Raw genomic sequence first — 144,179 nt, 5'->3', positions numbered from 1 at the left:
TGTCAAGTTCAATCTATTCTATCTCATGGGTACCTGATTTGACACCGATCAGCTTGTCAGTGACTCTTGCAAAACATTAACTCTCTCTGCTACTTTGTTATCACCAGCCACAACTGGTGATATCACCAGCCACATAAAATGCAAGGAATGTTCTTCTCTGAGTCAAATGTTGGATTTTAAGGAGAGTCACTTTCTTAAGTGGGGGTCAACTTATTTTTCCATAGCACCAGAAGGTAAAACAAGAAACAATGGGTGGACAGAGAGAAGCGCCTGGAATTAAAGAGAAACTTCCTAACAGTGAGGACCAGAGGTGGAACAGCTTGTCTTCAGGAATCAAGGGTGATCCTTCACTGGAGGTTTTTAAGATTAGACAGTCACTTATCTGAAATAGCATAGGTTCTCCTGTTTTAGCAGAGGTCTGAACTAGAAGACTTCTAAGGTCCCTTCTCCTATTCTATTCCATTCTATTCCATTCCATTCCATTCTATTATGTTCTGTTCTGTTCTGTTCCGTTCCATTCTTTAATTCTATTCCACTCTATTCTATTCTAGTCTTTAATTCTATTGTTCTGTTCTATTCTATCCTCTACATTCTACTCTATTCTATTCTAATTCCATTCTTCTATTCTATTCTATTCATTTCTATTCTGTTCTGTTCTATTCTAGAAGAGAAGAGAAGAGAAGAGGAGAAGAGAAGAGAAGAGAAGAGAAGAGAAGAGAAGAGAAGAGAAGAGAAGAGAAGAGAAGCAACCTAGAACTAGTGATGGGATTCAAATTGTTTGACCACTGGTTCAGTGGGCGTGGCTTGGAGGGCGTGCTTTGCCTAACGCCAGCACGCAGCTTTCCCCCACACCAGCTTAGACCTGCTGCACCAATCAGCTGAGGGGGTACAAAAGAGAAAAGCGCAGGGGTGGGTGGAAGGGCCGATCCTGCACATTTCTCTTCGTTTTTCTCTTAGCTTTTCCTCCTCTCAGCTGATCATCGGCTTTTTTTTTAAACTACTGGTTCAACCAAACCAGTCCGAACCAGTTAACATACCACCACAGCCTAGAACTGAAAAGAAATTTCCTAACAGTGAGAACAATAAACCTCCATGGTGCAATGTGGGCACCCCAGGTCAGGTCCTCTTTTATGATAACACCCAAAAACTTAAAACTGGCCACTTGCTCCACTCGGTCTCCATTAATAAGCAAGGGCTGGATGTCTGATCTGTTCCTTCTATACGTTTTTTCCAACTCTATTCTGTATTCTAAGATGAAGGTATCACAGAGGATTAGATTTTAGATTCTTGAGTCTTATTTCTGTGTGTAGTCTGATTTTAGGAGTGGTTTGAGTCCAATTAAATTATAATATTGTTGGTCAGGGTTTAGTTTAGCACATTGTGTGAACTCCATGCTTATTGTTGGTTAACCGCAGTTTACAGCCTTAAAGACGTGGCTGAGTTGTTTTGTTATTCAACAAAACCTGGCTAAACAAACCATTCAGGATGCATCTAAAATCACAAAAATCTCCTTTTATAAGTGAGACTTTCAAACATGGCTTTTATACGTTGTTTATCATAAAACAAAATTCAGTGTATTTCAAACAGCTTGCAAAGGACAGGGGTGCTTACACTTTGTGTAATGCCTGTGGTTCCTTGGGGGGAAAGTACACAAGGATTAAAATACACCATGGTGGATCAGAAAAGTCAAGATGGCATGCGTAACTCTACAATTGAAGCCCTGTCCATTGTTATCTGTGCTGTATATGCAAATCACTTTTAAAAGTCTATATAGGTCTCCAGTCACAGAGTTACTGGTAACATCTGGATTTTTTGACATCCCACAGTGCTCCATCCAGGGTACTTAGGTGGTCAAGACCAAGAAAGCAAGAAGTACTCAGGATGTGTGTCCAATATCTTTAGTGGCCATCTGGGATAAATACAGAAATGTGGAAAGGATGAGAAATTCCCTAGTCTCATTTAGAGTTTCATTTTTAGTTTTATGTATCCCACCTTTACTATTTTTACAAAAAATAGTAACACACCTTCCTCTTCCTATTTTCCCCACAAGAGGAGGGAGGGAGGGGGAGAAAGAGAGAGAGGCCCAAAATCACCCAGCTGGCTTTCATGGTTAAAGTGGGACTAGAACTCACAGACTCCTGATTTCTAGCCTGGTGCCTCTAGACTAAACTGGCTTTCATTTTTATATGAGAAGAGAAAGGAAAACAAATAGCAAAATTATGAAAAAGATAATTAAGAACTCAGGATTTCTTTCATTTAAAAAAGGGGTTTTTTTTTAAATATAATATGTGGAAATTCATGGAGAAAAACCTATGTGGACCAACGAGCTGATGGCCCAACAAGGAGAATTGTCTGTGATTGCCTGGGTCAGAATGAAAATCTGCTATCAACAGGGATAAAACCTGAAGCAAAAAAAAATGTGCAAGTACACATTCAGTTGAGCCAATTTAATAGGTGTCAATATGCACCCTTACCTGTAGTTCTGTACCCTTTCTGTACTAATCAGCCATCATTATCATTTGTAATGTTCATATGTTTACAACTTGATTAACTTTCAGAAAACTGAATAATGAATAAGTTCAGATTGTGGAATGCAGAAATTTGCAAAGATCTGGTTCTTCCCATGTTTCTGGCACTTCTCTTTTCTTAGAGAGCATTCAGTTGCTTAAACCCATCACAAATCTCAATGACAGACCAGGAAAATATCCCACTTCAATTTTTCAAGATGATTACAGGGAAAGATGATAGATGCTTGCCTTTACATAACTTAATCAACTTCTTCTATTGGGATCCTTTGTTTGAATGTGATGAAATGGTTTCAGAGACCTTCCTGAAGACAGCCCATAAATACACAACTTCTGTTTTGATCCAAGTCCTAGCTCTACAATTCTAGGAAAAACATGCTATTTATCATCAATGACTTACTCAATTGCTTCTTGACCAGTTTTGTCTCTTTTCTCTTATTTTAAAAAGTTTCTGGCATGTTCAGGAGAAGGTCATTTCTACACATTCGCTTCTCTGCAGATCTGCATTGTTTTCCAACAACTCGTGCGTAAAATAATCAGTGGAGCATAATTACAAAATGATTGTGCCCTAAGGAGCCCAGTTCATCTCTGTAGCAAGATGAAGAAGATTACTTAGGGGGTGGGGGGAGAAACAAACTTAGCATCCTTAAAACATCAACACTTTCTCTGTTGTGTTTACCGTTGTTTCAACCATTCAGCTGTGCTTGACTCTTGGCTACTGTATAGGCAAGTATTCTCCATGCAATCTTGTCAAGCACAGGTTCTTTCAGTTGTTGGTTCAGTTCTTTGTATCAGTTTTGAAGTTATCAAAAGCCAACGTGTTCTTTGCTCATCCCTTCTGGTTCCACTAACCATTCCTAGAATCATTGCCTTCTCCAGTGAATTTGTATGCATGACATGGCCGAAGTAAATCAGACGTAGTCTTATTATTTTTGGCTTCTAGTGAAGTATCTGGTTTTACACAATTCAGCACCTCTCTATTGCTTGCTCTGGCTTATTTCTGACCCAAAGCTGTTTCCAAGAGAGCAAACACAAAACAAAGGCAGCAGCACAACCTTTTAATATTTCATCTATGAATTCTGTTTCTTCACAGATAAAAGGCTGCTTCCAACTAATTAGCTCTGCCAAGAAAGAGCCTTGCCAAGTTTTTACAAGGCTGCCAAAAAACAACAGATAAGAAGTAGTTTACAACACAAGAGTCTTCAAATACCAACTGTAATGTCCGTAAGGCTGAGTTTCAAAACGTCTTTGCTTCCTGCAAAGAATGTTTGCTGCACAGCTGCCTTTTATCTTCTTGAAGGAGGGGCCATTACCTTGCAGCCTTACTCCTGAGTCACCCATGCTGTTGTAGCTGCTCTTTCCTGCAAGGAATCCTACGTGCACGTGCACTTGGCACAGGCTCCTCGGGAACCTCTTCATCACTGCTGCCAGCCCCCACAATCTTTGAAGTCCACTCCCTAGTGATCCTGGCCCCTCATCTGAGTCCTCTCTCTCCTCAGCTGTCTGCACCTGCTGCCGGCTAACCACAACAGGTTGTGGAATATGTAATAATTTACATTAGCACCACAGTTCAAAGGCATCCATTCTTCTTCAATCAGCTGTTCTTCACCATTACTGTAAACATATTGTTGGGTTTACAAATAAATAAGTACCACAAAGACATTAGAAGTATAATAACATAACAGCAACTATAGCAGGCAATAATTAGTTTTGTACAATGCTTCTGTGTTCATGTTTCAAATGAATATGAAAGCAGGAGATTTTGCTATTGTTGGCCTAGGAACGGGGGGTGGAAATAACTGCACATAACAGTCTTTGGAGATTCTCAGTCATCCAGGTCATGGTTGTCCCAGAGATGCTTTTTCAAGAGGCAATTGGGCTTTCTTTGTTTTTCCCTTGAGGACATTTTGCTTCTCATTCAAGAAGCTTCTTTGGTTCTTCAGAACTAAAGAAGCTTCTTGGATGAGAAGCAAACATCTTCAAGAAAAAACAAGGAAAGTCCAATTGCCTCTTGAAAAAGCACCTTTGGGACCTGCATATAACCCTTTCAGCTTTTACCTGGATGCATGGAAGCAGAAGCACAATTCAGAAATCCAGGTATATCAAAAAAAACAACCTGAATATTTAGGACTGGCAGCAGTCTGATTAACAGCACTACTGGAACTCAGAATAGTTGAATTTGAGTGGGGGAGGGGATAGGAATTTTTTTAGAATATACCTGGAGCTGTTATTATTCTCCATAGCTTGATTCCCCTGCAAAAGAGACTCTGTAGTCAACCATCCAAATGTTTTCTAGTTCAGGAGAACAGAAAACAATTGTTCCCTTTGATCCAGTCGTTCATTCAACTGGTTATCACAGCTGCAGCAGTTGAGGTCAAGCAGTTCCATCCCATTCTGATATGAAATGAATTGATCCATGATGAAGAGAGTTAGTTGGATATGAACAGGATGAGCCAGGATTAAGAGGTCCTAGAGGAATGTGTGAACATTCTCCCATAGAACCAAGTCTTGGTTATATTATATTATATTGGAGTAATGTCTTAACATTTTCCCATAGGTCCAAGTCTTGGTTATATTATATTACTAGCTCAATACCCATCCTTCACTACGAAACTATGTGTCGGGCTTAGTTTTTTGGGAAGAAAATAAGGGGGAAAATTCTGTCTCTGCCTACCAGCATCCATCAGTATTCATCTGGCTAACATCCTGTCACTGTGTGAGAGAGTTGAGGGTTGTCTGGAAAGTGAAACAGTATTTGCTGCGTGAGCAAGAAGGAGACAGCAAGGAGCCTGGGCGTGGCTTAACTCAACTGTTCTGTACTAAAGCTGCTTGGTGCTATGAAACTAAAACTGAAACTGAAACTCCTCTCCTCTGCTTGTGTTTTGCATTTGGGACAGATGTCTTTTCAGGTGGGGAGGGGGAGTAGAACTCTTTAGCATCAGAGCATGTTAATAATATAGGAAATACTCTAAATGCTCTGATGGTCATTTCAAAAAATCCTTTCTTAGTGAACACCTAGAAGCCAAGAGGAACATCCATGCCAAATTTTAAGTTTGTAGGCTTTATGGTTCTGGAGATTTTGTGATGATGCATGAATAGTATTTTGCTTTTATAGAGAGAAAGAGAGAGATTGGAGTAATGTGTGAACATTCTCCCATAGGACCAAGTCTTACTATAGGTAAAAAAAAGCAAACTTTGTCCTTGTAAAAGTAAAAAAAAAAAGAGAAGGGGCACTTTTTCTCTGATCCAAATGAGCAAATGTCACCGTCCCTCTGGGAAAAATGCAAACTCGGGTTCAAATAGATCAGCTTCTGTGTTTGCCACTAAGGAATCCCATCCCTTTTCTACTGGTAATGACAGTGAGAACAGGGGAAGGCGGGCGGCCCTTTGCTTTAATTTTCAATTGGGCTGCCACTGCGAAGATCCAATTTAAATTGCATTAAGGGTGCAATCCTTTGAAGTCAAAACCAATGATGCAGCATTGTTCACAGGGCTTCCCTGGGTTGGCAGCTCTGCAAAGGAATCAGACCTTTCTCCCTTCCATCTCTTCAAGCAGGGAGAATGCAAAGAGAGAGGACAGGAAAGAATTGTTTCCTTGATGGCAAAGTGTCCCAAATCTTGTTTTAAAAACCCAACGCAACAGGATTTGCCATAACTGCCTTTCCATAACTACACGGCAAAGCAATAAATGAAGATAACCACATATAAAATGACAGATTAAGAGGCAGACTTTAGGGCAATGTAAAATAATTGGAGGGCTTTATCACAGCTTGGGACCACTGCGTTTTAATGGCGGAGGACGATGGTGCGTTCTCACAACAGAGACAGAAAGGTAAATTAATCTTTATGTTTCCTCATCAAGCAGTGTAAACATGACCAAGTTTAATTGCACTGTGATAGATTGCTAACTGCCTGTCCCCAAATGGTGGGCTTGCTTTCAATAGTGGCGAAAATCTGTAGCTCGGGTGGAGGATGAGGGTGGAGGTTTGTCGTCCAAGCTTCTCGGTTGGTTTCCAAACTTTTGGTTACCAGGTAACATCTTCAGGGGAGTTTAGGGGATGTCAGAGTTCTTCTGCTTCATGTAGTCAGTAGGTCTTGTGATGAGTCAGATATGGGTGTGTCAAGTGAGGGTCTTGTAATGGGTCCTGTGAAGGATTAGATGTGAGTCACCGGTGAGTCTTGTGATGAGAAGGTTACATCAGGTGAGGATCATTGGGAGGTGAATTGATGGTTGGGAAAGCTTGCATGGGTTGGTTGACTGCCATGCCCCCATTGGAGTCTGAATCCAAGGAGGAAGATGAACAGCTGACAGAGCAGGAGAGGGTCTCCATTGGCTGTGGAGGAAACTGGGGAAGGACATAGTCAGGCTGGGCAGAGCAGGGGAGTGGTAGAACAAGGGACAGTGGGTTCAGATGAAGATCAAGGCCCAATCCCTTTTCACGAAATTTGAAGGCAAAAATCCAAGAAAAGTCTAGCTGCCTTTTGGGACAGCACCTCCGAGACATTCTTTTGGAGAGTCAGAAATTGTTCGGACCTAGGCTTCACAAAATCACGAAGCAGGCTCCTCAACCTGACAAAACCCCTTTTTATTAAGCTAATGTGAATTTCTCTCATTCACATCCAGCAAAGTCGCAGCAAACAGTCTTTCAAGAGTGATTTACAACCACAGGCCTTTATCATGCTTCGAGAGTTGCCAGGCTGATAGCTTCCAAGTCCAATGCTGTACCAAGAAATACTTGGCAAGGAGTCACAAACAAATCTTTACCCTAATTAAATAAACTAATTGTCTCCTGCAAACACTCCTCTTTATTTCCTATGGGAGGAGCCATTCACTGTCCACCTGTACATTTACTCCCAAGTTGATCCTTGTTCCTTAACTGTTCCCTTCTCCTGACAGCTCTGTGCATGTGCACCTCAGGCACAGGCTCCAGATGTTCTTCTGACCCACTGATCTCCACCTCCGAAGGCAGCTGATACCTATCAGATGGCCCTGGCCCCATCTCTGCCTCTGACACAGAGCCTTCATCAGAGCCTTCCCCAGACTCCAGGACTGGCCCGTGTTCTTCCCCAATCTCCTCACTGTCTGAGTCTGCCGCCAGCTCTGCTGGCCGCTGGTGGGCCACAACAGAAATCAGCACACTCTTGCTGCCTGTTCTTTCAGCCATCCTCTTTCAATCCAAAGAAGAAGAAATGGTTCCCCACATTTTCAGAATTAGAAAAACCTGGTGAAAATATCAGAGGCAGGGGGGTACCATTTAATTATGAGATGACTCAAGGATTATGGTGTGAGGGATTCTATCTTTAACCACACAGGCTCTGTCCGTTTACAGCAAGAGTGTCAAACTCACATCGTCACGGTGGCACCATGTGAAATATGGGACTTTTTCACCCTTCGAGCGTGGGCGTGGTTAACACATGATGCATCCAGCCCGTGGGCTGGGAATTGGACAGCCCTGGTTTACAGCAGTGCTTCTCAACTTTGGCAACTTTAAGATAGGTGAACTTCAACTCCCAGAATTCCCAGCCAGCTTGGGGAAGGCGCCATGATTGAGAAACACTGTTTTTCAGCATCCCTGCTTCATTTCAATAGCTAGTTCTCTTCCTAGCAGGCTGTTTTGAATGAGGAAGCAGAGGCAGACAGGGTGGTTGCCCAGATCTATGTTTGAATAATGATGAATGTACATTATTAGGTTTATTAAGTAAAATGTTCCCTGAAGGATAAGCTTTTGAGATGGTCAAAGTTGTAGCAAACAAGCAATGTGTCAACCCTACAAGGAAAACCGGGCTAAGAAAACAAAGCCTCATCTGTCATGACTTCATAATATAACTATTCGTCTTGTGCAGGGGTGTCAAACTGTTGTGGTTGGCTGGCAGCAGGTGCGGACGGCTGAGGAGAGCGAGGACTCAGATGAGGGGCCAGGACCATTAGGGAGTGGACTGCTGCTTTCAGAGATTGTGGGGGCTGGCAGCAGCGATGAGGAGGTTCCCAAGGAGCCTGTGCCAAGTGCGTGTGCATGCAGGGCTGCTCGTAGGAAAGAGCAGCTGCAGCAACATGGGTGACTCAGGAGTAAGGCTGCCCCTCCTTTCAAGAAGATAAAAGCCAGCTGTGGAGAGAACGTTCTTTGTAGGAAGCAAAAACATTTTGAAACTCAGCCTCGTGGACATTGCAGTATCTTAGTTGGTATTTGAAGACTCTTGTGTTGTGAAATATTTCTCATCTGTGATTCTTGGCAGCCTCGCACAGTTTTGGCAAGGCTCATACTTATCAAAGTTAATTTATTTGCAGCAGCCTTTTAACCAGGGATTCATAAGAATCATTAAAAGGTTTCTGTTCCCTTTGGTTAGTGTTTGTTTTATTAGAAAAGGGTTTGGGTCAGAACACAAACTCACGGGCTTCCGGTTTGAGCTTCTTCGGCGACAGACCGAAACCACGTCTCTGTGTGGTTTCGATCCGTGCTCGCCACTGGAGTGCCCTGAGCCGGCTGGTTTCGGGGCTAAGCCACCTCATGAGATTATATGTGTCTTTAAGGAAGTATGATATTTAATTGAAAAGAAATGTTAAAGATGTTAAGACTTTAATGATTATTAATGATAAAACTGAATTGGAAAGGAATGAGGATTTATAATTACATGTATTTATAATCCTTTTTTTTAAAAAAGAATATAGTATGTATTATAAGAATGTACCAAGCAGAATTCGATTGGAAGTTATGTATTATGTATTATATTGAAGGTCATAACCTTAAGGTATATATTGAAGTTTAAATAAGAGTTGAATGGATATAATTAAAACATATAAAGGTGTCATACTCCAGCTAGTAACTACAGGAGAAAATTTGTGTAATGAGAAAAGATAATATGAAATTGAAATAGAACAGACAAAAGTATAAATATAATGATTTGAACTGAGATGAGATAATCAAAATAAAATTGAGAAAATTAAAAGAAGGGAAAAACTATATAGAAAATGAAGAATAGTATAAGATATGGAATAGAACACAAAAATGAGCATGAAATTGAGTTTTTGTCTGTACAAAGAAGTTCAACCCGGGACCATGCTATTTTCAAAAAAGATGTTTTACTTGTATTTTGTGTGTGAAAACCCAAATAAAACTTTATTAAAAAAAAAAAGAACACAAACTCACGTCATCACAGCAGCGTTACGTGACATAGCAGGACTTTTTTTTCCCCTTCACTAAACCGGGCATCGCTGTGGCCAGAGTGTGACACATGCGGCCCATGGGCTGGGAGTTTGACAGCCCTGCTCTTGGGTCAAGATGTCATGATACACAAGTTCCTTTGACATCATTGTAGCTTGTTACAGATTCCCTCTGTTCTCAGATCTAGGATCTGCTCACCCTACATTTTGAAATGTCACAAACTTAAAATGCTGACGTGCATTCTTGTTTACAGAATTTTTTCCCAAACTATCATGCCTTGCATTTCACCTTACTTACCCCATCTGCCTTCATATTCATAAGGTTATAACCCCACTTGTCAGGCCCAAAGAACTAAGAAAGACACGTGGAGCTACTGCTGAAATGTGCCTTTACTGTTATTCGCCTACAGACAGAATCTTGCCTGACTAAAGCAATTATCTGCCATAACTGTAGATTTGCTTTGTGAATTGCTAGGGAGGGTCCTACTGTGTTCTCTCTTCCTGTCCACCAGACATCCTAAGCTCTGCTGTCTCTTTTCCTTCTGGGAAAAGACCCTGCCTTCTGCAACTCCAGACTACATTCCATCACACCCCATGAGAAGGAGCTTTAATGAACCACAGACTGTATATATATATGCCGGAAAAGGTCATCGGTGCAAACTCAAATAATTTAAGATGCAGCAGAATCACAGAACCAAAGGATTCAGATTTCTTTCCAATAAATTAGGACTTTGTTGGCATCCCAATCACAAGCTTGTATCTTATTCCCCACTAAGCAATCTGCAATTAAAAAGGAATATGTTGAAAACATCCCTAGGCTCAAAGTTTTTCAGACGTTTTTAGAAAAGAGGTATTTTAAATTTAGCTCAGCTTTGTTGGCACCGAGTGAACAGGATATGAAACATTGAGAGGATGCTATGAAATTTAATGGATGAAATATTTCTGGGGCAAACCGATTCCCTAGCTGGCACTTCCCATGTATACTTTTTTGCCTCTTGACTTTAACTTTTTAATTATCTTTAATTCCTTCCAATAGCGTAAAGTTCTATCAGCCAGAGAGGAAATTAGGTAGAGTCCTTAACCATCCTTATGGTGAAGTCAAGAAACATGTTCTTAACATTTCCATACCTGCCATGCTGTCAGATTTTGCATTTGTGCACAGATGACAGCCAGGCACTGATCTCTTTGGCCAGAGGGAGAAACATTGCTTTAATTTATTTTGAAGTCAAGGTGCTTTTTCCAGCTTCTTTGAATAAATTTGCTTTGCCACCAACAGATGCTCAGAGAAAAATATGACTTAGTCGTGCATATACCAAAAACCGTTGGGGGCGGGGGAGGGAAATCCTTCACAAATAAAATAAGGAGTAAGTTAAAGGAGAAGATTTCAAATTGGCTTCCAATTATTACTGTATTTCACCAGCATTTTTTCCCCAGTAGCATTACAATTAATTTATCCTTTGTGGGGAATAATTAATGAATATGTAATGATGCTAAAGAACATGAACCAATGCATTGCTTGAGTGCAATAAAAGGTTATACATAACAGTCAAGCCCAGTGCTAAAATCTGCCTTGCAGTTTATCCAAAGTTTTCATCCTTCATGCAAAATACCCTGTGTGTTTCTACTTGGTTCTATGAAGCTTTGAAATTCCTTTCAAATTCCTCTTATTTATGGTTGGAAGAGCCAAAGAGGTTGGCACTACTTTCAGTCCAGCATATTTCCATTGCTCTGAAATCCCTCCTGAGAGATGTTCTTCATAATGCTGTCTTATCTTGGGATGTGAGAAGGATGGTGAGATAAGAAAGCTACAGAAACTACCAAGGTGACTGAACAACCAAACTACCAAAGTCAGTAGCGAACTTTCACCCTCATAATTTGAATTTGTTCACACAGCTACACACCGCCTCCATAAGTCAAGGATATTCAGATCAGAGTCCAAAAGGTTATCAGAGAAGGAACAAGTCAGAAGCTACATATGCTCAGAATGTTCTTCTGAACTCAAACTCTGCTCACATTAAATGCCAGGAAGCAACACTCTGTTTCTGCACCAGAGGTGGCATTCAGCAGGTTCTGACCAGTTCTGGAGAACTGGTAATGGAAATTTTGAATAGTTTGGAGAACCGGAAAATGCCACCTCTGACTGGTCCTGCCAACACCATCTATTCTCTGCCTCCCGAGTCCCAGCTGATCGGCTGGGTCTTTTTTGTTGCCCTCCACAGGAGAACGGAGCTGGAAAGCAGGTTAGTGGGGTGCGGAGGGAATGGGACTTTGTGGTAACCTTCCCCTGAAGTGAGGAGGGAATGGGGATTTTGCAGTATCTTTCCCCTGTCACACCCACCAAGCCACACCATGCCCACCAAGCCTCACCCACAGAATTGGTAGTAAAAAAAAAAAAATTGAATACCACCACTGTCCTGCACCCATAAATGCTTCCCACTTTCAAGTGGTTCTGGGAACCTCTAGCGAACGGAAGGTGGAGAGATAATGTCCTATACAGAACAGACTCTAGAAAGGCCCCAGTTTTACCTGAGTGTCAAATTGCCATTTATTTTCCCAAGTAAGGTGGATTTGTTCAGCGCCCACCACGGAAGTGATGTGCAATTGGCAAAAGCAAAGCAAACAACTGATGCGTTACTTAAGAGGCCTCCCATCTTACACTGACAGTTGGCGGTAATGGAATTTAATGGTGTGGGGGGTGTGAGTTGAGAGAGAGTGAGAGAGAGAGAGAAGCCTTATAATTTGAGCTGAATGTCATTCAGTTCATTCAAACTGGGAATCAGGGACATTTCTAACAAAGGTTTTCAAACTTCTTTTGAAATCAGGAAGCTGCTTCACACAGATAAGAGGGAAGGTTTAAGGATTGTCTATCGGAAATTTCAAGGTTTTTCCCTTCCTACCCATCCACCCCATCCCACTCCCCCCCCCCATCTGCTTTTTCACATTAGCTGGTAATTATCCAGAAAGGCACATAATAGCCCCGAAATGGCAGAAGCTGACAAAAGGTTTCCCTAAGATATGTAAATTGTCAGTGATAGGCAAGATTCCACAGAATAGCTTTCTACAGCACAATTATTTATGCCAGTTTCATATGCTTTTAGGAAGGGAGGATGGCAAGAGGCTTGGCGGCTGCTTATCGCATGCGCTGCACATTAGCTGTGCAGCCATGCACTAAGAAAATATGGCAGGGCATATATATGTGTGTGTATGTGTGTGTGTGTGTGTGTGTGTGTGTGTGTGTGTGTATGTATGTATGTATGCATGTATGTATGTATGTGTATGTATATACAGTATGTGTGTGTGTGTGTAATATGCATATGTATATATGTACATATATATGTTTGTGTGTATAAACATACAAAAACACATGCACTGACACATACACACATGCGTACATACACACAAACAAATATGCTCATGCACGCACACTTACTTCCACAGTTCAGAGGTTTTTCTCTTTCCTAGCAATTATATGCTTTCAATAAATACAAAGCATACAAGCTGCTGTTTTTAGAAAAGTAATCACCTTAATTATTCTCCTCCTTTTTCTTTTTTCTTCTTTTTCTTCTTCCTTCTTTTTCTTTTTTTCCTTTTTTATCCTTTCCCTCTTTTTCCTCTCCTCCTCCTCCTCCTCCTCCTCCTCCTCCTCCTCCTCCCTCCTCCTCCTCCTCCTCCTCCTCCTCCTCCTCCTCCTCCTCCTCCTCCTTTTTTTTAAAGGACAATAGCAATAACACTTAGGCTTATATACCCCTTCATAGTGCTTTACAGCAATTTCTGAGTGGTTCACAGCATCAACATGTTGCGTTCAACAATCTAGGTCCTCTTTTTACAGACCTCGAAAGGATGGAAAGCTGAGTCAGAATCAACTGAGCCCTTCAGAATCAAACTCAAGGCTGTGGGCAGAGCTTGCCTGTAATACAAGTTTCACCCCATTGGTTGCATTTAACATATGCATTCTCAGAGCTGGATTAGCCCTTGACAGATAATTTTCCTGAAGCTATTTGGAGACTCTCTCTTTTGCACTTGGCTTCTTGTATTCAATTTTTCACCAGCTTGGCCTTCCCATTTTAGAAATTCCTTACAAACATTCAAGATCAGTCACAAATGTAGAGATAGAAACTAATGTGGTGCTTGAAAAGCCAGGTTGCAAGTGCACCATCTCAGACTGATGTTCAGGGATATCAGGTTCCAAAACCAAGAAAGACACACAGAATCACTTCAACGCAGTTATTTGCATCGTTCTTCACCCGTAGACAGAAATCTTGCCAAATTAAAGCAAGCTACTTGCATCGTTAAAAATATACTCTGAGAACCTTTAAGGAGAGGCTATCGGGACCCTCTTTCTCTCAACGAAACCTTCTAAACTTGGCTGTCTCTTGCTCTTCTGGAATGTAACCCCTCCCTCCTGGGAATCCAGACTACATTCCACTACAGGGTTTTCTTATTGCAGTACTAACTTTTGTGCAACCGTTCAGTGGGCTGAATCTCTAGTGATACAGCACCATTTGTTTAACAAGCTATCTTTGGCAAGCTTCACATACTACACTGTATCTGACTTTACAAACTGTAGTGTCTACCCTCATACATTACATTAAGACACAATCAAATAAATCACCATTAAAAGGCTTAGTTTGCAATAGTGTGATTCCAGTCAGTATAAAACAGCTTCCTATATTCAGTAGAATAAAAATTGCTAAATTAGAGAAGCAGCAAACAGAAACTAGGGGCAAAAACCATATCATATATTTATATTTAGATGTCTCACTTACGCACTATTGGATTCCCAAATGATACTTATAGAACATATTCTCAACATAATTTCACTGCTATAGATAATTGGAAGAGCACTTGTTCTTGCAGGAAATCAAAGTCACAAAGTTCAAAGTGATGGAGAAGTAAACTTGAAAAGACTGGAATAAAGATATTCTTGTCAATAAAAGGTACTCCTCAAGTTACAGATACTACTGGACCTAGAATGTTGGTCATAAGTTGTTGTAGTTGTAAGTCAAGTCACCATATGACCAGACTCAATTTTATGATTTTTTTTATGGTGGTTGAGTCGCCATGGTCATTAAGCAATCACATGGTTATTAAGCAAATTGTGCTTGACTGTACACACAGTTATCTAATCTGAATTGATCCATTGCATGTGTCCTATACCTCTATTCCTGCAAGTCTTTGGAGCCAACAAACCTGTTTTTCTTTTTGGGGGGTGGACCAGTGTCTTTAACCTGAGAAAGGAATCTAACTTCTTTTCTAATTTCTCTTTCTCTCTCTCTGACTTCAGATTTAAAAAGAAGAAAATATTTTTAAAAACACAACACTGACAGAACCAATTCTGTTCTTCTCATCTAAACACACCCCATAATAATTCAAATTCAAGCCCAAATCTGATCAGAGTCTAGTAAGAACATTTAACAACCTGTCTCAAAGCAAACCTTGTACCTATGACGTTGCAAAAATTAATTATAAGATATATATTTTTTGTATAAACCACCCTATTAGTGGCACTCTATCATTTTCAGATAAAAGAATATTTGGCTTGGATATATTATTTTTATAGTTACATATCTAGAAGTTGTATTTCATTTTTGGAAGAGAATTATCTATCTTGATTTGTATTTGGTTAGCTGTCTAGATTTTCAGCAATATAAAGCCAGATCTTTAAAAACAAAATAGAATGACTTATTGACTGTGAATGTGAACCCTGAAATTTTATCTATCATACTCAGCATGTTATTTTGATTGATTTGACCAAAAATGTCCAAGCTTTGGGACACCTTTGTACCTGGTTGAAAGAAAGGACATGATGACTGATATCGATGATGGCTTAGAGTGAAAATTTCAAACTGGCAAACTTCCCTGAAAATGATGAAGGCTATATTACATTGAAAATTCAGAAGGAGGTTGATACTATTTCACACCATGTCCCAAAGGTGTTTTTTCAAGAGGCAGCTGGACTTTCTTTGTTTTCCTTGAAGGTGTTTCGCTTCTCGTCCAAGAAGTTTCTTCAGTTCTGACTTCTTAGATGAGAAGCTAAATGTCTTTAAGGAAAATAAAGAAAGTCCAGTTGTCTCTTGAAAAAGCACCTTTTGGACAACAATGACCTGGATGATTGAGAGTATCCATAGATATTTCACAATATGAGATCTTAAACTCTGCCAAACAGTATAGAAAATGTCTCATGAATCATTTCATGTTCTTTTGGGAGTGAGAGACAGAAAGTTGGGGGGTTTTACAGACACACCCACACACACAAAAAAACTTTGTTTCATTTATGTTTTCTGGAATCCACCCCCTTTGGAATTGGTTTCCTGGATTTCTGGAATTTGTACCTTGACATTTACAAGTTCGGTTCTAAATTTCTTTAGCTGCCGAACTGTAAGCGAGACAATATGAAGAATTCTGAGCTTGCTCCAGTTATGGTATAATTTGCAATTAGTAGAGAAAAGGAAATAATATTTAAAAGAAGGGGGATCATTGGCAACAACACTAGGCCAATTCGTAAAATAAAATGGGCACAAACGTCATTTCAAAATTTTCCTCCATGTTTATAGGCAGAGAAACCATCATCATTTTCCCTAAATTTCTCCAGAAGACCATTTTCTGTGATGTTCCCTTGGGAAAGAGGGAATACCCCTTTTTCAGACTGTAAAATGCACCCAGGCTGGGAGGCTGAAGAGTGATGAAAGATATGATTTTTAAAAAAGACAAAATTCTCCAGCAGCAGAAGCGTTGGCCTACGCTACCTTTGATGATCAAGACACTTCAGAAATAGAGTTCAAAGAAACTCTCAAGCACCCGAAGAATAAGGTAGCAAAACAGACATTTCTCTCGCAGGGAAATTTTACATCTGAGACATGGCAGAGTAGACTCTGGCACACTCTTAATTTCAATACCACTTTCTGCCTTCATCTTTGTTCTTCTTCTCTTTTTTTTCCTTCAGTGAAGCTGTTCCCCCGAGGCAATGCTCACTGTCAAAGAGAAAGATGGACTAAACGCAACCACTGTGGACTGATAGACACTCGACGGAATTTTCAGGAGAAAAATATATATATATATAACATTGCCTCTGCTTTAAGCTGTGAGTGCTGCTCTAAACCCATCTTCTCTGTATACCTCTGAAAACTCAAATACCAGATTACACAAAAGTGCAGTCTGTGGAAACAAGTTCCTTGTATTTAGCATCTAATTAGCCTCCGATGTGTTGCTTTCTGCATATAGACAGTCACATCAAAGATAGGTCTGTATCTCTTCCCTTCAGCACAGTCAGGCAAATAGTCAACAAGAAAGAGGAGAGAGAATTTTCAATTACCCAGCCCCATTCAACTTGGAGTAATAATATATCAACTTTCTTTCGCTCTTGAGTTCTTAAGAAATAAAATATCTACAGTTATTTGTCACTGCTGTTGTCAAATCTAGCATCATTTCATCTTAAATGAGTTTGTCTTTACCTAAACACTGATGACGACCAGGTCTAAGCCCCAAAATGAGTGAGATCCAGTAGAAGCCAGTTCTTTATTTGCTTACACCTAATAGGCAGAATTTTGCCAGATTAAATAGAGATCCAATAGAGGCCAGTTCTTCATTTTCTTACACTTAATAGACAGAATCTTGTCAGATTAAATAGAGATCCAATAGAGGCCAGTTCTTAATTGGTTTACACCTAATAGACAAAATCTTGCCAGATTAATTAGAGTTCCGATAGAAGCCAGTTCTTCATTGGCTTACACCTATTTGACAGTATCTTGCCAGATTAAAGTTGTAACTTCCTAACCTAACAGAATCTAGGAGATTCTATGATACTCTGAATCTTTTCCTCTACATTCAATTCAGGACTCCTCAACCTTTTGTTTTCACCCCCTTTTTGAAATGTGCTGTCTCTTTCCTGGGGAGTCACGATACCACTGCCAGCATGCCCCTCCCAATGTTTGCTGGCTCGGGATTTTTGGGAGTCAGAGTCCCCCCATCTTTGAATTGCTAAAGTTGAGAAACCCTAGATTAAGCTACAATCCTGTACAGGTTGTAACTTGTGAGTAAGCTCCACAGAACTGAGCAAGGTTCATCTTGATGTCAAGGTGTGCTACTTTGTATGGAATCAGCACAAGAACCATACGTGAGGTCATTTAATTTTGAATTAAGCTTAGATGAATTAAGCCCCTTATATTAAATGATACCCCCTGTGCTCAGTAAGTTCCCTCATTAAAAAGGACAATTCTGCACTAGCCTTTAGGGAAGGTCATCCAGGTTTTAAGGGAGGGAGGGAGGGAGGAGGAGAGACACTAGAGTCGCAGGGTGTGTAACTTTACTTCAAGGAAAGGTGCAGAGTTGCAAACCTGTAATTAGTTAGTTTACTTTATTGTCATTGCACCTCATACAATGAAATCAAACACCGTCTTCAGTGTACATCATGACCATGAAAATAAACACAAACACACATCCTTCACACTCCACACATTGAACCAAAAAACCCCGACACCGCACCCACAGTGCACTATACAGCAGAATTCAAAAGAGCTACTGCCCTGGGATAGAAGCTGTTTTTCAGCCTATTTGTCCTTGTTTTTAATATTCTGTACCATCTGCCAAATGGCAATAGTTAAAAAAAAGGGTGCCCAGGATGAGATGGATCTTTGAGGATGTTTTGAACTTTCTTAAGGCAGGCTTATTAGAGAGGAAACTGCCAAGTTAGAATAGCATTTCGTTCTAAACATGCATACTTTTATCTACGATACATGTTTTGATGGAGTCACGGGTTTCCTTTTTTACACTTATCCTTCACTTTCAGATACACACACACACACACACACACACACACACACACACACACACACTTCCAGATGCAACCTGCAGAAAATTCAACCTGCCTTTTTCTTCCTTTCCCCATTCTATATCGCTAAAGCTTCTTTCTCACCCTACTGCACCCAGCTCTTTCATTTCCACTAGCAAAAGGCATCTGTGATTTAGCACACTCCTCGGGGCTATGAATCACCAGTCACATGCCTCACTCCTAGTGCTGGAAAAATGCAACACAAGCTGAATTTTTATGTACGAATTTGTTCAGTGATTCTAGGCAGCGCCTGTTTATGAGAAACAGGTTTTATCTCTCCCTCTCTGCTTTCCTCCTCCACCTGTTGATCTTTAAGGTTTTTAATTTATTGCACAGTTACTTTTATAGCGCAGCTGACATGTTTTGTGGGAAGGGAGAGGCGGAACAAGGGAAGGGCTGCTCTGTAAAACTACCATTTTAGATCTGGAAACATCTTCTTTTTTTTTTTTCGTGTTGTTACGACATGTCAGTGACGATGCTTAAGGAGGGAAGCAGCTAGAGATATGGCCATGGATCAATGCAATCAAAACTCAGCTCTTTGCAATTCTGTCCAAGACATGTTTACCTCTCTTGTTGTAATTGGTGGATTAAAAGCTCTGTTTATACCCTATCTAAGGCATCCATAATAAGTGGAGCTGCAGAATTTGCTTCCCCAACAACAGTCCTGGGCTTATAGGAGGAAGCATCCCAAACACCGTCTCATAATAACCACAATGACTGAATTCACCCATCACTTAAAATCTTGGCTTGCTTAACCATGCTTTGTCAGATAAACCATGGGTCCCCAACCCCTGGTCTATGGCCTGGTACTGGTCCACAGCCCATTGGAAACTGGGCGACACAAGTGATGGTTAAGTGCCCTGTCAGAATATTCATGAACTGGCAGAGACATGGGTAGCAAAGTCAGCCAATGGAGCTGAATTGGAAACTGTCTGGGTGTGGCTTAGCTCTGTGCTCAGTTCTGAAATAACAAAACTTATCTATGCTGTTTAAAGTGAAACTGAAAACCTCTCCTCTGAGCTCTGAAGCTGCTGGTTGTGTTTTGCTTGTGTTACGTTGGAAAAATCTACTATTGGTATTGTAAACTTTACTTCAAATTTTATTATGTATATAAAGAAGTTTATGAATCCTGCTCAATCAGTCATCTGTCTATGCTTTCTGGATTTGAATCTCTGCTGCAAAATCTAACCTGTCCAAGCACACAGAACTCCATTTGTGCAAGCAAGGGGCATATACGTGAAACTATCCTCTCTCCCTAGCACCACTCCTCTTGCCACTACTGGTCCACAGAGCTGGAAAAGTTTGGGGATCACTGAGATAAACCATAGTGGCTGGTTCACACATCATGGTAAACCAAAGAGAACCAATCCTGCATTATCCTTCCATGCAATAGTATGTACAAGAATGTTGGAAGTTGTCAACTTTCTTGGTGCATCCCATAAAATGTCAGCATAGGATATGGTGGTAAAATACCCAGACTGCTATTTTAATTTCCCGCAGGGCACTGGCACAACATTCAAACCTTCCAAATATAGTAATAAATTTAGATTTGGGGCAGATGACCAGCAATGTGGAGCAGCCTTGCCTCAATTATTTCTCCTCAATCTTATAGCACAGATATAGCCATATCAATAGCACCTAGACTTATATACTCCTTTACAGTGCTTTACAGCCCTCTCTAAGTGGTTTACAGAGTCGTCCTCTTGCTTCCAACAATTTGGGTCCTCATTTTACCCACCTTGGAAGGATGGAAGGCTGAGTCAGCCTTGACCCTGGTGAGATTTGAACTGCCAAATTGCAGGCAGCCAGCAGTCAGCAGAAGTAGGTTACAATACTGCACTCTAACCACTGCGCCACCATGGATCATATGGGAGAAGTCAAGATATTAACCAAGGAAGACTACTCCTACTTACTTCCTTAGAAAGTTGTCAAACAGAGATCCAACCTAGAATTAAGGACAACTTTCCTGATAGTGAAAACAATCAGTAGAATGGCTTACCTCCCAAAGTTGTTGGTGCTCCATCACTTGAGTTTTTTGAGAAGAGATTGGTCGATCATTTTTCCATAATGGCATAGGGTCTCCTGTTTGAGCAGAGGGCTAGTCTAGAAGACCTCCAAGGTCCCTTCCAACTCTATTATTCTGTTACTGTTACAATCCAGCCTTAATGAAACACAACTCAATCTTGCCACCAAGAATTGTGTGCAGAAATGGGACTCATCAGAGGTGATGTTGCTCCCTTGGTGTGCCCTGATTTCCAGAAATTCTAGGCTCAAAAAATTGGAATGGGAGTGAAGACATTCTCCTAGTATCCCATTGAAGGCTAAAACCAAACCATTTTTTAGAAACCAATCAACTTTGCTTCATTCAGGTACAGAACGTTTGTTTCTAAATTTTGCTCTAAACATTTTCAGACGTGGCTGTTGAGTTTGCCGTTCTTCGCAATAATGCCCTTTTTGTACAAACATCTTGCTATAATCGAATGGCTTATTTTGTATCTTATTTTCATGTACATTTTTATAATTCCGAATGTGCACACTGGGAAAAAGATGAAACTGCAAAATTCAGAAAACTACAACATTTCAAATGGTCACTGCTATTCTATCATGAACAACTCATCATTCACCATTTCAGATTCAGATATAACAATTACTCTCCATCGACAATATTTAGATGATAAATTACCCTCCTCTGTATTAAAAAGCTCATTTTCTTTCTTTGAACATAGAGCTCCTTACTGAATTTCCAAAGAAATAAAACCACCTTCCAATTTGATAAGTTTCATTACCACTCATCTTAAATCGAGAGGGGAGAAAAATATTTTGTTTTTTTGTAAAACGAATGTCTTTCCTTGCTTATAGCCAGAAGATGGTGATTTATAATGAAATGCTATTTTAACAAGCCTGCCCTGTTTTATTTTATTTTATTAATAAGAACAGCTTCCAAAAGGAAAACTAAAAGAGCTCAGACAGGCTTGGTCTGTTAAGAAACTTATACTATAAACAAGTATAATGTAAAAAGCACAAAATGCAATTTAACTCTTAAACTTACTGAATTTCACTGATCAAGGAAGGCTCCTTAAGTATGGTAGGGACAAGAAATCCACAGCCTGCACATTGCACAATTTCTGGTGAATGCACTTATACCTATGATAAAATATTAAAAAGCAAGAGAAGGAAGGAAGGAAGGAAGGAAGGAAGGAAGGAAGGAAGGAAGGAAGGAAGGAAGGAAGGAAGGAAGGAAAAAAACAGCGATATTTTGCAGAATTTGTGAGGAATGCCGTTATAAGTAACATTAGGATAAAATATTGACTACAGCCAGGAGGGTGGGAGAAAGAAGAAAGCACCTATCATAGGGTAGGAATATGAAACTACAGCCAGCATTTTGCACAATTTGTGATGAATGCAATTATAATTAACATTATGATAAAATATTAAGTCAAGATTGCAGCGTGTTGATTGATCCTGATTAGCTATATTATCCTTAATTAGAAATCACACCATCTTTCAGTTGGGGCTGGCATGTTTTGCTTCTGATGTCGCTTACAGCCCTGACAAGGGGAGAAGCGTGAGTCAGCTTTCGTGCCCGGCTTTATTTATGCATTTAATTGAGGCAAGGGATGGCTGTAAATACAGCAGAACAGGACAAAGCAGTAATTACAGCCTAACACTGAGAAATTTGCATGTAGGACCAGCTCAGCCATACAATACGTTAATTCACAAACACAGAAAACAGAGGAATTGGTTACTGTTGGTTGTATATATCTATCTGATGTCTGCTGGAGGTACAGTATGTAGAACATGATAAAAAAAAAACTATTAGCAGAATAAACAGATTTGGAAGGGACCTTGGAGATCTTCTAGTCCAACCCACTGCTGAGGCAGGAAACCCTATACCATTTCAGACAGGTGGCTCTCCATTCTCCTCTTACAAACCTCCAGTGATGGAGCACCCACAACTTCTGGAGGCAAGTTGTTCCACTGGTTAATTGTTCTCACAGTTAGGAAATTTCTCCTTAGTTCTAGGTTGCTTCTCTCCTTGATTAGTTTCCACCCATTGTTTCTTGTCTCTGCCTTCAGTGCTTGTTCTGACCCAAACCCTTTTCCAATAAGACAAACCCAAACCAAAGGGAACAGAAACCTTTTAATGATTCTTACGAATTCCCAGTTAAAAGGCTGCTGCAAACTAATTAACTTTGATAAGCACGAGTTTATCTGTGCGAGGCTGCCAAGAATAACAAATAAGGTTACCTAGAGATATTTTGCAACACAAGTCTTCAAATACCAATTAACATACGGCAACGTCCATGAGGCTCGAGTTTCAAAATGTCTTTGCTTCCTTCAAAGAATGTCCGATTCACAGCTGGCTTTTATCTTCTTGAAGAAGGGGCCATTACCTTGCAGGCTTACTCCCGAGTTGCCCATGCTGCTGTAACTGCTCTCTCCTATGAGCAACCCTACACGCACACGCACTTGGCACGGGCTCCTCAGGAACCTCCTCATCTCTGCTGCCAGCCCCCACAATCTCTGAAGGCAGCAGTCCACTCCCTAATGGTCCTGGCCCCTCATCTGAGTCCTTGCTCTCCTCAGCCGTCTGCACCTGCTGCTGGCTAACCACAACAGTGCTTTGGAGAATAGCTTGGAGAATCCCTCTTCTTTGTGGCAGCCTCTCAAATATTGGAACACTGCTATTGTGTCACCCCTAGTCCTTCTTTTCCTTAAACCAGGCACGCTCAATTCCAGCAACCGTTCTTCTTATGTTTTAGCCTCCAATCCCCTAATCACCTTTGTTGCTCTTCTCTGCAATATATATAATATATTATATAAACAATATATATATATATATATATATATATATATATATATATATATATATATATATATATATATATATATATATATATATATATTATATTATATAAACAATATATATATATATATATATATATATAATTTGTTTTCTTAAGTTTTCAGGGTACTTACATGTATGGTATTCAGCTTTGTTCAGGTATTTTCCCACGTCATTATAGTTGTGCTTTTAAAGTTGTAGCAATGTTTCGGCAGAATCTCATCTGCCCTCATCAGGCTTCTGTATTGTGTTCGTCTGATTTTATTCATAAACATTTTTAAATATAGCATTTTTGTCAGAGTATACCATTTACAAGAAACAAAAACCATAGCTAATATTATAATAGATATTATCCCATTAATTGATAATACTAATAATGTAATAACACATAAATTAACAGCACTAATAATACTGTGATAACTCCCATATAGTAAAAAATATCGCCAAAATCTGAACTCTTTCTAAAGTCTCAACATGTTTTTTACATCGTGGCGACAAAAACTGAATGCAGTATTCCAAGTGTGGCCTTACCAAGGCCTTATAAAGTGGTATTGACACTTCACATGATCACGATTCTATCCCTCTCTTAATGCAGCCTAGGACTGTGTTGGCTTTCTTGGCAGCTGCAGCACACGGCTGGCTCATATTTAAGTGATTGTTCAGTTTCTAGAATTTATCCTTTGGCTAATGCTATTTGAAGGCTGTGATGTCAGGCAAGCAAGCAAGCGACTAGAGCTATTTATGAATAGGTAAAGTAAGCAACTTTATTGTTCTCTACCTAATTTAGAAGAATCTCCCTACTGTTTACTTTTCCCTGGGAATGACCAGTTAAGACTTCATGGATCTTGGAGAAAGTGAAGCTTATGCCTCTCCCAGCTGTGCAAAGACTCTAACCTAGACCTTCATTTGACTCCTCCTTCCAGCCTAGCTGGCAGCATCTCAACAGGGTAGAAGTTATATTAAGCAATATATCTAGAGTTCTAAATTAATATTCCTGAAACACTTTTACTATCTACATTGTTTCTCTTTTCATGAGCCAATCCTTGAGTTACTACTACTTGTTTAGTGATGTTTTGATGGATGACATTGACCAAAGTGATTTTTGACTGGTGCTCACGCTTACGATTATTGTAGCACCCCCCACAGTTGTATAATCAAAATTTGAGCACTTGGCAACTGGCATTATTTATGATTGTAGTATACTGGTGTTATATAATATTTTGTATCTCCTTCAAATCCATGTTTCTGCCAGTTTCCTTTTGTCTTTCATTCCGGCACTACCAAAAAGCAATATACAAGTCTCCATTTCAGGAAACTTCAAATGGGTTTGTTCATTCATAGGCTTGCAAATCTTCAGCGTGGAAAATTGATCAGATTTCCACCTCCTTATTAGTACAGACAGTTTGAATGCATTCTCTTTTTTTCAAATTACATTGATTCAATTAACTGATTCAATTCAAACGGCTGCATTTTCTGAATGGTTCAAATTGGATTCTTGCCTGATTCACACAGCTAAGAAAGCAACGATTTATTGGAAAGCAAACCACTTCTTGCCCTTCCTAAAGAGTTTTTCACCAGCTTAGCATGAGTTACTCTCGTTTCCTCAACAGACGGACCTGTTTCCAATCCAGATCCCCCCATTTTGCATTTTCTAAGATTGCTTCTGGAGTCCATTCATGGTTCAGAGATGATCTTATACATACAAAAAGGAAGTATTTTGTGTGTGCATGTATTAGAATACCTTTGAATCAGAGGTGGTATTCAGCAGGTTCTGACCAGTTCTAGAGAACCAGTAGCAGAAATTTTGAGTGGTTCAGAGAACTGGCCAATACCACCTCTGACTGGCCCCACCAACCCCATCTCTTCTCTGCCTCCCATTGAGTCCCAGCTGATCGGCTGAGTCTTCTTTGGTTGCCCTGCACAGGAGAACAGAACTGGAAAGCAGGTTAGTGGGGTGGGGAGGGAATGGGGATTTTGCAGTAACCTTCCCCCAGGAGTGGAGTGGGAATGGAGATTTTACAGTATCCTTCCCCTGCCATGCCCACCAAGCCATGCCCACAGAACTGGTAGTAAAAAAAATTGAATCCCACGTCTGCTTTGAATCACATATGTATGGTTTTTGTATATATCCCACTCCTATAAATGGGAAAACCATTGAAAAAATTATTCTTCTGCCTTTAGTTATTCTCTTGATTTAATTTTATACACCCCTTAATGATTTTCCAATAATTCCTGGAACATTAATCATCTGTCTTTGTCTTTCATTTCTCTTCTATAAAATGCTTCTTATGCTGAGATAATAGAGGTATTTTCAGGCAAAGTTTGGGTTTATATCTACTCGATATTCTCAATGTGGAACTTCTAATAAAATGGTTTTTAGAATTCACATTGGATTTAACCTTATCCCATGCCATGTTGTGGTCTTCCAACTTTTTTTTGCTTCTCCCCGCCATCCATTCTTTCATCCAAACCAAGCAACAAGCTGCAAAAATGTCATTTCAAATCAGATAAACCCAATCCCCCTTCTTTCCTTTTCATCTTAAAAAACTTTATATTTAACTCGTGATTTCTTTCCCTTGCCATACAACTTTCATTTCTGTTTCTAAAGCAATTATTTAAGCAGGTTTTTTTTAATTAGCATTTCCAAAAAAGAACTTCAAAAGACAGTGAGAGAAATCTTCTGCTATTTCTTCCTCAAGTCTTTCCCCACCTCCCACTTTAATTAGTTTTAAATGACTGAGAAGTGCTTCATGCTCTAAGATCCTGAAACCAACAACCTCAGCTGACACCAACCTTCTCAGAGCCTTGTCTTCTTCAACTCTTTCCTTTGATGTCTTCTGAAGTTTCATGGCATAGTCTAAGACATTAAGGATTACAAAGTGAGTGGTTTTTCTACAGATGAGCATATAGCCTCAGGATTAGCAAAACTGCTAGTTTCATAAATACAAGAAGTGTGATGTGTACTTTAAGAATGCCAGAACCAGGACTATAACTTCCTAGAAAGTATGGAGTAATTCAGTGGTGGGATTCACGAATTTTTTACTATCAGTTGTGTGGACATGGCTTGGTGGGTATGGTGTGGCTTGGTGGGTGTGGCTTGGTGGGCATGACAGGGGGAGGATACTGTAAAATTTCCATCCCCACCCCAATCCAGGGGAAGTATACTGCAAAATTTCCCTTCCCTTCCCTTCCCACCCCACTAACCTGCTTTCCAGCTCCATTCTCCTGTGCAGAGCAACAAAAGAAGACCCAGCCCATCAGCTAGGACTCAGGAGGCAGAGAATAGATGGGTGAGTGGGAGGTGGTATTTGCTGGTTCTCCAAACTACTCAAAATTTCTGCTACCGGTTCTCCAGAACTGCTGAATACCACCTCTGGAGTAATTATACCCAATTCAAGAAGGAAAAAAAGACTAAAATGGATGGAAATGTTTTAGATTCATCGTAACTAGTTGCATAGGATTACAGATCACAAGAAACCATGTTATATGTTTTATTGATCAAACTATGACTGAATGTGTTCACCCATCACAAGCAACCATAAACTATGGTTTCCAAGTAACACTCTCTGGACTCTCACTACAGATCACAGCTTACAAACTATGATAGTAGACTCACCCTAAGGCAAAAGTGGAGCACACTAAGATAGCAGAACACACTAAGATGAAAACAACTCACATCAGAGTTTAGCACAGGGATGTTTTCTAGTAGGGGAAGCCAGGTTTAATTTGTACCTCTTGAGTTCAAATGTCTACATACATTTTTTTCAATTACACTACCAGGAGTGTTTAGTGGGATGTTAGGAATGTTCAGATATGGCTCTAGGAATTCAATCCCAAGGAACAGTTGGGGAAAGAGATAGTAATAACATTTAGAAATCCAAGGCTCTCTTGGAGCATTTCCTTTTCTTGGTAGTCTTTCTGTCTGTTGTGTAAATTTTAGCTTAGGATATCTTCCTCTTCAAGAAAGGAACAAACAGAGATTAATTGAAATCCAGTACCATGGAGAGTTCCATACAGAACAAGGAAGCGGTCTTCCAGCATTAATCTGGAGCAAGTTGAAGGCTATTCTCCAACTTGATGTCTCTTAGCTATGCAACATTACAGTTCCCATCACTTCCAAACCATAAAACCGATGACCAAATAGACTGGGAGGGAGGGAAACTGCAATGCAGTAATTAGAGGGTAGCAGTCAGTTTATAGTCAGGGCGATCTGCCTTATATAACCTGGCAGTGTAAGGTTTTGCTGAACATTATCTGCAGTCCTTAGACTTTTTCGATGGAAGACAACTCAGCCAACTTTAAATTGGAGAAACAGGTTGTCATTGTTGTTTCTCCTAAATCAAGAATGGAGCCTGCTCATCATTATTATTATCATGTAGATAGTTTTCCTAAACTATCTACAGTTTAGGAAATTGGTTTCTGGTTATCTTCATGTATCCAGTGAACTTTCCTATAACTAAGGAAGTTCAGATTCACAATCATGGCAAAAACTGAGTCTAAGAGTGTAGTAACCCTCCTTTCCAAATTGCTGTACTTTAAAAGTCTTTACGTATAACATTTATATCAAACCACGAGGTTCCTATTACTTTCCTTTATAGAATAATTGTACTAATGATGCCACCACCATCTTAACACAATAAATTAAGCTCAAATACATTTTCCAAAGAAATGGTAAAGAAATTCTAAAGGAAAAGAGATAGGAAAACAGAAACCACCACAGCAAGGAAAAATAACTGCCTGGACAGATTTCTATACAATATTTATCATAACACTATGTATGTATTGTATCTTAGCTCCTTGAAAACTTATTCAACTTAAGAGTCAAGATGTTCTAATTCCACTCTTCTATGCAACCAAAATTTCCTTAGTATAGATCATGCAAATTAGCCTCCAAAATTCTCCAGTAAGTTTCTTTTGAACAACTAATTCTCTCTCATATGGATTTTCCATACACTCTGTATCTGTATGTGTAAAGACATGTTTTTGGCATGTATGTTTTAGGGGTAACTGCTAGGAGTAAGGAAAAGCTTCGCAATAATGACAAGTGAGAAAAAGGAGGTGCCATTTTAATGTTTATCTTACCCTTCCAATTTAAAAGAAGCGATAATACCTCTCACAACTTTTGGAAAAGATGATAATCTGAAAACTGTGCCAGTTTTCCACAGTCGTCTTTGCTTTGCAAAAAAATATGATTAAAACCCCGATAAGTAATACAAATACTGAAGCAGAAGATCACCAGTGCTCTCCAGAAGATTTATTTCTATAGCCACTTACCAGGAGAAAGCATTTTAATCAGGTCATATAACAGAAAGAAAAGTGCTCTCTCTCTGTTAAGGGGGAGAACTCCACATGAACTAAAAGCATTGGGGTAAAAAGCTGTAATCAGATGTGAAATGAACTGGCAGTGGAATTAGCATCTAATTGCTGATTTCCCATCTGATCTGCAAACCCATTTAAGTCTGAATGCTTTGATTGTATTTGATTTCATTCCAAAGAAGTCAATAGAATTTCTTGGGGTTAAATTTGCATATGTAACTGGTTTGCCTATGGATGACTATATCATCAATGTTTCTCTCTGTTTCCAACACGTTCTAAGAAGTACTCAATATGTTCAGATGTATTTCCATTGTTTTTAATATCCTATTCATGGGTTTTAGAACATCAATTTTCCATTGTTAATAGGGATTGCTGGAACTTCATGGAGGTGTTCTATTTCCCCTACTATTCTACAGTATTGGCTTGTGAAGACTTGAGTTGTCTAACCCAGAAAAAGTAGTTATTGTAAGGAATGGGAAGATAAAAGCAAAAAACAAAAATTCTATGTTGTTCTGCTCAAATATATTACATTTTATGAATAAATAAGCTAGGGTAAAAATAAAATTAATGATTGGATCAGAATAGGCTGAATGAGTGCATTTATTCAGGATTCCAAAACACCATGGAGGGAAAATCCAGAAGGAGGCTGTGTGAAGCATTGTTTAGAAGAGGCAATGGAAGGCTACATGTATATTAATAAATTCTGTGCACTCTGCTTTAAATATGTGATTTGCAAGACCAGTTAAGCTTCTTCATCATCATTGAGTATTTGAGGTAAATATATTGTCACTTTTCCCCTACCAATTGCCTTCCAGAAGAAAAGTAATATGCTGGTGCAAGAAGAAAGAAAGTGGGGAAATACATTGTTCTCGTCTGAAAGTAAGCATATTTTCATTTGGTGCATGAGTGGGTGGGTGTCTGTGCATGCATGTGTATTATTCTGGCTCTCCTGTCTATGTGTGTTTTTATTGATTTGATTTGGAACATACTTTTTGTATGGAAATCAAGGCAATGTATAGGACACTCTGTCTTCTCTTTTCTTCCCATAACAACAACTCTGCAGAGAATGGGTCAACTCATCATTGGACAACTTGTTGTGAGACAATTCAATGTAGGATAATTCAAGAGAGGCACAAGTAGAATTGTAGCTCACTGAAGCTTCGCGGACTTCTAATTCGAGAAGGTTCAAACCTAAAGCAAGACAAAGCCCACTTAACTCACTTGCCTCTCTCTTGAGTTAGCCTGTGTTGAATTGTCCCATGGCAAGTTGGCCAGGGTGAGACAGCCAGGTTAAGTTGATTGTGTCAATTTGTCCTTGACCCATTCTGGGTTCGGTTGAGCTGTGATGACCCAGAGTGTAACACAAACATAATAAAATCCAAAATGTAAATAAATGTCCTTTAATGCCTTCAACTTGGCTCCACTGTTCAATAATTCTCAGTTGGAGATAAAACGTACTCAAAAATAGTTTTCAAAAGAAAGCAATACAGTCTGAACTCAATGAGCAGATAAAGGTGAAATAAAATCCAAACAAACTACAATGAAGGAATTTCCACAATGGACCAGGATAAGTAATTACCAACTTCAAGGAGATAACAAGGCACAGTCTGTTGGAAGGATGCCAACCAAGATAACTTCAGCCCAGAATAAAACACGCTTTGCTTCTAACAATGCTATGTTTTAACCATCTCTCTTACATACTATTCTCCCCAGCTGCAACCAATGAGGGGGATCATGGACACTTCCTCTCTCATAAGCCAAGTTGTTTCCTTCTCTGTTCCTCCCTGCATGTCCTAGGATGAATATGGGATGGGCCTGGTTCTTCCTCTGACTGCCCAGCCAACCTCTGCCCTTCCCCAGCCTCCTCCACAACCTCCAGAGCCACACCTCCACTCCCTGTTGGCTGTCCCTTCTCTTCCTCAGAGTCCAACTCTAACAAGGGCATGACATGAGCTGAAAAAAGTGACTGACCCCAAAATTACCCACTGAGCTTCTGTGGCTGAAAGTGGCTTAGAATCTGGGTCTCCTCATTTCTAGTCCAACACTTAAGCTACTACATCACACTGTGTATGTATCTGTCGCACTTGGGTCTTGTAAAGATTTCTTGCAGGCAATTGAGTGGATAGCAAATCAAGCAGGAAGGGTTGCCAAAAAAAGTGGAATTATTCATTACTAACTAGAATCAAATGCTAATGGGAGAAAAGTATCCTTGAAGAGAACCTTGACTTCAATTCATTAGAAGGAGATCAAATCAGTTTTAATTATGCAGTTTTGAAAAACTGCACTTATTAGAATCAATTCCAGCCTGACCTCTTCAGCTTTTGATATTCCAGGGATGCCTCCCACTTTGACACAGTTGATTTCAACATGCAGAAAGCAAAGTCCAAACTTGTGATACTCTATCTCACCCCTTTTCAGCTCCCTTTGGGTTCAATCCAGAAATCTAATTCTCCAGCCCCTTTGCTACATATGAAGGCCCAGACCATGACAAAGTGACATCAATTCACCTAGTTGTATGCCAGATTGGAAGCTGAATCAGCAGATGTAATTTGTAGATGTTTCTTCAAGCATTGAGGAAATAGCTATGATAAAGTCGACAAAGTGTAGACCAATAGATATTGACAGCAAATCGAAACATATCAAATGCAGAGGAGACCGAGGACTGAGAAATGGCTGAAGATGAGATGTTGAATATTCTAAACCAGGTCTCTCCAACCTTAGCAACTTTAAGACTTGTGGACTTCAACTCCTAGAATTCCCTAGGTAGCATTCTGGGAATTGAAGTCCACAGATCTTAAAGTACCCAAGGTTGGAGACCTAAACAATTGTCTTTCCCAGTGATAGGAAGGAGATAGAGAGAGAGATGGAGAGAGAGAGATACAAAGAGTGAAACAGAAAGACAGAGAGAACGGCAGGGAGAGACTTGTAGATGGATGGACTGATGGAGATAGATACAGAGAGATGAAGAGATTGATAGATAGATAGATAGATAGATAGATAGATAGATAGATAGATAGATAGATAGATAATAGACAGACAGATAGACAGACAGCAGACAGACAGCAATATATAACTAATATATAACTTCAGACAATCAGAACAATGGAATGTTGTTTACATACTTGTTTTTACACAGTGATTCTTTCAATATAAATCATTCTTACAAAAAAAAAACCGGCAATGAAAATGAAAGCCTGTTTATTTCTTCTCCCCCCTTGTATGTTCTATATCAAAGAGTGGAGTGGAGATAAATTGTGGATTTAGACAAATCCATTGGTACCAACAATACATTGTACGTTTTGCAACTGTTCCAGAGAAAGAGGGAAATTTCATTTTGAACCTTTGTAGGAAGGAACAGATCCATTATCCATTCCAGTTTGTTGAATTCTTGATTTTTTTTAAAAAAAATGTTCTTCACTGTATAGTGAAAAATGTTATATCGCGTCTCAAGCTGCAGAGAAGCTTCTTCCAGTGCTTGTGTTGGGATAAAAAAATACACAAAAGGTGTGATAAAAGATGCTCGGATCACTGTGAAATTCAGCACAAATTATCCCCTTAGGAGGGAATGAGATGTTTCTTAACAGAATTAATTGACCATTTTATTGATTCAGTGAACAGATCTCATACTAAAACTTATGCATCAATTAACACACTGAGGTGAATTTTTTTTTAAATTCAAATTGGATAACATTTTAGCTCATATTATAATTGTACTTCAGTCAACCATCCTCTTAACTGCTGTGAAATTCCTTATTTTCAAAAGCAGGTTTAGATAGGAAATGAGATTATTTTCTGATACAGCATTAAGATACTGAATTTTCTCTGTTTCTAGAGAGGGCAGGTCACTTGACTTTGAACCAGCTATTAAAACACGTGTTTTTTCCTTCAGCCACAAATTATTCTCTTTTTTATGTCAGGTTGCATCACCTCATGGTAAGTTTTTAATCACTTGTAATAACATTGATGTTCGTACTGTAAATTGTTTTATTGTGCGTCACAAATTTTAAGTCACAATAAGTAGCTGCATCTATCCAAACTTAGCTGACCTTGGAAACCAAGCAAATCCAGGTATGGATAAGAAAGCCATAGGCTAAAATAGAAAAAAAATTCAATTCCATGAGCTGGAATTAAAACAGTAAAAATAATTGTGTGTATTTTAAGAACTTTTTATGTGCATTCAAAGCCATTTGAATTTTTGTTTCAAAACTATATTCTGAGAAATGAGACAATTTGTTCCAAACTACCAAAAAAGAATACTCTAAATTGCTTCTGGTCCACCTGATATTTAGACATAAGTCTTGACCATCTTTTAATGTGTATTAAAAATCCATTTTCATGGCAGTTTAATGTGCTCAAAGAGGAGATAAGAAAAGTTTTCAAACCCATCAGTTTTATTTCCCTGTGCTTTCTGCTTCTTTAAGTGATTCTTAGAGTCTCAAAGGAAAAGTTTTTTTCTCCAAGGTATGTACACGCTATCCAACTAAATGCATTCCATAAATGGCATATTGACATGAAATGTATTATATCAAGGAGAAGAAAGTAAAAAAAAATCACTTTCAAATATAACATTCATTTTCATATTCGTAATATCAGAAATTTGGCAGTTTTAAAGATAAGGCTGATGGATTTCATGTAAACTTCTTGTGGAACAACCAAGATGACAGTTGGCAAAATATTTATTTATGTTCAGGTTGCTTGATGGAATCAATGAATTATAAAGTGCTGTAAATCTTATGGGGTTCCTGGAATGTTTTACTCTATGCACCTCTTGAAGTCAGATTGGAAATGTTAAAATCTAATCCAAAGCAAAGAACTTACAAAGTGAAATTATCCTGCAAAAACACAAAAGCTATCAATTTTATCCAACATTCCCCAGCAGGATGCCTTCCAGTGTGTTGAAATAACAATCTTTGGATTTCCAACTGTCATTTTTGTTGGTTAAAAATCTTGAGTTTCATATGAGGGAAGTATGAAATGTAATGTTTATTAGAGCCAAAAGACCCCATTCGGAAAAGTATTGATATAATCATAGAATCATGGGTCTGGAAGCAGTGGTGGGATTCAAAATTTTTTTTACTACTGGCTAACCTGCTTTCCAGCTCCGTTCTCCTGAGTAGGGCAACCAAAGAAGACCCAGCCGATCAGCTGGGACTCAATGGGAAGCGGAGAAGAGATGGTGGCAGGGCCAGTCGGAGGTGGCATTTTCTGGTTCTCCAAATGACTCAAAATTTCCACTACTGGTTCTCCAGAACCAGTCAGAACCTGCTAAATACCACCTCTGACTGGAAGGGTTCTTGGAGGACTTCTAGTTGAACCCCCTGTCCAAGGCAGGCGTCCTTATACTATCCCAGTCAAATGTTTGTTGCATCTATTTTTGAAAATCTCCAGAAATGGAACACCCCACAACTCCAGGAAGCTAGCTATTCCATTGACTAATCATTCTCAATGACAGGAAATTTCTCCTTAGATCTAGGTTGGATCTTCCTCTGATAAGTTTCCACCCATTGCTTCTTGCTACTTCTCTTCAACGGCATTTTACAATGATAATCAACAAGCCAAATATAAACTGTAGTTTAGAATTGTATAACCAGAATTGTAGGCTGTATCTTTCTTACATCATTTTTTGACTCTTTTGGCCTATTTTCTTCCTTAACTCTCCTGTGAGTTGATTGGAATGAGAATGACTGATCCAAAGTTTCAATCTGTCAGATGGTGCTCCATTCAAAATCCAAGAAAGACACTCTCAGACTCCATTGTTATAGAGAAAAGGAACTTTTACTGGGAATCAAGTGGTAGCATCAAAGGAATTCTAGATCTGAGGATTTACACGCAAAAAACACATCACAAAGCGATGACAATGTTCCCACCCACAATAGTTCAAATGCCCCATCCAATCGAGGATATGTATAATGTCGTGTGGGGCATCTTCAGGTGGTGATGCGGACATCTGGCCGTTGACCTTGGCCTGTTTTGATAAAGAGCTACAGTTGCACTGTAAGCAAGCAAGTAGGCATAAACAATAAAGTTTTCCCCAAGTTATACAGTTCATTCTCTCAAACCTCCAGCACATTTCCCATCCTCACAAAGCCCAATTATTTCACCTTCCCCCCATTACTATGGCAGCTGAAAGATGCGAGAGAAAGGAAAGGAGTCTTAAAGGCTGACACAATCCAAGATTACAAAAAAATTGTCTCAGTGAATTTTCGTGATTCAGTGAGACTTAAACCTGATACAATACCTTCACCACTAGACCACACTGCTTTTAACTGAATCTAGAGAGGCTGTTTTCCATGAAGGGTGATATGGTGAGAAGAATATCACTTCAAGTTACAGTGGCAATGAGTGAACCATTGGGATCCCGAGTAGTTAAGGATAGATCATCATGGGAGGGAAAAAATATATTTTTGCGTATAGTAGGATATAAACTGATGTGAGGGCAGCTAATCAGTCAACCAAGAATATCACTGCAGAATGTCACTACCTGAAAACATAATTATAGGTATAAAAAGCTGCATCATAAATCTATGTTTATGGGATTAGAGATAGAACTCATTAGGTATCAATAGAAGAGTAATCCAATGTAATATGAAGCATGCTTGATTTTATTTTTATTGTGGGACTTTATTGCAATATGCCAGCTAAACCTTGTTTTGCTTCACTCAAGCTCCACTCAAGCTTAGGATATCATACTGACAGGTCAGTTTCCAAACCAAAGTCTTATTTTTAATCTTATCTCACCAGACTCAAGGTTGACTCAGCCTTCCATCCTTCCAAGGTTGGTAAAATGAGGACCCAGAGGGTTGGGGGCAAGTGGCTGACTCTGTACCCTGCTTAGAGAGAGCTGTAAAGCACTGTGAAGCGATACATAAGTCTAAATGCAATTGCTATCTGTCTTCCTTCCTCCCTCCCTCTTCCCATCTCTTTTCCTTCCTTTCTTCCTTCCTTCCTTCCTTCTTTCCTTCCTTCCTTCCCTCCTTCCTTCCCTCCTAGTGATTAGAATGTAATATTGCAAGCTGTCCACTGCCAGCAGTTCAAGTGGCTCCAGGTTGACTCAGCCTTCCATCCTTCTGAGGTAGGTAAAATGAGGACCCAAATTGTTGAGGGCAAGAGGCTGACTCTATAAACCACTTAGCGAGGGCTGCAGAGCACTGTGAAGTGAAATATAAGTCTAAGAGCTATTGCTATTATTCTTGCCTTGCAAACAGAACCTCTGTTCACACAAGCAAGAATTCCTTGTTTTTTAACCTTCCTGATGTAACACGATGGGTAAAATATTTAAAAGATATGCTAAAAATATCCTTTTACATTAGAATGGCTTTTAAAAAATCAATTAGCATTTACAAATAGTGCTAATAGCATACATCAGCCCAGCCATATCTGTTTGCACTTAACAAAAAAATAAAAAACAACAACCACAAGATGAGACTTAAAATTGAATACTTATCATTATGCTTGAAAGAAATTTTGAAAGCAAAACCAACTTTTCCCCAATCTGCCATCAGGAACAATTTGTGTCTCTTCAAGTCACTTCACATTCATACATGCTCCGTTTCAATCAGACCAATTATTGTAAGCATCTATTATGCCATTTTTTTTCCCTTCAGCTATTTCATTACTATGAGATCTTGGCTATTCTGAAAGTCAAGAGAACATAAATACTGTTGTGAAGAAGAAGAAGACACAAAGGAGAATTTTTGTAGCTCAGGGTTGAACTGTGGGCTCCTTGGTCCTCTGTTGGGGTCCTTGGTGCTCTCTGAGCTTGGTTGTTTTCTTGCAGATGTTTCATTACCCAACTAGGTGACATCATCAGTGCACTGTATTAAAATGTCTGCAAGAAAGCAACTAAGCTCACAGAGCACCAAGGACCCCTCAAAGGAAGCCATATATAATCTTCTCATGGATATGGATTACTCAGAGACAGGAGAACTGAGACGGTGCCTAGACTGGCATTAGGAACCCAAAGGTGTTTTTTTTTTTCAAGAGGCAACAGCACTTTCTTTTTTTTCTTTGAAGATGTTTCACTTCTCATCCAAGAAGCTTCTTGGATGATGGGGAATGGAATCCAGTCAGAGCTGAAGAAGCTACTTGGATGAAAAGCGAAACGTCTTCAAAGAAAAACCAGAAGGTCCAATTGCCTCTTGAAAAAAAAGCACCGTTGGGAAACCATGACCTGGATGACTGAGAATCTCCATTTACATCATTCGGAACCCATCGATTCTCAACCATCTTTTTTTCATGTCTCATTGCTAATGCAGGTTCATCTACTGTCATCTAAGCAGTAAGAGGAACATGGAAAAGTAGACGGATCACTTTCACATTCTAGAGAGGGATAGCAATTGGGATCACAGGGCAAGGACTCAGAAAATGGGATGGAAGTCTTGGATAGATCTGGAATCTCTCAGGATATATCTAGTAGGTTAGACAAAAGCTATCATACTTTGGCCATGTCATGCAAGCTAACTCACTCAAAAAGTCAATCATGTTAGGAGTGATCAGCAGAAAAAGGGGAAGGGGGCTGTCCTAGTACCCACTGGCTGAACGGAAGACACCAGGATGATCATGGAGGATTTGAAGGAGGCAATGCGAGACAGCAGGGCATGGAGATACTGATCCGTAGAGTGGCTGAAGGTTGGACTGTCAGCTGAATGGCTGATGATGATGATCATAAGATGGTTGTAGCTTGAGGTTGGCAAGATTGATGTCAAGCCAAGCCCAGAGACAACACAGTGAAATCCAGCAGGGTTCAATCCTTTATTTGCTTATACCTAAAGGACAGAAATTTTTTTTGAAGGCAAAGTGATGGAGCACCAATAACCCAAGCTTCCAGTCTCCAGTCAAGAAGTCCAGGAACCCATCAGTTCGATGAGCTTTGATAGTTCCTAGTTGGAAATCCCAAATCCACAGAATAGAATAGAATTAGAATAGAATTAAGATAGGATAGGATAGGATAGGATAGGATAGGATAGGATAGGATAGGATAGGATAGGATAGGATAGGATAGAATAGAATAGAATAGAATAGAATACAGAGGAGAGAATAGAATAGAATAGAATAGAATAGAGTAGAGTAGAGTAGAGTAGAGTAGAGTAGAGTAGAGTAGAATAGAATAGAATAGAATAGAATAGAATAGAATAGAATAGAATAGAATAGAATAGAATAGAATAGAATAGAATAGAATCTGGAAGGGACCTTCTAGTCCAGCCCTCTGTTCAAACTGCGGGTCCTATACCATTCCAGACAAGTGACTGTCCCGTTTCTTCTTAAAATCCTCCAGTGATCGAGTGTCCACAACTTCTGGAGTCAAGCCGTTCCACTGATTAATTGTCCTCACTGTCAGGAAATTTCTTCTTCATTCCAGGTTGCTTCTCTCTTTGTTTAGTTTCCAACCATTATTTCTTCTCCTGCCCTCTGGTGCTTTGGAGAATAATTTGACATAGGAAGCAGCTTAGAAAATTGCTTGCTTACATGGCTCCTCTCAGAAACATAGAGTCATGGAAATTGACCATTTAAAAAAAAGCAAACCCCAATGAAACAAGGTAAATATTAGAATCTCCGTGTGTCTAATCTACTCTTTGCCACTTGGGAGATTCCACAGCACTACTTAATACCCCTGGCACACTATCACTCATTCTAGAAATAAATAAGGAAGAAGACAGTTCTGCTTCCTGGAAAAGATGGTCATTCAGGTGCAACCTCCTTTTCTTTACTCAAGCTCCTTCAGGATGCTGTGTCCAACCAGATAGAAGAGAAGGCCCGAGAGGAGCACTAATGGGATCCCAGCAGTCGCAAACATGAAAGACCAGCCATAATAAATAGTTAGAGGGGTGTCATCTGGGCACCTTTCGCTTCTTTCCAGTAGTATGTATTTACGGAGATCGGCAGCAAATTCTTTCCACACCACAAACATAAAAATGAGCAGGGTAAATAAACATCCTGTTTGACAGAATGAGAAAGAGAGAAAGAAAGAGAAGAAAAATGAGAAGGAAGAAAAATTCTATTTGATAGTGACAGCGTAAATACAAGGGTCCTCAAACTTGGCAACTTGAAGACTTACAGACTTCAATTCCCACAATTAGATGGCTGAGGAATTCCGGGAGTTGAAGTCCACAAGTCTTAAAGTTGCCAAGTTTGGAGACCTCTGGTGTAAAACATCCTAGCAAGAGAAAAATGTTCAATTCCCTGGATGAAAAAAATTGCAGGTAGTCCTCAATTGATGACAGGAGTTGGGAGTGGCAACTCCACTGCATAAAGTGCAAGATTAAGCAGCCACTTAGCTGTGTTGACTTACAATTGTTGTTCTAGCAATCCAATGGTGGGATTCAAATTTTTTTACTACCGGTTCTGTGGGCATGGCTTGGTGGGCATGGCAGGGGAAGGTGGGTGTGGCAGGGGGAGGATTCTGTAAAATCTCCAGTCCCTCCCCACTCCAGGGGAAGGTTACTGCAAAATCCCCATTCCCTCCCCACCCCACTAACCTGCTTTCCAGCTCCGTTTCTCCTGTGCAGGGCAACCAAAGAAGACCCAGCCGATCAGCTGGGACTCGGGAGGCAGAGAATAGATAGGGATGGGGCCAGTCAGAGGTGGGATTGGCCAGTTCTCTGAACTACTCAAAATTTCTGCTACCGGTTCTCCAGAACTGGTCAGAACCTGCTGGACCACCTCTGTAGCAATCCCAGTTGGCCTTGTTAGATGAATCCTATACATTTAAAATGTCCCATGATCAGAGGGTTGCTGTTTGCTTCCCCAATGACTTGACCTGTTGGAAGCCAGTTGTGAAGGTGACAACCATCACATGACCATGGCATACTGTGACAGCCACAATTCCAAATAATGATTCTAAGTCTCTTGCTCAGTGCTACTGAACAAGTGCACCTATAAAGCTTTTGAACTCATTTCAAATCAAGGGTTATTTTTTGACATAACTCTTTCTTTTAGATGGAATCATAGAATCTGAGAAGGAAAAGAAATCACTGAGGCCCAGAATGGTTTCATCTGCTCTGTGCTTTCTTCTCCCAAAATTTTCCTTCACTTCCTGAAATGGATATGGTGTTAATTTCTACATTTAAGTCTCTATTCAACCAAGGAATTCATTGCTGAATATGTGTGTTCTTTGATGCTCTCTGAGCTTGTTTTCTTGCAGACATTTCATTACCAAACTAGGTAACATCATCAGTGCTAGTCACTGCTGAATGTTCTAAGCCATTATCTTTTAGCATAAACTGCCTGAGTGAGTCATTGGTTAAAAGGTAAAATGAAGGAAAGTGTACGCACCCTCTTGAACCTATAGTAGAAGGGTAAATAAATCAAATCAGGATGGCTTATCCACACAACTTTATATTTGCTGCAAAGCTATAGATGCACAAAATGGCCTCTCATTAAGCAAAATTAGAACAAATAAAAAGATTTTTCATGAACTGAGGTAATTGTCAGCTAATCTTCTGCACTTAAAAATAAAAGCTTCCTTCAGAATTTCAGCTGAGTAGAAGAATGATCAAATGAAGAAAATTCCACAGAGATTATAAAATGAGTTTATAAGTATGAGCCGTACAAAATAAATTCTTATTTCTACACCTTTGCTTATCCTCATTTTTTTTTTCATTTGAACCACATCTCTTCTTACTGTTGTGAAGCAATTGGGATCCTTCTAAGAAATGTGCTTACAATATCTTAAATCTTGGTTCTTTTTCATTGCCAAAATCCCCTGATCCCAAAACCTGCATAAAATCCTGTTTTTATGTTTTTTTATATTTCTATCTACATTCAAAGCAAGGGAAGAGTTTAAAAGAAACTCATCTTTATGGTGGCCCCAATCTATGGAACAGCTTGATCCCAAGCTAAGTTTGTGTCCATGTTATCCTAACCTTTTAGAGTCAGGGCAAGACATTACCGTACTCCTCCATCAAAAATTTGAAGAGCAGGAGCTAAGAGTCTGTAACAATTCTTCTCCATGCCAGCTTTTAATTCAGCAAGTTGTCTTGCTTGGTAGAAGCTGCTGATTGTGGATTTAGCCCATGTATTTGCGAGACACCCAGAATCCTATCTACTTTAATAAATAAATAAATACATAATCTGCCACCTAACTTAAATTCACCTAATTCTACGGGTTGGTATTTCAGGGCAGAGTAAGTGAGAACATTTTGAGACTGGAAGAGTTATTTATACAACTAATAAAGATGGGATAAAAATAAACTTATAAAAACAGAAGGCAGATACATTGGGGCAGATATGTAGGGAACCAGGGGAAGGGTGAGATATACCTTCCTTCACCCTCCCTGTTCTTTCAGAGGCACCCACCATAAATTACCCAAATGTTCCCCCAGATTTGACCTGCAGCCTGCCGAGACCCACAGCACGGATTCAACTTTGCTTTGCGACATCAGCCAAACGGATCCAATACTTGTTCCTCCTTCCCCCGCTCCCCTTTCTATCCCTGTTCTGCCTGTGTGTATGAAATGCATGAGGTTCAACTCTATTATTTGTATCTCAGTTGTTGATTCAGTTTAATCGTCTCTTCTGGGGAGAACTGAATGGTGAGAGAATTGAACCATGATATGGAAAGTTTTCTCCTTTCTATTCTCATCACAATTGTCAAGGGGCTAACCAGAAGGCTCTCTAACTTCCCGGGAAGCAGCTCCTTCATTTTGTGTTAAATCACACAACTCAACCCTCCTCGCCTTCCTTCTTTGGGTTCACAGCCTCATGAAACCCCATTGGCTAATTGCAGAGGGAAATGGGTGAACTCTTGGCTTGCTTTAGAACTCATGGAATTTATCTATAATTTGCTAATTATAGGGAAACGAACCTGAGTCTCCTTTCTTCTCACCTCCATGCCTAGCAGAAACTTCAAAACTCCAATAAAAAATAATGAGATGTTGAGATCTTGCTTAGCAAATTTCGAGAGTGCAAAAGCACGTGAAATACGGAGAGTTTACAGCTGTCACAGTATGGAACTTTTAACTTGCACAGAACAGCTTTGAATTAAAATGGGAGGCTGTATTTTTCTGCTGATTCCATTTAAACAACCTCATGGAACTCTATTCATGAGCTGGGAAGAATAATTGAAGACCGAGTTAGTCATTACCATTCAGCCTACTGAGAAGGCTACCTTATCATGAACACAAGCTATTTTCCATTCGGATTGCTAACTGTTGTTCGAGGCATTTTTTTGGAAGGTACAAGAATCCATCACAGATTTCCAGAAAGTCCGTCTTCAATAATTTGCCAATTGAGAGGATGGATTTATAAATCCTGACTTTCATAATGGGTCTTAAATATGGCACAAAAGGAATCCTTGTGTGATGATCTGGGGTGTGGCACAAAGGCAACACAGTCAGATAATCAATAAGAGTCCATTTAATAGCTCCAACTTTGCCCCCCATGTCCTGGTTACCTTCTGGCAGGAGAATAACTCTCCCAGGAACAGCTTTTGACTGCAGAGAATTACGTCCAAAACATGGTCAACAAAAACTGTAACTATAAGTCCAATCAAGGCAAACTGAGGTAATTAGTCTGGCAGGGCAAGAGAAGGAATTCCAGATGTGAAGGCATGTCAATAACTCAACACAGTTGGGAAGACGCCAGGAACATAGATAACCAAAGTCAACACAAGATAAACTCACGTTTGCTCCCAGCAGCCTGCTGTATGCAGCCTGCATTTCTTTTAAATTTTCTTCCCAGCTGTGGCTAATGAAGGGAATCAGGGCCCTTTCCTACCCTGCAAGCCATGCAACCCAAGTTGCTCTCTTCTCCGCTCCTCCGTGAGTGCCCTAGGATGAAGAGGGGGTGGTCCTGGGTCTTCCTCTGAACTTCCTCTCCCTTGTTGTACCTCCCCCCTGTTGTACCTCTCAGGGGTATTCAGCAGGTTCTGACCAGTTCTGGAGAACAAGTAGTGGAAATTTTGTGTAGTTCAGAGAACCAGCAAATACCACCTCTGACTGGCCCCACCAACCCCATCTCTTCTCTGCTTCCTGAGTCCCAGTTGATTGGCTGGGTCTTCTTTGGTTGTCCTGCACAGGAGAACGGAGCTGGAAAGCAGGTTAGTGGGGTAGGGAGGGAATGGGGATTTTACAGTAACCTTCTGTGATGACCCGAAGTGTAACACAGATGTAACAAAATCCAAAATGTAAATAAATGTCCTTTAATGCCTTCAACTTGGCCCCACTATTCAATAATTCTCAGTTGGAGATAAAACATACTCAAAAATAGTCTTCAAAAGAAAGCAATACAGTCAGAACTTAATGAGCAGATAGAGGTGAAATAAAAAGACAAATAAACTACAATGACAAAATTTCCACAACGGACCAGGATAAGTAATTACCAACTTCAAGGAAATAACAAGGCACAGTCTGTTGGAAGGATGCCAACCAAGATAACTTCAGCCCAAAATAAAACACGCTTTGCTTCTGGCAACGCTGTGTTGTAATCGTTTCTCTTATATACTATTCTCCCCAGCTGCAACCAATGAGGAGAATCATGGCCGCTTCCTCTCTCGTAAGCCAAGTTGTTTCCTTCTCCATTTCTCCCTGCGTGTCCTAGGATGAAGAGTGGATGGGCCTGGTTCTTCCTCTGACTGCCCAGCCGGCCTCTGCCCTTCCCCAGCCTCCTCCACAACCTCCGGAGCCACACCTCCACTCCATGTCGGCTGTTCCCTCTCTCCCTCAGAGTCCGACTCTACCAAGGGCATGACATCTTCCCCTGCCACACCCACCAAGCCATGTCCACCAGGCCACACCACGCCCACCAAGCCATGCCCACAGAACCAAGAGTAAAAAGAATTGAATCCCACCACTGATTGTGATACTTCCGACACCAACAAACATTGTCTCTCGTTACCTATGAGTGTGCACATGGGTGTGTGAGAGAAAAAGAATGAGAGAGTTTGGAGGAAAAAAGCTGGAAAAAAAAATCCCATGGAATATAGTTGAATTCTTGAAAGCCCCCTTAGGTAGTTCATTTGCCCTGGCTTCCTTGCCTCTCCTTGACATGTAAAAATTAGCTTTTAATGAGTGCTATTTTTTTCCCCTCCTGGATACACAAGCCAAAAGGAGGTCCTTGCAAGTTAAGCTTCATATGTCAAACATAGTTAAGAACATTTGGCAGAAGAGCCACTGCTGGGTCGCTGAGTTACACTCTTTTGCAAGGCAAGTTGGCAACAAAGGCAACAAGGAACTTGGTGAAGGAAATGAACCAGAAGCAATCAATAACAGCTTCTTTCAGCTGAATAACCTTCCGTGACTACTCCAAGCGAGATGGTCATTTTTTTTTCCCTCCTTTACTTTTCTTCTTCCTTTTTCCCTGAAAGAGTTCTCCAAAAATAATCTGGGGGAAAGATTGGTTAAGGTAGCTGGACAACTGCCAGATGGAAGTGCTTAAAATAGCACAAATAATTGTGGTCCATCCTTACAAAGGAAGAATCTAATGCAGTCAAAAATCGCTTAAAAGGAAAGAGCCCAACGTGATGACATCTGAAAGCCACGATTTTAATAGGGAAGGAAGAGCTTTCTGTTTGCTGACTGATCCAATTTAAGCCACTTGGAACATGAAGTTCCACAAGTTTTAAAGCTCTTTTTTTTCCCTTCCCCCTCCACATTTTAGACAAAGACTGTAAGTTTGGAAGAGGGAGGAAGAGAATCTATCTATGTTGGAATTGAACACCCCTTCCCCAATAGAGGGGGACGAATAAGACACCACCTATCTCCAATCTACAACACAACTCTTGTAGTAGTTCCAAGAAAATTCCACAACCAACTGCACCCTGGTTCAGGTGACCCTGAGGGCACAGATTAAACCCCCAAGTGGCCTTAAGAGCTCTCAGGGAGACTAAGGTAAAAGTAAAGGTTCCCCTTGCACATACATACTAGTCATTTCCGGCTCTAGAGGGTGGTGCTCATCTCCATTACAAAGCCGAAGACGTTACGCTGTCCGAAGACGTCTCCATGGTCATGTGGTCGGCATGACTAAATGCCGAAGGCGCACGGAATGCTGTTAGCTTTCCACCAAAGTGGCCCCTATTTTTCTACTTGCATTTTTTACGTGTTTTCGAACTGCCAGGTTGGCAGGAGCTGGGACAAGTAACGGGAGCTCACTCTGTTACACGGCACTAGGGATTCGAACTCTTTGATCGACAAGCTCAGCGTCTTAGCCACTGAGCCACCACGTCCCTCTCAGGGAGAGTATTAACAACCAGATGACTGCAAAGAAACACAATCCTCCCATCTCACCACCACCATCCGGTCGCAACTGGTACCTATCCATCCATCCCCCTGCTATCAGAACTGATGAAGCTTCTTGTATGAGAAGCAAAATGTTTTATTCTTCTTTCTCAAAGAAAAAAAACACACACAGCCCAGTTGCCTTTTGAAGAAAAAAAGCACCTTGGAGACCTTCTTGGAAAAGTATCCCTCCAATTTGGCCACAATCTGGCTATTAGCAATGACTTATATATCATATCATGCCCACTCTTGCTTCAGATCAATTTGTGGGGCCTTCTTGATTAAAATAAAATTAAAAGTGGGGGGGGGAGGAAATAATCTGAAATATTGCTCACCTACTCTGCATCTCTGACGGATAACACAAAAATTACCCTTAAGTTTTAACTATTGCGTATTTTGGATTTCTTGTAAACTAACCCCGCAGAATAGTTCTAGATTATTTATTTATTTCTTTGTTTATTCATCATTTATTTATTTATTCATTCGTTGAATTTATGTGCCGCCCATCTTGAAATGAACAACTCTGGGTGGTTTCCAGCCTGAAAACATTAAAATTCTAATAAATACATATATTTAAAATGATAAAAATAAAAGTCCCAATCAAGATAAATATCGTTAAAAGATGGGGAGGGGGGGAACAGGATGAGGAGGGAGGTGGGGTTGCCCCTTAATTCAACTAGCACCTCCAAGGTGATGTTCCCCATGTTAGAGCCCCGAGTCATCTTAATTTAGGGGAAGAGAATATAGGATAAATCTGGAATTTTGAACAGGCATCTTCATAAAACGGCCATTGGATGGGGAAGCTGTTTTCCTTCCACAGACCACTCTTTCAGCCAAAAGCAAGTTGACAAGTGTGCTTTTCGCCATCCCTTCTGGACATCCAGCATAGTCTCTATAACCCCAATGAATTTCTTTCTCCTGAGTAGAGAGTGATTTAAGAAAAATGACTGAGATAACCCCATATTCATATTTCCTTTAAAAAGAAGTCAATAGGTTTTTTTTTTACTCCTTTCCAACATTTCTGGAGCTTTTTAAACTAAAATCATGGGCATCACATTTCTAATTCTCTAACTCAGAAAAACAAGCAATAAGTAAATTAGAAGACATGCAGAAGACACATTCTCAAACTCTACACTCTGTTTAGCAAGGACCAGCTGTTGCATTCACTTCATGTATGACATCTTAGTTTAGTTTATTGTCATTGCACATTGTACAATGAAATCAAACACCATCTTTGGTGCACATCATGACCATGAAAATAAACACAAACACACATCCTTCACACTCCACACATTGAATTGAAAACCCCCAACACTGCATTAACACTGCACTATACACCAGAATTCAACAGAGCTAGTATCCTGGATAGAAGCTGTTTTTCAGCCTATTTGTCCTTGTTTTTATTATCCTGTACTGTCTGCCAGATGGTAATAGTTCAAAAAAAAGGGTGCCCAGGATGAGATGGATCTTTGAGAATGTTTTGAACTTTCTTAGGGCAGTGGGAGTTATAAAGCTCTTCCAAAGAGGGGAGAGGGCAACCAATTATCTTCTGGGCAATGATGTTAACCCTCTGGAGTGCTGTCCAATGGGACCACTGAATTAATATAACTTGCCAAGGCAATGCAACCTTTTCCTCAATGTAAAGTTTTCCCCTGTTCAGTCATGTCTACCTCTAAGGACGGTGCTCATCTCTACTTCTTAGCTGAAGAACCAGCTTTTCCTAAGACCTTTTCTACGGCCATGTGACCAGCATGACTCTGTGCCAAGGTGCACAGAATGTTGTTACTTCCCACCAAAGTGGTACCTATTCATCTACTCGCATTTGCGTGCTGTTGAACTGGGCAGGAGCTGGGGCGAGGAATGGGAGCTCATTCTGTCACATGGTGCTGGGGTCTCAAACTCGGGATGTTAGTTTCCAGATGACAAACTAAACCTTTTAACCACTGAGCCATCACGCCCCTTCTTCCCTCAACACACGGATCCACAAACTACCAACCAAAACAAAGCATCTTGGGAAAACCTGTCCAAGGGGATTAAAAAGTATCCCAGGATAAAAGTCTTCTGGGCAACAAAGAAAAAAAGGACCATAACTGAGATTGGGAAGACCGCTAGCAAAGTGGAAGCTCCAGAGTGCTTACAGATTAGCAGCTTTTATTACTTTAAACATTGGCACGAACTTTGACTTGTACATCTGGTTTCTACCCCAAAGGCTTAACCTTCTATCCCTGTAAAACAGTCTGATAATGAGGCCACCAAATTATGGGAAGAACATACCAGAATATTTTTTTCAGTGCGGAAAGCTTTGCTTTGGGACTTCAAAGGACAGCCTCCTGATTTCTTCCCTCAGAACTTTCTCTCCAGACAAATTTCTCCCTTGATGAATTATAAGCACGTTCACCTTTCTCCGAGGAACAATTACTGGGATACAAAAGTTAATTACAGCCGATATGCCATCCATAGCAGATGACAAATAAGGCTCTCCCGTTGCAACTACTGTACCGAATAAGAATATAAAGACAGATAGACAGACGGACAAAATAATTAGCAAAACTGTGGTAACTGCCAAGAGGACTAAAATGGGGAGCTATTTAGTCCCCTTGTCGCTCTGATTTATTTGTTTGCTTTGTGGTATGTGGCGCAAAGACCCATGGAAAGATACACGTTTGGCATTAGAAGACAAAATAGAAAGATGGATTGGAGAACAGATGAAAGTATTTGATATCATTAAGAGCAGGGGTGTCAAACTCAAGGCCTGTGAGCCAGATCCCACCCACAGGGTGGTTAGATCTGGCCCACGGGGCCATCTTGGAAACAGTGAAGGACTGGCCCCGGTGCCTCTGCCAGTGAAAACAGAGCTCGGGAGGGCCGGCCCTCCCAAGCTCCGTATTCACTGGTAGAGGGTTGCAGGAGGCCGTGGCAGCTGAAAACGGTGCTCGGGAATCTGTTTTCACTGGTAGAGGGTTGCAGGAGGCCATCACAGCCAAAAATGGAGCTTGGGAATCCATTTTCAGTGGCAGAGGGCTCGGGCCACTACAGATGCCCCCAACATGAGTGACCTCAAAAAGGCCACAGACCCCTCTGGCCATGCCCACCTCAGCCCTCAAGGTCAAATCCTATAACCCTAAATTTCTGTTAAGTGAAATATTTGCTACATGAGTTTTGCCTCATCTTGCGACCTTTCTTGCCGCCACTGTTAAATGAATCGCTGCAACTGATAAGTTAACATCCTGGTTGTTAAGTGAATCTGGCTCCCCCATGGACAAAAGGGGATCATGTGACCTTGGGACCTAGCAATGATCACATTAGTGTGAACCAGTTACCAAGCATCTGAATTCTGCAAAGGTGGTAACTGTAAAAAAGGTCGTAAGTCACTTTTTTTCAGGGCCGTCACTTTGAATGATCACTAAATGAACTGTTGTAAGTTGAGGACTACTTGTAATGTATTGGCTTTCAAATGAATGCTCTTAAAAATGATTGGGTCCTAGGTGCAAAGTTTCATCCTAAGCTAAGCTAAGCTAAGAAAATAATATTTATGTATTTGGCAGGTATATACAGTATATGAAGCCAATGCAGAACCATAACAATAACTTTAAATTTAAGTCCAATGTCCAACCTTAGCAACTTTGTGACTTGAGAACTTTAACTCCCAGAATTCCCCAGCCAGAGGTTGAACACCTCTGGGTTTAATTGATTCTACTTGGAAGGTCAAACTGAATCATCCAAATGATGACTCATATTATTCCGATTCCAATTCTTTTGTCAGGAACCCTAGCAAGACCAAACGAAAGGAGAATTCCATCTAACGCCATAGGCACAACGTTGTGTTCCACTGTTCTCCAGGAATGTTCTAACACAAATATCAACTTGCTGCCCTCCAAAAGGACGGACACTTTTCTCAAGTCAAACAGTGCTGTCCAGGTCTCTGCAGGCTGGAATGTCTCCAGCTCTGCTTCTTCCAAATTTTGAGAAGAGAAACAATCTAAGCCCTTCTGCTTTATCCTTGTCAGCAAGAATAACAAGTCAGTTAAAAGGTAAAAGTAAAGCTTCCCCTCTCACATACGTGCTAGTCGTTTCTGGCTGTAGGGGGTGGTGCTCATCTCCCTTACAAAGCCAAAGAACCAGTGATGTCTCCATGGTCATGTGGCTGGCATGACTAAATGCCAAAGGCGCACAGAATGCTGTTACCTTCCCACCAAAGTGGTCCCTATTTTTCTACTTGCATTTTTTACATGCTTTCGAACTGCTAGGTTGGCAGAAGCTGGGACAAGTAACGGGAGCTCACTCCATCATGCGGCGCTAGGGATTCGAACTGCCGACCTTTCTGATCGACAAGCTCAGTGTTTTAGCCACTGAGCCACCGTGTCCATAACAAGTCGGATAATAAGCTTAAAAGATACTGCATTCCCTTTTAGCAGCAAGCAAGCATTAATAGGCAACTAAGTTAAGATTCAAAGCCACTCTCCATCTATGGAAGGATCCAAACTGCTTCCTTGAAACGCAGCTGCCCAAATGCACAAGAACTAGCCTAGAATTCTAGAGCTTTTAATTCCAGCACTTCTGAAGAGTGGTTAATAAAATTAGTAAGATTACATAAAAACATGCAACTGCCTTGGTTATTAAGTGCGCATTCTGTTTCAAGCTTCTTTCTCAGGTGTATTTGCATTCTGTTACGCATGCGTTCTCAGGATTTTAGCATTCCAGATCACTAAATGCACTGAAGCATTCCAGAACACTGGACTGGTCACTTACCAGCTGCCATAAGGAATCCACCTCCAACTTTATAGAACCTCGCATTGACAAAGGGCACACCGCACACCAACAAAAACACACCTACAAGGCTGGCAGTGATGGCCAGGACAATCAGCGCTGTCCAGAACCCCCTGTATACTGTGCACAGAGAGAGAGAGACACACACACACCACAAATTGATTCCAGCTACACGATCAGAGTACACGATAAAACAACGTCAGTGGAAGGAGATCTAACTTTATCCACACAGGTTTGAAAAGGAAAAGGGACAAGCTGACACGCATCCTAGTTTTCTCATACATAATTTGGGATTGCCTTACGTCAGATATGAAGCTTCAACGTGTAGAGAGCTTCACACATTTATACCTTATAGCGCTCATAGTTATGCCAGATAATTCAGAATGTATAATGTGGGCGAAAAATGCTCTAAAGGCTGGGCACATCGTAGAATTAGAGTGTTGGAAGAGACCGTAGAGGTCCTCTAGTCCAACCCGCTGTTTGAGCAGAAGACCTTATACTTTATGAGAGCCTTTCCCTTGTGCCATCATCTTGACCCTCTCCCCCAAGTAGGGATAATGAGGGCCTCCTGAGCCAGCCTTCGCAAGTAATGATAAGCCATTTACTCACAAGTAAAACAACCCCCTTTTTTATTATATGGCAGTAACAGTCTTTTATTCGCGCTGATAAACAAATGATCAAATGCAATTAGTCCCAACAAACCTGATTCTGGCCAAGGAATCTAAATTGTTTGCTGTATATTAGAAAACAAATGATTGTCTGTGACAACTGGCCATTCCCAAACCCCTACTATTTATTTCCCAGCCAGGGAGGGGCTACTTCGCATCTACATCTTCTTTTCCCTGAGAGCCGGCTTATTGCTTTCCATTGCTCTCCTTTCCTCTCTTCGCATATGCACATCTGGGATGGGCCCCATCTGTTCCTCCCCCTCACTCAGCTCAGGCCCCGAAGACAGCTGCTTCTCCACCCAGGGGAGGACGGAAGGCGCCAGCTCTGTCTCTGTCTCTGATGCTATTTCCTTATCAGAGCCTCCCAAAGGCTCCCAAGTTGGTCCAGGTCCCCCGCTCAACCTCCTCCTTGTCTGACTCTGCTGGCAGCTGACGGGCCACAACAGAGAGTTTGCCTATAGCCATACATCTTACCGTACATCTTAGCACCATTAATGAGGCCTCGCAAGGCAATCAAAGCGGTCAGTCCAAGAGGAGACCCACCCTGACTGCTCTTTAGAAGGCCAGATCCTGAAGATGAAACTCAAAGTCTTTGGCCACCTCATGAGAAGGAAGGACTCACTAGAGAAGAACCTAATGCTGGGAACGACCGAGGGAAATAGAAGAAGGGAACGATAGAGAAGGAGGTGGCTGGATGGAGTCACTGAAGCACATAGATGTGAGCTTAAATGGACTCCAGGAGATGATAAAGGACAGGAAGGTCTGGAGGAATGTTGTCCATGGGGGTCACAACACGACTTCGCAACTAACAACAACAACAACAAGGTTTTGAAGAATATATTATGGATTCAAGTTTTCCTCAGAACGTACCTGCAGTTGTGTCATAGGAGGGGTGAGGATGAGGCCCATACACAATAGGCATCGGAAACAGGTAGGCGTTCATACAGTGCTTAGGATGGGCTTGGCTGGCTGGAGAAGAAATGAGAAATCTCTCTTGAGTCTGTTTTTGTACAGCACTGAGAACAGCTACATTTCAATTCTACACACACAGGTGCTTCTCCACTTACGACCATTTGTTTAGTGACCATTGGAAGCCCTGGGGAGGGGAAAACATCCCCATGGTCAAAATTCAGGTGCTTAGCAACTGACTCATATTTATGACTGTGGCAATGTCCCAAGATCACATGATCCCCTTTGGCGACCTTCGGACAAGCGAAGTCCAAGGGGAATCCAGATTCACTTAACAACCGGGCTACTAACTTAACAACTGCAGTGATTGACTTAATCACGGTGGCAAGAAAGGTCACAAAATGGGACAAAGCTCACTTAACAACAGAAATATTGGGCTCAATTGCGGTCATAAGTCAAGGACTACCTGTCTGTTAATACCAGGCTTGGTTCTGTAAGTCAACCCAACTGTTTTCATGTTAGACCCAATTCTCTTCCAGCTTCCTGACATTGTCTTTTCCACTGTTTTGTCTGGCCTCAAACAAAAATGCAAAACCTTTTGATGGCAACAAGGGATACTACCTCTTTATGTGAGGTATTTATAATAAAATACAATATAAATTTATAATATTACCTGTCTAATACTCTGTAGCTGCCTTGCTCTTCCTGGCTTCCTCGTCTGTAAAGGTCCTATTGAAGCACCACCCATGTATGTTGGAGTGACAGCTTTTCTTGGGGCTCCACAGATGGGAAGCCAAGACAGGTACAGCCTATAAGATGGTTGGCTGGTCTGATTGGTGATTGCCACACTCACAAACCTCCTTTCAAGTACCTCACAATTAAGGCACGTGTGAGAACAAGTAACTGCCTTCATGTTACCAGGATAGCGTCTTCTGAGGATCAACTTAGATCAACCCTCTTAAATCTTTTCTTACGCAGGGCTGAACCTTTTCCTTTGATACAAAATTATCCATAAGAATAGAATAGAATAGAATAGAATAGAATAGAATAGAATAGAATAGAATAGAATAACAGAGTTGGAAGGGACCTTGGAGGTCTTCTAGTCCAACCCCCTGATTAATGACTTTTTGCAGTGAAAGGATAGCTTGAAGATGTAGGTGTGAACCTGGGTAAACATTATAGCTCAGAAAACTCTTGCCCATAAACTTCATCTAGCGTGCACTCACCGAACCGGTTGTTACACCGGTTGAATCGCACCACTGATCCTTAGCCATAATGCATAGTTTACAAACCATAATTCACCCAACTTGCCATGAGACATGATGGTCTAAGAACGTACTTACACTGACCGATGGCTCTGTTTGGCAAGCGCTGAATTTCCAAGTCGTTCTTCTTTCCAGAGAGTAGCTTTCTATAGCGCATCCGTGCCGTTCAACCACACGTTAATAACCATGTTACAGGCTAAGAGAGAACAGATGCTAGCTTTCTGCACATTTGCTAAGGAAGCTTGCAATTACAGACCTAATTCAGAACTGATGACTTCGTTGTTCCTTGCATGTGTGAAGCATTAAGCGTCACCTACGCCTTAATTTTCCCCAGAGAAGCAAAATAAAAAATAGAGCCAAAACCTGCTTAATGAAACACTTTGTACAAATTGCAAAACGTAGCCCTTTTTTTTCAACAGAAAACTTAAGATAGGATTTGGCAGAAAGTTGACTTCTCAGCACAACCTGCCACATTAAATACTCACGTTGTCTCTTTTCTAATTGCTGCTCCTTCTGTAGCTTGAAATCAGAACAAAAACAGAACTGGGTGATCAGCATGTTCAGAAAACTTCCAGAAGGAAAATAAATATGCCCATGTACCCAGGCCGCAGAATGGCGATCAATTGAAGAGGAAGGAAAGAAAAAAACATATAACTCCTGTAATCCTCGACTTATAATGTTAGGGACCATTTAAAGGTACAACAGCACTGAAAAAAAGTGACATGACCGTTTTTCACACTTACATCTGTTGTAGCATTCCCCGGGGTTCACGTGATCAAAATTCGGACGCTTGGCAACTGACTCACATTTATGACGGTTGCCGTGTCTTGGGGTCATGGGATCCCCTTTTGCCACCTTCAGACAAGGCAGGTCAAGGCGAGTCAGTTGCCAAGCATCCAAATTTTGATCACATGACCATGGGGAGGCTCGGTAGTGGGATTCAAATTGTTTTACTACTAGTTCTGTGGGCGTGGCTTGGTGAGCACGGCGTGGCGTGGCTTGGTGAGCATGGCGTGGTGTGGCTTGGTAGGCGTGGTAGGGGAAGGATACTGTCAACTCATAAAATATATCTGTGGTTGTTTTAGAGTTGCAAACAGAAAGGAAGCGGGGGGGGGGGGGAAGGTTTTGAATGAGCTGTGCGGCAGCTTGGAAATCAAAAGTGATTCCATAAATAATTTTTCAAAGATAGTAACTAGGTGACTGAAGTTTCTGCAAATATCCAACTGGAGAATATGACGGATGACTCTTGGCTATGGATGTGTCCCATTGGAAAATATGAATTATGATACACCCAGAGAGGTGGGGGAAAAGCAGGGTCAAGGGCGACAATGAATGAAGTGTCTCAGAGTCGGCTACATCCAGGCAGTGCCGGACATGTTAACTCCCAATAAATCCTTTTGAACTTTTGCAAGTTTGGCTCGAGACTCAGGATTTAATTGGGCTAACTGCCTGATAGATACTGCAAAATCCCATTCCCTCCCCACCCCACTAACCTGCTTTCCAGCTCCGTTCTCTTGTGCAGGGCAACAAACAAAGATCCAGCCAATCAGCTGGGACTCGGGAGGCAGAGGATAGATGGGGGAGGGGGCCAGTCAGAGGTGGGATTTGCCGGTTCTCCGAATGACTCAATTTCCGCTACCGGTTTTCTCCAGAACTGGTCAGAACCTGCTGAATATCATCTCTGGGGATGCTACAACAACCATCAGTCTGAAAAATGGTCGTAAGTAATTTTTTTCAGTGCCATCGAAACTTTGAACGGTCACTAAGGGACTACTTGAAATATCAATAACTTTGTACAGATTGATGTTATCCCCAAGTCAGCCAAGTTATGTTACATCCTCCCTGCCACCGGGGTTACTGTTTCAGAGTTATTGACAACCTTCCAGGAGCAGGATTCCCACTGGTATTAACGGCCCCAAAGCTTATCGTGACGAAGAGTAATAGGATGAATGTTAAACAAATTAATTAATGATTATCCACTTTGCTTTAAAATGTTTCCCACCAAACGAGAGCCCTTCATAATAAATGGACATTCGTTCCTGCAAAGTGACTAATGAAATTTCTACTGCATTAATTATGGCAACGGCAGAAAGAAAGAAAGAAAGAAAGAGACGGGGAGAAAAAAAAAAAAAGTCCAGCCAAATTAATTTGCTGCGATCAGTCTCATTAACACAGACACCAAGAGTAATAAAAGATATCCTGGTTATCTCGTCCATCTCAAGCCATGGGAATGCGTCTCAAGTGAGGCTTAATTTGATCATTTGACTTAAGGTAATATCCTGTTAAACAATGCATTCTAATAATTAGGCTTAGAAGGGTTATTACATGAATGTGCAATCCAGCATCATCTGTGCTTTATCATCTCTCTCTCTCTCTCTCTCTCTCTCTTTCTCTCTCTCTCTCTCTGTCTCTCTCTCTCTGTCTCTCTCTCTCTGTCTCTCTCTCTCTGTCTCTTTCTCTCTGTCTCTGTCTCTCTGTCTCTGTCTCTGTCTCTCTCTCTCTCTCTCTCTCTCTCTCTCTCTCTCTCTCTCTCTCTCTCTCTCTCTCTCTCTCTGTCTCTCTCTCTCTCTCTCTCTCTCTCTCTCTCTCTCTGTCTCTCTCTCTTTCTGTCTCTCTCTCTGTGTCTCTCTCTCTCTCTCTCTCTCTCTCTTTCTGTTTCTGTCTCTCTCTCTCTCTCTCTCTCTCTCTCTCTCTCTCTCTCTCTCTCTGGAAGTTCAAGGCAAGGAATCATCTTAGGCTCTATTGCTCAGTTTTGCACATTTAGTTACATCGGGAGGGTCTAGGACAAGGGTGTCAAGCTCGATTTCATTGAGGGCCGCATCAGGGTTGGGTTTGACCTTGGGGGAGAGGTGGGCATGGCCAGGGTAGTTGTGGCTGGAATAGATGTGGCCAGGGTGGCCACGGCCACAGCTCAATGTCACTCATGTTGGGGGTGCCTGTGGCAGCCTGGGCAGGGCTGGGAGGATCTGTTTGTGGCTGCTATGGCCTCCTACAGCACTCTGCCAGTGAAAACAGAGCTCAGGAGGGGTATGTGCAGCCCTTCTGAGCTCCGTTCACAGCTGTCATGGCCTCCTACAACATGCCACCAGGTTATAGATCAGCATCCGGTTGGCCTGGGCTGGGCCAAGGCACCGTGGGCCGGTCCCTCACTGTTTCCAGGATGGCCCCTCAGGCCAGATCTAACCAGCCCACAGGCCTTGAGTTTGACACTCCTGGTCTATGACAACTCACTACAGGGCAACTCGTCATGGCCAACTCGCTGCGAGACAACTTGCCGCGGAACAAGAGTTATACTAAATAATAAAGAGTTACACTATTGAAGAAATAGTGGAATAGGATCATTAAAATAATCTGAGGTAGCAATGCCTGATATAGAAAGCCCATACAGAGAGTAGTGAGGACAACCAAGTTTATAGGAAGCTCGCTTTCTGTGATTCAGAATGCTGCTTATAAGCGCTATGTGTTTAGAGCTCAAATCATTGTTAGAGAGACCCCACACACCCACTTCACGGTCTGTTTCTGTTGCTCCCCGCTGGGAGGAGGTTTGAAAGTATTGCTAGCAGGCCTACCAGATTCTGATTTTGCTCCCTATGCCATCCATCTGGCAAACTCGCAACATTCATTTTTCTTCTCCATGTACATGTATACATTTGAACTAGACTGTGTTGTTTTCCATGTCATATAATGTATGCAGGTATATGCATCATTGTGTATTTATTTATTTATTCTGTCATGGTTATGTAGTGTATATTGGAGGTAGAGACCCTTTGAGAGCTGTATGCAATGAAATTTCACTTTAATGTATGCCAATTAGTGTACATTCAAAGGGACAATAAAGTTATTATTCTATTCTATTCTGTTACTTTATTGTCATTATACGTATATACACAGTATATACATACAACGAAATTCACATAACACTCAGAGGCCAGACCCAACACGCATACATGACAATCCCCAAACACGCCCCCACCCACCAAAATTCCCCGCCCCCTAAAATACACAACCATCCACACAACAGACCAAGTAATACTGTCCAACAGCTCACTATCTTATTCTATTCTGTTCTGTTGTACTTCTATTACTATTATTTCTAATTCTCTTCTCTTCTCTTCTCTTCTCTTCTCTTCTCTTCTCTTCTCTTCTCTTCTATTCTCTTCTATTCTATTCTATTCTCCATTCCATTCTATTCCTATTCTATTCTAGTGTTATTCTTCATTCTCTTCTCTTCTCTTCTCTTCTCTTCTCTTCTCTTCTCTTCTCTTCTCCTCTCCTCTCCTCTCCTCTCCTCTCCTCTCGTCTAGTCCATTCCATTCTATTCTCTATTCTCTTCTCTTCTTTTCAATTCTCTTCTCTTCTCTGCTATTCTATTCTAGTCTATTCCCTTCCCTTCCCTTCCCTTCCCTTCCCTTCCCTTCCCTTCCCTTCCCTTCTCTTCTCTTCTATTCTATTCTTTAAGAAAGAATGCCAAAGTAGGGACAAAATGAAATGTCAATGATAAAAAAAAAATTGAATTAGTTTAAATAATTAAATTGTAGTGTTGAATTATCCCACATGGAACTGGCCCATGGTAAGTTGGCCATGGTGAATTTATTTATTTGTTTATTTATTTATTTGTTTGTTTGTTGAATTTATATTGCCATAGCAAGTCAATTGTGGAAGCTGGTCCTGGAGAATTGTGCCATTCTGCTCCAGGAGTGAACAATACATGCTTGAACATTCAAACGAAGCGTGCACAGATTGATAACTAATCTAAATAAACAGTATTGGTTCCTTTGGGGGGAGTGGGGGTAGAATTAAAAGTTTTTTGGCATTTGGGGTTCGACAGATGTAGGGCATTTGCAATGCTATTGCCTCCTTCTCTCAAGTAGATTGGGCTACAGGTAGTTCCTGACTTATGACCACAACGGAGCCCAAAATTTCCACTGCTAAGCAAGACACTTAAGCGAACTTTGCCCCCATTGTATGACCTTTCTTGCCAATGGTTGCTAAGTGAATCACTGCAGTTGTTAAGTTAGTAACATAGTTGTTAACCTGGCTTTTCCTCTCTCAAGTCTTAGGTTTTTAAGATGTTAAAAGAAGCTTAAAAGTAGTAAGTTGAGGAATTCTCAACCACAATGATGCCAAAATGATAGCAAGTACCTTGGGACATTACAATGCAAATTCCACCCTTTCGTACTTATATGGGTAGTCCTCGACTTACGATGCACAGTTGAGTCCAAATTTCGGGCTGCTAAGTGAATTTTGCCCCGTTTTGCAACCTGTGCTGCCACCGTTGTTAAGTGAATCACTGCAGCTGTTAATGTTGTGAAGGGAACATGGCTTCCTTCCTCCATTGACTTTTCTGATCAGAAGCTTGCAAAAGGTGATCGCAAGACACGGTAACCGTCATAAATATGAGTCCATTGCCAAGCATCTGAATTTTGATCCCATGGGGATGCTACCATGGTCGTAAGCGTGGGAAATGGTGATAAGTCACTGTTGTAACTTTGAACAGTCACTAAATGAACTGTTGTATGTCAAGGACTATGTGTACATTGCTATTTCTTTGCTTGTCCCTCCCAGGATGCCAACTGGGGAAGTGCTGGGCAGGTGGAAAATTCCAAGATGACCTATTGAGCGTCTTTAATAAAAGGCACACGGATGAAGTCCTAAAGCAGGACAAACCCAGACAGAAGAATGAGAACCTCAAACAGAAGACCCCCATTCGAGAGAATCTACATATATACAAGCGAAATGCCACTCAGGCATCATCACAAAATCTCCAGAACTGTAAAGCCTACAAACTTGAAATTTGGCATGTATGTTCCTCTTAGTTTCTAGCTGCTCACTAAGAAAAGATTTTTCTAAATGACCATCAGAGCATTAGTATTTCCTATTTATTATTATTATTACTATTATTATTATTATTATTACACTCTGATGCTAAGGAGTTCTACTTCCCCTCCCCACCTGAAAAGAAATCTCCTCCAAATGCAAAACACAAGCAGAGGAGTTTCAGTTTCAGTTTCGGTTTTAGAGCAGCAACCAGCTTTAGTACAGAATAGTTGAGCTAAGCCATGTCCAGGCTCCTTGATGTCTCCTTCTTGCTCACACCGCAAATGCTGCTTCAGTTTCCAAACAGCCCTCAACTCTCTCACACACTGACAAGGACGCTAGCCAGATGAAAAGCAATGGATGCCGGTAGGCAGAGGCACAATTTTTACCCCTTATTTTCCTCCCCCAAAACTAAGCCGGACCACATCGTCTCATAGCGAAGCATGGGGATCGAAGCTAGTATACGATAATTCTGACATGGCTTCCTCTCGTACTCACTAAACCAGAAGTTCCATATAGTCTCTCTGTAATCTTCGCCAAAGAACCAGCATCTCCAAAAGAAACCTTCATGATGGAAGGTCAGGATCCTCTTATCACCTTCTTCCCAGCCTTGCTTCCCATCCTATTTTCAAAAACAAACCAAAACCATTTAGAAATACAGTGCAAACCGTTGAGTTTCACTTGGCACATGAGCTGCCTGCAGGTTCAGAATGGAATAGATTAGATTAGATTAGATTGCAGATTAACAGAGTTGGAAGGGATCTGGTAGGTCATCTAGTCCACACACACACCCCACCCAAGCAGGAGACCCTACACCATCCCCGACAAATGGCAGCCCAGTCTCTTCTTGAAAGCCTCCAGTCATGAAGGGAATTCTCAGGTAGATGTAAAAATGCAGCAATATCGGGTTGGAAAAGAGAGCGGCTTGATGTCCTCCAAGTATGGGCTAATGGGAATTGAAATCCAACTTTAGAAAAGTATATGCTTGCCGTTATCTTTTATAAGGAGGAATCTGTGATTTTCTTATCTATTTAGGGTTCTGATCAACAATCTGAATCAAAATCTTTGTTCAAATCAGAGCCCATCCAACCATTCCTATGTCTAGGTCAAATCTGCATTCAGAGAGAAGGAAAGCATTGTTCAAAGTTTTAGAAGTAGAAATAGAATTCTTTATTGGCCAAGTGTGATTGGACACACAAGGGATTTGTCTTAGTGCACCAGCTCTCAGTGTACATAAAAGAAAAGGTACATTCATCAAGAGTCAAGAATCATAAGGTACAACACTTAATAGTAGTCACAGGGTACAATAAGCCATCAAATCCTACTAGGAAACAGTCAATAAAACCATTAGGATACAAGCAACAAAGATACAGTCATAAGTGGGAGGAGATGGGTGAAAGGGAGGGAGGATTATTAGCAACAGTAATAGTATTGCATAAAATAAAATAATATTTATAAAAAAAATCATATTTGTAAAAAAAATCATACTAGGAAACAGTCAATAAAAATTGTTAGGATACAAACAACAAAGTTACAGTCATACAGTCATAAGTGGGAGAAGATGGGTGAAAGGAAGGCAGGATTAATAATAATAGTAATGCAGACTTAGTAAACAGTTTGATAGTATTGAGGGAATTATTTGTTTAGCAGAGTGATGATGGGGAAATACTGATCTTGTGTCTTGTTGTTCTGGTGTGCAGTGCTCAAGAGCAGGCAGAGCCTGAGGGTGGAGTCAAGTGAGTCATCAGTCTAGAGTCATTACATTCCCACAAACCATTAAAGTCCAGTCCATCTTGAATTCTGTTGATTCTTATGCCTATGGAGATTCTCAGTCATCCAGGTCATGGTTGTCCCATAGGTGCTTTTTCAAGAGGTGACTGGACTTTCTGTTTTTCTTTGAAGAAGTTTCGCTTCTCATCCAAGAAGCTTCTTCAGCTCTGACTGGATGGTGGGGACTGGAAGGATTTATACTCCTCACAGACAACTGGTCATTTGCATTCTTTAAAAGAGTCATTGAGGCCACCTGAAGGTTTATCTATGTCATCAGGGTCACCTAAGAAGTGCAAATTTACTTAGTATCCTGGTATGATTTATGTTGTTTGCTAATTTAATATCCATGACTATCACTAAGTGTTGAATCCAATGTTTTATGATGAATGTATTTGTACAATGACTATGATAATGATCTATCACTATTATTGTATGTACACTGAGAGCTTATGCACTAGAGACAAACTCCTTGTGTGTTTAATCACCCTTGGCTATTCTATTCTGTTCTGTTCTACTCTACTCTACTCTTCTTTACTCTGATGCGTGTTCTTGGATCTGCTGAAAGGACTGAAGATAGATGATGTTGTATCCCTCCCCCTCTGTTGAGGGAGGGCTGGTCAACTTTGACATAGATGGCCTCTTTGACCCCTCTTTCAAACCAGAGGTCCTACCCTGTCCACAATGTGGAATTTGCTATCTTCGAAAGATTCTTATCTACTGCCAATATGATTCTGTTGATTCTTATCCAGTGTCAATTTATTGCTGATCGTTGGATAGATTCTTATGAATAGGCATAAATCATAAATCCTCTTAACTGGAACTTAACCCGTGATCCACATTCTCCTAAAGTTACCATCTGAGAGACAGGGATTATTTTTTTACTATCTTCTCTGATCCTCTTTCCAGACAAATTTTACAATAGATCTGAACTGCACACTTACAGTCAGGTTTCGAGATTAGGTGAAGAGTGGCCTACTACAGACTTGAGGTTATTGGTACCTCAGCCCGCATCTGCCCTGCTTTAATTCTTTAACAAAAAACCAAAATCTTCCCCCCTCTGAGCTGTGCACCCATCACATTGTCTCCAGTTCTGCTATTCCTCTTTAAAGGATGGTCACCACTTTTGAATTTGCATCTCGCCTTGTAAAATTGTAAACAGACATTTTCTGTCAAGCTTCCTTCTCTTTTGGGGGAAGGTTGGATTCATCATCCTGGGAAGCTAATAAAATAGTTTCTTCTTCCTAACCTATCAGGCAGAAATATTGTACACCTAAATATTCCCCTTCTTCCTCTTTTGATGGGAAAATAATTAAGAAGTCAAAGAAGAGGCAAGGGTCTGGAAGGACAGACACCTATTTAGGTATTTGTTTTCTTCAGGAATGTTCCTAACCTTTAAATAAAGCAATGGATGAATTAATCCACCGACCCTTACAGGATCAATCAATTAAATCTTTAATATTTCATATGTAAGATTTACAGATTACGCACGCTGGGATCCAACTGCTTAAGAACGCATTCCATCTCAAGGGTACACAGAGTGTACTTTCTATTTACAGAATACAGATTAACAGAGTTGGAAGGGATTTTGAAGGTCTTCTAGTCCAACCTCCTGCTCAGGCAGGAAACCCTATAACATTTCAGATTGCTTGTCCAACCTCTTCTTTAAAAAGACCTTCCGGTGTTGGAGCATTTACAATTTCTGGAGGCAAGTTATTCCACAAATTAATTGTTCTGTCAAGAAATTTCTCCTTAGTTCTAGGTTGCTTGATGATGAGTTTCCATCTATTGCTTCTAGTTCTACCTTCGGGTGCTTTGGAGAATAGCTTGACTCCCTCTTCTTTGTGGCAACCCCTGAGATATTGGAACACTGCTATCATCCCACCTCTAATCCTTCTTTTCATTAAACCAGACATACCCAATTCCAGCAACCGTTCTTTGTATATTTTAGCTTCCAGGCCCCTAATCACCTGAGAATTAAATTCCCAACTTCTGACTTTTCCTCTTGTTTCCAGCAATATCCTTCAAATCATGCTCCTCCCAAACTCCCAATAATGATATTCTGGAGTTACAAGGTTTGGGGTACTTTTTTTCCTTTACCTCTTCAGAGGAGCGATTGTTGTTCTTCACTTCAAATCCTCCACACTTTTCCGTCACCAGCAGCCAGTAATCTGTCCCGAAGGCTACTAGAAAAAGGAAGACGCCGAGGACTCCCAAAATTGCAGCTAAAAGGGCTGCTATTTTGATCTTCATGGTGGAAAAGGAAGGGGAAAGACGGGCTTGAGCCAAGGAGCCTAGAAGGGCGAGGCTTTAAAAAATAAAGAAAGAAAACATGAAGGGGCTGAGTGTGCTAGGAGCTGGAAGGAGACCTATTTTGAGAATGGGACTGGCAGCGTTTCACGAGTGTATGCATTTCACATGGCAGTAAGGAGACAGCTATGGGTTGAGTTTCCAAACAGCTGAGGCATTTCAAGCAGGATTAGGAATGAGCGTTGGACCGAGAAGCTTCACTCCAGAGAATTCATGTTTGGGGTTTTCTGATTCATGCATCCAGCTAGATGATTTATTTCAGGTTACAGCACAGTTGACTGGACGGGCAGGCACCACTGCCACTTGCTGCCCAGCGTATCTAGGATTGGCATGAATGTAAAGGCTCTTTCGACAAATGCAGAGAAGTTGGCAAGTTGACTCCTGGGACGGGTCAATCTATTGAGTTGGACTCCTCCCGCCTTTGCAAATGTGTTTAGTTTAGTTTGGCAACTGGATGCTTTTTAAAAAATATACCGCGTTTCCCCCAAAATAAGACCGAATCTTATTTTCTTTTGGGTTCCAAAATAAGCACTAGGGCTTATTTTCGGGAGTGTCTTAATTTTGTTCCCCATGTATCCATACGATTTATATTGACTGTTTCCTAGTATGATTTGATTGCTTATTGTACCCTATGACTATCATTAAGTGTTGTACCTGATGATTCTTGACTCTTGATGAATGTATCTTTTCTTTTATGCACACTGGGAGCATTTGCACCAAGACAAATTCCTTGGGTGTCCAATCACACTTGGCCAATAAAAGAATTCTACTACTTCTACATAGGAAGCCCACTTTTTTCTGCTTGCTCACGTCAAGACAGGAGGCCACACAGTATACCAGCACTGCCATTATGAGGCAGGAGGGGATGGAGCTGTCCCAGGTGCCCTATGCCAGCTTATCTCAGGCCCCCCCACAGCCAGACCACCCATGCCCAGATATCTGCCTCGCATTATGGCCATGGCACCAGAAGCCCCATCCAGCAGGACCCTGCATGGCCACCAATCCACTTCTTCTACTTGCTCATGGCCACAACAGAGAGGAGGCTAAACAATGCGTTGGTGCTGTAGCCATGAGGCAAGGAGATGGGAGCTTCCCCATGCATCTTACAGCGGCTTACATCAGGTCTTTGCAGCCAGGCTATCTACGCCCCAACGTATGCCTCATGGCTGAGGCACCAACACACCGCTCAGCCTCCTGCTTCATTATGGCTGTGAACAAGCAGAAGAAATGGGCTGGCAGCCCCATGGGCTCCTACTCCACATGGGTAATGGTGCTGCTGCTGCAAGGCAGGTGTCAGAACATGGATGACCTGGCTGCGGGGGCCCTGAGGTAAGTCTGTGCAGGGCATGTGGGGCAGCTCCATCACCACCATGCTTCACCTCGTGGCCCAGGCACGCTGAGCATCAAGACGGAATGAACAGGTGGGTAGCTGTGCAGGCTCTTAAGTAGGATTTATTTTGGTGGTAGGGCTTATGTTAGGCACACACGTAGGGCTTATTTTTGGGATAGGTCTTATTTTCAGAGAAACGGTATATCAAGAAACAACAAACCAACATTTGTCTACATTTTAATACCCACGTTTACAAATGTCTTTGTAGTTTCTGCTTGCTATTTGGCATGACACAAACGTTTCTTTTTTAAAAAATGTTCCCACTACCATTTATTTTGGTCCATATCTATGGAGATTCTCAATCATCCAGGTCATGTTTGTTCCAAAGGTGCTTTCTTGGTTTTTAGCTTGAAAGCGTTTTACTTCTGCATTGTTTAACAAACTTGTTTTGTGTTACAAATCACATTCCACTTATGCGTTCTTGCATTTGTGTTTGAAAAAGTTGAATGGATTTATCTCTTTTGCCAAGCTTTTCATGTTGAGATGGTACAAAGCAGCTATGCAAACCGCATCACTTCACTCCTGATGGAAGAGTAATTTTTGGCGTGCTTTGTACAGCCTACACATTTCCATTGCATTTGAAAGTTCTTGTTCTGCTTCTCACCTAGGTGAGTTATATCCACACAAAAAAGGCACTTGAGCAAACATTTTTGAATTATAGGCATATGCTAGGCCTAAGGAACCAAGAAGGACATGCAGAGTTACTTCTGAATAGTATTTTATTGTTGTTCACCCGTAGACAGAATCTTGCCAGACTAAAGCAACTATCAGCATAATTATAGATATCCCCTATTAACTGATAAGGAAGTTATCTTTGTCCTCTTTCTGCCTACCAGACATTCCCAGGCCCACTTTCCCATTGTTTATCGGAAAGAGCACCTCCCTCCTGCAACTACAGACTACATTCTGATGCATCATAACATTTACCTGGGCTGGCTTCCCTTGAAGGAGAAAGATCTACAGATTTACAGATTTTACAGATCAACAGAGTTGGAAGAGACCTTGTGGGTCATCTAGTCCAACCCCACCCCCCCAGTAGGAGATCCTATACCATTTCTGACAAATGGCTGTCTGGTCTCTTCTTGAAAGCTTCCAGTGATGAATCCCACACAACTTCCGAAGGCAACTTCTGTTCCATGAGTTGATTGTTCTCACTGTTAGAAAATCCCTCCTTATTTCCAGATTGAATCTCTCCTTGTTCAGTTTCCATCCATTATTCCTTGTCTGGCTTTCAGGTGCCTTGGAAAATAGCTTGATCCACTACTGTCTGTGGCAGCCCCTCAAATATTGGAAGACCGCTATCCTGTCTCCCCTGGTCCTTCTCTTCCCTAGACCAGCCATGCCCAGTTCCTGCAACCATTAATTGTATGTTTTAGCCTCCAGTCCCCTAATCATCTTGGTTGCTCTTCTCCGCACTCTTTCTAGAGTTTCAACATCTTTTTTATAGCGTAGTGATCAAAACTGGACGCAGATGATGAAAGACATAATGTGCTTCAACAAGAGACCTGTTTAGTTGCAAAGAGGCACAATGAACATAGAAGGAGGAATGTCTTAAGATAATTAACATTCAGCATCAAGAAAGTTGAAATCTAACCCACTATATTATGTCAAGAAAAGTAAATCCTTTGAATAGCACAATGCTCGTTGGGGATGTTCATTGTATAGAGTGTGCCAAAAAGATCATGGCAGGCTGGGGAATTCTGGGAGTTGAATGCCACACACCTTCAAATTGCCACAGTTGAGAAACAATTCTCTAAAGCATGCTTCCTGTTTACAATCACTTAAGCAAAATGTAATTATTGATCTAGCACATGCAGGTTCTTGGATAACCCTACACTGGAAATGTACTCTGCTTCCAATCCCTCCAAGATCAGCCATTTCTCCTAGACAACAATTGGGTTTAAGTTGACTGCAAAGCAATTTTCACACATACTGAACTTTCTTTGTGGAAAACAAAGTTTCTTCAACTACCTTGAACATGAAGGGGAGAGAAAGGAAGGGAAGGGATCAATTAGAATGAATGAAAAGAAAATTATACAACTGTGTGCTACTTCTCCTTAGAAATCACTGGTTGGTCAGTTTCTCCTTCCACATGGTGGTCCATTGCAGCTGACCACCCATGTGAAATAAAACCAGTTGACTTTGAGCGACTCAAGTTCAGTAACGATACTTTTCTGGAAGGTTTGACTGTAGAAAGAAGAAAAGAGAAGCATCCAGTAAGAAAGTTGTGCTAGTATTAGTGAAAAAACATGAGTAAAAAAAAAAAAAGTAAAGCAGGATTTCAGCACCTCTGTCCAGTAAAAAGCATTGCCTGGGTTTCTGTCTCCCCACCCCAACAAGCAATTCTTGGGCCATTAAAAAAAAGAAGAAGAAGCAAAGACAGCATTGATGACCATTGGATATATTCCCCATTCTTTAAAAGTCAAGTGAGAATGACAATGAGGTATACCAACTTACCAGTGAGGGACCTGTGCATCTTGAATTTGGGATCTGTTTCCTCAGTTGATGAGTCCTCTTCCTACAATGAAGAAATGATTCAGTGGCATCGTTAAAGGTAAAGGTTCTCCTCGTGCACCTGTGCTAGCTGTTCCTGGCTCTAGGGGGCGGTGCTGATCTCCGTTACAAAGCCAAAGAGCCAGCACTGTCCGAAGACGTCTCCGTGGTCATGTGGCCAGCATGACTAAATGGCAAAGGTGCACAGAACGCTGTGACTTTCCCACCAAAGTGGTCCCTATTTTTCTACTGGCATTTTTTACATGCTCTCGAACTGCTAGGTTGGCAGAAGCTGGGACAAGTAACAGGAGCTCATTCCGTTACGCAGTGCTAGGGATTCGAACCGCCGAACTGCCGACCTTTCTGATCGACAAGCTCAGCATCATAGCCCCTGAGCCATCCTGTCCCCCTAGCGGAATCATTAATCACTTAGAAATCATTGCAGCCTAGAGAACTAGAACTGGCTATTGGGAAGTGGGGCATTTTGGAGATTTGTAGCTCATCTAATAGAGTGCATGCATCAGATTCAAAGCCTGGAAGGTTTCTGACTGAGTAATAACTTCATCAATTAAGTTCAAGGATCACCATATGTTCTTAAAATCCAGTCTGATAGATCTTTACTATTGGAGTAGGAAAGCCTCTGCAGCCCGAAAAATAGGCCCGTTTCCGGAAATACCGGAAGTGGTGAAACGGACCTATTTTTCAGGCTGCAGAGGCTGCAGAGGCTGCAGAGGCTTTCATTAAGCCTCTGGGAGGCTGAAAAAGGCCTAAAACAAGCCAAAAATCAACTGGGAGGTGTAGTTCAGGTAAGGGGGTGAGGGAGGGATTGCCCGCACATGCGCAGGGGGTGGGGGGCACATTGCCTTCTGGGTGCTGGTACATGAGTGTGCAAGCACGCACACAATTTTTGGCACAGGAGCCCAAAAGGGTTAACCACCACTGGCCTAAAACCTATATGTGATCGAGTCAGTGTCAACCTATAATGACCATGTAGATAGATCTTCTCCAGGATCTTCTCCCCAACTTGGCCTTTAGGGTTTTGAGTACTTCACCGATCAACACTGTAATCCAATCCATCCACCATGCAGCTTATAATCCTCTTTTTCTCTTTCCTTCCATTCCTTCTTTTCACTGACTTCTTGAAGGAGCTGGGTCTTTGCATACTGACCCTAACGTAATTTCAGCTGGGTTATTTTGTGCCTCAACTTAGGCTGGGGCAGGGGATAACTGTGTTTATACTGCAGGTGTGTTTGTTTTAATAATACAAACAAAATCCAATCTACCTTGGTTATAACCAGGGGTGGGATTCAAATTGTTTAACAACCAGTTCTGTGGGCATGGCTTAGTTGGTGGGTGTGGCTTGGTGGTCAAGTGACTGGATGGACGTGGCTTGGTGGTCATGCTATTGGCTGGGCATAGCCAACTCAATATCACTCACATTGAGGCACACATCTTCTCGCCTGGCCTCTCATGACTGTGGGAATGCTGCAACAGCCGTAAGTGTGAAAAATGGTCATAAGTCACTTTTTTCAGTGCTGTTGTCACTCTGAATGGTCACTCCACACAAGCAGAGTACTAGCAAAGGAGGGGAAAAAAACTCCAGAGAAGTTCCTGAGACAGGAAGTCTAGTCCTGCCAAGAGTGTAATAAGGGTTAACGGAGAGGCAGTTTCTCTCAGCAACACCAGAATGTTTCCTTCCTGCTTTCGTTACAGGATTAGGCCAGTAATTTCTTCTAACAACCGGTTCTCCGAACTGCTTAGAATGTTAACAACTGGTTCTAGTGAATAGGTGCAAACTGGTAGAATCCCACCCCTGATTATAACCGCCCAATCTAGTCTGGAAAGCAGAATATCTGACAATTGTACAGAGAACAGAAACTTGGCCCGTTTATGAGAAGGTAATGTTTGGCTTTGGACCAAGTTGTTAAAAGACAGGCTTGTTAGGTAGATAGGCTCATGCAAATGAATACTTTGTCCTTCGTCAAGAACTCCTGTTAAGAACTCCTGTTAGCAGGCTGAATGCTTTAAGATGCCTGTAGCATTTCCAAAACTGAAAGCTGTTGTCTGATGGACCTTCAGTCTGGCAACTAGACTCCTCGCGATCCAGGCCACCAATTAACTTTGGATTACCTCCCAGCCCAGTTTTCCGTGTTGCTTTGTTCCTTTTTTCCTCCTTGTAACAAAAGAACCTGTGTTCTTTCCCTTGGTTTGATTCTGTATCGCTTCAAAGTGGACAACAGGTTTCGCCATTGTAAAGAAGTTGAATGGCTCCTGAGAAGGGCAGCCAAAGGCAGCAAACACGCACACACAGACTGAGGTAAATTGTTCCTAAGCAGCAGATGCCTCCAGGTAATAACATTTCATAGCCTTTGATGGTGAAAAGGTCAACAAGGACATTGAAAGGGGTGTTTTGTTATGTTTCCCTTGGTTTTGAGAACACGCCAAGTGTGACATTTATGTTGCAATGTGCTTTCTTCACTTGAACTGCTCTTTGTCCACTGACACTGGTTTGGAAAAGAAATTGAGTTTACCTGAGTTTTTTTGGCCTCAGAACCAAAACCAAATTCTGAAAGAAGAGTACCACTTTCTTAAACGTGTATGGATGTGGGCAGGTGTGCTTTTAAGTCTGTGTTTGTTGTGGTTAGCCGGCAGCAGGTGTGGATGGCTGAGGAGGACTCAGATGAGGGGCCAGGACCATTAGGGAGTGGACTGCTACCTTCAGAGATTGTGGGGGCTGGCAGCAGCAATGAGGAGGTTCCTGAGGAGCCTGTGCCAAATGTGTGTGAGCACAGGATTGCTCACAGGAAAGAGCATCTGCAACAGCACAGCCGAGTCAGGAGTAAGGCTACAAGGTAATAGCTTTCTCCCTTTCTCAGTGTTGCTGATCCTTTCAAAATTAGAGGGCTCCAACCATGAAAACCTGTGCTTAATCAGATAAAACAGAAAAGACTTCCATATACTTTTCCCTCCCTTACATCCTTGTCAAAAGAGAAAAGAACAAGGCATGAACCAGAAGCTCACAAGTAACACGACAAGCTGACTCCAGCTCCACTTCTGTCCTTACCACAAAGACAGAAGTTTTACCCCCAAGTAATTTATCTTTGTAATGGATTTTTACAGAATTGGCGTAGACTCACTGAGCATATGATACAATAAAAGAGGCAGATGAATTCTTTTGTCATCTAGATTTCCTGGCGGGCAAAGTGGGAACATTTTAAATTCGGGGTCATCTTCCCTTTGAGTAAATGTGTAATATTTACTCAAAATCTGCCGACCACTTCAGAAAAGTGTTCTTGTCCTGCAAAAGGAGATCCCATTTCCCTACCACCTTTTTCCAAAGTGTTTTATAAATTGCTGGGAATTGATTTGTGGCTGATTTTATTGTTGCTAGATAGTGGAATATGGTAGTAATGTTTTTCCCCCGCATTATATCTCTCTACACACACATACACACACACTGCAGTTGGCTAAATTACCCAGTTTTCTGATTTAAAAAAAAACCCAAAGCCTGGACAGAAATCTGTTGGCATTGATTTGAAGTCAAGAGATTGTGAATTGCTAGAGAAAGGATTGCTCATTGAAAGGTAGGATATTTTTAGCGCCAAATAAGTGTTGGAAATCACATTCTACCTATGAAAATTGAATCAACATTCCCTTTTGCATAACTTATAGGTTATTCTACCCCTGACTTTGAAGAAGCAGGATAGAAGTATCGATTGCTTTTCAATTTTGATATTGGAGAAGACTTCTGACAATACCATAGACAGCGAATCTTTCTTTTCTTTCCTTTCCTTTCCTTTCTTTTTCCTCCCTCCCAAGGAAAGGAAAGGAAAGGAAAGGAAAGGAAAGGAAAGGAAAGGAAAGGAAAGGAAAGGAAAAAAGGAGGAAAGGAAAGGAAGTAAGGAGGAGAGGAAAGGAGGAAAGGAAGAAAGGAGGAGAGGAAAGGAAAGGAAAGGAAAGGAAAGGAAAGGAAAGGAAAGGAAAGGAGAAAAGGAAAGGAAGAAAGGAAAGGAAAGGAGGAAAGGAAGAAAGGAGGAAAGGAAAGGAAGAGGAAAGGAAAGGAGGAAAGGAAAGGAGAGGAAAGGAGAGGAAAGGAAAGGAAAGGAAAGGAAAGGAAAGGAAAGGAAAGGAAAGGAAAGGAAAGGAAAGGAAAGGAAAGGAACCAATGGATCATCAAACAAATCAACTCAGATTTCTCACTTGAGGCACACATGACCATGTTCAAATTATCATATTTTGGACACATTGCGTAAAGACCCAGATCTCTGGAAAAGGCTCTAATCCTGGAAAAAAGTGGAAGGAAAGAGAAGAGGATGAGCAGCAAGGATAAGACTACGACAGGAGGAATAATTTGGAGACAGATCATCATAGACGAAATCTATCTATGTGATTATTAAGAATTGACGATGACTTCACGACACACCATCAACCAGTCTGTCCCACAGCTGGTAATGCATGGGGGTAGGGGAGGATTGGGGCATTGTGCAAAATGGGTGGACAAATCCCTGTTTGGAAGTTTTCTACTGGGAAGCTTGAAAAAAAGAAACTTTCTAACAATCTCTCCAATCTGATCAGCGGTAGGATCACAACTTTAAAAAAAAGAAAGAAACAGCAACTAAAAATGGGAGAGAATCTCAAGTGATCATAAAAGTTTATGTTGTTAGATTATTTCATTATAAATTGCATATTTACTTCCCCTTTTAGATTTGGATACACTTTTCACCCCAAAATGCTGTGCGCTGTTGTAACCCTTAATTTACACAAACAGCTTAACAAGGGTTCAGTAGATGGATATTAAGAGAGAAGTGTCCCCAAAGTGCTTTTTCAAGAGGCAACAGAACTTTCTTTGTTTTTCCTTGAAGACGTGTCACTTCTCATCCAAGAAGCTTCTTCAGTTTCTTCTTCTTCCCAAGTTTCCTCATCCAAGAAGTTAGAACTGAAGAAGCTTCTTGGATGAGAAGTGACACGTCATCAAGGAAAAACAAAGAAACTTCCGTTGCCTCTTGAAAAAGCACCTTTGGGACAACTATGACTTGGACGACCGAGAATCTCCATAGAAAAGTCCTTCAAATATAACAAGAGCTCTGATCATATTTCATGTTCCTAGCAATGGCCTCATTTGTGGTTTTTCTTCCCAGGGAAAGCCTGGGAGCTCATCAGACATCGGGACACCTGGCCAATCCATGTATGTTTGATTAAACTTGCATTAACTCTAAATTAGCTCTGTCGTCACTGAGATTATCTGGCGTGCCAAAGATGAACTGAACTGATCAAATTTCCATCGAATAAGTCACATTAGGAAAAAAACCACTTGTCTTTTCTTTCTTCCTTATCACAAAAAAGCAAAACTCCAAGTTTTTCTATTTTTTGCTCAAAACTGAGAAAAATGATGACCAGATTTGATCAGGTTATGGTATTATTTTTTAATGGCCCATAGTTGAATCCTTGCCTGTTGCAAAGCTAGTAATTAGATTTCTTTTACTCAGATGGCATTGAAAAATAAAAGTTAATAAAAGATCCTTGCAGCTTGAGCAAAGGGCATCCCTGAGCAGAGAAAATACTTCCTCATCGTTTAGGACCGTGGAGGGATTACCCAAGCGCTAATTTTATTGTTGAGTTATCATTTAATATTTACTGTTTTCAGCCGATGATTTCTGTCTCTCTTCCCACCTTAAGTGCCCTATGCCCTTCCCATCCAGAAGGTTAACTGATAAATTCACATTTAACATGTCTTTCCAATTTTTCAAATTATGTTTCTCTCTGCCTCTCATTCCTCCCTCCCTCCCGGCTTCTTTTTCTCTTGTAAATGTAATTATATTGGCTCCATCTTGTGGCCAAATAAAAGATAGACTTTGAAATGAAACAGCCTGGAACTGCCTTGCTCAGCTTAAATCTCTTCCATACTACCAAGTCATAAAGGTAAAGTAAAGCACATACGTGCTAGTTTTCCCGGCTCTAGGGGGCGGTGTGCTCATCTCCATTACAAAGCCAAAGCTGTCCAAAGGACGTCTCCGTGGTCATGTGGCCAGCAGGACTAATCGCTGAAAGCTCATGGAACGCTGTTACCTTCCCACCAAAGGGGTCCCTATTTTTCTACTTGCATTTTTAACATGCTTTTGAACTGCTAGGTTGGCTCACTCCATTACGTGGCGCTAAGGGTTTGAACCGCTGAACTGCAAACCTTTCTGATCAAAAGCTCAACGTCTTAGCCACTGAGCCACCGCATCCCTTTAAACATTGTTAAAACTGGTTAAAAGGCTCCCAAGGCACCAGATAGCCCCATGTTCCTTAGGGCTGCTTGGTCAAGGCTGTAGGCCCATGTTTTAACCCTTTCTGGAAGGCAAGGAAAATGGTGGGTCCATCTCATTTCAGGGCGATTGATATTCCACAGGGTAGGACAATGGCAGAGAAGGCACTCTTCCAGCTTTTTCGGCTCAGCTGAAGAACATAAATGCACCACTCAGGTGACCCTGATGACACAGACAGACCTCCAAGTGGTCTCAACGACTCTGCAAAAACCATGCAAATGACCAGCTATCTGCAAAGAATATAAATCCTTCCATTCCCCATCATCCAGTCAGAGCTGAAGAAGCTTCTTGGATGAGAAGTGAAACGTCTTCAAAGAAAAACAATAAAGTCCAGTTGCCTCTTGAAAAAGCACCTTTGGGACAACCATGGCCTGGAGGACTGAGAATCTCCATAGATATCTCTTTCTAGATCCCACCAGTTTGGAATTCTTTAACAGATGTGGCCTGCAATAATATACTTTCCCTGCCTGATCGGGTGGGATGGGCTGATGTAAGTTGATGGAGATGTGGCAAGTAGGGTAGCCACAAATCACTGGGGAGATTATCATACTAGAAAAGCAGAACATTTGCGCACCCTCTTTAGCTAGCATATCATAAATATGTGCAAGAGGAGCATACTCTGCCCAAGAGAATATCACTAAAGTTGTCTTCTCTGTTGAAACAGGCTCTAAAGCAAATTCTGATAATGTGTGAAAACTGAGAGTTAGGAAGCTTGGAAAGTTTATCCCACAGTAAATGCTGAGTTACCTGACCATAATCTGAATCTACCTCCACAATCTAACAGGTATAGAAAGTCAGCAGCCAAACTCCTAGAAGAATGAAATATTTTGGGAAATATTAAAAAGGCAGAACATGATATTTCCCTAATGAAGAAATGGAGAAACGTGCTCTTGGAAACAGAAAGCAGCTCCCAGGTCTTTCTTAATAGCTCCCAGCAGATATTTTGTGCCTATTAAGAAAGATTGGGCCAGCCTATTCAGAAACTACACACACACCCCGGTTTCCCTGCCCCAAGCAGAAACTGAGGAGGTCAGGTTTTAGAAATGCAGACTTGGTAATCTGTTCAGAAAGACCAGGTCAAGACAGAAACTCAGATAAGCAACAAACAAAAATTTGACAAAATTAGCTCAAACACCTAGGATTTCCATTTCCTCTTTTGCCTAAAGAGCCAGCTATGACCTCTACATAACCCTTACATGACCCTATAGGAATCTGACAACAGCCAACAGAATATTGAAGGACATGTTCTTGCACAGGAACAGGAAGCTCAGATACAAAACCCAAAGAAGGTATAAAACCCCACCACTCTCAATTCCATTTTTGTCAGCTGCCCAGAACCACAAATCATTAAACCCTCTTTCCAATCAGCCTCCATGTTCCCAGTGTCTTTCTCCCAGCTAGGAACTGAACCAGAGGGATATTTCTTCCCACAAAGCCATTGTACCTCCTTGCTGAGATAATCCGAGGCACTTCTCTCCAGGCAGTTTTGCAAACTTTTGTGCCTGAGGATGACGATTTCTTTGACTTGCTCCACTGGTTCTTCTTCCCAAGGAAGTGTGTATCGATTATAGGCAGACACCTGGTCATGGCAATGTAAACAAACCAACATCAATAATCTTCCTTCCTTCCTTCCTTCCTTCATTCATTCTTTCCTCTCCCTCTCTCTCTCTCTCTCTTTTCTCTCCCTTTCTTTCTCTTTTCTTTCTTTCTTTCCTTGTTTCTTTCTTTCTGTCTGTCTGTCTGTCTGTCTGTCTGTCTGTCTGTCTGTCTTGGTCATTTAGTCTTCCTGGTGTGCAAAGTGGGAACATTTTGAATTCAGGGTCATCTTCCTTTTGAGTAGATGTGTAATATTTACTCCAAATCTGCCTACCATTTTGGAAAAATGTCCTTCTCCTGCAAAAGGAGATACTATTTTCCTACCACCCTTTTCCAAAGTGTTTTATACTTTTTAAATTGCTGGGAATTGATTTGGGGCTGATTTTATTGTTGCGAGATGGCAGAAAATGGTAGCAATGTTTTGCCCCCCTCCCCATTATATATCTCTACACATACACACACACACACACACACACACACACTGTGCAGTCAGCTAGATTACCCAGTTTTCTGATTTTTTAAAAACACAGTAGGGATAGAGTCCTGTTGGCATTGATTTGAAGTCGAGGAGAATGTGAATTGCTAGAGAAAGGATTGCCCATTGAAAGGTAAGATACTCTTAGTGCTCCCTTAGACAAATTGTTAATAAATAAGTATCAGAATATCATGTTCTACCTTTGAAAATTGCTTAACATTCATTTTTGCATTACGCATGAGTTATTCTACCTCTGGACTTTGAAAAAGCAGGATAGAAGTATTGAATGCTTTTCAATTTTGATACCGGGGAAGATTTCTGAGAATACCATGGACAGCGAATCTCTTTCTTTCTTTTTCTTCCTTCCTTCCTTCCTTCCTTCCTTTCTTCTGTCCAATGGAACTAACTCATCTACTGACTGTAAGTTGTCTGCAAAGAACTTTGTGGATATTAGGGCTGCTTTCCTCTAATTCAATGGTTCCCCAATCCTGAGATCCAATAAATACAAGCAGTCCAGGTGGGTATTGCACGTAGTTTGTAATTTGAGGATTTTAATTCAGAATAATAGAGAATGGCTAGATTTTTAAAAGATTTTAACATTGTCATTTGGAATGCTGTAAAGTTTGAGAACAAGAATGTCAGCATTTCCATATTTTAGGCAGCAACACCAACATTCTTCGGGGCCTTGTGAGAGTTCAGCTGTTTAAAATAATCCAGAAAAACTTTGTGTTTAATTGAGGGGCCTTACAAAGGCCCTGTAAGACATTCTCACTGCTGTGGTGCTTATAGAGGTAAGGTAGCAATTGTTGGAACTGGAATTCCCATTGCTAATTAACACCATTGTAAAGTGCAACTTCACTTGGCCACATTGCTTTCCAATGGCAGCTGTAGCAGTGAAGGTGACTCTAGCAATCATATGACTTCAGTGAAGAGGGATCTGAGCTTGGCTGTTTCTTCCAGACATTTCATTACCCAACTAGGTGATATCATCAGTGCTGGAACAGGGAGAAGTTTTTGGGGGGATAAGATGACAACTTGGTTGTTTCTTGCAGATGTTCCATTACCCAACTGGGTAACATCATCAGTGCTGATAGAGGGAAAGGTAGGGGAAGGAGGAGGAGGAGGAGGAAGAGGAGGAGGAGGAGGAGGAGGAGGGGGAGGGGGAGGAGGAGGAGGAGGAGGAGGAGAGAACTGTGGGGTCCTTGATGCTCTATGAGCTTGGTTGTTTTTTGCAGATGTTTCATTACCCAACTGGGTAACATCATCAGTGCTGATAGAGGGAAAGGTAGGGGAAGGAAGAGGAGGAGGAGGAGGAGGAGGAGGAGGAGGAGGAGGAGGAGGAGGAGGAGGAGGAGGAGGAGGAGGAGGAGGAGGAGAACTGTGGGTTCCTTGATGCTCTCTGAGCTTGGTTGTTTGTTGCAGATGTTTCATTACCCAACTAGGTAACATCATCAGTGCTAGAAGGGACAGGGGTTTGTAGAGAAGAGGAGGAGGAGGAAGAAGAGGAAGAGGAGGAGGAAGAGGAGGAAGACAACTGTGGGGTCCTTGATGCTCTATGAGCTTGGTTGTTTCTTGCAGATGTTTCATTAGCCAACTAGGTAACATCATCAGTGCTGATAGAGGGAAAGGTAGGGGAAAGAGGAAGAGGAGGAGGAGGAGGAGGAGGAGGAGGAGGAGGTGGAGGAGGAGGAGGAGGAGGAGGAGGAGGAGGAGGAGGAGGACGACGACAACTGTGGGGTCCTTGATGCTCTCTGAGCTTGGTTGCTTCTTGCAGATGTTTCATCACCCAACCAGGTAACATCATCAGTGCTAGGAAGAAGTGAGGTTTCTAGCACAAACAATATTATCTAGTTGGGTAATGAAAACAACCAAGCTCAGAAAACACCAAGGACCCCACAGCACCAAGTCTCCAGCTTAGATGAAAATCCTTCAGAGCTTTCATTGGTTTTTTTCCCCTCCCTTCCTGGAAAATATTCCCCTTGGAGAAAGATCTCACCATCCTCCTTGCTTTGTACAAGTTCTTCTCCAATATCTTCTGGATGTCATTCACTTCGTCTTGACTGAGACTCTCGGTGTCATCCCTTATGGTGATAGGATTGTCCTTTTTGCTAGAAAGGGTGGGGGGAATCCGCCATTACAGAAAAGGGTTAACATTCATTTATAAGTCAATGGACCGGCAGGTTTTGAATTCCAAGGGTATCAAAGCTTGACACTCTACTGTATCTAATCAAAACAGATGGAATGAGCAATTGCAGTTTAAGGTGCTGGATTAGACTTTAAAGAATGCCAGCTCAAGTCAACCTTCAATCACCCAAAATTCTTTGGGTGGCTTTGGGTCAGTTAGACCAACTTATACATAAGAATAGAATAAACAGAGTTGGAAGGGACCTTGGAGATCTTCTAGTCCAACCCCCTGCTTAGGCAAGAAACCCTACACTACTTTAGACAAATAGTTATCCAACATCTTTTTTAAAACTTCCAGTGTTGGAGCATTCACAACTTCTGGAGGCAAATTGTTCCACTGATTAATTGTTCTACCTGTCAAAAAATTCCTCTTTAGTTCTAGGTTGCTTCTCTCCTTGGTTAGTTTCCATCTGTTGCTTCTTGTCCTGCCTTCTGGTGCTTTGGAGAATAGCTTGACTCCCTCTTCTTTGTGGCAGCCCCTTAGATACTGGAACACTACTATCATGTCTCCCCTAGTCCTTCTTTTCATCAAACTAGACATATCCAGTTCCAGCAACCGTTCTTCATATGTTTTAGCCTCCAGCCCCCTAATCCTCTTTGTTGCTCTTCTCTGCACTCTTTCCAGAGTGTCAACATCTTTTTTACATCGTGGCAACCAAAACTGGATGCAGTATTCCAAGTGTGGCCTTACCAAGGCATTATAAAGTGGTATTAACACTTCACATGATCTTGATTCTATCCCTCTGAATATCTCAAGACCCAAGAATGGAGAGACCCAAATAAATCTCTGTGTGTGGGGCGGTGTGGGGGGATGTGAGTGTGTATGTAGCAAAAAGGAAAAGGCAATTTCACTGTGTCTACTGAGGAAAGGAAAGACTCACAGCAATGCTTTATGAGATGGCCTCCATGAGAGCTGGCCTGCTTCAGCTAACTCAATGGCACGCTTCCTCTCCAATTTCTCGTGCAGGAGGACAATGCTGGATTTGGGTTGCTTATATTCCCGGAGCAAATATTTCTGCAAGTGTTTGCTGTTGAAATATTCTAATCTGTCCAGAAAGAAAAACGGGAAAGAAAACCAAAGTCAGAAACAGACAGAAAAGGAAAGACTTTAACATCACCCATTTAAGAAGAGCAACACGCTTGGTGTACTCAAACTACTTTAGGAAAACTTGGGGGAAAACATGTGACTTGCTTGCCATTTGAGTGGCTGTGATCAGGACAAGGAAATTGTTGGACCAGAGAAAAGCTTTTGTTTAACTTAATTCATAAAGAATCATTAACATGGTCACTTTCGTACATTCAGTAATATTGTATTGCAATAAAAATCTCAAATTTGGCAGCCATTTATGAAAAGTCCAAAACCAAGGAGGTTTGACTGTACATCTCTGCCTTGGTATGAAATACAAGTTGGGCTGATGAAGGAAAGCCAATTTCAACTGTAGCCCTTCTATCACCCAGCTCCCACCCTTAGATTGGCTCAGAAATACCCCCAAGGAAAACTTTCAAGCCTCATGAAAATAGAACAAACTGGCTAAAGGATGAGATTTGTGGCTGCTAAAATACTTTGGGGGATCCAGAAGCAGAGAACGTTCTATGCACAGAGGTTAAATAGAAGACTCTTTCTCATTAGTTAGCCCTCTGATGTCATGGTTATTTATCCCATTAGTCCCTTTCTTTATCCATTCTTTGACAGGAGTGTTGTATGTTACACAGATCATTTTATACATTAAATAGTGTCTCTCTGAGTTCCCAGTTTAGTCCTGCTTGGTTGAGGGAGGGAGGGAATGCAGAGTGAAGGTGGGAGAAAGGGAAAGAGAAAGAGGGGGGGAAAGGAAGAAAAGGGGAAAAGGGAGAGAAAGAACGGAGAGTGAACGTGGGAGAAAGAGAAAGAAAGGAAGGGGGAGGGGGGAGGGAAAGAAGGAAGGAAGGAAGGAAGGAAGGAAGGAAGGAAGGAAGGAAGGAAGGAAGGAAGGAAGGAAGGAAGGAAAAACCCAGTGATATTTTGGAAGAGAGGGATCAGAGAGTGAAGATGGGAGAAAGGGGAAGAGGAAGACAGGAAGGCAGGAAAGAAGGAAACAGCTCTCTTTATTATTGTAAAATAATAATCTGCTTTGTAACACAAGGATGGATAAAGCTAAGTCATCCCTCAAGAGAACTTTATACAGTCAGGAAATCAAATGTACAAGCTCCTCCCCCCCCCCTTTATACACGCAGAGACTTGTATGTTTTAACAAATCCTTACTTGTCTTTCCAATAATACTGTCCCCAGTGTCCTGATATATCTTCAATACCAGCCAACAAATGATCCAGGAACTGAACACAGAGAGAGAGAAAAGGAGGATTTTGATTTACATGTTTGTATTGTTGTTGAGGCATAAAGGATGAACTCCAGGCATCTGAAGCCTCAAGACGACAACAGAAACACGTTGGGTGGCAGAAGGCTTCACACGGCTCCTTGCGCATCTCAGTCGGTGTGTGGGAGTGAGTAAGCCACAGGAAAAATTCTCCCATATCTCTCATGCTCACTTGGATGAAAGAGAATTTCCTCTTGAAATTTGTATCAAAGAGCAGGATTTTGTGGAAACTCTGAGGAGTGAAGTCTTTTGACAAGCCATTGATACTCATATAATTTCTGACATACAAGAAACATTCAACAATAGACACCCTCAAAACATGAGGACAAACATCTAGGTCTACCGTGTCATTCTCTTTCTGAGCTGCTTCAGATTTAGAAATAACATTTTGAATAATCCTAGACAATCATCCCATGTCCAGCTGTGAACTTACCCGGATATGAATTTGTTCTCCCATGGTGGGGCCACTTTCTTGTTTTCGAGTGACATGGAGCCAGTCAACAAGAGGACGAATGGTCATCCCCTGCAACGTAAGAGAAAAAACAGAAGGACGAATGCATAGATACAATTCAAACATTAGTTCAATCATCATATAAATCACAAGGCTGGACATTATGGAAAGATACAAGTTATATACCAGTCCAAACCCTTCACCCAACCAGGAGACCCCACATCATTTCTGACAGATGGCAGTCTAGTCTTTTCTTAAAAGCTTCCAGGGATGAAACTCCCACAACTTCTGAAGGCAACTCCTGTTCCATTGGTTGATTGTTCTCACTGTCAAAAAGTTTCTCCTTATTTCCAGGTTGAGTCTCTCCTTGTTCAGTTTCCATCCCTAATTCCTTGTCTGGCCTTCAGGTACTTAGGAAAATAGCTTGACACCCTTCTTCCTCTCTGTGGCAGCCCCTCAAATATTGGAAGACTTGCTATCATGTCTCACCCAATTCTTCTCTTCACTAGACTAGCCATGCCCAGTTCCTGCAACCATTCATCATATGTTTCAGCCTCCAGTACCCTAATCATCTTGGTTGCTCTTCTCTGCACTCTTTCTAAAGTCTCAACATCTTTTTTTACACCGTGGCAACCAAAACTGGATGCAGTACTCTAGGCATGGTCTTACTTTATAATTTAATTTGCTTTATAGAGTGGTATTATAGAGTGTCTGTAACATCTCTTTTAGTTTGCCCTTTAATTATTAGGTATCACTAAATCTCTATTGAGATTCTCAGTCATCCAGATCACAACCAGGACCTGAATGACTGAGAATCACCATAGATATTTAGTTATTAGGGTTTTGTCATAACAGTGACAAACTCTTGATATTACTGAACTTCCGTATATCCAACAGCCATACATGAATGATGCTGGTTAGAAGTCATATCTGGAGATCCATCATTGTTGCTGACTCCTCCAGAGCAGCTTTCCCTCCCCTTTAGCATCTTCCAAGTATGTTCAGTCTGCATAATTTGAAGCAATGATCAGTCTGACTGGGAAATTCCAGAAGTGGGTTTATCCATCTGGAGAGAACCCAATTAACATTGGGTAAGGATGTTCAAACTAGATACTAGCATAGAAAACTAGAGAAGAGCTCAAGGATAATAAACATATGGGGAACAAATTATCCAACATGGAGTGCTGAAGTCCTACCGGACTTCTATTCCAGGTGCAAAATGTCTTCTCCAGATGTGTTTGACCTTTTAGCAAGCTTTAGAGACCCAACTTTTTGTGTCACAAATTAAACCTACCACAAGGTGGCAGTAGATGTCACAAAAATCCTCTCAATAAATTCTCAGCCCCTATTTTCCTAAGAATCTTTTTTTAAAAAGTCATGAAATGCTTCCCATATTTTTATATTACTTGAGGCCGATCACAGAGAAAACCACAAACCTTCTGTTTAAGGCAATTTTAGTGCTCACACTGCATTGGCCAGAATATAAAGGTAATCTTTAAAAAATGGGAAAACATGCTGAATGCTTGCCTTCCCAGCAAGTGACATATCAGTTGGCTGTTACCATTGGATCTGTTGGGAGAACATTAGCTCATTATGTCCAGGGGTGGGATTCTACAGTTGCGCACTGTATTTTGCTAGAACTGGTTGTTAACATTCTAAGCAGTTCAGAGAACCGGCTGTTAGAAGAAATTACTGGCCTAATCCTGTAAGGAAGGCAGGAAGGAAACATTCTGGTGTTGCTTACAGAAACTGCCTCTCCATTAACCCTTATTACATTCTTGGCAGGACTAGATTTCCTGTCTCAGGAACGTCTCTGGAGTTTCTTTTCCCCTCCTTTGCTGGTACTTTGCTTGTGTGGAGTGACCATTCAAACTTACAATGACAAAGTTACTGCAGGCTACTTCTGCTGACTGCCGGCTACCTGCAATTTGGCATCTCACCAGGCTCAAGATTGACTCAGCCTTCCATCCTTCTGAGGTGGGTAAAATGAGATTGTTGGGGGCAATAAGCTGGCTCTGTAACCACTTGAGAGAGGGCTGTGAAAGCACTGTGAAGCGGCATATAACTCTTAAGTGCTATTTCTATTGCCATATTTACAAACAGCCAAAGTAGAGAAGTGGTTGGAATACAGTAGTACTACTGCAGGCTACTTCTGCTGACTACTGGCTGACTGCAATTTGGCAGTTCGAATCTCACCAGACTCAAAGTTGACTCAGCCTTCCATCCCTACAAGGTCAGTAAAATAAGAACCCAGATTGCTGGGGGCAAGAGGCTGACTCTGTAAAAGTGCTTAGAGAGGGCTGTAAAGCACTGTGAAGTGGTATATAAGTCTAAGTGCTATTGCTATTGCTTGTGACTATGTAAAGATTCTAGGTTGATTCCACTTTTAATTCTGCCTCCAGGTTCTGCCACTCCTTCCCTTACAGTAGGCCAGTTTCTACAGAAAGTCCTTGGGTGAAGCCTCCCTCCACTGGTATTTTCAGAGGACACTATTGCAGTCCCCGTTGCTTCAAGAAATAATATACAGCATAAATATAATGCTGAGGGTCAAAACTTTGCACGGCAGCTACCTAGCTTCCCATTTAGCTGTACGTGATGCAATTATCGTTTGTATACACATACATGCAAATCCAAAACATGGCTAGCAAAACCCCTCCTTCCATCTGAACCCTGAAGGTCAGTATTTCCCAACCTTGGCCCTCTAACAACCAGTGAACTTCAGCTTCCAGAATTCCCCAGTCAACTGGGGAATTCTGGGAGTTGAAGTCCACACCTCTTCAAATGGCCAACGTTGAGAAACAGTGCTATAGATCAATATATTCCCATTACATTTTATATAAAAAGATTGCACATATTGCTGAATCTGTGACTTGCAGCCTATGAGGCAATTCGCTAATGGAAAGAAATTACCCAAGAATTACCCTATTCCAGTAATCATGGTTCGCTATTTCACTTCCCCAAATTTCATATTTTCACATTTCACAATTATTATGTTTTTTTATTTAAATTGGGGTGACTATTGTGAAGCAATATGAAGGTTTTAACAAGGGGGAACATCAGTCATCCCCCTGCGAATGCTGTCCAGTCTTAATTTGCAATTCTATCTCTTTTCCTATGTTGCTTCTCTCTTAATGGCTGGCTAGGAATGGTGGGGGTTTTACTCAAACATTTTGCAAGTTGCATGTTGACCCAACTTTCTTTGTTTAAAAAAAACCATTTCACTGGCTACTGATTGTGCATACATACTTCATTAACCTCTCTGAGAAATGATATATCATAACCTGTATGAGAAGAGCAGATGGAGCTGGGGGCGGAGTTAAGCATGTCATCAGCTTAGAGTCATTATGTTGCCACAAATGGTCTAAGTCAAAGCCCTCATAAATTCCATTGAGCAATAAATTGAGCAATAAATCTTGAGCTGCAGCTTAATGTCTACTCATGATCTTTTGCACCTGGCATAGTCTTCTACAATACGGTACTTTCCCCATATCTGGAGACTTAAGCTATCTCAGAATTTCCAAGGAATATGGCTGCTGGCCCATTTATATCAGAACTGTAATCTCAGGCTATTGGTAAAAAATAAACATAAGAGCTAATATTTCTCTGTGTGTGTGTGTGTGTGTGTGTGTGTGTGTGTGTGTGCGGGCGCACCAATGGGTAAGAGAATCCTGCTCATCAGACCCAAAATTTGCTTGAGTACCTGTACAAAGACAGTAAAGAGGATAACGACTGTGGTTGCTGCAATGAAGAGCTTCTTCCTCTGGAAATCAGGGAGCAATACCACCAGGGAGAAACAGATGGCCCCTCGAAGGCCGCCATATGCAATAATGAACTGGTCCTTGCGTGTAACAGCATTGATGTGTAACCTGTTGATGAGGAATGTCAGGACCAGGACACCTAAAAGAGATGAAGGAAGGCAATCGGTTTTAAAAAAGGGTAGAAAAACCAAGGATTGCCTGCTAAGACCATCATACTCCTGTAAGAGTTGCCACAAACTCGGTTTGCATTAAGGTGTAAAACCTTAATGGATCCCAAGACAATTAGAACTGCAAGATTTAAAACCAGAAATATTTCTGTTGGGTATTATACCAGAAAAATATAATAAAGGGACTATGTATTTAAGAAGGAAAACCAAGGAAAAATAAAGGACCGTGTGTGTGTGTGTGTATGTATGTATGTATGTATGTATGTATGTATGTATGTATGTATTTACTGATACCTGCATTTTAACTTCTTACCTATTTTCCCAGGTCTATCCCTTTCTTGCTAAAACCACAATCTCTCAATTGCTCCATAGTCCTTCCTTGCCAGCAAAGAGCCTCGGTGGCGCAGGGTTTAGAGGGCAGTACTGCAGACTACTTCTGCTGACTGCTGGCTGCCTGCAATTTGGCAGATTGAATCCTACCAGGCTCAAGGTTGACTCAGCCTTCCATCCTTCCGAGGTGGGTCAAATGAGGAGCCAGATTGTTGGGGGCAAGAGGCTGACTCTGGACACTGCTTAGAGAGGGCTGCAAAGCACTATAAAGCAGTGTATAAGTCTAAGTGCTATTGCTATTGGACACACACATACACCACCTCCCAAAGCTGTACTTGGAGCTCTACTCAATGTTGCTGCCAATTTGTAACTTCAAACACCACTGGGAGGGGGGGGGAGGATTAAACCCACGAGGAGTACCATATTACATTGAATTGAAACTTGATGTTAATTCAATTTAATCGTAGACCAAATCAGTTCTTCTTCCTGGCACCGCTGCGTTGCCTCTCCACACCCTCTTGGCATGCTACCTCAATGCAAATCTCTCTCTCTCTCTCTCTCTCTCTCTCTCTCTCTCTCTCTCTCTCTCTCTCTCTCCCTCTCTCTCTCTCTCTCTCTCTCTCTCTCTCCCTCTCTCTCTCTCTCTCTCTCTCTCCCACCCCCAGGAAATGTTGCCCATCCTCGAAGCAGGTTATTTTCCCTCCTCCTTACCCAGTGCTCTCCAAAAGAGACAGAAAATGAGGGTGAAGCAAATGTAGGACCAGTTCCACTCGTGATTGTCGCCAACAGTGGAGACGCCAAGGAAGATGAAGATGAGGGTGTCACTCACACTGCTCCACATCTTCATGAAGTATTTAATCGTTGTGTGGGACTTGAGGGAGATGTTGGCTTCCACATAACGCTTCATGCCCAAGGCACAAGATATGATTCTAAGGAGGGAGAGAAAAGCAATTTAGTATAGTCCTTTTCCAGTTGACTGGGGCATAACCATCTTATCAGAACAGGATGGGCAAATGAAAAGTTGAACCAAATAAAACTGCTCAACTTCCAAAGGTAGTTGCTCCTCAGCTTGCAATAATGTAAAAAGACAAAACAGGGATTGGAGGCAACTTGGGTGTTTGAACTTTTTGTGACTGGGAAATGTTGGGCCATGGGACAGGCATCCCCCCCAAAAAATTTCAACATATAAGTGTACAAAATCTGACAAGATCCCAGCAATCTCCGTTATTTCATAGGATTCTCAATGCAAGGAAGAATCTATCACTTCTACTCTAGGAACTTTCTTCTGATATTCAATTGTTGATAGAGACTGAGTGGAGCAAGTGGCCAGTTTTAAGTTTCTGGGTGTTACCATAAAAGAGGACCTGACCTGGGGTGCTCACATTTCATCACTGGTCAAAAGGGTCCAGCAGAGACTTCTCAGAAAACAACAACTGAATGAAAAACTGCTCGTGACCTTCTACCGCTGCACCGTGGAGAGTATCTTAACTTACTGCACCTCTGTATGGTCTGCCAATTGCACAGTGGCAGATAGGACAGCACTCCAGAGGGTTAATGTCATTGCCCAGAAGATCATGGGTTGCCCTCTCCCCTCTTTGGAAGAGCTTTATAGCTCCCGCTGCCTTAAGAAAGTTCAAACCATTCTCAAAGATCCACCTCATCCTGGGCACCCCTCCTTTTTTTTTAACTATTACCATCTGGCAGACAGTACAGGATAATAAAATCAAGGACAAATAGGGCTTGAAAATAGGTCCTTTTTCAGGAGGCAACTGGGCTTTCTTGTTTTTTCTTTGAAGATGTATGGACTCCAACACCCAGAATTCCCCAGCCAAAAGAACTTAAAGCATACTGTCTGAGGAATTCTGGGAGTTTAAGTCCGTACATTTTAAAGTTGTCAAAACTGAGAAACATTGCCGTAGAATAATAAAGAACATGACTTGGCCACCTTCTTCTGGCATTATCACAAGTCTTCAGTCTAGACTGCCATTTATTCTCCTTTTTTCAGTGAAATGTTTTATATTTAATTATTCACAGATGCTATTTGGCAAGTACGGTCACCAGGGGCTGTTTGGAAGACCAGCGAAAGGAATGCAGTGGATATTCTAAAGCAGCCTGAGAAGGAAAAATCAACAACTCTCTTGTAAGGGGAAGAAAATTTGGGAAGGAATGAAGACCAACTCATGAGAATATCCCTAGAATTTAAGGGAGTGGGTAAGTTCAAAATATAACTGAAGAGCTGGAAACTGAAAGTAAGTTCTCACGGGTCTGAGTTCTGTGTTTCTAGTTTTAAAAATTTGATGAGGACTGCATTTTATCTACAGGAATTATTATCACTTCCTAAAAGAGTTTTTGGCTCTTTTTTCCCCCAAAAGTGTTGATGCTCAGACTTTAATGGCTACCATGATGGTGCTGAAATTTTCAAATTAAGTGTCAGCTTTGGAAGCCATATTAGTACCAGACGCTTCTATACTGAGCCTGGGAAAATGGGAGGGGGGAATTTCTTGGCGTGTATGTGGTTAGACATAATAGCATTCTATTCATAATAGCATTCTTCTTCTAAGTCAAGGTCATGTTATTTCTGCACCTGGGTGAGGGGACATCTCAAGATGGGATGGACGGTGATTGGGGCATGTGATGCAATGATGGGTGCAGGGGGTCGATTTGTAATATTTTACATATTGAAGGGAAACCCAGAACTTTCAGATTAGGGATTTCCCAAACGTGCCAGTTTACTATTCAAATAAAAAAGAATCTTGGAGAGAATGTCTGTCTCGGAGTTATTTGTTGGAGTGGAGGTTTTCTGGAATGCTGACACTAAGATTCATTCTGGTCAATACTGAATTTTGGAAGCGACCAAGCTTCCATTTTACTTACGCCACAATACCAGACAGATGGAACATTTCTGCAGTGAGATAGGATAAGTAGCTGTAGAGGAAGACGAAAAGAGGTTCTATCACCAAGATATTTTTGGTAAAGCGAGTGGTGAAGGCTGCAGTCACAGCGTAGAGAAGGCCTACCAAAAGCCCACCGACGCCAACCACAAAAAACTTCCCGATACCCACAAACACATCTACAGTTCTGATGGTTGGCATTTCACAGAAGGAGCGGAACAGTCTGTACAGCACCTAAAATGAAAACAGAAATTATGCTGTTTTACCTAAGAAAACTAAAAGGCCAGAATACATCTTTCAGATTTCTCCAAAATTGTCTTCCTTGAAGAAATAAATTCCTCTTTTTCTACTTTATTATCAAAAGCCTTTTTGAGATTTTTATTTTTCTAGGCCATTTTTTTGCATACAGTCTATTGTTGCAAAATAGTGGAAGTACGTTTGCCATTATTTTTATTAAGTATTTCTAAATCTTTATGGAGTCCCACACTTTCCAATCAGAGAAAGTCCCATGAAAGGAATCCTGGGATCTAATGCAAGTATGAGAAGCCAAAGAAATAATAGACCACTGGAGAAATTATAGCCTCATTTAAATCTCTCTATCGCATACATATACATTCCATAGTACAATTGGATCTAAAATACTTGCAGCAAACTGCACAAACAGCTCTTGAGAAATTTGCACAACCCATGAAACAATTTTAAAAACAATTATTTTCCCTTCAGCTGAATGACCACAGGGCTGAAATATTGTTCCTGATAGGTATTTTCAGGGCTGGCTGTACCAACCACCATAAAGAGGAAGTCGCCTTAGGTGGCATCTGCTGTCATTAGGACATCCTCAGATTTAGAAGATACCCTAGCTGTGATGACATAAAGAGGGAATTTCCAAATGTGGAGTGCATCCAGGGTGCAAAAAAAACAACAACACAAAAGTTCTCTATCAGATCCATTGGGAAAACAATATCTGGGCTTGGACAACATGCATTGACTTTTATTCAAGAAGATCACTTTCAGAAGATCCATGCCTGAACAGATGTGAAGGAGAAGAAGAGATAGGTCAAATAAACATCCACTTCTAAATAAATATCCACTTCTTTTCATGTAAAGGAGGATTTCTGAACCTGGGCACCTTCTAGACATGTGGATTTCAACTCCAAGAAGTTTCCCCAGCCAGCAAGTAAAGGGCTGATTTAAGGAAAAGGTTATCATATTGTTCTGACCTAGGCTTCACAAAATCACTAAACAGACTCATCCTCCCAACAAAACCCCCTTTTTATTAGGCTTATGTGAATCCGTCTCATTCACATCCAGCAAAGTCCCAGCAAACAGTCTTTCAAGAGTGATTGACAACCACAGGCCTTTATCACGCTTTGAGAGCTGCCAGACCAACAGCCAACACTGTACCAGAAAATACTTGGTAAGGAGTCATGAAGAAATCTTCACCCTAATTAAACAAACTAAATTGTTTCCTGCAAACCCCACTCCCCACTCTTTATTCATTATGGGAGGGGCCATTCACTGTCCACCTGAGCCTTTACTGGCAAGTCCACTCTTGTTCCTTAACTGTTCCCTTCTCCTGGCAGCTCTGCGCATGCACACATCGGGAACAAGCTCCAGCTGTTCTTCTGCCCCACTGATCCCTGACTCCAAAGGCAGCTGATAACTCTCAGATGGCTCTGGCCCCATTTCTGCCTCTGATGCAGAGCACTCCTCAGAGCCTTCCCCAGACTCCAGGACTGGCCCATGTACCTCCCCAACCTCCTCACTCTCCGAGTCTGCCGCCAGCTCTGCTGGCCATTGTTGGGCCACAACACATATAATGAAACCTTTGAAATAAGTACTTCGATATGCCTTGAACACTAATCGTTCAATACTTACAACAGACACAGCATCGTTGAGGAGAGATTCCCCAAATACCAAAATATGAAGCTTTTCATTGACATGGATCTCCTCAAAGACTGAGAGAACAGCAACTGGGTCAACAGCAGCAATCAAGCTACTGAATAAGAGGTTATGAAGCAAAGAGATATCCCCCAGCTGGAAAACATCTGCTTGACATATCACATAGAGAGAAAATCCAATGCCAAAGACATTCCAGATTGTTCCCACCACAGCATACAAGAGGATGGTACCAATGTTCTCAAAAAACGGGCGACTTGGCATGAAATAGCCTGCATCCAGGACAATGGGGGGCAGGAGATAGAAGAAGAAGATATCACTGTCCATAACAGGAGGTGACTTGTCATTCAAGGCGAAGATAATGCCTCCCATGATAAGGCCAACCACGATCAATAGGCAGCTTTCAGGGACAACTGATGGTAGCTTTTCAAACAGATGGAAACCTGACAAAGATAAGAGGATATTATTGAGAGAATCCAAGACTCGGATGTAATTTAGCAACTGTAGAGTGAGTGGAAAACTAGGGAGTCCTAAATTCAATTTTTCCTTGAGTTATGTGTGAATTCATTCAGAGGACCTGGTTGGAGAAAGCTGGTTTAAAAAACACAGCGGTCATTCCAAAGCATTTGGGGCTCTTTTCTAAGAAAAGCCAAATTCGTTAGGTCAGTCTTAAAAATGACATGGATGGCTGAGAAGCTCTACAGACTTTCAGTCTTAAAATTTTTGAAATTGGTTGAGAAACAATTTGGAAGCGTAGAAATCAAGGTTGCACAATTCTGTGCAATTCTAGATTTCCCTCATCTTACGCAAATCAGCTTAACAGGATTACTTAGAAAAGGTTTTTAATGCAACAGACTGTTTTTGTTTCTAGACAGCTTTTGAGAATCCACTGTCACAAACAATACTAAGTTGTTGTTTTTAATGTAATACACAACCAATGAATGGAAAACAATATTGATCTTACATCACCTGCATCATATTAGTACAGAATCTTGATGGATTTGCAGCAATTGTAGAACAACATAATATATCTCTGCAAACCGTTGTACATAAATAATGCAATACAACTCAAAGACTTCTTGCAAAGATATATACTTGTATACTTTCCTACATAGGTGCGTAAACTTTTGTTATGTATGGTGATTTTTGTGTACATTGACTGCAGAAGCTTACTACGTGATAATATTTTTCCTGGAACATACAACTTGATACTCCGGAAGAAGGCAGCATCAGTGAAAATTTCTCACAAATGTTACATGAACTGTAAATTTCAGTCTCACAAATTTCACAAACTGTACACCAGCTCTTTAAGATTCACCAATATTTTTCTTTCAGTCTTAAAAAATAATTGTATAAGCTTATTAATCCACATAATGGAATAACACCTAAATAAATACAGATGGGTCCTTGACATATAGCCACAATTGAACTCAAATCTCCATTGCTAAGCGAGGCAGATGTTAAATGAGTTTTGTACCATTTTAAGATCTTTTTGTCATCGTTGTTACTGTCCTGTCCTGTAGTTGGGCTGTCCCCAAATCTCTGTTTAGAAATCATTCTTTGAGTTTCAGGAACATACCTATTTTGGCCAAGGAAGCCAACAAGATCCACAACGTGATCTCAAAGGGAACCTGGACATGCTGGTAATCGAAGAAGCCTGCAGCATCTTTGGATTCGTTTGTCCAGTTTGTCTCCCAGTTCACTTCACCCAGAGGCTCCAGCACTGTAATGTTCTGGAAGCTGGCAGTTCTTGGCATTGAGAAGAAGACGAAAGATCCTAGAAGGCAGAATCTGGAAGCAACCACCTCACTTAAGATGAATCCCATCTCCTTCCCCCTGCTGTTGTTCCATCTGTCTAGGGAAAATCAACGCTGGCATCTTCTCACCCAGCACAGATGTTCCTGCTTGCATATTTCCCTGTAGGCTGTTCAAGTTGAATGTACCCTCTGCTGTCCTCTAAATTACATAAATGGAGTTGCAGTTCTGGACAGGGTGAAACAGTGAGTTCCCTCGAGGCTAGAAACACGCAATTCCCAATTAAAAGATTTACACTACTCAGCCTATGGTTAATTGAACTAGGGTTACTAATGGAACTTGTCAGAACATCAACCAGGATTGGAAGAACATCAATGTCCTAAAACATGGGCAAGGTTCATGAGTCCATAAATAAACCCGCTCCATTTTGGCTTTTAGCCATATTTGGGTAAACTGGTTGTCTGAAGTCTCTTCAAGTTTTGCTTCTTTCTGAAGTATTTCTGGAGATGTTCAGTTATAGAGAGCATTACTTGTGGTCTCCAATGTGTAACGTCCTGGGGATGGGGCAGAAATACATCTCAAGAGTGAATCTCCTTAAAATCCTATCTCAATTCCTCCAACCATGTTCCAATCATTTCACTGTCACATCTGCTGGTCAGATTCAAAGAGTCCCAGCTCTAGCTGATGTGTTAATATTCACTTCTAGAAATTATTTTTCCCCACCCAAAAGAGAGGAAGGACTCAAATTCTAACCATGCCATCACATCTGTATGGCCAGAATATTGTATTATAGAATTCCTTCCTTCCTTCCTTCCTTCCTTCCTTCCTTCCTTCCTTCCTTCCTTCCTTCCTTCCTTCCTTCCTTCCTTCCTTCCTTCCTATCTTCTTTCTATCTCTCATTTCCTTCCTTCCTTCCTTCCTTCCTTCCTTCCTTCCTTCCTTCCTTCCTTCCTTCCTTCCTTCCTTCCTTCCTTTGCCTGGAGACTAAAACATATGAAGAACAGCTGCAGGATTTGAGCTTAGCTAGTCTAGAGAAAAGAAGGACAGGAGGGGGCTGATAGCAGTATTTTGCTATTTGAGGGGCTGTCACAAAGAGGAAGAGGTCAACTTATTTTCCAAAGCATAAGAGAACAGGACAAGAAACAATGGATGGAAACTAATCAAGGAAAGAAGCAACCTGGAATTAAGGAGAAACTTCCAAACTGTGGGAACAGTCAACCAACGGAATAGCTTGCCTTCAGACGTTGTGGGTGCTTCACTGGAGGTTTTTAAGAAGAATCTGGATAGTCATTTGTCTGAAATTATATAGGATCTCCTGCTTGAGAAGAGGGCTGGACTAGAAGACCTCCAAGGAAGTGGTGACTCTGAGAGCTGTATGGAATGAAATTTCATTTTAATGTATGCCAATTAGTGTATATTCAAAGTGGCAATGAAGTTATTCTAAGTGTAAGTCCATTCCAGCTTATTCTGATTTGATTCATCCTGATCCTTCCTTCCTTCCTTCTTTCTGTTGGAAGAAATATTCATCTGGTTCAGTTCTAAGCGGGGAGTAAGACACTGGAAACATGGAGACTGATTGGAAAAGATGGTATAATGGCCAAGCAGAACCACCAAGCACATGTGATTCTGGGTAGCTGACCACATGGGATTGAGAATGAGGGTTATTTACACCCTCTCTGAGCTTTGAATTTGAGCTTCCTGTTCCTGTGCAAGAGCATGTATTTTATTGGCTGGAGGGTGATGCAATGTTCCCAGGTAATTTTACAATGCAGTCAGTTCTGCTGATAGATAATGCTATTATGTCCTGGAGGGTCGTGTCTTAATCCCATCACCCTGGAGCTGGAAGCCTTTTGTTTTGTAGATAGGCTGGCCCAGTCCTTCTCAATGGCCACCAAATATCTACTGGAAGAAGGGAGCTGAAGCTCTGGGTTTCTGCCTCCCTTAAGACTTTTTATTTCTCTTTTAGGGGAAATATTTTATCCTGCCTTTTTTAATACCGGTATTTCTCAAAATATTTCATTCTTCTAGGAGAGGGGCGGGTGCTAACTTTGTACACTTCCTTCCTTCCTTCTTTCTCTCTCTCTCTCTCTCTTTCTCTCTTTCTTTCTTTCTTTCTTTCTTTCTTTCTTTCTTTCTTTCTTTCTTTCTTTCTTTCTTTCTTTCTTCCTTTCTTTCTTTATCTTCACCCTTTTACCAGGGGTGGGATACGACAGGGTTAACTACCGGTTCGGAATTTATGAGCTTCCCCGCAGGCTGCGAGCTGCGCACCTGTAAATCGTCATCAGCAGGCTGCGTGCAGAGAAACAGCCTTTGAAACAGCCCTCTTTTCCTGCTTTTTTAACTGCAGCTGTGCCTTGTTCAGCAGCTAAAGTTGAAAAATCAGGAAATAAAGATCAGGTAAGAGCCCGGATGGGTGGGTGGGTGGGTGGGCAAAAACATCAGCAGACATAGAACCTTTTTTATGTCTGCTGCTCTTCAGAGCTACCAGTTCTACAGAGGTGGACAGAACCGATAGAAACCCACCCCTGCCTTTTACTACCAATAAAACACCACAGCAAGAGGCCTTTTTCTCATACACACCAGTGTTATAGGGAGATACCAGATGAGTTTCTTTCTGAAAAAATAGATGAAGGAAGTAACACCGCCAGACCATTAGCCTAATGCAGAGAGGTGGGATCAAAAGGATGCAGACAGAGAGGGATTCCGAAAGAGATTTCAGACCTCTCACCCTACCTGCTTTCTCACTACAAAATGCTTTTTGTTAAACAACGGCATTTCAGATGAATAGAACTGATGCTAAAATCCCAGAATCAATCTTTATCTCCTCCGGCGATGCATTTTCATCCTGATCCTTGTTAAATCAATGGCATTACATGCATGTCACAAGAGAGGGAGAAAGACACAGTGGGAAAGGTTCTGCAATGTTTTTTTTTAAATGATGTAATCAATAAATAACGTAATCAAAAAAATAATGTAATCATTTGCTCCATGAGAAACATCAAAAACATAGAACAGAAATGCTATGTAAGCAAACAAGGAATTCTATAAACAGCAGCCTGACATAAATTATCATTTAAAAGAAAAAAACTTTCCTGTGAGCAGCTTACATTTGCTTATTTAATTTAGTTTACTTTATTATCATTGCCCCTCGTACAACAAAATTAAATGCCATCTTCAGAGTACATTGTAACTATAAACATAAAACACAAACACACATCCTTCCCATTCTATACATTGAATTGAAAACCCCCTGATATTGCATTCATATTGCACACTATACAGTAGAATTCAGTAGAGTTACTGCCCTGGGATAGAAGCTGTTTTTCAGACTATTTGTCCTCGCTTTTATCGTCCTGTACTGCCTGCCAGATGGTAATAGTTTTTTTTTTTTAAGGGTTCCCAGGATGAGATGGATCTTTGAGACAGTTTTGGATTTTCTTAAGGTAGCAGGAGCTATAAAGCTCTTCCAAAGAGGGGAAGAGGGCAACCCATGATCCTCTGGACAATGACATTAACCCTCTGGAACGCTGTCCCAGGAGTGGACTGCTACAGGTTTCAGGTGGACCTGTTGCTAACATTATGGCTGGTTCAGTGAATATACAGAAGAACTGAAGAGAAATCAAATGCTATGACAATTTTTGATCAAATTAAAGATTAAGAGAAGTAAAAGGAAGGGATATTTATTTGATCAAGTATCGATTTATTTTATCAAGTGAGTATTTTTGGTTTCTGTTTTGTTTTGCAATGTTTTGCAATGGTCTGGCAAGGATTTTTTTTTTTTACTGATATCAGGATTGAAACGTTTTTTGTTGTTGGGGTTTCTTTGGATTTGCTTCTGGGTATGGGATAAATATCTGTTTAATCTTATAGTCAGTAAACAGATAATATATAGGTGTATCTGCTGTGATGAAGGTTGGAAATCACTTTATATATTCTTCATTTTTATGGTGAGTTCTAGTCTCTCCTTAGGCATGAAACTGATTGTCTGACATTTGGCCAGTCACCTTCACTCAGCCCAACCCACCTCACAGGGTTGTTGTTGTGGAGAAAACAGGGCGGAGAAGGAGTATTACGTATGCTCACAGTTATTTATAAAAACAATAAAGCGGGATAAAAAAATAAATAACCATAAATATTTTGAGTACACTTCATCATATCTTCTACTTGTTATACTTCAAATAAATAAATACAGAAAAGCTGGGGGGTGGAGTTGAATTAAAGGGGGGATGATGGGGATTATACCCCAAAACTAGGGATGCATGCTAGATTTGGGGAAAATAGGAAAGAGAGTTCTATTTTAAAGAGTAACCCAAATCCCTTGCAGCCATTTTCTCTTCATTTACTCGCTGACACCCTAACTGAACCACGGACACTTTCCAGGTGCCTTAAATTCCAAACTCCCATCTTCCCCGGCCGGTCCAACTGGTCACCAGATCCCTTGATCCACCAGACCTTGGAAGACTCTCACCAAGGCTGCCTCATCACTGCCCAACATTTTTACACACCCTCCTCCACGAAACGCAAATAACGCTATATTGCTCGGTGTAATTTTAACCAGATTGCTGTTTGTCAACCTTGTTTACCAACACGCGTGTGCTCAATCGGTCTGTTTAACATAAATATGATTATGTATGCAAATCAGCACTTGGCTTCCATCTGGCTGGTTCCTGGGAAGCCGTTTTAGAAAGCGGACTCCAGCAGGGGGGGTCAGCAAACCTACCCTGACATCCATTTCCGGGCACTGCTGAGTGAATTTGTAGCTGCATGTGACATGACCATCCATTTTCCAAGGGGGTTATTTATCTAAACCATTATTTTTTTTTATTCATATGGCCAAATCAGAACATCCCGTGAAGTATTAGTGTCGCTTTACAAAACCCTAGTAAGGCCACGCCTGGAATACGGCAACCAATGTTGGTCAGCATACTACAAAAAAGATGTTGAGGCTTTGGAAGAAGTTCAGAGAAGAGCAACTAAGTTGTTATTATTATTATTACTTTTATTATCAGAGTACAACATGTGTACAATGAGATTGACTGAGCCTCCCTTTGTGCACCTCCCACACACACACACACAACTCACAATGAGGACAGAAGTCCCCAACCCAGACCCAATCTTATTACCCTATGTGACCTAATTGTGATCAAAGACTAGAGACTGAAACATATGAAGAACGGCTGCAGGATTTGGGGTCTGGCTAGTCTAAAGAAAAGAAGAATTAGGGGGTGACATGATAGCAGAATTCCAGTATTTGAGGGGCTGCCACAAAGAAGTGGGGGTCAAATTATTCTCCAAAGCACCAGAAGGCACGACACAAAACAATGGATGGAAACCAACCAAGGACAGAAGCAACCTGGAATTGAGGAGGAACTTCCTAACAGGGAGGACAATCAACCAGTGGAACAGAAGTTGCCTCCAGAAATCAGGGGCGAATACCACAAAATACGGAATAAATTTTACCAATGGAGGGATATGAAAGGGAGTCCACAAAATGGAATATAGGATTAGAGATGAAATTGGGAGAGTGTGAGGGATTACCTACCTGAGAAGTAATGGGAAAGAACTAAATAGTATAAAGTTCAATGCATTCCAGGCATTGACCGCTCTGTTGCTGAAGTTGTACTTTCTGCAATCAAGTTTAGAGTGGTTTACATTAAGTTTGTATCTGTTGTGTGCTCTTGTATTGTTGCGGTTGAAGTTGAAGTAGTCATTGACTGATAGGACATTGTAGCAGATAATATTGTATACTATGCTTAAGTCCAACTGTAGGCGGCTTGTTTAAGGTTGTCCAATCCCAAAATTTCAAGCCTGGTGGTGTAGGGCGTTCTGTTGCGAGCAGAGGAGTGTGGTCCTCTTCTCGTGAAATACTTCTGGACTCTCTCAACTGTATTAATGTCCGATATACAGTGCGGATTCCAGACAGATGAGCTGTATTCGAGTATTGGTCTGGCAAAGGTTTTGTATGCCCTAGTTCAGGGGTGTCCAACCTTGCCAACTTTAAGACTTGTGGACTTCAACTCCCAGAATTCCTCAGCCAGCAAAGCAAAGCTGGCTGAAGAATTCTGGGAGTTGAAGTCCACAAGTCTTAAAGTTGGCAAGGTTGGACACCCCTGTCCTAGTTAGCAATTCAATACTACCGGAGGAGAAGCTTCTTAAGATTAGATTTAAAACTCTTGAAGCTTTTTGGCAATGCTGTTACAGTGAGCTCTGGCGCTCAGGTCATTAGATATGAGTACTCCAAAGTCCTTGACAGAGTGAGGGTCATCAATGAGGTCATAGCCGCCTAGCTTGTATTTGGTGTACTGATTTTTTTTTTTTACCAATGTGTAGAAAATGTCTTAAGAAAAGATTGGACAGCCAGTTGTGTGGGGTGGTATAAGGACTCCCACCTTGGGCAGTGGGGTGGATTAAAAGATCCCCCAGACCCTTGGATTCTATGAAAACATGCAACAAAGGCCATTTATGTGAGTTCTGCATCCTGTGCTGCCCTCTCGTGTTCACAGCCATCCATGCAACACTAACAAGCTCTTCACAACAGTACCCAAGGATCAAAATAATAGGAGTGTGGCAAATCTGTTTGGAAAAGCAGATTAGCCTCTGAACCCTCCCTAGACGTGAAGGAATGGAGAAAGGATTTCAGGCCAGCAGGGAGGGATAAAAAGGTCTATTCAGCTTTTTCTCAACTGAATTTCTTTCAGCTCCCAGGAGGATCCCATTGCTGGAAACAGCAGCTATTGAGAGGTGGCGGGGGGTGGGGGGGAGAACACACAAAAGCCAACACAACATGAATGAGTTCATCCCACACACATGGATAGTGGGTAGGGTATTTCGTTATCTTCTTGGAGCAGATTAAGCTTTTTCTCTTTTGAAAAAGGTTGGGAGAGTTTTGAAGAGCCTCTAGAGTTCTCGCTACATTTGTTGGTGTGTTTCCAGCCTCCTGCAAAATGATGGGGAAACACTTCGGGTGATTTTTCCACAAACCCGTGGTTGAAATTTGGAGACACTCCTTGCAGGTCCCCAAAAGGGGGATCGGCCCTTGGGAAAGAGGGAAGGAGGTGTGTGTCTTTCTAGACAATTCTGCTTTCCCAGCTGAGGTACTTATCATGTTCAGAAGAGCTAAAAGCCGATCAAGACAATAACGAAAATGTTGATACCAAAAATATGGAACTCTCTCTTTCATTAGACAAGACCGGTTGCCTTCAGAGCCTGTTTTAGTATGAAAGAAATAAATCTCAGAATCAGCTGTTTTTTTAGCACTGGCAAAGGGTATTCTCCTTTCTCCTATTTTTCTCTTCCCTTTTTTTCTTCTCTATTTTTCCTGTTATTTTGTATTTTCTTTCGTATGCTGCATTACGAACTAATAAAAATTGTTATGCCTGAAAATCTTTCCTTTCTCGTCAAAGTAGCTTCTCCAGTTCTGGAGAAGTTCTGAAGCTTCTCGGATGAGAAGCGTAACTTTTTTTTAAAGAGAAGGGCTAACAGGCAGCCAAGATAATGTAGAAAGTTAGCAGCCACCCCTTTCCTTGAAGAATAAAATATTTTGAGAAACATTAAAAAGGAAGAATATTATATTTTCCTGGATGAGAAGTGGAGAAACATGCTCTTGGAAAACAGCCCCCATCTTTCCTTAATAGCCCACAGCAGATGTCAGCACTGAAGAGATAAAGAGATAGGTAGCTCCATTCATAGGCAAAAATTCCCTAAAACAAGGTCTGAACAAAGGTAGGATTAACCCTCAGCCACAATAGGGTAGGATTGCCCAACAATCCCCTTCATGACATCAGCCAAACTTCAACAAAACTTGGGAGCTCAGACAATCTACAACAGCCAGCTATGACCCTTACAACAGCCAATAGAATACATGTTCTTGCACAGGAACAGGAAGCTCAAGTTCAAAGCCCAAGAGAAGGTATAAATAACCCCCCCCCCCCGCACTCTCAACTCCATGTGGTCAGTTGCACCAGAGAAGTATGTGCTTGATGGTTCTGCTTCACCCTTAAACCATCTTTCCAGTCAGCCTCCATATTTCCAGTGTCTTTCTCCCAGCTTGGAACTGAACCAGATGGACATTTCTTCCAACAACAATGGAGATATTGATACCAAAAATACGGAATTCTCTCTTTCATTAGAAAAGTCTGTTATGGTATGAAAGAAATTGATTTCAGAACCTGATAGCTGCTTTTTTTTGGGCACTAGCAAAGTGTTAATGGTTTAATGTAATTATAATAATTAATATAATTATTATTTTCTTTTGACAGGCAGACAAAAATGCATGTGAGATGGGGAAGGAGAACTATAACACCAGAAAGAAAGCCAATTTGGTGTTGTGTTTGGAAGGAGAAAGCTAGAAAGTGGGAGACCATAAGTTTTAGTCTTGCCTTAGGTATGAAGCCAGCTGGGTAACATTGGGCCAGCCCCTCTTTTTCAGCCCCAAGAAGATGACTATGGCAAATCACTTCCAAACTTTTGCCAAGAAAAGTTCAGGGACTTGTCCATGAGGTTACCAGGAGTCAAGATTGACTCAAAGGCAAACATATATTTTTAAAGCTGTAATAGTTCTGGTAATAGCTCTTTATAGGGACACAGTGGCTCAGCGGCTTAAACGCTGAGCTTGTCGATCAGAAAGGTCAGCAGTTCAATGGTTCGAATCCCTAACACCGTGTAATGGAGTGAGCTCCCGTTACTTGTCCCAGCTTCTGCCAACCTAGCAGTTCGAAAGCACGTAAAAAAATGACAGTAGAAAAATAGGGATCACTTTGGTGGGAAGGGAACAACGTTCCATGCGCCTTTGGTGTTTAATTATGCCGGCCACATGACCACGGAGACGTCTTCGGACAGCGCTGGCTCTTCAGCTTTGTAACAGAGATAAGCACTTCCCCCAGAAATGGCTAGCACTTATGTACAAGGGGAACCTTTATCTTTAATATCTCTTTACCCAAGCAAAATCACCTTTTTACAGGTCTGTTCCAAGCTACAAATATCTTCCTTTTAAATATGTAATCACTAAGGTTTTTCTTTTAAAAAAATCCACTTTGTTTTTAATGTGAACCCAATTTCCTCACTCTGCTTTTATTTAAATTTTACTCTCTCCTCTCTTGGGGGTGGGTGGGATGGGGGCTTTAAATTACTACTGTCTCTTGGTGACTGCCTGGACAAGTCCCTGAAGTTTTTTTTGGTAAGGTTTTTGAAAGAAATTTGGTCTTGCCTTCTTCCTAGGGCTCAGGAACTTCCCCGGCTGGTTTCGTGCCTAAGGCAGGACTAGAACTTGGTGTCTCCTGGTTTCTAGCCTGGTGCCTTGAACCGCAACACCAAACTGTCTCCACACTGCATTTATTATTGTGTAAACAACCCCCTGTGGAGAAATACATGGGTTAGAAACGCTTGAAACGAATGAAACATCTGTTCCGAACAATCTGCATTGTTTATTCATTGTGTTTGGTTAAGGTTTTCTTTTTCTTTTCTGCAAGCCACTTTGAATTTATAGCATGAAAGAAAACGAATAACGTGTTATGAATGTAAGGTACTGCCAGAGAAGCTCGGATGCTCCATAGAAAATCACAGGGAAGAGATGTTCTTTGCCACATATAAATTATGAGAAAGAGGGGGGGGGGGAGGGAGGGAGAGAGGGAGAGGAAGAGAGAGAGGGAGATGGAGAGAGAGAGCACCATAGAGGGGAGAGAGGAAGAAAGAGAGAGACAGGGAGAGAGAGCGCACATGAGAGGGAGGGAGGGAGGGAGGGGAAGTGAGGAAGAGAGGGAGGGAGAGGGAGGGAGGGGGAGGGAGCGAGCGAGAGGGAGGGAGGGAGAGGGAGCAAGAGAGGGAGGGTGAGAGAAGAAGGAAGAGGAAGGGAGAGAGAGGGAATGAGTGAGTGAGAGAGGAGGGAGAGGGAGAGAGGGAGGGAGGGAGAGGGAGCAAGAGAGTGAGGGGGAGGGAGGGAGGGAGGGAGAGGAATAGAGAGAGAGATATTTAAAAATGAGAACAGAATTCTCGACAAGCTGGAAAATGAGTCAAAAACAGGAACACAGATTTTCACCATCCAACCAGAAAAAATTGGAATCTCCAAGGAACTGTAACAATGGATAAAATATTTTTGCTTCTACTTTGGTAGAAAATAGGTAAAACTGTCTGGAGCAGGGAATTTACATGTTGATTTCTGTTTGCAGTATAAGGTGAGGGTAAGATTCTTTAGAAATTAAGAAACATGGTAGAACATCAAGCACTGGGTTTTTTTCATGAAGACTTATATCCATCCCAGCTTTCCACCACTAATAATTTGAACATCTCTGCATTTGGAAATCTGGAGAAGGAAAACTTTTTTCACTTGGATCTGTAGAAGCAGACAGTGACAGAACCTCCCCATCTTGTTGTTTGCGTAGAAAAACATATTTGTGTGTCTGTGCGTATTTCCCTTTCTTTTCTGTGTAACTGCACCTCTTCCACAAATGAACATTGTTCCAAGTTAACAAGGGTGTTGGATATATTTTATTTTATTTTTTTAAAGAAAGTTTCATTTTGTTTAACCTTGTGAGATTGCCCTGTTTCTCAAAGAGATGCCCAAAGGCTGCCATGCCTCTAACAGTCAGCAGTTTAAATTGTAGACATTATTTCATTTGTTAAAATCTGACCTTTGAATTGCTACAAAAGGAGCAAAGAATTTGACAGCCCTCTCATCTCATCCATTCACAGGCTTAGGGACAGAGGCCAGGTGAGGTTCCAGTATCTCAGGGGCTGCCCCAAAGAAGAGGGAGTCAATCTATTCTCCAGAGCACCAGAAGATAGAACAAGAAGCCATGGATGGAAACTAATCAAGGAGAAAAGCAACCTAGAACTGAGGAGAAATTCCCTGACAGAGAGAACAATTAACCAGTGGAACAACTTGTCTTCAGAAGTTATGGGTGCTCCAAAACTGGATGTTTTCAAGAAGAGATTGAACAGGGTTTTTTTTTGTTCAAAATGGCTCCTGCCAAAGCAGGGGGCTGGACTAGAAGATCTCCAAGGTTCCTTCAAATGGTCACCTAGTGCAGGAGTTGAGGCTATTCTACTGCAGTCATGTTGTTTTTCTAATAAAGACCAAATGCGCTAGAGATTTAAAACATACTCTATGAACCATTCTAGATTATTTACTCGTTGTACTTTACGCATGCCTTCCTTCTCCCCAGGTTTATAACAGAATAAAAGGAATTCCAAACAGGGAAGAGATACAACTAAAGGGAAGGCATACTTTTCATGTGGTATTTTTTTACTGCTGGACTAACATCCTAGGAATTAATATTATTATGGCTAGCATAATAATATTGGAAATGAAAAAAATGCATCCAGTTTCTTGTTTTGATAAACTGGGAGTTATTTGTCAGCATCTGTGATCCTGAAGCAGATGAAAGGTATCTGTCTTGTCTTTGAACTGCTTCCATCTCCATTGTATGGCATACTTTTAAACTTCTAAAAATTCTAAGAATTACAGCTAAGTGAACTCCCTTACATCTGGAGGCAGAAAAATGGAAACAGCCAAGTACGGAGAAAACAGGGTACACTTAGGGCTTCATTATTTTTCCTTTGTAACCCTGTAGTGTTCGAGAGATCCTTGGTGTTTTCTTCAGCTTGGTTGTTTTCTCTCAGATGTTTCATTACCAAGCTAGGTAACATCATCAGGGCTGATGCTCCAGCACAGATGATGTCACTTAGTTTGGGTAATGAAATGTCTGCAGGAAAACAACCAAAGCAGAAATCCAGTTTGTTTCTGTTCCCCTATTTTTTTTAACCGGCCACCGGGCTGCTTCTTTCCACTTCTTTCTTCTTCTGCTTTTGGCTGCACACAAGGAAAGCAGCAAAAGTCTTCCTTTCTCTCCCCCAAACTCCACCAGAAATGAGTCTTTGGGACCCTGGAAGGCATCCTGCTCCAAGTGGCTGCGCCGGTGCAACAATACTCACAAAGACTCATTTCTGGCGGGGTTTGGGGGAGAGAAAGAAAGACTTCTGCTTCTTCTGCTGCTTTCCTTGCATGAAGCCAAAAGTCTCTCTCTCTCTCTCTCTCCCTCTCTCTCCCCCTTGAGAACAGAGCTGGAGACGGTATCCTGCGATCCCAAATAAAGAATGATTGATTGGTAGGAAAACGGGGTGGGGAATTTTCCTGCAGTTTTTTTGAGATTTTCTCAGGGTCTCTGGTCCATGGGGTTTAAAATTATGAGTTTGGTGGTCCCTGAGGTCCAAAAGGTTGGGGACCCTGGTATAGGGTTTCCAGCCTAGGCAAGGGGTTGGACTAGAAGACCTCCAAGGTCGCTTCCAACTCTGTTATTCTGTTGATCTGTTGTTTTGTTAATAGCTAAAAATCACTGATACACAGAAAACAATGCAACATAAACTCTAAAATAGGCTTCGTAATGCCTAGGTTTTCTTCAAGAAGTTCTCAGATTTTTTTATATGCATGATAGGGTTCCATTGTATATAGGTTGTTGCCCTGCTAACTGCTTACTTCCAGAAACTTTAAGTGTAAAGCTTGCCCATCAAAGCTTGTCCACTCTAGTATTAAAACCAAAGACTGTCCCATTTGTTTGTGTCTTAAAGGATCTATTGCTTTCCCTCGTGGTGCACGTTGCATCACAGACATTTTCTGTTGCAAAGCGGGGCGGAGATTTGCAAATTTGGTGTGCTAACTTCACTGCTGTTTCCACTGCTAGTGTTGTGCAAGCCCAGACGAGCCAGAGAGTGCAAGAGCGTTTGTTGGTGTCCATGAGACAATGGGTGGTGGGCCTCACCAAGGTTACTCATCAGACCGTTCGACATCAGGTAGTGGGTGATGGAATTGCAGTGAGTCAACTTCTCTTCCCAAAACTGTTTATAGACTTCCTGGATTTCCTTTTCCATGTGTTTGTTAAGCAATGAGTTAGAAAGGGGCTCCTTACAGATAGCCAGGCTGTTCTCGCCAACCTCATCACCACACCCCAACTTTAGCACCCTGGGTTTCTCTAATGGGAAGGGAGTATCTAAGGGGAGATCTGTGGAGGAGAACATGGGACCAGACAATGTGTTGTAAGTCTGGTCCACTATGCGATTGGAATCGGGTGTATGGTCAGCGATATGATCTCCTCTGATATGCAGGTCGGGATAATTCTGATAAAGACTTTGGCATGGCCAAGATCTGTACAAATCCAGATCTTTCCCACAGTACAGCTCTTGAACTGCTATGCACTGAGGAATGGACAGGGATATTTTGTGGGTTTTGTTCCTTGGTGCATCTTCTCCAGGGATCTGCTGAGGACCTTTGGGGCCCATGTTACCACCATGAATCCTCGCCATCTTCTCAGCTGCTGCCTGATTGGATTCCGTAAAGAGCTGTTCATTTTCATCTGTATTTGCAAACTGGCTTTGCCAAGTTTCTTGTCCAACAGGTTTGAGCAACTGGCCTTGACGGGAGTCCAAAAGCTCGTGTTTATAGGCAAAGACAGTGAGGAAGCTTTCTGCCAGCATGGTGGCTCAGGAGACAAATCTTCAAAAAGACTACGCAGAGCAAATGCCTTAAAAAAAAAATACACGGAGAAGTTATTTAGAGAAGGAAAGAGAAAACACATTCAGTTTTGTTTAATTCATTGTCCCTCGGTTAAGATAACAGCAAAATATCCTCAGCCTTCTTTAAACCAAGATCTTCCTGGTTTATTGGATTCCAGAATTCCCACACCAGCATGGTTGGCATGTAGGAATTTTGGTATTTGTAATCTAAAACGTCTGGAAATGTTGCAGCGATTAATTTTTTGTTCTTCTTTTTCTGTGCTGCCCTTATGCTAAGCAAAACGTATTTTATAATCCCATTAATTTGGCAAGGCTTTGCAAAGCATTAGAGAACCAGAGTGTTCTAACTCACTCGGAAGAAACACTTAGAGAGCTACTCAGTGGCTCCACAAACACTGAAAATGATTTGCAGTTAAGCAAGCAAATGAAAAAATATCGGTCTGTGGATATCGAATCCTAATTCATAATTGGCTGAGATCATTCATTCTAAACCATGAACTATGGTTTGCAGAGCATAATGGTTGGATTCACACGACATGGTATACCCTAAGCAAGAAGGATTTGCTCTTAAATTGGATCACAATTGGCTTAGCTAGGTGGGTGAAAACTTTTACAAAGATGTTTGCTTTGCTTTAGCTCAATGCATTCTGTGAATCCATGTTATGATTTGTAGATTGCATTTTACATATTAGTCTACCACACAGACATCCATCTGACTGCAACTTGTTCAAGAAAAGCTGATTAAGGAAGTAACATTTGATGCAATGTATATGATGTTTTTACACTCTGATTCATTTTCCTTAGCTGGGTTCCTATTGCACATATAACTCTTTCTTCTTCTTTTTAAAGGAATTAGAAAGTTGGTACATCAATTTCTTTTATCAGCAAACCGTACCAGACAGGCAAATTACAGTTTCTTCTGTAGAAGAGAAGAGTTGTAGCTCAAGGGTGAACTTACGCTTTCTCAACTTGGTTGTTTTCTTACCGACAATGTTTCATTACCAAACTAGGTAATATCATCAATGCTAGAAGGAAGTGGGGAGCTGCTTTCTCTTTATATATTAGTGGTTTGCACTGTCAAAAAAACAAAATAGGAAACAAAACACTTTCCCACCAACAGTCAACACCCAGATAAGGACAGATTAACACCAAGATTAATACTAGACTAATAAACAAGAAGTAAACAATACTCCGCTCAAGTAACTACAGTAAAGGTAAAGGTTTCCCTTGCATAGTCGTTTCTGGCTCTAGGGGCTCACCTGGCTCACCTCTGTTACAAAGCCAAAGAGCCAGCTCTGTCCAAAGACGTCTCCATGGTCATGTGGCCAGCATGACTTAAACACCGAAGGCGCACGGAATGCTGTTCCCTTCCCACCAAAGGGTCCCTATTTTTCTACTTGCATTTTTACATGCTTTCGAACTGCTAGGTTGCCAGAAGCTCAGACAAGTCACAGGAGCTCACTCCATTACACAATGCTAGGGATTCGAACCGCCAACAAGCTCAGCTTCTTAGCCACTGAGCCACCGCGTTAACAGCCTAAACAAGGAACGACCAAAAACATTCATACTGACACTGACAGGACAAACTATTTGTATATAAAAAGAGAACAAATCCCACTCCCTTTGGCACTGATGAGATTACTTAGTTTGGTAATGAAAAATCTGTAAGAAAGCAACCAAGTTCAGAGACCACCAATGACCCCACCGTTTCTTCTTTGCTTTAATAATTTCCTTTGGGTATTTTATGAAAGCAGGTCAAATGTGTCCATTCAGTCCAGAATTGCTATGAGGGGCAGCATTTACATTTAATAAGTTGCTATTATTAACTCTCACAACTCGTGTATTGTGATTCTCATTTTTCAAAACGAAAAAAGCTTAACAGGAAATTGTGGTTGAGCGTATGAGGCTCACCCAAACCACATCCCACGTCCGTAACAGCGGTGAAGCTAAGTGTCTTTCAGTCCTGGTCAGAAGTTTCTCAACTTGGTACCCTGTTCTGAAATCAGTTTAAGAAGAACCCCAATTTACGTAAAGTTGTGCAAGTTAAACAACCACAATGAATTATTTTTTCTAGCCCAATTTTATACACAGCCTATTCTTTCGATTCTAGGTGACTTAAAATAAAATAAAAACACTTAATACATGTATAAAAATGTATTAAAAGATTTATAACATTAATAAATGGTTTTTTGTACAAAACTATTTGGAAAAAGTGCAAAGAAGAGCAACTAAGATGATTAAAGGCTGGGAGACTAAAACATATGAAAAACAATTGCAGGATTTGGGTGTGGCTAGTCTAGAGAAAAGAAGGACAAGCGGGGTGACATGATAGCAGTATTCCAGGATTTGAGGAGCTGCCACAAAGAGAAGGGTTATTGGATAACACATTGTCCAAAGCATTAGAAGGCAAGACAAGAAACAATGCATGGAAACTAATCAAGGAGAGAGACAACCTAGAACTAAGGAGAAACTTTCTAAGAGTGAGGATAATTAACCAGTGGAACAGCTTTGCCTTCAGAAATTGTAGATGCTCTGTCACTGGAGATTTTTAAGAAGAGACCAGACAGTCACTTGTCTTAAATGGTATAGGTTCTCCTGTTTGAGCAGGGGGGTTGATTGGAAGACCTCCAAAGTCCCTTCCAGCTCTGTTCTGATTCTGAGTCTATTAGAATCTATAAATAAAGGTCTAGCTGCCATAAAAACAAGTTGGAAGGGTCTTTTGAAGATATTATTTTTGTCACTTTCTGAAATATCATCAAGATGGGGGCAGACTAAGTCCCCGTTTTGTTTCAAGGTGAGTACTGAATATCCTTTATTATACTGCCTAGGTGGGAGGATTGTGTATAATCTCTCATGAATTTACCAATGGTTCAAGCAATAAAGCCACTGTAGGTCATCCCTAAAATATTGCAAGAAATTCTAGAGTATTGTCTGATGGCAAAAGGTTTAACGTGGCATCTCTCCAAGTTACAGTTTACTCCAGGTAATCTATAGGAGACAGGGTGCAGACATAGATTTTGTACAATATTAAAATAATATAATCCAACAAGGTAAACCAGCAGGACTATGAATGGCTTAGTAAGATTATGATTTGCAGATAAGATTAGATTTATATTTGTCACCAAGCCGTTTTTTGCATCCACGTGATACTGCCTGTATATATTACTTTGCGAATAATATTTTTTTAAAAAGATTTTAAAACGTTCATTCCAAAATGTCAGTGATACTTGCAAATCCTACCATGAACTACATTAAGCAATTGGATCTCCAATTGTCACAGTTTGGAGCCCCTTCAGTAAAATAATTAAATTTTTTTGGTATTTATTTATTAAATGTATATGCCACTCTAGGGAGCAACTCTGAGAGGTTTACAGCAAATGCCCTGGACATATTTAAATGTTAATCTTCCAGTGTTTGCAATGAACATACCTTTTCTGGTTACATGCTCTGTGGGATCAAATAGGAAAACAGCCACAAATAGACACAAGGATGGTTCTTTTCTGATTTTTTTTTCCAGAGGATGCTCAGATGTGCTACTCTCCACAAGCCATGCTTGAATCTCTGGGATTCTGCAATGTTCATGCATTTAACAACAAGCCACTTCTAGTGAGGGGGAAAAAGAAACTCTGTGGTCACCCCTCCTGCCATAGTAAATCCAAAAAAGGATCTGACTTTTAAAATCTACATTGTGTAATAGGGCAGATAGCAGTGTTCTCTTGTGACTGATACGATTTGCGGAACTGCATCGGAAAGAGGAAGAACAACTTAATTAGGAAAATGAAAATTGTTAGCAAGCAGAGGTTATATTGTCTTTTCGACAGGACGCACCGAGCAGGCTGAATCTTGGAGTTATTATAAGGTGTGGATGAGGAAAATATAGACCCTCAGAATGAATTTCCACATTCCTTACAGACCTTTACCGTGGCCCATTCTAGATCTCACTTGAATTATTCTCATGATAGATCTAATCGAATAACAGAATTGGAAGGCACCTTAGAGGTCTTCTACTGTCTGCTCAAGCAGGAGACCCTATACAATTCCTGACAAAATGCGGTCCAACCTCTTCTTAAAAGCCTCCAGTGATGGAACTGTCACAACTTCTGGATGATTGTTCCCACTGCCAGGAAATCTCTCCTTATTTCTAGGTTGATTATCTCCTTGATTAGTTACTTCTTCCCCTGCCTTCAGGTGCTTTGGAAAATAGGTTGACCCCCTCCTCTCTCTCACTCAGCCCCTCAAATTTTGGAAGACTCCTTTCATTTCACTCCAGTCCTTTTCTTTGTTAGACTAGACATACTTAGACCCTACAATCATTCATCATGTTTGAGCGTCTCTGCACCCTTTCTAGGGTCTCAGCATATTTTTGCATCACGTTGATTAAAACTGGATGCAGTATTCCAAGTGTGGTTTTGCCTGTAGACCATACCATACCACCTTAGTGATAGCTCACAATTTTATTCATCATGGTTTAATACCAGGTTTACTTTAACAAGCTTTGCTTAGGACAAATCATGGGGTTTTTTTTTTTAGAGTTACAGACATTTTTCCAGCATAGCAATTGTAAGGAATTTTCTTTGGATATATAGTTAGGAAAGTTTCAGTTATCTCCCAGGCGAAGTTCATTCATTTCTTCTGGGCGTACAAAAAGACTCCAAGCAAAGCAGCACTGTTTGTGTACCAGTATTTTGTGTAAATATAAGATTACTACTTCGATGTTCAGGGTCAGTATCTGACCTGGTTGACACATCTTGTTGAGGAAGGATTTAATCACTTTATAATAGGTAACCAAGCCATACATAATACTACCTCATTCTGGATGGATTTTACAGGTGACTCTCAGCCCAGAAGCAAACCAACCATCTTAGAGGTCAGTGTTATTTGTGAGCCAGATTCTCTCACTTGAGTTGTCAGGGCTGTCCTGATGATAAAATGGAATGGCTACAGAAGAATAACAAAATAACAGAGTTGGAAGATATCTTGGAGATCTTCTAGTAGTCCAAACCCCTGCTCAAGTAGAGACCCTATCCTATAGGATTCCAGCCAAATGGCTGTCCAATCTCCTTAAAAACCTCCAGTGATGAAGCACCCACAAAGTTGTTCCACTGATTAATTGTTGTGTCAGGAATTTTCTTCTAAGTTCTATTAGCATTATAATAGGAATTCTGGAGTAGTGATAATAGTGGTGGTAGAAAAATAGACTTAGAACTGAGTCTTGAGATCCTTCAGAGACAAAAGGGGCGATCAAAAGATGACAAAAGACAGAAAGTCCATACGGAGAGTGGTAAGGACAGCCAAGAAGATTATAGGAAGCTCACTTCCTGTCATTCAGGATACTGCTTGTAAGTGCTATGTGCTTAAAACTCAAACCCTTGTTAGAGACCCCACACACCCACTTCATGGTCTGTTTCTGTTGCTCCCCTCTGAGAGGAGGCTTCAAAGTATTTCTAGCAGGACTACCAGATTCTGCAACAGCTTTGTTCCCTATGCCATCTGCCTGGTAAACTCGCAAGGTTTGTTTCTCTCACCATATACATGTATACATCCGAACTAGACTGCGTTGTTTCTCCGTGTCATATAATATATGTAGGTATACGCATAGTTCTATATTTATTCAGTTATCTTGTCATGTTTATATTAGAGGTGGAGACCCTTTGAGCACTATATGCAGCATAATTTCATTTTAATGTATGATTAGTGTACATTCAAAGCGACAATGCAGTATTCTATTCTATTCTATTCTATTCTATTCTATTCTATTCTATTCTATTCTATTCCATTCCATTCCATTTTTTATTCTACTCTGCTCTGCTCTATTCTTCTATTCTATTCTTATTATTCTGTTCTACTCTAATTCCTTATTCTATTCTATTCCCTGCTTCTTGTTCTGTTCTATTCTATTCTATTCTATTCTGTTCTGTTCTGTTCTGTTCTATTCCATTCCATTCCATCACAAAGACACAAAGTCTCCCCTCCTCTCTCTGAATCCCAGATCTTCTGCGCCCTCCTGCATTAGCCAGAACCCCCAGCCAGTCTCGGTGCCGGACTCCAGCTCCTATCATCTGGCCAGCCGGGAGGCGCAAGCATCGCAAACACCGACCCATCTCAAAGGTCGACAAGAAAGTCTTTTTCCGTCTGACGGTCTTTCTAGGCGCCGCCACCGCAGTTCCCCTCCGGCCCGCGAGGGGCGCAGAAGAGCAATAACCAGAGGAAAGGAGAGACCAGGGATGGGGGTGGGCTGCTCTTTGAATGGCAGCGCGACTGGCCATTCTGAACGCCCGAGGCTCGCTGGCGGTTGTGTTCCCATAGCAACGGCGGGTCCCGGGCGAGCATGGCCGCCCTTCGGGTGTATTACACCAGCGTGACGGGCTCCAGGGAGGTGAGGGGCAGTTTGGGGAGGGCGACCGCGCCCGAGAGGCCAAAGCCCCCCTACAAGCCGAGCTGCTTGGGAGGGAGGGCGAGCCACCCCGGGCCCTTCTGCAACCCGTCGCCCTCTGGGAGTGCGGAGACTACAGGACTCATCATCCCCAGCGCCTTCCTTGTGGTTGGGGATTGCAGGTCCCCTCCCGCGCCAGAGACGTGGGGACTACAATTCCAGTCGTCCTCAGCGCCCTTCGCCTGTCTTGGAACTGCGAGCCCCGCCCGGTGCTTGTGGGATCACAGCTCCCATTATTCCCAGCCAATCCAGCACCGTCTGGGGCGGGGGGGGGGGGATGTCTCACAACTACAAGCCCCAGTAGCATTCCAGAGACTTTGGGATCACAGCTCCCATCATTGCCTGCCAACCCAGTATCCCTTTCGCATCTTGGAACTACAAGCTCCAGTATCCTTCCAAAGGCTTGGATCACAGCTCCCATCACTCCCAGCCACCTTAGCATCTTCTGTGTGTGTCTGGAATACAAGCCCCAGTAGCATTCCAGAGACTTTGGGATCACAGCTCCCATCATTGCCTGCCAACCCAGTATCCCTTTTGCATCTTGGAACTACAAGCCCCAGTAGCATTCCAGAGACTTTGGGATCACAGCTCCCATCATTGCCTGCCAACCCAGTATCCCTTTTGCATCTTGGAACTACAAGCTCCAGTATCCTTCCAAAGGCTTGGATCACAGCTCCCATCACTCCCAGCCACCTTAGCATCTTTTCTGTGTGTCTGGAATACAAGCCCCAGTAGCATTCCAGAGACTCTGGGATCACAGCTCTCATCACTCCCAGCCACCTTAGCTTCCTTTGTGTGTCTGAGCACTTTTCATTGAGTGTTGAAACCACCCTTTGACACCACCACCCCTTCCAGAGACCCCCAACTTCCATCACTTCAGGCCACCAGGCTGGGAAAGGCTGGTCCAGGGCATCTTCTGAATGGGATGGGGGCATCCTGAGTAAGTGGAGAGAGTCAGGGAAATGGATCCCTCAGACTTTGAATTTACTTTGAATTTACTTTGATTTTAAAAGATCAATAAAAGGCTTGCAATGAGATCAAGTTAAGGGCTGTGAAACACACACACTTGGGCCTGCAGGGACGCCTGGAGAAGAGGGTCTCCAGGTCCTTCTCCCTGGGCTTCTTTGGAGCTACTGAGAATGGGGATGAGACAGATCCACTTCATCCATGATGGTTTGCCATGCCTGGACCTCATTCTCGAGCCTTGATGGACAGAGAGCAATCCTCACTCCTTCCTAGCACTGATCATATTATCTAGTTGGGTAGTGAAATGTCTGCAAGAAAGCAACCAAGCTCAGGAAGCACCAAGGACACCACAGTTCAACGCAGAGCTACAAATACACTCTTCCAATGAAGTAACATAATAATACTCATTGGAAACTTATCCTGTGCAAACCCACTGAAATGGGGCAGCCAACATTAGTGCTAGAAGAGACTATATAACAGCAAACCCCACTCCCTTCTAACACTGATGCTGTTACCTAGTTGAGTATTGAAATGTCTGCAAAGAAACAAACAAACTCAGAGATCACCACGAACTCTACAGTGTTCAAGCCTGAGCTATAAATATTATTTTCTGTTGGTACCTGGATTGACAAGAGTGCCTGGGCATCTACAGTATATATCTGATGCATTTCATCTGCTGCCTTCGTTCTTAAGGACTCTAGGCAGTTTACAGATTTAAAGAAGTGCAAGTTGTGCTATCATCTTTTTAATATAAAATATATATCTTATTCTATAATTTTACACCAGTCTCTTCCATCTGCTAGAAGCAAAAATAATTCCTAAGGCATTCTGTTCAAGGCACGTTTTTTAATGTTCAAAAACTGCCACTCTCTTAAAAATAGAAACACATAAACTATGTCTCAAAATAAATTAGTTTCAAAAAAATCAGTAGAAATAGTACTACAAGAAAGCTGTGGCCAGATTAAAACATCAAAATCTGCAGTTGGCAGAAGTAGAATACAGGGATGGGCAGACGTTTAAAAAAAAAATTCTGCACATCTTTCAAAAATACTTATCATTTGTCTGGAATCTTTTTCGTGTAGCATAATGATCTGCAAGAAATTTGTAAGTTCAAATTTACTTAAGGAAATATACAGGGGATTATAAATCATATGTGACTTTGTTAATGGATGCACCCTTGTTCTCTATCTTATTATGAAACTTTTACTTTGCAAAATAATCCATTGTGATATAAATAGTGATTTCACCTTGGCAGAGGGCAGAAAGGAAGGAAATGCAAAATTACTAAAATAGGGATGGGGAATTTGGGTGGGTGGAGGGAGGGAAGCGGTATTGAAGGGCTATACTCAAAAGTGAGCATGAACCGTGAGGAAGCTGCATCCGTAGCCCCAGCTAAAGTCACCCACTTTTGAACTAACTCTTTTTAACAAAGTTAGCTTCCAGCACTTCTAACTAAAACCCACAATCGTCCTCTAAGTGGAAGACTAGATCAGCCCCATGGTAACGCCTGGATTTGAAGTGTAAGAGATGCTGTCAGATCTTTGTCACCCCGAAATCTCTACCTTCCCTCTTCACCAAAACTGTCGGTATCATATCTAGGTGAAGCAGAGGCAGTCTGAGGTTCTTCGTATTCTGGATGGAAACCGCCTGAAGTACCAGTTGGTGGATGTCTCTCTCAGTGACAGTTTGCTGCAAGAGATGAGGGACAAAGTTGGCAAAGCTGATGCAGTCCCACCCCAGATATTTAACGGAGATGAATATTGCGGGGTAAGAAAACTCAGGCTGGGGGAGGCATCCAAATTATGGATTCGGTTATAATCAGGGGTGGGATTCTACCAGTTCGCACCTGTTCGCTAGAACCGGTTGTTAACATTCTAAGCAGTTCGGAGAACTGGTTGTTAGAAGAAATTATTGGCCTAATCCTGTAAAAAAGGCAGGAAGGAAACATTCTGGTGTTGCTTACAGAAACTGCCTCTCCGTTAACCCTTATTACATTCTTGGCAGACCTAGATTTCCTGCCTCAGGAACTTCTCTGGAGGATTTTTTCCCCTCCTTTGCTGGTACTTTGCTTGTGTGGAGTGACCATTGAAAAAAGCGACTTATGACCATTTTTCACACTTACGCCTGTTGCAGCATCCCCACAGTCATGAGATGCCAGGCGAGGAGATGTGTGCCTCGATGTGAGTGATGTTGAGTTGGCCACGTCCAGCCAATAACATGACCATCAAGCCATGTCCACCCAGTCACATGACCACCAAGCCATGCCCACCAACTAAGCCACACCCACAGAACCAATTGTTAAAAAATTTGAATCCCACCCCTGGTTATAATGACTGGACAAACAAGTTGGACAGCCCCAACTGAAGGTGAATAAAAGCACACTTATTCAAAATGTATTTTGTGTGTGAATATGTCTCGTTAACCTTTCCTCCCCAGCCCCGCCCCCACAAAAGAAAACAATTGTGGAATTTATTCACTTCTTTTCGTTCTTGTTTTTATCTTCCCTCATTGGCACCATCTCCAGCTTGTTTCTTCTTTGAACGTCGCAATCATCCCTAGCACAGGTTACATATTGACTATGCTATTATTTCCAAGTGGAAAAATGGATGGAGGGGAGGAAGGATAGGGAAAATACAGTGTGTGAACTACATCAGTGAGCTGTTATTTAGTGCTCCAAAGTGCACAAAAGAACCAAACAATCTTCCCATTTTTAGGGCTGGCCTATCAATCAGATTCGCAGGAGGGCAAGTTGTCCCTGGAGAAGGTTGGTTGGTTGGTTTTTGATTGGAAAATATTCTTGCTTGTATGTAGCGGAAATCAGATATTTTTACCATCTTATCCCACCATAGAGCTTTCTTTTCTGCTTTCTCCTTTCAACAATTCAAATTAGCAAATAAAAGTTGATAAAGAGTTTTCAGAACACGGTAACCCATCGTATGGTTTTGTTCAGTTTAGCATGTTCTGGGAATCTCCTTGTTAACAAACCATGGTTTAATGTGACATCTGTAGTCCATGAGTGATTGGCATAATCCAGTAATTTTAGGAATGGAACAGCCATTTGAATCCAGGGATAATCAGATTCAAGTTCAAAAAAGTGACGTCCAGCTGAAATGTAACTTTCATCCCAAGGCCTTTCTTGTTTCTTAACTCAGTTAACTTCTGTCTTTTGTGTTCGTTTTCAGGACTTTGAAATGCTATATGAAGCAACTGAAAATGAAGAAGTTAAGAAATTCCTTAAGGTAGCAGCTGTAGATAGAGTGGGGAAAAATGTGGCCACAATTTGAAGATGTTCCTTTATAAAAGTGTTCAATGCTTAAGCCATTTTTTTTTACAAAAGTTTAAAGAAAAACAGGAATTTTGTATGTCAAAGAAATTCAGCTCCCTGTGAAAGTCATGGGAATTGCAAAAAAGCAATGTCTGCTGTATCAGCTTTTTGTATAAGATTTACTATGAGGACGAGGCAGTAATACCTTTCTCTGATAGTAGGAGAACACGAAAAGTGAGCTATCACTTTGTGGTAGCTGGGTAGACACACAGTTAAACACTCCTACTTAAAATCTCCCCTACCAGATAGAAGGATTTTGACACATTTAGAATGCCAGATGGAATCTATCTTTTGAAGTTGTGACTTTGGATTCCAATATTATCTGGATGGATGAATAAAATAATAATGTGAAGTTACTCAAGAGCTGTTGTGTCTCCTTTGAGAACATGATTCAAATATCCTGCAAATGCATGTGTTGCCTTTAGGTTGAATCCTTGAATTGATTTGGAAGCAGGGATTTTTTTTCCTCAAAGTTTTTTTTTAAGGCTTTTCTGTACTGTAAAATCCAAAAATACTGATAAATTTCCTTTCGTTTTCAATGCTCCCATTTCTGTTAGCGTTTATAACCTCAGTTACCAATGAGAAGTTATTGAAAAGAAAGAAAATGTTAAAAGTATAAACAGGCATTAAAAAGCTGGGTGATCACCACACCTGAAGCGAAAGCAGCAGTTAAAAATAACAATGATTGTTGAGTGTAAAAGTAGAAAAAAATTTATTATGAAATCACACATTATCATAACAGAAAACAGCAGAAGATGTGCAGCTTTTATTAATAGATTTCTGGAATTGGAAGCTGGTATAGCATCCTCATTGCCACGATTAAGCCCAATGTAACAGACAAAATGAAAATCTATTCAAAAATGTGTGATTCCTATCATATACTTTAAAAAAAAAAAGATTTCTGATTGAACTTTCTTAATTCAGAGCCCACGGCCATTATGAACTAGGGAAAAGAAGAGTTTTAAGGAGTTGCAAACGGCTATCAGTTAGGAGCAGGGCTGCCAGCCAAAGAAACTCAAGCGCAGTGGGATTATGAGACAAAAGCTGAAGTCATGATTTGATGCCAAGGTCTGATAGTCCAGAAGGTGGGTGATCAAAGGCCTGAAGAAGAACTAGCAGAACCCCAGCAACAGCAGAGCCATTCACAGAGTTTCAAGGTGCCCAAAAGGGCGAGCAATCCTGGTGGCGCAGTGGTTAGAATGCACGACTGCAGGCTAACCTTGCCCACAGAGTAGAATTTGATCCTGTTGGGACTCAAGGTTGACCCAGCCTTCCATCTTTCCGAGGCCGGTAAAAGAAGGATGACCCATATTGTTGGGGGCAAAATGCAAGTAATGCTGCTAGATTGCAAACTGCCTAGACTGAAGCGCGTTAGGGTATATAGCCCGAATGCTATTGGTAAGTAGCACAGCTCCACGTAGCAGCCCAAGCAATTGGCACTACTTCAGGATTAGCGAGACAAAAGAGAACGGCTAACGCTAACAGGGCTCTTGGGAATGACAATCAAACCAAAACCACAAGGCTCTCTGACTAGATCCGTTTAAGAGGAAAAGTGCAGGTCGTAGGTCGTCAAGCAAGGATGTGGGCAACTATGGCAACTTTAAGACCTATGGACTTCAGCTCCCAAAATTCCTAGGAGTTGGAGTCCACAGGCCGTAAAGTTGCCAGAGTTGTCCATCCTTATTGCAGAATATAAAAAAAATACAGTATAAAAGATATATCATAGAGGACATCATACAAAGATGGACTTATACGGTAAGTATAATACAAGAGACTGCTTATAAGAAATTAGTTACAATATACTAATTTAATGCAAAATTAATGAGATTTGAGCACAGGATTACTCCCAACAGGAATAGGAAACAAAACAATAGATTATAAGAGATAAGATGGAATAGATTGTCTAACATTGGCTTTCCAGGAGTAATGAATTAGGAACCCAAGGTATATTTAGATCAATATATTTGAGTAGAGAACTTCGTTTTGGGAATAGTTTTCGGCCACTGGATACAGGATTTGTCCCGTCTTGAGTTTCTTACCATCAACACCCATCTCAAAGCTGCAGGGTATTCTCTGTCCACTCTGAGCCCAGAACCAGGAGCAACTAGGAGTGATCAGTGGTGCAAAAGCATATAGTATGAACTATGCAGAGATGGCCCTTCTTTTATTTTGGAATCCAGAACTTGTAAAACCAGACATTCCACATTAGCGTTTCTCAACCGTGGCCACTTTAAAATGGGTGGACTTCAACTCCCAGAATTCCCCAGTCAGCCATCATGTGGAATTCTGGGAGCTGAAATCTGCCCATCTTGGCAAGGTTGAGAAATATTGTTCTACATACTGCAGATTTCCAAAGGAAAACACCATACTAAACATTTTCAGAAAACAACACAGGTCAATCTGTCACCCCAAAGAGAAGCAGTTACTGTACTTTGACTCTCAAAGGCCTCATGAAACCTAAAACAGATAAAACAATGTAGGCATTATAAAGTTAGCCAACTACTGCAGAACCTGGATTCTGGAAGGAACCATGTCAACTGGTAAGAATCTTAGATTTAAAAGAAAAAACCCTCTTGTTGATTTATGTACTCATCTGCATGTATTATTAAGTGGGGAAGGGAATATTGGGATGGAGTCATCTACATTAATTTGGTCCTCTGCATGGGCTGAGAATACAATATTCATGAGATAAAAACACAACATACAACTGTCTATTTGTGGAGTTCCTGGTATTCCCTGAGCTTGATTATTTGATTGCATATGATTTGTTACCCGACTAAATATCATCAAATGCTCCTTTTTTATATAGATTGCCTTGCCAGTATGGCTGGGGTTTTTTCTCCTTGGTACTTCCTTGATTGGGGTAATATTTTCTGCTTGATTGTTTCTCTGGTATTAATCCCTCCTTATCTAGTTCTTGGCTGTTGAAGGAGATGCATTAATCAAAGAATTGCCAAGGAGAAAATCACCCCTCACCAGTGCTGGTAGGGCAATCTGTATCTCAACAGAAAGCAAAACCCAGACTCATTCTCACTGATGATGTTCTCTAGTTGGGTAAGGAAACAGGCTTCACTTGACGAACACAATACAGAAGCCTGATGATGGCAGATGAGATTCTGTCGAAACGTTGCGACGTTTCGATGAAGTCTCATTCATCATCTTCAGGCTTGTGTCTTCGGCTTTGTGCTTCTCAGAGTACTCCGAGAAACACAAAGCCGAAGACACAAGCCTGAAGATGATGAATGAGACTTCATCGAAACGTTGCCTAGATACTTCCAATTTAACATGGGAGAAAACTTGAATAACCAAAGATAGATAGATAGATAGATAGATAGATAGATAGATAGATAGATAGATAGATAGATAGATAGATAGATTTCTTAAGTTTTTGCGGGTATTTATATGCATGGTATTCAGCTTTGGTATTCATGTGGGAAAATACCTGAACAAAGCTGAATACCATACATATATACATATATATGTTCCCTTCTAGTGGATATGTCTATCTTGATATCATTTAAGGCATTGAGATTCAGTCGCATTTCTCCAACTTTCCAAATCCATAGGAGGGAGACACACATTTTTCAGTATTACTTGTAACTAATGTGTTTCTTGGGATGGGGGTTCTTGCTTGTAATTATGATCATTGTTGCACGTAGTGAATACTAGGAGTTTGACGAACTGCTGAAATTAACTTCACAGCATTGCAAAACCAGACTGAAAAATCAGTTGAACTTCCTACATCATAAGAGACCTACAAGCTTCATTCCTGCAAATGACTTTTATTCAGTTTTATTTCATATTGGACCCTTGATTTTAACATATCTCATCTTACACAAGAAAACATTTTACAAGCTCAATATATCAAACTAAGTTTTATTCTAATTCATAATTACTTGACCTTGTTCCTTAATTAAAAAAAATGTAACAAAAGTATTTTGGCCCCATATTACATTTGCTTCACATTTTAGAGAAATAAAAACGACTTTGCTGTTTTCATAAATCCAGAGGATTAGAAATGCACATTTCACTACGACTGCACAAAAATCTTCCCTTTCCCTAGGACAGTTATTTTGTTCTGAACAACCCTGGCAAATCCTGCCCTGGTTCCATCAATGGCATCCATCTATGCTACAAAAGAATAACTCTACAAACATCCTAACCGCATCAAATTATTGCAACTTCAGCTATGTGACATTTTAGAAATAGCCATTAAAAGAAAAGTCAACTTTAGGGCATCCTATTTGTCATTTTGGTTTTTGAAGCAGTAGAGGCACTGGGGTTTATTAATAAACATTTTTGCAGCTAGATTTTCTCTGCATCTGCAAGTATAATCACAGATCTGTGTCGCAGAGAGCAAAAATAACAAAAACGCTTTTGTTAATTTCACCAAAAAAAAAGGTGGGGGGCGGAGGGTTTGAGGACTTTTATGCAATTGCCAGGGAATACATCATATCCAATGCAAGAGTCAAAATCCAATCAAGGGTTTCTAGAAGCTTCGTTTAATTTCTTTCTCTCTGACTGTGGCACCTTTGTATTTATCATTATTATCATCATCATCATTCATAATGATAATACTATTTGGCGTGGCTTCCTGTTAAGCCTATATGGCAGAATATTGTAGAGAGCAGCCAGTAATTTTGGGGAAAACAAAAAAAACCAAACCCTTTGTTTCTTTTTCCTCTAAGCACATTGGTTTTTGCTGTTTCAGGGAGAAAAGCTGCAGGATTTTTCTCTTTGCAGAAGTTTTAAGGCTTGAGGCTGGGAGGAAGGGAGGGAGGGAGGATTCACAACCCTTGTTTCGCTAGAGCTTCTGCCTCCTGGAAAGACAACGAGAGAAATGTTAGCTGGGTTTATTTTTAATAAATAAAATAAAAAGACACGCCCACCATCTGATCACGCGTACAAGTAGTCCTCGACTTTATGGCCACAACCGAACCCAACATTTCGGTGGTTAAGTGAATTTTGACTCATTTCCACCATCTTTCTTGCCACAGTTGTTAAGCGAATCACTGTAGTTGATAAATTAGCAACCTGGTTGTTAAGGGAATCTGGCTTCCCAAATGACTTTGCTTGCAAGGTTGCAAAAGGGGATCGATCACATAACCTTGGGACATAGCAACCATCATAAGTATGAACCAGTTGCCAAGCATCTGAACTCTGATCACTTGGCCGTGGTGATGCTGCAAACATAACTGTGAAAAATGGTCGTAAGTCGCATTTTTCCAGCGTTGTCATAACTTTGAACGGTCACTAAATGAACTGTTTTAAGTTGAGGACTACTTGCATTAGTTTCAATAGCTGTTGGAGCAGGACAAGACCAAATAAAGAGTGTGGCCTTTGACAAACCAAACATCCCAAATAAATTCTTCCTGTTCACAATGCAATCCATTTTGGTCATAGGTAAGACCAGGAAGAAAAATTACATATTTTTCAGTAATACCACTTAAGCTTTTAAGAAGGAACAAAAAGATAATCAAAAGCTAGGATGCTTAATGTAATATTATATACTGGAACACTAAACTATTTCTATTAAAAATTCTTAGTATTCATTCTAAGACAAGACTAAAGGGACAGTCCCTGAACAAGGATGTAAAAAACAACAACAGATGAAGATAAAATGCACAAGGAAAGTGAATTCTCAGGCAAGTTTACCCATGCTCACCTATATCTGAGTATCTTTTTGCAAATTTTGACTGCTGCCAGAGAGAATCTAGGACTGTTTCGCATAATAAATAGTTCCTATTGCAGAGGAGAAAACCCAGAAAAAAAGCTTTGCTACCATGTGTCAACACAGAAGAACGAATGTTTCTTGACTCCATGGGTAACAGAGGCAACACCAAAGCACATGTGCGATGGTCTCATTGGGGTTTGTGCTACAGGGACACTGAATGCTAGTCCAAGTGTTACCTGTGGACCCAATTCTTAGTATTTCACGAGAGGAAATAAACTCAAAATGCTGCAACACTTGCCTTTAGACTTTCAAAGCACAGGAAACAGTGTTCAAGCAACTGTGGCAATACCTACCTTTGAACCAGGTGGGGCAGTCAAGCCTAAAAAAGCATAGACTGCGTTGTTCTCTCTAGCTTCAAAGAAAGCATCATAATCCTTTGGGATGGAAGAGGGAAGAAAAGAAAAAACAGTGTATCAGTGTAGCCTTTAGGAACCAGTTTGAAGTACTTGATCTTTGGGGGAAAGGAACTCATGAAGCATCATGCTTATTTATAAATATTAGTATATTTCCCAGGAAGCAGAGGAATCTATCCAACACTCAACTAAGCTCTGAAAAGAAGCTGGCTAAATGATTATTTTCAAAAAACATCCTAGAATTTCATCTTAATACTTTTCTTTACGTGAAATCTATTCTGTCCATTATATTTGACTTCATAATCGTCTTCTTTTAACGACCCCATAATCCCGTGCGGCGTGGAGTCTGGGCAACTGAATGGAGCTAGCAGACTGTTTTAATGGCCGGATGCCCTTTCTGTCGCCAATGTGGAATTTTGTTCAGCAGACATTTTCTCGCTTTTTTTAATGGTTTTTATTGTTCTTTTTCAACTTGAACACACATTAAACTTGATTTTAACAGTACTGTGTCATCGTTATTATACAAATTATTCTACACATCAATCTCATACAGATATCTACATTGATACATCTTTATATATAATCATTTACTTTCATCTATAATTTTCCTATCACCTTTATTTCTATTATTCAGCCAATTATACCAATTATCCCAAATTTCATAATACTCTGACTCTTCTTTCTCTTTAAGTTTTAATGTCAATTTGTCTATTTTGGCACAGTCTAATATTTTTTTAATTATTAATTCCTCAGTAGGCAAATTATTTTGTTTCCAACACTGTGCGTGTATTATTCTTAAAGCTGTCAGAATATGTAATAAAATATATTTAATCTTCTTTCTATAATTCCCTTTGACTATTCCCAATAGAAATAATTCCAGTTTAAATTCTATTCATTCTTCCACTATTTCTTGTAGCCAACACCATATTTTAGTCCAATATTTCTGGGCTTCCGGGCATGACCACCACATATGGTAGAAGGTACCTTGGTTCTGCCTTCAGCAGACATAGTATCAGTGTGCCCAGAGAGAGAAATACCTGCCTCTACCTAGAATCGAACTCACAGCATCCTGATTGTGAGGTGAGAGCTCCACCTCTAGGCCACCATACCACCCTTTTATAGTTGACTTCATAAGCCCATCCTTTATTCTTAGGATATTCCCTTAGTAAGAAACAAGATGATTGTGATAGGGCATTCATCCCTGGAGAATTGAACTCTCTTGGCTGGTTCAGTTACATATTGCTGGCTTCAAAAATCAATATATACTCCAGCTGGTTTGGCAAGGAATCTGATTGTTCCTGGAAAAATATTAGACCAAGTAGGTTCAGTTAGCCCTCAAGAAGTATTTCTGAATTGCGAAATACAGCCAATTTCAAATATATTGGACCGCGGTTCCCTAGATAGCAGAATCTTATATATTACCAAATATTCACCTTTTAAATTGTTGCATCATATAAGAGGGCTATGAATAGGACAGGAATCTTTAGAAAAAGAAAGCAAAACCTTTCTGAAGAATGTCTACAGAGATTCTCAGTCATCCAGGTCATGGTTGTCCCAAGGGTGTTTTTTCACGAGGCAACTTTCTGGGTTTTTCTTGGAAGACATTTCGCTTCTCATCCAAGAAGCTTTTTCAGCTGTAACTGGATCGTGGGGAATAGACTGATTTATACTCTTTACAAGCAGCTGGACATTTGAGCTGAAGAAGCTTCTTGGATGAGAAGGGAAACGTCTTCAAAGAAAAACCAGTTGCCTCTTGAAAAAGCACCTTTGGGACACCCAATTGCAGATGTGAAAATGAAAATATCTTTAGAACCCATTAATCCAGAAATAGCCGACATCTAGAAATGTCTTTGGTTCCGAACAAAGCCTTTGTGACTCTATTTCTACTCTTAAAAATAGCTTGAAAATTCTGGAATTGAACTCAGCACATCTTCAAATTGAGAAATACTGGCTTAGCTTACAGCCCAGAGACTTCTAAGGGTAGCCTGGAAGAAAAACGTCTGTTTAGCCTTTTCAGTTCAAATGAAATAGATCTGGCTTTTCTCCTCGGTCGGGACTTTCCACCTCACTTCACTCCAAAAGTTACTTGCAAATGTTGTATCCATTTGAGGCAGGGACCCTAGATTGGAGGCTTATATAGAATAAAGCTTCCTGGCAGATTTTTCAACACAGATTTTTTTTTTTTAAAAAAAACCAACGGAGGCCGTTGCTCACCCCAAGGTACTGGCTGTCATTAAAGATTCGCGGAGGCAATGGATTCCCGGTGGCTGGCCGGCTCTCTTCTGGGACATTCTCTCTCATCCATTTGCGATTCTCTTCATTGGCCGCAATGTCTTTCTCTTCAAACTCAATCTTATTGACTTCCAAGAAGCCGATCACATCTTGCTGCTGCTTTTTAATCTAGGACAAACATATATATGAATCAATGACTTTTTAGTTCCTTCTCTGTGTGAATGGGGAGAAGAACAATCTATCTCGTATATGCCTATTTATTTCAAGGGCTGTGAATTTTATTCATTTGCAGCCCGTAAGGAGTCTCAAACAGTTTGTAAATAGTCCCATGGAAGTCTGCCAAAATCCTTCAGGATAAGTCTGATCAGCACACTCCTTTATCTTCCTTGAAATGCTGCCAAAGACTAAATGTCCAAAACAATACAAATTGTTTGGCCAAAACAATACAAATTCAACACCGAGCTTCAGGTTTCAAACAGACCAGTATGAACAAAGTTGCTTCCTGCAAAGATTCCTGTCCTTTTGCTCCTCCTTTATGTCTTGTGGGAGGGCCAATCACCTCCAAACCTTACTCCCAAGTCACCCCTTTTGTCTTAACTGTTCTGGCCTTCTGGCAGCTCTGCGTGTGCATGCACTGGGAACAGGCTCCCCTTGTTCCTCTGCCTTGCTGCTGTCAGATTCTGGAGGCTCGCAAGTCAGCACATAACTCCCAGATGGCCCTGGTCCCATCTCTGTATGCAGGACCCTCGACCAAGTCCTCCCCAGACTCCCAGACTGGCCCATGTTCCTTTCTACTGTCCGACTCTGCTGCCATTTCCGCAGGCTGCCGGAAAACTACAACAGTCCTTCAACATGTACGGAGGCAGAACTCATGCTGGTGAGAGAAAATTAGCATTAGCATTTAGACTAATATACCACTTTACAGTGCTTTACAGCCCTCTCTAAGTAGTGTACAGAATCAGCCTCTTGCCTCCAACAATCTGGATCCTCATTTTACCCACTTTGGAAGGATGGAAGGTTGAGTCAACCTTGAGCCTGGTGAGATTCAAACTGCCAAATTGCAGGCAGCCGGCGGTCAGAAGTAATCTGCAGTGCTACGCTCTAACCACTGCGCCACCAAAGCTCTTGTCGACGTGCTGTCGATATGGCCCAATACTGGGTGTATGTCATTTAGTTTTAACCCTATTTATCCGATATATTTTTAAAAACAAGTTATATTTTTATGACCTATTTTATACCTATTTTACTTGCTCAGTTTTGAATGTTGTATGTCTATAAGTTGAAGGTGCTTCTGACAGCAATAAAAAAGGAAGTACCTTCTGGCTTTCTTTAGTGTCTAACCTTTAAAATCTCATCCTATTTTTTTTAAGAGAATTCAAAACAAAAACATTTTCCCACGGGAAGGAGTCTTATATTAATTCCAAAATCTTATTTAAAATCCATCTGGATCCTTTATCGGTTTGCAACTTTCCAAAATCAAACTAATAATCCATTTGCTGTTTATGTCAAAAGAAAAAAAATTCCTTAAATTCCTTAAACCTGTATTTAAAACTTATTTTGCCAAGAGTTGAAAGGAACTCAACCTATATATATAGAGAGAGAACAAGAGAGGAAACCTGGACATACATGTGTCTTCCACAATTTCCTACACAATCACAAGGCAGCGTACACAGCCATTGTGTTTCCATTTTTCCCACAACCACAACAAGTTGTGAGCTTTAATCTCAGGTTGAACAGAAAGTAAAAATCTCCAACCCTGATCCAACACCTTGCCCATTCTATCACACGGTTTATCTCAGAATGAGGGAATCACACATATTTGCTTGGGTTTGCCAATAGAGTGTTTAAGCCTGCACACATTGGTTGATCTGAATGGAACTATTTATTACAGTTACCTTAACATCAGTGGTAAGACTCAAATTCTTTTACAACCAGTTCTGTGGGCGTGGCTTGGTGGGCATGGCAGGGGAAGGTTACTGCAAAACCCCCATTCCCTCCTCACCCCACTAACCTGCTTTCCAGCTCTGTTCTCCTGTGCAGGGCAACCAAAGAAGACCCAGCCAATCAGCTGGGACTCAGGAGGCAGAGAATAGATGGGGTTGGCGGGGCCAGTCAGAGGTGGGATTTGCTGGTTCTCTGAACTACTCAAAGTTTCTTCTACAGGTTCTCCAGAACTGGTCAGAACATACTGAATACCACCTCTGCTTAACGTGACTCACTCAATTTCTGGACAGGAAGACTGAATTGTTGCTTTTGCATCAACAGTTTCCTTCTTGGAGTAAAAATGTTCAGTTGTGGTCTCCAACCTTTCCTTCCCTTGCTTCAGAGACATGAATGATTATAAGGAATCTGGTTGTTAATAAGGAAACTGTGGATTTCAAGATACACATCTGATCCCTCCTGATCAGCCTTATGCCCAGGAAGCCAGAATAAAGAGTGGCTGGGTAAAAGCTAATGAGAAAATCAGAATTGAAGAGGTGACATTTCTTCTAGTTTGAGCCAGATGCAGGACTTTTCTCAAGCAACTTTTCCATATATGGGCAAGCCAAAACAGTCTAGCCCTCCAACCAAACAGATGTGAGAGCAGCAGACAGGCAAACTAACTCCAAATATGGTTGCTGAGCTGTCTGGTATGTAGGAAGACAAACTGAAAGAGGAAATGAGAGGAAGAAATGCAAGCCAATTCTTTGGCTTTGCAAGGGACAGATGCAATAGACCGATCTTGGATCCATGGATATTTGAGGAACATTAGGGCCAAAAAGAAAGATGTGTAGAAGGATGAGGATCACTTCACTTCAACCCCTAGAAGCACACACAGTCTTATGGTGTAAAAGATCTTGTAGAGTACTCCTCTGTGTATCTGTTCCTTATCACTTTGAGTCATTGTGGACTCTTCGCAATTGGCTGGACAAGTCCCTGCAGGTTTTTTTTTTTTTTTTAGCAAGATTTCACAACTGGCTTCCCATTGGCTCTTTCCTGGAGTTGGGAGACAGGAATTGCCCCAAGGTCACCAGCCTTAGGCTTTGTGCCTAGGGTGGGACTAAAACTCAGTCTCCCCCTTTTAACCTGATGCCTTAAACACTAAGCCCAACAAGATGAGTAGAGTAGAGTAGCGTAGAGTAGAGTAGAGTAGAGTAGAGTATAGTAGAGCAGAGCAGAGCAGAACATAGAATAGAATAGAATAGAATAGAATAGAATAGAATAGAATAGAATAGAATTCTTTATTGACCAAGTGTGATTGGACACACAAGGAATTTGTGTTCAGTACATAAGCTCTCAGTGTACATGAAAGATATAAGTGATAAATCATGATCATAGCCATCATAATACATTCATCCTGAATTGCAAGTGGAATTGACAGGTTATTCTACTACAGTAGTGAGCTCCTTAGATGCACCTGACTGGCCAGTGTATGGTGCAAGTGCTGAATTAGTCATTAGCCAATCAACAAATGCCAACATAAGAATATCTGGAGCATCAGATTTTGGTTGATTTTTATTTATTTTTCTACAAAATAACCCTTGCAATCATGTTGGTTGTAATGAGGCTCAAAACTGCAAGGAAACTGCAGGTAATAAAACAAATCATTTCTTCCTGGGAATTTTAGATGCAATAGATTCACAAATTCCTTCTTTGTATCACCATAGAGGCCCAAATGTAGAAGGTCATGAAGATGGGAGATAGAACAATGTGGATGGAAGGGACCTTGGATGTCTTCTGGTCTGCTCAAAGATCTCTGATATGGAGACCCCGTATCATGCTGGACAAATGGTTATCCAATCTCTTCTTGAAAACCTCCACTGAAGCAGCACCCACAACTTCTGGAGGTAAGCCATTCAACTAATTTATTGTTCTCACTGTCAGGAAATTTCTAAGTTCTTGGATGAATCTATCTTTAATGATTTTCCATCCATGACTTCTTCTCTTATTCACAGATGCTTTGGAGAATAGGTTGGACCATTCTTTTCTATGACAGCTCCTCAAATACTGGAAGACTGCTATCATATCATCACTAGTCCTTCTCTTTGATAGACTAGACATACATAGCTCCCTCAATCATTCATCATGAGGTTCAGCCTCTAGACCCCCAATCATTATTGCTCTTCTCTGCACTCTTTTTAGAGTCTCAGGGTTTTGTTTTGTTTTTGTATTGTGGTGACCAAGATTGGATGAAGTATTCCAGGTGTATAGGATTCCACACTATAAAAAAGATGCTGAGACTCTAGAAAGAGTGCAGAGAAGAGCAACCAGGATGATCAGGGGATTGGGGACTAAAACATATAAAGAATGGTCACGGGAACTGGGCATGGCTAGTCTGGGGAAGAGAAGGACCAGAGGAGACAGGAGAGCAATCTTCCTATATTTGAGGGGCTGCCACAGAGAGTGGGGAGGTCACGTTATTTTCCAAAGCACCTGAAGGCCAGACAAGGAATAATGGATGGAAACTGAACAAGGAGAGATTCAACCTGGAAATAAGGAGACATTTTCTGACAGTGAGAACAATCAATAATCAACCCACGGAACAGAAGTTGCCTTCAGAAGTTGTGGGAGCTTTCAAGAAGAGACTGGGCTGCTATCTGTCAGAAATGGTGTAGGGTTGGGGGAGGGTTGGACTAGATGACCAACTACATGACCTCCCTTCCAACTCTGTTAATCTGTAATCTGTAAGCGTGGTCTCACCTGTGCAGCACAGAATGTACTATCACTTCCTGACATCTTCAATCTATCCCTGTTGATGCAGTCCAGGACTGCATTGGCTTTTTTGGCACCCTGCTGACATATACTTAAATGGCTGTATCACAGCTCACATAATTACCTAGAATCACAGTTAAGTAACCTAAATGCAAAACCTGGACTTTGGAAGGAAAAATATTCTAAGATCTTAAAAACAGAGGTCTCCAAAATTGGCAACTTTAAGACTTGTGGACACCAACATCCACAAGTCTTAAAGTTGCCAAATTTGAAGACCCCTGTCTTAAAAGGTCAACAATAACAAAAACTTTCAACTGGGCTTCATTTCTTGTGATAGCATTCTCCAATATATGCCTATGGAGATTCTCAGTCCTCCAGGTCATAGTTGTCCCAAAGGTGCTACTTTCTGGTTTTTCTTTGAAGATGTTTTGCTTCTCATCCAAAGAAGCTTCTTCAGCTCTGACTGGATGGTGGGGAATGGAAGGATTTATATTCCTTGCAAACAGCTCCAGGATATTCCCTTGAAATGCAATGGACTATTGCTCTTATTAACAGATCAGTAATCTGATCACTGTCTAGAGCAGAGGTGGGCAGAACTATGGGCCCTTTAGGACTTGTGGACTTCAACTCCCAGAATTCCTGAGCAAAAGAAATGTGGGAGTTGAAGTCCAGAAGGGACATAGTTCCCCACCTCTGCTCTGGGGGGACAAATGCTCCTTCGGTTGGGGACTCTTTATGGCTATTACTGAAATGACGCAGCCTTTTCTCTAATGGGCCAGAGAAGCAATGTTCCAGAGCCACGGGCATTTCCACTCGCTATCTGCTTCCTGCAGAGCACTCTCCCAATTTGCACTTGGCAAAATTCCTTTAAGTCACAAATTGTCTTAAAAGTTTATAGCGGAAACAACTCAATGCAGGAGTGAGATTGAGCCAGTCTGGAAGGAAAAGCAAGAGGTAAGCAAGAGAAACTTGGAATAGCAATGCAGTTTACAGGAGACTCTGGGGTGATTTAGAGGGAACATGTCAGCCACCCCAAGAACCAAGAAAAGACCTGTGGAGTTACTTCTGGGAAGCTTCTTTTATTGTTCCAGAGAATAGAGTAGAGTAGAGTAGAGTAGAGTAGAGTAGAGTAGAGTAGAGTAGAATAGAATGGAATGTCAAGGAGAGAATAGAATCAGAATCAGAATCAGAATCAGAATCAGAATCAGAAGAGAAGAGAAGAGAAGAGAATTAGAAGAGAACAGAAGAGAATAGTATAGAAGAGAAAGAAGAGAAGAGAACAAGGAAATTAGAATAGAATAGAATGTAGAGGAGAGAATAGAATAGAATAGAATAGAATAGAATAGAATAGAATAGAATAGAATAGAATAGAATTCTTTATTGGCTAAGTGTGATTGAACACACAGGGAATTTGTCTTGGTGCAAATTCTCTCAGTATACATAAAAGAAAAGATACATTCGTCAAGAATCATCAGGTACAACATTTAATAATAGTCATAGGGTTATATAGTCATAGGGTATAGTAGTAAATAGAATATAGGGTACAATAAGCAATCAAATCATACTAGGAAACAGTCAATATAAATCGTAAGTATACAAGTGACAAAGTTACAACCATACAGTCACAAGTGGGAGGGGATAGGTGATAAGGAGGGATGAGAAGATTAATAGGAATAGTAATAAGTTTTTTTCTCCTAGAGACGGTAATCTTACCCAAACTAAAAAAACTACAGGTAGTCCTCAAATTACAACCATTTGTTTAATGACTGTTTGAAGTTACAACGGCACTGAAAAAAGTAATTTATGACCAGTTTTCACACCTACGACCATTGCAGTATTCCCATGCTTATTTGATCAAAATTCAATTGCTTGGCAACTTATTCATATTTATGACGGTTGCAGTATCTGGGGGTCGTGTGAACAACTTTTGTGACCTTCTGACAAAAGAAGTCAAGGAGGAAGGCAGATTTCATTCCCCACTTGGACGACCCTCTAAAAGGATGCAAATGTCCAGATGTCTGCAAGGAATATAAATCCTTCCATTCCCCTACTCTCCTGTCAGAGTTGAAGAAGCTTCTTGGATGAGAAGCGAAAAACAAGAGCAAAATCCAGTTGCCTCCTGAAAAAAAAAGCACCTTTTGGGACAACCATGGCCTGGATGACTGAGAATCTCTACAAATTTTTTCACGGTGTTAAATAGCTCACTGGAAAAGAAACAGCAAGCAGAAAATGTCCCCAAAACTTTCCCATATACATTTGCAACCAGGATTCCGGCCGTCTTATTCCCAGCGGAACTGGCAGAGGTGAGGTTGAGCAAGGATGCTCCCATTTGTTCCAGGTAAAATGCTGGCTTTCTCCAAATGGGGTTGACGCACGCGAACATATGCTAACCCTTGTTTTTAAGACTCCCTTTTTTGAAATTTAGGAATGACACCTAGTTCCTGACGGGCTCATTCAAACTTCTTTGGCTGTGGCCTAGGGAATCCAGCCATTCAAATTACTTGGACTTCTGCTGATGGAGCTCAGAACAGGCCTTCTTTTCAAATGGGGAAAGAGAGGTGACAACAGGGAACAATGGACTGCTGCCAGGAGAAATTAATTTATCTGCAGGGAGCTGAGCCAGCCTGCATGTTTTGCCTTTGTTTGACATTTAAAAGAACACTAGGAATGTGCTTACTGCTCCAGATTGAAAGTGCAGCCAGCAAGAGCGCAGCTGAGAACTCGGTGGTTTCAGAGGAGAAGACAAGAGAGGCAGTTGGGGTGACATAAAGCCAACCAGTAGGCTGCAACACACACACACACACACACACACACACACACACACACACACCCAAAAAAGAAAAACCCAAGAAGCTTTCCACCTCCTGCCCAAAAAGAGGCATAACATCCATGGCCAGCAACTGTTATACCTGATGGTCATTAAATCACAAGGAATTCTTTGGAATTAAAAGAATCTGCTTTAATTTAGCCAAGGCTAAGCTATTTGGGCATGAAATTTTTAGAAGTTCTTGACTTCCTGGTGTCGGGTACACATTTCTCGCACCTGGCTGTAAGCAAAGCACACAAAAATCTAAGGAATCTATATATTTCTGTTAATGGTGTACAAAGGTTTATAGGCCAAGAATGCAGGTAAGGTTCAAATCAACAGCACTGGGGCAAAAGCTGACTTGGATTAACATTTAAGTCCATTCATATTAAGACTGCTGGAAATGTAAAAACAAAGAGGGGGATTTTTAATCATCTGTGATGGACATGTGATAGAGTCAACAAAAAAAAAAAGGAATACGATTCATATTTTAACTAAAAATATTGAAAATGGAGATAAAAATGGAAACCAGAACTTTTCCTTTTGGGCTTAATGGAAAAAAAAACTAGAGAAAAAAATTTGGAACTTTGTTATTATATATGTTGACTGCAGAAAGACTATTATATGCGCAAAAATGAAAGAACACTTTGATACCTACCACGGAAGAATGGTTGGGAGAAATCGATGGAGTTGGCTGAAATGGCAAAACTGACTATTTTGATTAAAGAATAGAATATAAGTACTTTTGTTTCCACATGGAAACCGCTTCTGAACTTTGTGCTTGAGGTGGAAAAGAACGAAATTTCTGACTTTGGGTTTTACCGATTAGACTGATAGATCTTTATAGAAAAGGATTGTTCATATTATTATGGAAAAGCAAAAGGCTGTGATTTGATGCTAATTGCCTTATTTTACTGTAACGGAGAGAGTCCTAAATCAATGCTTCTTTTTCTTTTCCCTATCTTTTTTCACTTCTCCTTCCCCTTTCCCTCCCTGCTGTTTTCCTATTTATTTTGTATTTTACAATATTTTAATAATTCAATCAAAATGTTAATGACAAGACTGCTCACACCAACAGTTTTCCCAGTAGGGTCGAAGATCACATTAACGATGGCCAAAGTGGGTAGAAATTTGGTAGCTATCTCCAAGAATTTAGGGAGCTTAAAATCAATGCTGAGGTTGTAGGTTGTATACATTCATTCTAAATACAATTAGTCCTCAACTGTTCAAAGTCACAATGGCACTGAAAAAAGATAGACTCGTTGTTCAGACTTAGCACTGTCTCAGCATCCCCGTGGTCCTGAGATCAAAATCTGGACTCTTGGCAACTGGCTCATACTTATGACAGTTGCTTGGTAACTGATTCATATTTATGACCAGTTGCTCTGTCCCAGTGTTATGCGATCCTCTTTTGTGACCTTCTGACAAGCAAAGCCAATGGGGAAGCCAGATTCACTTAACAACCGGGTTGCTAATTTAACAATTGCAATGATTTGCTTAACAACCGCAGCAAGAAAAGTCATAAAACGGAGCAAAATTCACTGAACAACTGTCTTGCTTAGCAACAGAAACTATGGGCTCAGTTGTAGTTGTAAGTCAAAGACCTCCAGTATCCATTCCAATTCAGCAAAATGATAGTTGTTAATCTTCCTTTAGGCCAGAGATAGGGGACTTGTGGCTTATCAGATGCTATCGTAATGAGAATTAACTCACAGGCAGGATTTTCAATTCTACCTGAACATCTTCACTGTTTCTTCTTCCTGCCCTAGGCTTTTAAAGGATGTGATAGAAAAGAGATACATATTTTATAACTTTTGATCATATATGTGCTACTACAAACACAGAAGGTCTCCCTTGAAGACAGAATCCTTTTGATGAAATCTCACATTTGGTTTGAAATCTTTGTGCAGAAAGAAACCTGACATTTGGGATGTGGGGCGTGGGAAAGAAGTGGCAATCTTGGTAGGATTGAATTGATTTGGGTAACTGTCATAAAGGTTTTTTTTTTTTTAAATGCTCACTTATTCCACCCTACAGCATCCAGATCAATTTACAAGTATGTAAAAAAAATTAGTCTTAGCTTAGAAAGAAACAAACACAAAGTCTGTTTGTTAAAGCTACTTTAGCATTTGGCTAAGATATCTGAACCCAGATCTGGAAAGATTATCTAGGTGTCCATACTCTTAAACCAAGGGTCTTCAAACTTGACAAGTTTAAGACTTGTGGTCTTCAATTCCCAGAATTCCTGAGCTAACATGACTGGAGGCGGAATTCTGGGAGTTGAAGTCCACAAGTCTTAAAGCAGCCAAGTTTGAAGACTCCTGCTTTAAATTCTGAAGTTGTTGTAGCATTTACTGGACAAGCTTTTATTGGCCACTGTGGATGAATGCTGGACTAGATAGTCTTTTGGTTTAATCCAACCAGGTTCTTGATATGCTTCATCTATTCATGAATTAACTACATTGGTGATGTAGACTATAGCCTAAACAAACGCATCCCAATATGGAACTAAGATCCTTTAAGTTTTTCTAAGACAGTGCATTTAATTTTAGGTTTCTTGGAAACTCCAAAATAATACATTCAACAGCCTATTAACTTTAAAAGTTCTGATCCCCCCTAAAAAAATCTTTTAAAAAGTTTAATAAACAGGTCTATCAGGCTCACAGGTCACAGAAAATTCCATTGTGAGAAACTGGAGACAAAGTCTTGATAAATCACAAGCCAATTCTGGTTCTCCCCCCAAAATAGTATTTTTGGGTAGTGTGAGTGTTTTTGCTTTTTAATTTAGCAGCCACTGAATTTAGTAGATTCAAAACAGATTTAAAACAAAATAATAAAACAGATCAATCATACTCTTATGTTACCAATGTAGAGTTAAGATCCTTCCCAGAATCAGTTTTTAGTTGAATAAGCTAACATGGAGCTACATTCTGGAACATATAGCAAATTTAGCATTGCATAATAGATAATCTATATGGCAGTATAGAGCAATTCCTTCTTTTAATTGTAAGACAAGAAGCAGCAACTTGCTTTATCCAAACCAGCTCAATTAATGATAGTATCTACTGTCATCCAAACCATAAAAAGGTTTAATCAGGTCCATTGTATGTGTGTGGTGGGGAAGAAACACCAACGAGATATCTGTGTGTCACCTACTCGAAAGATTCTAGGCAGCTCAGTTTCAAAAATCTAGTGCCAAATAATATATGCCAAATAATAGAATTACAACGCCAAGAGATTGCAACAGAAGGCCAGTACCAAGGATTCCCTCCAAAGATGAGCAAGCTTTAATCATCTTCTGAAAGGTTAAGAGAGAGAACTAATCTAAATTTGGCCACAAACTGATCCAAGTCAACCACTAGGACGTCAGCATCAATCCAAGTATTGGTATCTTGCTTAAAATAAGGCCATGAAAAAAAACAAAAAAACATTGGCTCTTTTCTTGATCAGATTTGGGATCTGGATTTTCTTCTCCACTTCTCCAACTTCTTCAGAATAAAGAAGATGGAAAGAAAAACATTTGCAGGGTCCAATCTGGACCAGAAGTTTAGTCTTCTGAGCTTTCAGACTAGTGCTGGAGCCCACCCTCAAGGAACTTGGGTCTACCGGAATGTGTGCATCTTCTGGTCCTGGGGGGCCAAGCCAGATTGGACCTTGCAACATTATCCCGGGACACATATATTTTGCATTCATTCATGAGAAATATATTTATTGGATCTGGTCAAGTTGGTTCAATCCAGAAATCATAATAAACTTGTTCAACAAGTTTGACCGTTGCTTGATCCAATCGCAGATTTCACACATTGCACTAAACCATAACAGGGTTTGCTTATTTTGGAATTCGTGTTGGGGCAAACTGTATTATCATAGCTTGATCAGCAATCAAGGCAAAAGACCCTGATTTACCCTTGTGTGGATATCATTAATATAGTTATCATTTGCATTGACAAGCTTTGAGTCCAGCTGTAACTCTACTTTCAAAGATTGTTTCTCTGCGGGAATGCAACGTGTGAAACCATCCAAATAAGTAAGGAGGCACTATGATGTCATCGTATCATATGCTTAATAATGATTTATCAGATAACCCTGATTTGGATAGTTTCCCACAACACACTAAGCCAAAATTAAGCCAGTCACATAATAAGGTACGCGATAGTAGCAGAATAGATACTTAAAGTAGGACACCAAATTATCCTTCCTCTATTCTGCACCACAAAGGTAAAAAATTTGGTGGACAGAGATGATGTCCTTTCTTTATCTTCACAATCTCTTTGTAAGGAAGGTAGGATTAACAGAAATTGACCTGCGTGCTCAAGAGGAGCTTTGAACATGAGTCTCCTGCTACAAATCCAGCATCTTCAAAGCTTGGTGTATTTGGTCAACCAGACCAAAATCTTACTAAACAGATCTCAACCAGTTGTGTCTCTCTTAGACTATGTAGTTTAGGTTCTAAGTCATGGTTAATGGAAACCACAGTTTGGTATGATGCGTCAATTAAGTAAAGGCTGAAATCTTTTTGTTTTTGTTTTTAATGGCCATAAGAAGCTCATCTATCTGTTTCTCAAGGATTTCCAGCCATCTTGCTAACTGGGTGCTGCTACATATTACAGACTAACTCTGCCCACAGCCAGGAGTTCAATCCTGTCTGGCCCTAGGTTGACTCAGCCTTCCATCCTTCTGGGATTGCTAAAATGTGGACCCAGATTGTTGGGGACAATACGTTGATTCTGTAAACTGTTTAGAGAGGGGCAGTAAAGCCCTACAGTGTGGCATATAAGTCTAAGTGCTGTTGCTATTGCTATCCCAAGTAGAGGTCTTTCCTTAAGAGCTCAGGGCATTGAAGGAACACTGGAAAATCACTGGCATAAAACATTCACCCAACTTACTGCTCAGCATTGTAGGAGGCCCGATAATACACAACCTATTTTGGGAAATGGGTAATTATTACTAAGTGCTCATGACTTCTTTTAAGGTTGCATTAAGCAAAAAACAAGCGAACAAACCCAAGAGTCATATATAAGGCAATAGCATCTACAGAAGCATCAGGGATATTGAATCAGGGATGCAATATGGAGACAAGAGTATGCCTTGGGTCAAAGGGAAAAAGGGGAAATGCATACATCCAGTCTCTACGGGGGAGAACATAACATCTGCAGAGATGGATATTGGGGGTGTGTCTTCTAAAACAGCATCTCTTCTCAAATTGGACACAGAATTTATTCAAAGGCTGTATCCAGATCCAGAAAAGGCAATCAGGATATTTCTGCTTTGATACTGTTGATACTGTTCAGTACTAATTTGGCAAATGAAGCAGCCTGGAAAAGCTCTGTCAAATCTGTGCATCCATCAACTGAGCCGTTCCAACAACATATAAGGCTTCCTTCAGAAGGCAGGAAATATAAAACACAACGCACAAGAGAGATAAAACATCTCTTTAATTTCTCAAGTAATCCTTATGCAGACAAGAGACAATTATTTATCAACAAAAATCATTATGCTCCAGGCCTTTCCACGAATGCACTCTGGGTTCTCTGCTTCATTTTTTTTTTAATTAAGAGACTGCTTCATTTAATGAGTTAAGTTTCCAGTGTCAAGTTTGGTCACTAAACAAGGGCTGTTTCTTTTTGGAGGAACATCTCTTCATGTCAACTGCCACTTTTACTTTGAACTGGCCTGGCCCAAGGTGGTATTCAGCACGTTCTGACCAGTTCTGGAGAACTGGTAGCAGAAATTTTGAGTAGTTTGGAGAACTGGCAAATACCACCTCTGATTGGAGATTTTGCAGTAACCTTCCCCTGCCATGCCCACCAAGCCATCTCCACCAAGCCACGCCTACAGAACCGGTAGTAAAAAAATTTGAACCCCACTACTGGGCCTGGCCCAAATTCACCCATTAGCTCTTCTAAGGTGCCAGCAGGTTGCACTTCACATCCAAATTGGAGATTACAAGTTGTAGAAAGTTAGCACCAGGGGAGGGATGCAAATATTTTTACTACTGGTTCTGTGGGCGTGGCTATGTGGGCATGGCCATGGGACCGGGGGTGTGTGGCCTTTTTTGCAGCACCCCCCCACGCTCTGTTTTTATGGCCTCCTGGGCCTCAAGGAAGCCTCCAGGCCAAGGAATAAGACAGCAAGGGGGATTTCAGCACAGCTTTGTCAAAACAGCTAATCATCGGGAGGAAAAAAAGAAAGAAAGAAATACCAATTTGGCCAAACCACTAACTGTTTTTTAACTACCGGTTTGCCCAAACGGTAGCATTTTTAACTACCGGTTCACCCGAACCAGGCCAAACCGGTAGAATACCACCACTGGTATTAGCATCTACCCCTCTCCAAGAAGAATGAAATATTTTAGGAAATATTTAAAAAGGCAGAATATTATATTTCTCTGGATGAGAAATCAAGAAACATGCTCTTGGAGATAGAAAGCAGGCCCCACCTTTCTTGATGGCCCTCAGCAGATGTCAGCACTTAAGAGATAAAGAGCTTACTGAGATCTAGGTAGCTCTATTCATAGGCAAAAATTCCCTGCATCAAGGTCCGAACAAAGGTAGGATTAGCCCTCAGCCGCAATAGGTATTGCCCAACAAGCCCCTTCATTGCATCAGCAGACCAAACTTCAACCAAACTTAGCTCAGACAAACTCCTAGGACTCGTACATGGCCCCATAGGAGTCTGACAACAGCCAATAGAATACATGTTCTTGCACAGGAACAGAAAGTTCAAGTCCAAAGCCCAACAGAAAATATTAGAAACCCCTCACTCTCAACTCCATGTGGTCAGCTGCCCAGAAGCATAAACCTATGTGGTTCTGCTTCATCCTTAAACCGTTTTTCCAATCAGCCTCCAGCCTCCATTTGTGTTTCCAGTGCCTTTCTCCCAGCTTGGAACTGAACCAGGTGGATATTTCTTCCAAGAAAAATTTTATTGGTTTAACAAAATACAAAACATGCGAAGAAAAATAAAGTTAAGGCAAAAATAGAGAGGGAAAAGGGGAAGAGAAAAAAGCGCAGGGCAGAAGGAAAACGGGGGAAAAAAAACATTGACTTCTGACTCATTTTAATGCTGTAGAGTAAGGCAATAAATTACGACCTCAGCCTTTTACTTTTATAAAATAATAATATGTACTAGCCATTTCTATAACATCACACATATCTAACTAGCAAAATCCGAAGTCAAAGTTTTCATATATTTTTTTTCCCACCACAAGGACAAAGTCCAAAAGCAGTTTCCAAGTAGAAACAAAATTAGCTGTGGGTTATTTTTTTTTGTAATCCAGGCAGCCAATGTGGCCATTTCTGCTAACTCCATTCACTTTTGCAGCCATTCGTCATCCATTGTGGGAATCAAAGCATCCTTCCGTTTTTTCACATCTGAATCGCAATCTCGGCATACAAGGCTATTTATTATTCCCAGGCCTGAATTTCGCAGAGCAGAGCCAAGGATCATAAATGAGAAAAGCCAAGGATCTATTAAAACATTACGGGGATTCCTATTTCTCCGGTAGGCATTAGGAAAACTCCTAACATTTCTCCAGGAAGCTCTGAAAATAACCTTTTACTGACTTCAAGGGCAGGAAAGAAAAGAAATGGAGAAAAGAACCTTGCGCCATCCCAGCCACCTAGACTGAAAAATCGCTCTGCTTCTGACAACTTGACACGACGGTATAAACTAACGGCAGCTGGATTTGCTCAAATGGGCCTCCCATTTGACATAGTTTCAAGCTGCAAACACCAGGAAGGCTGACAAGCCAGCAGTGGTGGACTGAGAAGCCAACAGTATATAATTCAAGTTTTAGGCCATGAATTTTACAGCTCGTAAGACAGGGTGAAGCTTGAAGCAGTTGAAATTTGAAAAACAGAAGGAAATCTAGAAACGTGAAAAAATTAGGGAGCATTCTGAAGATGTCTGAAATGGCCTCCAAAATGGCAGTTTTATGCACCTTAACCAGACACCAGACTAAGGAAAAATCCTTTAGCAGCAGTGCAACCAGTTTGTACGGGACATTTATTTGAAGAAAATATTGCGATCTTTCTTCAAGTTTACTTGAACGATATGTGTAGGTAACATATTTCCCTGTAAACAAAGCACATTGATTGCCTCCCACCCTTCTGAGTAGGGCTGACAATTTAAAACAATACTCCCAACTGTTCTCAAATCTGTTGATCTATGTCTGTGCATATGGGTGTTTGTATGAGTCACTGTAGCGCAAAATACTATCATGGAATTCTGCTACTTGTTTATAAAAATCTCTACATGGGTTTCTTTGTATCTTTTTTTTAAAATCTCCATAATCCTGTGATGGAGATTGCTACCAGTGTGAGTTCTGGAAATAATAAATCAGAGCAAAGAGAAAATGTTGTTTTTCCAATGTCATCCACAAAAAGTCACAGCTGGGTGAGAGTCTAAATCTAGGATTAGATCCCAAATGCATTTAGTGCATGCAGAAACACGAGCAAATGGCCTTTACAATCCACAAACCCAGAACAAATGTCTAGTTTTTGGGAATGGGTTTTAAGGAGCAAAAGGGTATTTTAAAGCTCTGCAAAATTTAGCAAGTTTATTCTGCTGCTTACCTCCTACTTACTCTCCTCCACAAAAACACAGACAGAGAGAGAGAGAGAGAGAGAGAGAGAGAGAGAGAGACAGACAGACAGACAGACAGACATAGAGATAGAAATGTAGAGGAGGGAGACAGGGAGGGAGACAGGGAGAGAGAGGGGGGGAGAGAAAAAGAGAGAAAAAGAGAGGGGAGTGAGAGAAAGAGAGGAGAGAGAGAGAGAGAGAGGGCTGAGAGGAGAGAGGAGAGGGCAGGGCGGGGGGGAGAGTCTAAAAATGTTGAAGCCACCCATTTTGGCAGTCACAGCAAGAATAAACAACAAATATAGCTGCCAAACCAAAGCAGATTATACATTTTTTGATCTCAGTAAAAAAGTTAGGAAGCTCTGTAGGTTTACTCTTTTGCATTCCAGATTTACTCTCCTAGAACTGCTAATCAAATGTGTATTATTTTTGAAGGTGGATGCTATATTTAATTCTCTTGAATAAATTGAGTAGTGGACTGTCTAAGGTTAAAGTTTTTGGGGTTTGGGGAAGAAACCACAGAGCCAGGTAGTGTATTCCGGCATTGACCACTCTTGTGGCTGAAATCTTTCTTGATTTAATGTCAAATCTTGAAATCTGCTGTATATAAACTCTCACTAGCGCTGATGATGTTACTTGAGTAACGAAAATCTGCATTCTGCAAGAAAACAACCAAATCTTCTCGAAAGCTTCCAGGGATGAAGCTCCCACAACTTCCGAAGGCAACTTCTGCTCCATGGGTTGATTGTTCTCACTGTCAGAAAATTCCTCCTTATTTCCAGGTTGAATCTCTCCTTGATCAGTTTCCATCCATTCTTCCTTGTCTGGCCTTCAGGTGCTTTGGAAAAGAGCTTGACCCCCTCGTCTCTGTGGCAGCCCCTGAAAATTTCAGCTTTCTCCTGTAGGATTTTCAGTGCCATGACTCGTTTCACACCAAAGCCTGTAACGTTAAGATCTGGAAACCCGTCAATCCTAACTCTGCAGGCACCAAAAGCGACGTCCCCGTTTTAGACCTACTCTGATACAAGCCTGATATTTATCTCTCTTGAGGACTGCAGCTCCCGTTTGCTAAAACTGAAACCTCCTTTGAACAGAATCAATGTGAAAATGTGAGTTGGGGGGAGGGGGGGAATTGGATGCCAGCCACTAACTTCAGTTGGCAACGCACCCAGCGAAAAAGCAACGTGATGAAAATCCGAAAAGAATGCCTTATGGTCGTAGTTTGAGCTCCTTCAGAAAGCAGCAGGCCAGCAGTGATTCCAGAGGCCACCCAATTACTGCCTTTCAGTAGGAAAGACCCAGCTTCTTGGCAGGCTATGAAACCAGCCAAACAATGTTTGACTTTTACAGCTCTGAAAATGGCTTTTGTATAGTCCAAAATAAACACAGAGGCAACCTCTCCAGTGGCTGGAGGGCGGCAGCAGCAGCAACTAACATGGTTACCCATTAACTGCTAAAGGTTCAGCAAGGAAACTGAGAAGAGGGGTGGGAAGAGCCATAGCTGGCCTGCTGAGCTCTGCTGAACGTCCCTAAAACTGTTTGATTCACATTTTTCCTCTATTATTTTTAAAGGCATTTAAACAACTCACACTTGCCAACCACAGTTCAAAGATCAACAGCCAGAATCATTCAAAATGAATCATTTTTTATTTTTTTTTGGCAACGGAGCTTCCATTCAACCAATATCCCATTCAGAAATTAAAACTGGCATAACTACAGAAGCCTTGGTTGTCCCATGTCATAGAATAGAATAGAATAGAATAGAATAGAATAGAATAGAATAGAATAGAATAGAATAGAATAGCTTTATTGGCCAAGTGTGATTGGACACACAAGGAATTTGTCTTGGTGTAAATATTCCCAGTATACATAAAAGAAAAGATACATTCGTCAAGAATCATCAGGTACAACACTTAATGATAGTCATAGGGTACAATAAGCAATCAAATCATACTAGGAAACAGTCCATATAAATCGTAAGGATACATCTGACAAAGTTACAGTCATACAGTCACAAGTGGGAAGGGATGGGTGATAAGGAGTGATGAGAAGATTAATAGTGATAGTAGTGCAGACTGTGTAATAGTTGAACAGTGTTGAGGAAATTATTTGTTTAGAAGAGTGATGGTGTTTGGGAAAAAAACTGTCCTTGTGTCTAGTTGTTCTGGTATGCAGTGCTCTCTAGCATCCTTTTGAGGGAAGGAATTGAAACAGTTTATGTCCAGGATGTGAGGGGTCTGTAGATATTTTCTTTTTAACTCATGCAGTATACAGGTCCTCGATTGAAGGCAGGTTGGTAGTGATTGTTTTTTCTGCAGTTAAAAATTAACTTGCTAGTCCAGCAGTCGCCAACCGGTAGGGCACGGCCCACTGGTGGGCCCCGAGAAAATTTTGGTGGGCCACAGAGAAATCTCACCCCCAGAGCACCCCACCCAAAGCAATTAATCCAGGGTGTGCAGAAACACAAGGCTGCACCACCCACATAGCTCTCAGGAATCCTCCCTGCCCACTCACTCCTTACCCAGCAAACTTGTCTATTAAATTGCTGTTTTTCCTTTTTCCGACCATCAGCTGTTCTGCTGTGCCAGGACATTTAGATTAGCAAGGAAGCAGGAAATGGTTGGATTTCTTGCTTTCTAGCTGGTCTTTAGATCTTTGGCTCTGCTTTTAAGCACAGCCGAACCTCCCTTAGGACTGAAGGTTCTATTATTCAGTGCAGACACATGGCAAGCAAATTTTATGTGACAGACTGACCTAGCCAATGGCAGATAGACAGATCTCTGAATGAATCTGTGATTCTGTGAGCAACTCAATCTGCCTGCCTGCTTTGCCTGATTTTGGGTAAAAATTGCTCTTTTTTAAGTAAAAAAAATTCAATATTTACATACATGGTGTGTTGTGAGTTAATTTCTGTGAGTTTGCCTGCAAGCAAATTTTATGCGACAGACTGACCTAGCCGATGGCAGATAGACAGATCTCTGAATGAATCTGTGATTCTGTGAGCAACTCAATCTGCCTGCCTGCTTTGCCTGATTTTGGGTAAAAATTGCTCTTTTTTGAAAAAATAAATAAATCAATATTTATATATTTATAATATTTACATACAAGCCATGCCCAGCCAGTCACATGACCACCAAGCCACACCCACAACTTAGGCCACACCCACAGAACCAGTTAGTGGTTCCTGGGATTTAAAATTATGAGTTTGGTGGTCCCTGAGGTCCAAAAGGTTGGCGACCCCTGTGCTAGTCCTTAGGATGACCAAAAGACCCTCTGTAAGATATTCCAGCTAGCTTCATTCACCTTTCACCCATTTCCTTTCGTTGACGTTCTAGCAGCTGTTTGGTTGAAACACAAATGTTTCTTTCCACTTGTTTGTGCCATTAAAACGCCACTGATTCTGAGTCTTCCTACAGTAACAATTTACAAGTTCATGTTTTTAAGGTGGTTCTCAGAAAGTCTGCTTGGTGAAGCTGGTCCGGAAACCACAGAATTAAAGAATTATGTCTCCCTAAAGACTGCTCGCTATGGTTTTTTTTTTTTTTTCAGTTGAATTTTCCAGCTTGGTTTGGAACAACAGATGTTGCCAATTATAACTTATTATACAAATCTAACCCATCCTTTTAAAGATGACATCCATCCTCACATAGACTTTCATGCTATCCAGTAGTGCCGTGATTAGATTTCCTGTCTTGTATGGTCATTAAAAGGCAGGCTCAAGGCAGATTTTAGCCACTTAGCAATGCACAACCACTTTCACTACAACGTGCACAAATCCAAACTCACTTATACAACCAAAAACATACGAAGCAGGAACTTTCAACATATAATTAGCAAACCAGAGACCTGGAAACCTCTTAAACAGTTGGTAACTCTTGGATTAAGCCTTTCCTCCACCTTCTGTTGAATCATGTCTTATTCTTAGTGACTGTCTGAACAAGTCCTGCAGTTTTTCTTGGCAATGGTTTTTTTGGGGTGGGGGTGGGGAAATGGCTTGTCATTGACTCCCTCCTAGGGCTGAGAGTGAGTGACCGACCCAAGATCACCCAACTGGCTTTGTGCTCAAGGCAGGTCTAGAACTCAACGTCTTTCTAAAAGTTGCTAATCTGGACCCTTAACCATTTCAACTACACTTGATCTCACCCACTGGTCTTTTTACCCTCCCTTTAAAATTGTTCCCAGAAATAAATACCTTTTAATGGTCACTAGATGAATGGTTGGGTTGAAAACCACTAGTACGAGGCCTAAAATAAAGCTAAAAGCAACATTTAAAAGAACCGAGAAAAGAATCTTAACATCAGGAAAACTGGACATTCAGGCCTCATCTGCACATTTCCAGTCCTCAAAAAATATTCAGTTTGATCCCCAACCATCCAGACCTGCAGTCAACGATGAATCACGCTGTACACAAACCATGATGCTTGAGTTCATATAACACACCGAGGCCCTAGGAAACAGATGGGTGTGAATCCAGCCTGTAAGTGACTCTTATGATGTTCTTTTCTAGGCAATACCTAGGACTGGCCGAGCCAGTCTCTGCAGAAAAGAAGGGAAAAATCAGACTTCTACAGGCTAATAATAGGAAGATCTGCACTAACTGGAACCTCGGCACGCGTTCATTTTGGGTTTAGGACAATTCATTGCAGTCAACTTGCTATGAGACAAATCGCTACGGCTAACTTGCCACAGGACAATTCACTGTGGGACAAGAGTTTGATTAATATCAAAGAAATGGGGGAATAAAAACATTAAAGATAGGGTGCAAAAGGAGAGACAGAATAGCAATAGCACATAGACCTATATACCGCTTCACCGTGCTTATACAGCCTTCTCTAAGCAGTTTAGAGTCACCATATTGCCCCAAAACCAATCTGGGTCCTCATTTTACCACCTCAGAAGGATGGAAGGCTGAGTCAACCTTGAGCTGGTCAGGATTGAACTGCTGGTAGCCGGTAGAATTAGCCTGCAACACTGTATTCTAACCACTATACCACTACAGCTCTTATGCAGCAATAGCAATACCACTTAGATTTATATACCGCTTTACAGTGCTTTACAGACGTCTCTAAGCGGTTTACAGAGTCAGCCTCTTGCTCCCAACAATCTGGGTCCTC

At 41.1% G+C, this 144,179-nt stretch overlaps 5 protein-coding genes across 5 annotated transcripts in view; 1 reads left to right on the top strand and 4 right to left on the bottom strand.

Annotated features, from left to right (window-relative positions):
- Nucleotides 1–37,410: 37,410 nt before the first annotated feature.
- Nucleotides 37,411–62,516, bottom strand: LOC113437947 (transmembrane protein 182-like). Its single transcript, XM_026703155.2, has 5 exons — nucleotides 62,178–62,516; nucleotides 58,809–58,932; nucleotides 51,190–51,288; nucleotides 49,634–49,771; nucleotides 37,411–38,606 (listed from the first exon to the last, which is right to left on the bottom strand). Exons 1-5 carry the CDS (start codon nucleotides 62,328–62,330, stop codon nucleotides 38,377–38,379), a joined length of 744 nt encoding a protein of 247 aa, XP_026558940.1. The 5' UTR covers nucleotides 62,331–62,516; the 3' UTR covers nucleotides 37,411–38,376.
- A 1,962-nt stretch (nucleotides 62,517–64,478) lies between these two features.
- Nucleotides 64,479–90,635, bottom strand: LOC113437979 (sodium/hydrogen exchanger 2-like). The gene is made up of 12 exons (XM_087940960.1): nucleotides 90,263–90,635; nucleotides 88,663–89,126; nucleotides 86,768–87,018; nucleotides 84,605–84,822; nucleotides 83,339–83,535; nucleotides 79,621–79,710; nucleotides 79,076–79,146; nucleotides 77,715–77,879; nucleotides 76,646–76,757; nucleotides 74,023–74,157; nucleotides 66,235–66,295; nucleotides 64,479–65,964 (listed from the first exon to the last, which is right to left on the bottom strand). Exons 1-12 carry the CDS (start codon nucleotides 90,507–90,509, stop codon nucleotides 65,825–65,827), a joined length of 2,151 nt encoding a protein of 716 aa, XP_087797086.1. The 5' UTR covers nucleotides 90,510–90,635; the 3' UTR covers nucleotides 64,479–65,824.
- Nucleotides 90,636–100,902: 10,267 nt separating this feature from the next.
- Nucleotides 100,903–107,586, bottom strand: LOC113437850 (TLR adapter interacting with SLC15A4 on the lysosome-like). Its single transcript, XM_026703027.2, has 2 exons — nucleotides 107,371–107,586; nucleotides 100,903–103,949 (listed from the first exon to the last, which is right to left on the bottom strand). The coding sequence occupies exon 2, from the start codon at nucleotides 103,900–103,902 to the stop codon at nucleotides 103,033–103,035; it is 870 nt and encodes a 289-aa protein (XP_026558812.1). The 5' UTR covers nucleotides 103,903–103,949; nucleotides 107,371–107,586; the 3' UTR covers nucleotides 100,903–103,032.
- A 2,661-nt stretch (nucleotides 107,587–110,247) lies between these two features.
- LOC113437867 (SH3 domain-binding glutamic acid-rich-like protein 3) lies at nucleotides 110,248–115,021 on the top strand. Its single transcript, XM_026703054.2, has 3 exons — nucleotides 110,248–110,317; nucleotides 112,940–113,107; nucleotides 114,523–115,021. Exons 1-3 carry the CDS (start codon nucleotides 110,270–110,272, stop codon nucleotides 114,622–114,624), a joined length of 318 nt encoding a protein of 105 aa, XP_026558839.1. The 5' UTR covers nucleotides 110,248–110,269; the 3' UTR covers nucleotides 114,625–115,021.
- Nucleotides 115,022–118,431: 3,410 nt separating this feature from the next.
- Nucleotides 118,432–144,179, bottom strand: part of SH3BGRL (SH3 domain binding glutamate rich protein like) — a 30,023-nt gene continuing 4,275 nt past the window's right edge. The window contains exons 2-4 of the mRNA XM_026703049.2: nucleotides 122,967–123,152; nucleotides 120,693–120,773; nucleotides 118,432–119,485 (exon numbers count right to left, since the gene is read on the bottom strand). Of these exons, the coding sequence (XP_026558834.1) occupies nucleotides 119,453–119,485; nucleotides 120,693–120,773; nucleotides 122,967–123,152 (300 nt within the window). The 3' untranslated portion in view covers nucleotides 118,432–119,452. The remainder of the gene's footprint in view (nucleotides 119,486–120,692; nucleotides 120,774–122,966; nucleotides 123,153–144,179) is intronic.

This window comes from Pseudonaja textilis, chromosome 12 (genome assembly GCF_049901715.1).
Source record: "Pseudonaja textilis isolate UNSWEBS1 chromosome 12, rPseTex1.2, whole genome shotgun sequence".
NCBI lineage: Eukaryota > Metazoa > Chordata > Lepidosauria > Squamata > Elapidae > Pseudonaja > Pseudonaja textilis.
The sequence above is the reverse complement of the archived record's forward strand: the minus strand, read 5'-3'. Positions and strand labels throughout refer to the sequence as shown.

Excerpts from the sequence above, each read along its gene's own strand:
- LOC113437947 (XM_026703155.2), bottom strand. The coding sequence starts at position 62,330 with ATGAAGATCAAAATAGCAGCCCTTTTAGCTGCAATTTTGGGAGTCCTC. Across the intron at positions 49,772-51,189 it reads CTCCTATGACACAACTGCAG|TATACAGGGGGTTCTGGACA; the intron begins GTACGTTCTGAG and ends CTCTGTGCACAG. Across the intron at positions 38,607-49,633 it reads TGGATTCCTTATGGCAGCTG|GATGTTTATTTACCCTGCTC; the intron begins GTAAGTGACCAG and ends TCTGTCAAACAG.
- LOC113437979 (XM_087940960.1), bottom strand. The coding sequence starts at position 90,509 with ATGGGATTCATCTTAAGTGAGGTGGTTGCTTCCAGATTCTGCCTTCTA. Across the intron at positions 89,127-90,262 it reads GGCTTCCTTGGCCAAAATAG|GTTTCCATCTGTTTGAAAAG; the intron begins GTATGTTCCTGA and ends TATCTTTGTCAG. Across the intron at positions 65,965-66,234 it reads GATGCACAGGTCCCTCACTG|TCAAACCTTCCAGAAAAGTA; the intron begins GTAAGTTGGTAT and ends TTCTTTCTACAG.
- LOC113437850 (XM_026703027.2), bottom strand. The coding sequence starts at position 103,902 with ATGCTGGCAGAAAGCTTCCTCACTGTCTTTGCCTATAAACACGAGCTT.
- LOC113437867 (XM_026703054.2), top strand. The coding sequence starts at position 110,270 with ATGGCCGCCCTTCGGGTGTATTACACCAGCGTGACGGGCTCCAGGGAG. Across the intron at positions 110,318-112,939 it reads GCGTGACGGGCTCCAGGGAG|GTGAAGCAGAGGCAGTCTGA; the intron begins GTGAGGGGCAGT and ends TATCATATCTAG. Across the intron at positions 113,108-114,522 it reads ACGGAGATGAATATTGCGGG|GACTTTGAAATGCTATATGA; the intron begins GTAAGAAAACTC and ends GTTCGTTTTCAG.